A 140,082-nucleotide genomic window follows, 5' to 3' on the forward strand; every position below is an offset into this window, starting at 1 on the left:
TCTTACCGCCTGAAGCTTGCATTTGACCTCACGAATCTTTCTCTTATCGCGGATTTCGTTTAATAAATCTAGGCCAACCGAGAGACTCTCCTGATTCAGAGCCAAATCAAACAGTTGCCCTTGGATGGTAGGCTCGCCTACCTCGACTGGGATCATAACTTCAGTTTCGTACGTTAGGCTGTAAGGTGTTTCTTGTGTCGATTTTTAGGGGCTGCAGCGATATGCCCATAGGACTTCCAGTAACTCCTCAGTCCATTGGCCCTTCGCTGTGCCAAATCGCTTCTTCAATTCGTTTAGGATGACCTTATTCCCAGCCTAGGCCTGCCCGTTGGTTTGGGGATGCTCGACCGAGTTGGTTATTGGTTTGATACCAAGGTCCTCATAGAAAGATTGGAGTCCTCTGTCAATAATTTGTCGGTCATTATCAGTTATCATGGTGTGTGACACTCTGAATCGACACACAATGCTTCTCCATACAAAGTTTTGAACGTTCTTCTCTGAAATGGATGCAAGCGGTTCAACCTCAATCCATTTGGTAAATTAGTCCACTCTGACCAAGAGAAATTTTGTCTTTCCTTTTCCCGAGGCAAAGGTGTTGAAGCTGGAGGAAGCTTCTTGCCTACCAAGGCTTGATGTGTGTTTGATGAAGAAAATGGCTTGAGTGCTTTGAAGATTGTAATAGGTTTTTAGATTCATTTGTAATTAGGCTTGTAAGTGTGTATGATTGCCTTTTGCTGTGTAACCTATCCTAGATGCCTAACCAAGTCTAGATCAAGCACATGATGTGGTTAAATGGTTTTTGAAAAGCTTTTTAAAATGATTTTAAAAGTTTTAAAATCAGTACACAAATAAATCTGTTTTATGGAGAAAGAATCTGTTTATTTCTTCTCTGTTAAAAGGCTTTTCTAAATTTCTGTTAGGGCACCAAGGGAAAGCTCAGTTCGTTATTTCAGTTAAGCTGAGCTGGCCTGTGTGTTATATTTTAATCTGTTTTACTGTGAAAGAACAGGTTTATTCTTTTGTCTGCTGAAAGGTTTTTCACAAGTTAGTTAGGGCACCAAAGGTACCACTCAGATAGTTATTTCTGTTAAGCTGAGTTGGCAGTTTTCACAAAATAAATCTGTTAAGTTCAAAAATGAATCTGTTGTTTTCATAACTGCTTTTCAACTGTTTTTTTTGAAAAGAGGTTAGAAACTGTTTTCTATATAAAGAAAAGTCTCTCTCACATGAATAAGTGCCGAGGAATTACGCTTTTGACAGAGATCAAACAATTTCCATGTGAGAAGAAGGATTGAAAGAGTTTTTGAAATGTTTTCCAAAGAAATTTTCAAGTGTGCTTGTTCTAGGAAACCTTTGATCTTGGTGAAGGTGCTGGTGCAGTTTTGCAGCAAATTGAACTACTGGTTTTGAGTTCTTGCATCTTCTTTTCAGGTGTAATCTTTCCTTTATTCTGTTTTGTAAAGGTGTAAGTGTTAGTCACTCCTTGATAGGGTTTCTTGGAGTGCAAGGTGTGCTGAAATAGGGTTTTTCAGCATTGTGTGTGTTGTTCTTGTAGTGTTCAAGAACTGCTGGTTTTGTAAGTGATTGGTACTGTTTTTAGTGAATTCCACCTTGGGGTAAGGTGAGACTGGATGTAGCTTTGTATGAGTGAACCAGTATAAAAACGTGTGTATCTTGTATTCTCATCCCTGCACTCTTTTCTGGTTTTTGCTTAATTCTGTCAAGAACTAAATCTGTTCTTTTTAAATTGAATCTGTTAATTCTGGGTTAAGTGAAAATATTCTTCCTGATTTGTTAAAGTTTTCTGATCATAAACAAGGTTGCTGCATATAATGGTTTAAGTGAATTGTGAACAAATTGATCATTCATTAAAACCTGAGAAAGGATCATACTTCTTGAAATCTTGTGTTGTGTAACTTTTGATTGATTTCTAAGCATAGCTGTATCCTTCATCCTCACCATATTAAGCTGATCTGGTTCTGTTATAATTCTCTGTTGAACACAATTTTACATTGAACAAAATTCAAATTGTGCCAAGACTGCTCTGAAGAATCAATCTGTTTCATGTAAAAACAATCTGTTCTTTTTGCCTCTGGAATACTGAAAAATTGTGTGTTCTTGCGAAAATTTTATAAGCTCAATTCACCTCTCCCTTCTTGAACTTAGACACTAATAGACCCAACAATTGGTATCAGAGCTAGGGCTTGTATTTTGCTCAAGTGTGTGTATGATGTCTGAGTTTAAAATGCCTTTTGCTGAAGGTGCATCTTTTAATAGACCTCCTATGTTTGGTGGTGTTAACTATGCTTTCTGGAAAATCAGGATGAAGATCTTTATGGAATCTATTGACATGGGAATCTGGGATGCAGTGGTCAGTGGACCTTTTATACCTATGCAGGTTGTCAAAGATGAAACAATAAAGAAGCCTTGGTCTGAATGGAGTGAAACTGAGAAGAAGAAGGCCCAATATGATTCTTTAGCCAAGAATATCATCACCTCTGCACTGAATATGGATGAGTTCTTTAGAGTCTCTCAATGTAACTCAGCAAAGGAGATGTGGGATGTACTAGAGGTGACTCATGAAGGGACTGATGATGTGAAACGGGCAAGGAAGCACTCACTAATACAAGAGTACGAGCTGTTCAGAATGAAATCTGAAGAAAGTATTGCAGATGTGCAGAAACGATTTACACACATTGTAAATCATCTCACTGGCCTTGGTAAAGTCTTTGACAAGGAAGAGCTTAAGGTACTAAAATGTCTTGATAGGAGCTGGCAGCCAAAGGTAACAGCAATCTCAGAATCCAGAGATTTATCCAAGATGTCCACTGCTGCACTTTTTGGAAAACTGATAGAACATGAAATTGAGCTGAAAAGATTGAAAGAACAAGAAATAGTGGAAAAGAAGGCCAAAGGAATTGCTCTGAAAACTACCATAGAACATGATACAAGTGAGGAAGAAGGTGATCCAGAACATGATGAGACTGTGAGTCTGCTCACCAGAAAAACCGTGACAGAACTTAGCAAAGAAAGAGGTATTCCAAACAACCTATTGATTCAAATTCTTCCAATTACACGTGCTTTGGATGTGGTAAACCAGGTCATATAAAAGCTGACTGTCCAAACAATCAAAGTAAAGAAAAATCAGCAAGCAAGAGGAGTGACAAAGGGAAAGGTAGAAGAGCATATATCTCATGGGAAGAAAATGATGTATCCTCATCTAGTAATTCTTTAACTGAAAGTGAAGAAGCAAATCTTTGCTTCATGGTGAATGATGAGGGATCCAACTCTGACTCAGTAAGTAATTTCTCCACTGATTCTGAAAACTATGATCAACTGCTATTAGCCTTTAAAGAAACACATGATGAAACAAACAGGTTGGCTATAATGTGCAACAGATTGAATAGAGTAAATAGGGTACTTGAACCAAAGGTTAAAGCTCTTGAAGAAGAACTGCACAAAGCTAAAACTGAATTAATTAGTCTTGAATTGACATGTTTGCATGCATCAATTAAAACTTGTGATAATTGCAAAAAGCTGGAAAAACAGGTTGAGTATTTGTTAAAAACACTTTCAAATTTCACTAAGGGAAGAGAAAATCTTGAAACCTTATTAGGTTCACAGAATGCTGTTTTCAATAAAAATGGTTTAGGATATAATCCTGAAATGAAAGGTAATGTGAAAAAGCTGTCCAGTTTCTTTGTTCCTTCCAAAACAGGTTTTTCCTCTTTTAGTAATTCAAAAACAATGCATACTGCAACATGTTTTTATTGTATGAAATCTGGTCATGTATCTAGAACATGTAAGGCTAGGAGATATCTTGTTCCTAAAGGATTGGCCAAATGGCTTCCTAAGGAAAGGTGTTAATCATGCTGGACCCTAGACTAAAGGGGTACCATATGTGCTAAATCTGTTTTGTTGCAGAAAAACAGCAGGAGAAACCAGTGGTACCTAGACAGTGGCTGCTCAAAGCACATGACTGGTGATGTGACTCAGTTCATAAATCTGAAACTCAAAGCTGAAGGGCATGTCACATATGGAGATAACAATAGAGGAAAAATTCTTGGAAGAGGAGATGTTGGTACTAAAGACTCAACTACTATTGAGAATGTCCTATATGTTGAAGGGCTAAAACATAGTCTTCTAAGCATTAGCCAGCTGTGTGACAAGGGATACAAGGTCAATTTCGAAGCCAATACTTGTACAATTTCAAATGAAAATTCTGGTAAGGTGCTGTTCACTGGAAAAAGGGTAAACAACATTTATCTCCTAGACATTATAAAGAGTTGTTCTGAAAATGAGTGTTTGCTATCTAAAAATGATGAGTCATGGCTGTGGCATAGGAGACTAGCTCACATTCACACAAATCACTTCAACAAGCTAAAATCTAAGGAACTTGTTTCTGGCTTACCAAACATAAAGTTTCAAAATAATAGATTGTGTGATGCTTGTGTAAAGGGAAAACAGATTAGAACTTCCTTTAAATCAAAAGATATGGTTTCTTCGAATAAAGCTTTGGATGTTTTGCATATGGATTTGTTTGGACCATCTAGGACTGCTAGCTTAGCTGGAAATTACTATGCTTTGGTGATTGTTGATGACTTTTCAAGATATACATGGACTTTGTTTCTTGCTTCTAAAAATGATGCATATAAAGCTTTTAAGAAACTTGCTAAAGTTCTGCATAATGAAAATGAAAATAGGATAAAACAGATTCGTAGTGATCATGGGGGAGAATTTCAAAATGCAAAGTTTGATAAATATTGTGAAAAACATGGGATCATACATAGTTATTCTGCTCCTAGGACACCCCAACAAAATGGTGTTGTTGAAAGAAAGAATAGATCATTAGAAGAGTTAACTAGGACTATGCTAAATGAATCTGGTTTACCTAAATATTTTTGGGCTGATGCTGTATATACTGCTTCTTATGTGCTTAACAGAACATTGATTAGACCAATTCTTAAGAAAACTCCCTATGAATTGTATAAAGGTAGGAAGCCTAACATTAGTCATCTTAGAGTGTTTGGCTGCAAATGCTTTGTTTTAAATAATGGTAAAGATAATCTGGGGAAGTTTGATCCTAAATCAGATGAAGGAATACATATTGGTTATGCTATAAATGGTCATGCTTATAGAGTATATAACAAAAGATTGCTTGCTGTTGAAGAATCTATACATGTTGTGTTTGATGAAACAGATTTTTCTGTGCCCAAATCTGTTATGGATGAACCTGGTATGGATGATTTAAGAACAATTATGCAATAGAATCAATCTAGTGAGCTTGATGCTACTAATCCAAATTCTGTCAAAGAATCTACTGTGAATGCAGGACTGCCTAAAGAATGGAAGACTCCAAGGGATCTCACTCTTGACAATGTAATTGGTAAAATTGAGAAAGGAGTCTCAACAAGGAATTCACTCAACAACTTCTGCAGAACAGTAGCTTTTGTGTCACAGATTGAGCCTAAAAGCCTGGAAGAAGCACTGCAAGACAACAATTGGATAACAACAATGCAGGAAGAGCCGAACCAGTTTGAATACAATGAAGTGTGGACTTTGGTTCCAAGGAAGCATGAGATGAACATCATAGGAACCAAGTGGGTGTACAGGAACAAGATGGATGAACATGGAGCTATCACTAGAAATAAAGCAAGACTGGTTGCTAAAGGGTATAACTAAGAAGAAGGTATTGATTTTGGTGAAACCTATGCACCAGTAGCACGTCTTGAAGCTGTTAGACTTCTTTTAGCATTCTCCAGCATACAAGGTTTCAAGCTGTTTCAAATGGATGTCAAGAGTGCATTTCTAAATGGCTACATCAATGAAGAGGTGTTTGTATCTCAGCCTCCAGGGTTTGAAGATCACAAAAATCCAGAACATGTGTTCATGCTTAAGAAAGCCTTATATGGATTAAAGCAAGCACCTAGGCAATGGTATGAAAGGCTAAGTGAATTTCTGCTGTCTCAAGGTTATAGCCGTGGCAATTCAGATAAAACTCTCTTTCTAAAGAAGAAAAGTGAAGATATCATACTTGTGCAAGTCTATGTAGATGATATTATCTTTGGATCCACAAATGAAGAGATGTGTGAAGACTTTGTGAAAACCATGAAAAGTGAGTTTGAGATGTCAATGTTAGGGGAAATGAATTTCTTCCTTGGTCTACAAGTTAAGCAACTCAAGGATGGGATTTTCATAAGCCAAGAAAAATACTGCAAGGAACTACTCAAGAAGTTTGATATGAATCAATGCAAAGCAATCAACACTCCTATTTCAACAAGTTGTCAGCTGGATCAAGATTCTGCAGGAAAATCAGTGGATCAAACGAAATATAGGGGTTTAATTGGTTCTTTATTATATCTAACTACCAGCAGGCCTGACATTATGTTTGCTGTATGTCTATGTGCTAGATATTAATCTGATCCAAAGGAATCACACTACAATGCAACAAAGAGAATTCTGAAATATTTGCAAGGATCTAAGGATGTTGGATTGTGGTATCCTAACAAGGTATCTTTGAATTTGATTGGTTTTTCAGATTCTGATATTGCAGGCTGCAAAGTTGATAGGAAGAGCACAAGTGGGACTTGTCACATGCTTGGATCAAGTCTAATCTCTTGGCATTGCAAGAAGCAAGCTTGTGTTGCTCTCTCCACAGCAGAAGCAGAATACATAACTGCTGGAAGTTGTTGTGCTCAAACCTTATGGCTAAGGCAGCAGCTAAGTGATTTTGGTATTCTGTTAAATAAAATACCTATAAATTGTGATAATACAAGTGCCATAAATCTGTCTAAGAATCCTGTCATGCACTCAAGGACTAAGCACATTGAAATTAGACATCACTTTCTAAGAGAACATATAGCTAATGGAGCATGTGATATACAATTCATTGGTACTGAATTTCAACTAGCTGATCTATTCACTAAACCACTTGCTAAAGACAGGTTTCACTTTCTTTTAAATGAATTGGGGATTATTAGCTTGAATTGTTCTCTGCAGTGAAAATTTCAATCTGTTGTTTTATGTTTTAACATGTTTCGTTCCATGTTTCAGAAATCACAGCTGTGACTAGGAAAGAGAAAGATTTATTTTTCTCTCTCTCACTTTATTGTTGACTGCTTTTACGGTTATTGACCAGCAGATCCATGCAAATCAATGTGTGGGTATCCTAACTAATTGGATTTTGTGTAGATGCAACAGATTTGATGTACCAAAATCAGGTTCCAAGATATTCTTACGTGATTCCACACCTGAACCTGCTGCACCATTGGAATAAAATCTGTAGCATATCTGTGGGATTTGATTTTTCTTCAAAATTCATTATTTCCAAAATCTGATTACATTGCCCTGAATTAAAATTTGTGCTTTTCAATTTTGGTTTAATAATCCTATATAAACCTAGCACAATTTAGCTCGTCCCTCACACCATCTCACTTGCACTATAAGCTGTGCAGGTGCACATTGCTTCACCACAGGTTTTGTTTCTGCTTTTGAATAATAATTTGTAATGTCTTTCTTCTAGAATTGTATGGTAATATATTGATGCAGGGAAAAACAGATTAAGCATGGCATCCTCCTCACATAGAAAGAAGAAATCCAAGGAGCAATCTCAAAGCAGCCAAGGTATCCTGGAAAACTGGTTTGCTGGAGATTCAGAGGCAATGACAAGGTTCATACATGAGACTGGCAGGAAGCAAATCAATGTACCCAAGCTGCTTGAGTTCTCATGGCTGAGAGAGGAAAATTTGATAGAAGCCAAAGACTTGCTCAAACATCAAAAGCTGAAAGGATTTCTGGAGATGAATGGAAATGTTTATCTAGATCTTGTGAAGGTGTTTTACTGCAACCTTGAACAAGAGGGTAAAAATCTGGTTTCCCATGTAAAAGGAGTGAAGCTGAAGATCACTAGGGAAATCTGGAGCAGTGTGGGTGGAATCAAATATTCAGGACTGAAAGTGAGCAAAGGAAACACTGTTGGAATTCAAGGATTCAACAAATTGCAATTTTATAAAAGCTGTGTGAGGAATCCCACTGAACCAGTAGCTAGGTATCATGCAGGTAGCCTAACTCTAACTCCTAGACTCTTAGCTCATATAATTGCTTGGCAGCTTACCCCTAGAGGAAGTAATCATGCTGTACTTCATGAGGAAGACTTGATACTGTTGTATTGCATCATGAACCAGCTTAAGGTAAATTGGGTAAGTACTATGGTTGAACATATGCTGAAATCTGCAAGACTACCTGATTATCGTCTTCCCTATGCTATATTTGTGTCAAAACTAATTGATCACTTTAAAGTGGACACTACCAATGAAAGGAATGACTCTATTAAGGCTGCAAGTGAAATAGATAACTCCACACTCATGAAAATGGGATTCTATAAGGATGAAGATGGCTGGGTTTTTAGAAGAAATGCTGGACAAAGGGCTGAGCAAGAAGCTGCTCCTCAAGGAAATGAAGAAGAAGAAAATGTTGATGGTGTGCAACACATGGACGAATCACCAGTACATTCTGCTGAACATGAAGATGTTGTTGCCACTAGTCAGAATGCAATAGTTGCATATGAGGCACCTGGGTACAGGGGTGAACCTCTGTCTATGTTTGAAAGACAAGTGCTAAGCAGGCTGGATATACTCACAGATGAGCAGAAGGCACACTATGAGATGACTTACGCCAGGTTTCAACACTTGGATGAACAACTTGAAGGAGTTCAAGTGCAGCTAGCTGAGCTCTATTACAACAACAAGTGATCCTATTTCTAAGCCTTTATCTTTCATATGTTGTTGAACAATTTGGGATTAATCTGTACTGTTTTTTTCCGCACTGGTTTTTTTGTTGTTTTGCGGTTTGTAATGAACCTCTATGGTTTGTTGGTTTTATTTGAACTGTTATGTATGGCTATTATTTTTTCTGTGGTATTTTGTGCTCCCATTCTGTTTGATGAATCCAAAGGGGGAGAAGAATAGCCTAGTACAGAACAGCCTAAGAATAGCCTGGTACAGGTTCTGCAGATGATATTCACAGTGGCTGTTGATATGATTCAGATGTTAAATCTGCAGGTATATCATTTCTAAATCTGTTTGTTCTGCTTTAACACCTGTTTTCTTTGTATATAGTTCTGTACAGATTTGGTCATGATCTTTCTTCAAAGCTGTGCAAAGCAAAGGGAATTTGTCTCCATCAAACAGGGGGAGATTGTTGAAGCTGGAGGAAGCTTCTTCCCTACCAAGGCTTGATGTGTGTTTGATGAAAAAAATGGCTTGAGTGCTTTGAAGATTGTAATAGGTTTTTAGATTCATTTGTAATTAGGCTTGTAAGTGTGTATGATTGCCTTTTGCTGTGTAACCTATCCTAGATGCCTAACCAAGTCTAGATCAAGCACATGATGTGGTTAAATGGTTTTTGAAAAGCTTTTTAAAATGATTTTAAAAGTTTTAAAATCAGTACACAAATAAATCTGTTTTATGGAGAAAGAATCTGTTTATTTCTTCTCTGTTAAAAGGCTTTTCTAAATTTCTGTTAGGGCACCAAGGGAAAGCTCAGTTCGTTATTTCAGTTAAGCTGAGCTGGCCTGTGTGTTATATTTTAATCTGTTTTACTGTGAAAGAACAGGTTTATTCTTTTGTCTGCTGAAAGGTTTTTCACAAGTTAGTTAGGGCACCAAAGGTACCACTCAGACAGTTATTTCTGTTAAGCTGAGTTGGCAGTTTTCACAAAATAAATATGTTAAGTTCAAAAATGAATCTGTTGTTTTCATAACTGCTTTTCAACTGTTTTTTTGAAAAGAGGTTAGAAACTGTTTTCTATATAAAGAAAAGTCTCTCTCACATGAATAAGTGCTGAGGAATTACGCTTTTGACAGAGATCAAACAATTTCCATGTGAGAAGAAGGATTGAAAGAGTTTTTGAAAGGTTTTCCAAAGAGATTTTCAAGTGTGCTTGTTCTAGGAAACCTTTGATCTTGGTGAAGGTGCTGGTGCAGTTTTGCAGCAAATTGAACTACTGGTTTTGAGTTCTTGCATCTTCTTTTCAGGTGTAATCTTTCCTTTATTCTGTTTTGTAAAGGTGTAAGTGTTAGTCACTCCTTGATAGGGTTTCTTGGAGTGCAAGGTGTGCTGAAATAGGGTTTTTCAGCATTGTGTGTGTTGTTCTTGTAGTGTTCAAGAACTGCTGGTTTTGTAAGTGATTGGTACTGTTTTTAGTGAATTCCACCTTGGGGTAAGGTGAGACTGGATGTAGCTCTGTATGAGTGAACCAGTATAAAAACGTGTATATCTTGTATTCTCATCCTTGCACTCTTTTCTGGTTTTTGCTTAATTCTGTCAAGAACTAAATCTGTTCTTTTTAAATTGAATCTGTTAATTCTGGGTTAAGTGAAAACTGTTCTTCCTGATTTGTTAAAGTTTTCTGATCATAAACAAGGTTGCTGCATATAATGGTTTAAGTGAATTGTGAACAAACTGATCATTCATTAAAACCTGAGAAAGGATCATACTTCTTGAAATCTTGTGTTGTGTAACTTTTGATTGATTTCTAAGCATAGTTGTATCATTCATCCTCACCATATTAAGCTGATCTGGTTCTGTTATAATTCTCTGTTGAACACAAATTTACATTGAACAAAATTCAAATTGTGCCAAGACTGCTCTGAAGAATCAATTTGTTTCATGTAAAAACAATCTGTTCTTTTTGCCTCTGGAATACTGAAAAATTGTGTGTTCTTGCGAAAATTTTATAAGCTCAATTCACCCCTCCCCTCTTGAACTTAGACACTAATAGACCCAACAATTGGTATCAGAGCTAGGGCTTGTATTTTGCTCATGTCATATGCCAACTTCAACTTGGCAAGGATAGCCTCATACTTGGTTATTGGTGGCCTTAAAGCCAAACTAGAGTGCTTGCTCCAAGAAGAGGTCACTGAGTTTTTCGAGGACCACTGCTGCTCCACATGCACTCTTGTTTGAGAAGTCCTCAACATATATCGTCCATGCGGTCGAGAGGTCTGGTCGAGGAGTGAGCTCGACAGAGAAGTCGGCCAAGCACTAGACTTAGTTGCACCTCTCAGCTAATACCGAATGTTGAACTCCTTGAGCTATACTGACCACCCTATCATGCGTCCTTCAAGGTCAGGTTTAGATAAAATGTTAAAGATTAGGTAGTTAGTTCTTACCGTTATGGAGTGATTTTGAAAGTATAGGGGCATCTGCCTGGCTGTTAAGACTAGGGCAAGAGTCACCTTTTCTATCATCTGGTACCTCGTCTCAGTCGCCTGGAGTGTCCGACTAATGAAGTACGCTTGTCGTTCCTCTTTTTCCACTTCCTGAACCAGCGCAACACTGACTGCTTCTTCGAAGACCAACAAGTACACCACAATCGATTCATTGGGTCTCGTCTTTTGGATGACTACCGACGAGGATAGGAAATCCTTCCGCTGTTGGAAAATTTATTCATACTTCTCGTCCCACCTGAACTTAGCTTCCTTGCGAAGCAGCTGTACCATCGGCCTTGTCCTCTCAGCCAACCGAGGGAGGAATCTGGAGAGGGTGGTAAGACACCCTATGAGTTTCTGAACTTCCTTTATGTTTTGAGGGCTCAACATCTCAGTAATCGTTTGACACTTGTCCGGATTGACTTCTATCTCCCGGTGGGTCAACATGAAACCCAAGAACATACCACCTTCAACTCCGAATGTGCACTTTTCTGGGTGGAGCCTCATGTTCGTCCGCCTCAGTGCTTCGAATACCTCCTTAAGGTCCTTGATGTGTTGGTCGCATGAGTCAGACTTGACCATTATGTCGTCCACATAAACCTCTACACACCGATCGATAAGTCCCTTAAAGATCTTATCCATAAGCCGCTGGTAGGTCGCCCCAACGTAACTAGATTTGTGTTGTCGATCGGCCCAGTGATGAAGACTGAGACATGTGATCAGTTGTACGGTTCTCACATGTAAAGTGCTAAATGAGAGAACCTTAAAAGAGAAAATGTTGTGATTTGAAAGTTTTGTTTTGTTTTATGTCATATGAATACTATGAAGAATGAGTAATGGTGAACATGAATGAAATTGAAGGACCCAATACACAAACAAGATGTTTGATTATGTCTCCCAATCTCATTTGCCATAAAGCATGTACACCCACATGCTGTAGTATTATTATCTTATCTCCTTAAAAAGTGATTCTACATGTTTGACTCTTCATTTGGATCTTCTAAAACTCACTTATTTTTGTGATTCTCATACTCTCTTTAGTCCTCTTCTTAAAACTCTCTAGATCTCTCTTTCTTTTTCATTTTTTTATTTTATCTTGTTTTCCAAAGTGACCTTTGTACATGGGCATGCTTCTGTCTCACATCCATTCATTTCAACTCTCTAATCGCCTTCCTGACTTGTACCCTCTTAATGAGAATTGAGATCATGAAAAAAAAAAATAAGTTGACAAAATATTTAGTAGTGGAATAGGAACTTCTTGATGGGTACGTTGGTGTGCTTGGTTTAATGTTTGTTGGGTCAGGGTGCTTTTTTATTGGATTCCATCAAATTTCATCTTACACCCCATCAATTTTTAGAAAAAGACTATTTTATCCTTTTTTAAAAATGACTTTTAAATTACTTTTTTAGAATAATTTTATGGAACATATACAATCTTTGCAGCACTCTCCTAAAACCAGCAACTTATATTTTGTTTTCTATTTGGTTCACAGGTTGAACCCAAGCTTTGTGGATGACACTCAGTCTTTTGTAAGTTAAATGTTATGTTAGGTGCTAGTGACTATTACAAGCTTAATGACATCATACATTAACGTTCTTGTTTGTTTATATGAATATATTATTCACAAAACAAAGATGTGAGGTATATCCTTATTTGAATTTATAGTTTTATGGTGAAGAAGAAGAGAATATAATTGTGAATAATAAATTTTTCCTTCCCTCCCTTATAATGAAGAGAACAAAGAAAAAGTCAGCGAGCTTTTTCAAAATTTGTCCTTTTTTATTTTAGAGTTTCACATTTTTTTTTACATTTTTACTAATAAAAACTAGATTTCATTACAAAGTTATTAAATAAATTTAATTAATATAAATATTTTAATAAAATGAAATAATAATAATTAATAAAATAAAATTCTAACACAAAAATATATAGTTATTTATAATAAAAAAAATATAATAATAATAATTATAAATATAATAATACTATTACATTTAATAGAAAGGTATTTTTTAATTATAATTTTTAAATTTATGAAAATTTAAATTATTTATTTTTATATAACAATTTACATTTTTTTACATATATTCAAAATTTTACATATAAATTAATTTTCGTCAAATAACTCATATTTTTTTTCAAAATTAATTATTCAACTATATTAGATTATACTACTAATAATTTTAATCCATTCAAATTTAGAAAAAAATATCTAATATTTGATTATTCTATTTTTTTTAAAGACAAAAGTAAATTTATAATCTTATATTTTACACATTTAAAAAAGAAAATATCTCACAACTATCGCATCACTCACCAACTTCAATAAATTTTCATCACAAATTCAGTTTAACATACCTCAATCTAAATATATTCATTTTTTTCATATGTTTGCTCTCAAATTCTCATACATTCACTTTTTCAAATCTTCATACTTTCACTTCTCAATCCAAACACAACCACTTAAATTGCTCAAATAAATTGTTAAATCTCAAGATAAACCGCTTAAATTGCTCAAATAAATTGTTAAATCTCAAGTAAATATCTTGTGTAGCTCATTGGTGGGGGGTTTTGTATTTATATGTGGTCAGTTCATAGATAAACTTATTCACAGGATAATTTTAAGAACAATAATTTTCATACACGTTGTTTTATTCCTTTCAATCTAAAACACATCTTGTAATATTGGAAGACAGGAAAAGAAAACAGTAATATTAAAACATATTCATTATAACAGTATGATTATTTAAGTAATATTAAATCTGTTTGTATTTTATTTTTAACTAAAATTTCAAACTTTTCTCTTTTTCTTCAATTTTTTCTTTAAATCTATTAAATAAGTGGACATCTTTAATATCTACAAGAAAAAAGAGATAGATATAGAAAAATAAATACATTTGTCAACACAAAAATTAACAAGTATTTATAATAGATTAATGAATAAAAGTTGTTGATGCTATTCTTGTATTGAGCCTGCTACATTTTCTTGGACTAGTAAACAATTTTCAAAGTTTTCCAGGTTGAAAATGATAAATTAACCCTCTTTCACATCCACATTTACTTAACAATCAAATATATTATTTTTATTTTAAAATTTAATATTATTTTTTATTAAAAAAATATAATATTTTATTACTAAAAGAAGTTGTAAAATGAAAGTGAGAGAAAAAAATTAGTGTAAAAAAACTTTTTTCATAAAGATAAGATATGTACCCAAGTTGTATTGAGAAATGTGACTTCTCCTCAATTTTAACTCTAAGACAAGGAAATATTATGGATAAATGATGTTTGGGAACTATAGTGAATGTGATGATGTGAATAGGATGGTTAAAAGGGCAATGGGGGTGGTGGTGGTCCTCTTAGTGTAATACAATGGATGAACAAGGTGATGATGACAAAGGGATAATGTTGATCACCACAATGGTAGTAGTGATATATGGCCATTTGAGCATTATTGGCAATTTAATGGTGTTAATAGTTCATATGGTCTAATATGCTCATGGAATTGGTATATTTGATACATTATTGGTGATGGTGGAGTGGAGAAACAAAGTGATTTTCTTAATCTTTTTTTTTGGGATAACTTATGTCTATGGATAAGATGCTCTTACCATCAATGTGTCAATCATAATTGTCTAAACATTTTTGACATTGTAAGAAACTATTGTAATATTATGAACATTTGCTTAGTATAAACCTTTATGGAGAACCATATCTAGACAACTTTCAATTTTTCAATCATATGCAACCCATAATTTGTTAGTATAGGATATGCTTCTTTCACTCAAATAATGGAATTGACAACAAATTTATTTATACTATATTATCATCTCATGGTTAACTAGATTTTTCATAAGTTATGGCCTTTGTAAATGATATAATAACGTTATTAGATTTTATCATATTTATAAATTGGTGTAAAAGAAAGTTGTGAAAAAATTGAGATTAAGAGAAAAAATCAATTAAATTTAAGTTATACTTTGACTTAGTCAACTTGAATTAGTGTGGCACATTCTTTTGACAATATTAAAAATATGAATTAAGTTTAAAAGGACAATAAATTAAACTTTAAAGGATTTTGTAAATTAATGAATTATTTTTTTATAATCAAGTAAATAAATAAACAAAAATAATGAAAAAAAAGGTAATTTTACATATTAATAGAAACTATATATTTTGTGACCTTTCATAAAGGAAAAAGCTTGAGACAAGAGACAACATAGTACTTCTGGCTCCTAGATTAGAGAGATGAGGAGTTTTATATATAAATTATTATTTTAAAATATAAATTAATAAAAAAATTTATCCCTTACCCTAATTAATTTTACTTTTTCCCTCAAATTTGAAACAATTTTTTTTTCTCCCACTCTGATTTCTAGTTCCCTCCCACAGACTACTCCATTGCCGTCGTCGTCCTCTCGGCCGCCGCCGTGCCAGAGATCATGGCCGGCACCATATTTACCGGATCAGCAACATTTTATAAAGCAGAGGTACTCTAAGTGAAAGGCGCGCCTTTGATTATTGAATTCTTAGCGGCTGGTGTTCGCAAGGTTTGAAATTCGAAGGCCATTTCAATTCACTCTGATGTTATTCCACCTTATAGATATATCTTGTATACACTTAAATTCTGTGCTGAATTGATGAATGCTTCGATGTTGCTTTGAAAATAAGTGATGATCTGGTGCTGTTCTTGCCGTTTTTGAAATGAAACAATGTTGGTTTCGCTTTGAGATTGTGGCAAGTGAGTGTAGTTGTATGTTACTACTTACTTACAGGCGTCAGATGCATGCTCTTTGTTTTAAGCTCAATAATTTTGCTCATAACCTTTCATTGGTGAGTGGATAGCATGGAATCTGTTTTCTGATTGTGAAACTTGTTTTATTTCCATTTTGTTTCAAATAAGTGGCATATTGAAGAATTTGTTATTTCTTCTCTCCTTGAGGTCGTATGGAATCTTATATGTGTGCCTTTTTGGATTGATTTTGACCCTTTGAGTGTTAATTAGATGGTCTATTGGATTTGAAACTAAAAGAGGATGTTATCCATCCCTGTATGATGTATCCAACATGTGATCCAAATCCAAAACCTTCCCGAAGGAGGCCGTAGTTTTCCATAAATAAGGATTTGGGTTCAAGTCAAACCCTAATGGTTTAAAATAGCTTTTAGATTAGTCAAACCCAAAATATCTTTCAGATATCAATGTCTAAAAAAAACCTGCTCTTGATTTGATGAAATGCATTTTCAGTTTGACTTGGATACATCTTTAATACTCACTTTGTAACCAATCTTACTTTAAAAGGATCTTCTCATTGTCGAATTAAGATTTTTCTCTTGTACTGCATTCATTTACAATTTTGCATTGTGAGATTGCTCTGTAATATATGCTTTAAATGTTACGGTTGATTAATGTCCTCCCGAGTTTCAGCATTGCACCCTGGGGATGAAAATTTAATATTTATAATTTGGGGAGGTGAGAATATATGTTGAAATTCAATCATTTCATCCTAAAAATAACAGGTAATTGCTAAACATGAAAGTTCTACTATTAGTCTGCACTGTTATTTCTAGTTCTTTTAGCTTGATTGATTCAACCGTGTTATTTATTTTATTGGATTTTTCATTTGGTTTGGCCACTCTAATGATAAGGATTTCCAAATTCATGCAGACAAGTCTTCATTAATCTTGACATGAACTTGATTGGGAGCTTTTATTACTTTGAAACAATATCCTAGTTGGTTGAGCAATATTTCTTTTATAAGAGATTATGACACCACTTTTATTTACTTTTATGTTCTTGGTCCTCAAGAGAGGTTCTTGTTGTGATTTGGTAAGGAATACGAACCAACATCAGCTGATTCGGTTATTTTCATTTTTCTTCTAGTAGCCAGAAGCAGTCATTGGCTCAGAGTTTGATGCAAACGCTAGAATTTTTTTGCCGTTGCTAATTCATGAATGCTACCAACTATACTAACTAACAAGCAACAGCAGGACCTCAGTCAAGGAGTAAAATGCTCACTTAACTCGGTTAAGAATATTTTAGAAAAGTATGTTTTAGTTACCAGATGTCAGGGAAAGAACTCTCCCATTGTGGGGTTTGTAAAAGGCACTAAGTCACTGGTAATCTTGTAGGTTAACTTATTTTAATCTCCCTTTTGATAATGTGAATTGTTTCATAGCTATTAGTTACAGTAGCATCTACAATATGGAAGATATGCGATTTCTAAGCTGGGGAATTTTGCTTCACAGGTACTAAATAAACTAAGTTATGCTTTTACAACATTGGAACAAACAAATTACATGCCTATATTCATTCATTTTCTCCGTTTCCAATGTATCCCTCCACAATTCTGGTATACCATGACATTCATAAGAAACCACATCATTTGCTCTATTCCTATGAAGTGGGAGTTGTTCATGTATTTGGTGATTAATGACTCTTGTGCATGTTTTTGAGTGTTTGTTCACTCTAGGTTTTTCTCATTCAAATTTTCTTCTAAATTAATGCTACCTTAGAATCAAATCTTTTATCATTATGAATTTCTAGAACTTTGGTTGCTTTGATGAGGACAGGCAACACAATGCTTAGAACAAGCAACATGTAAAAGGCCAAGAAGGAACAGAGGAACAGAAGACGAAGAAAGATGCAACTGGGAATCGTTTGAATTTTGATACCTTGCTTCTCCCTAGGAGTGGCGTGATTTTGAAGGCGAATGAATTGCGAAGGTTATTTGAGTGCAACTTGAAAGCAATGGAGGAATATGAACATTAACTTTCGTAGCTGAAATAGATTCCATTCACAATTCCATTCGTGTATATATATATATATATATATATATATATATATATATTCATAAATAGATAAAAGAGCTGCTTCATTTTTATTATAGAAAAATATATTGTATAAAAATGTACAAGGTTTGGATACAGAAATATATATAATTTTAGTAAAAAAAATCATATTTCCTTTATATCTCTCTTAAAAGAAGGAGAAACTACGGAACAGGGCTTTTTTATAATGAGAATAATACGTGAGAAACGGGTTAAAGGTGGTTGTGAAAATAAAAGTATTATGATTAGTGTACGAACCTATTGATGAGAGATGGCCTAAAGCAACACAGCTTCCAAAGTGTTTCCTATTGATGACTTTTATTTTATTAAAGTTCAAAGAAACATATGGCCTAAAGCAACACAGCTTCCAAAGTGTTTCCTATGAAGACTTTAGTACCGTGTTCACATTCGAGTGGGTCAATTTGGTCATCCCCATCAGTTCTTTGTGTCTACTTCACACACACAAGAACATAAAAGAAACCAGGCTTGTATTGCGTTGTTAGCAGAACCAGTGTTATTGCAGGGATAGTGATAATTTAATGGAATCTACCAATAAAGCATCCTCTTCTTCCACTCGAACCTCAGGATGTTCATGGTCCAACCATGTTTTCTTGAGTTTCAGGGGTGAGGACACACGCAGAGGTTTCACAGACCATCTCTTCGCTTCACTGGAGAGAAAGGGGATCAAAACTTTCAAGGATGATCATGATCTCGAGAGGGGCAAAGCTATATCAGTGGAACTCATGAAAGCCATCGAAGATTCCATGTTTGCACTCATCATTCTCTCACCAAACTATGCCTCTTCAACATGGTGTTTGGATGAACTTCAAAAGATTGTAGAGTGCGAGAAAGAAGCTTTTCCAATCTTCCATGGTGTAGACCCCTCTGATGTAAGGCATCAAAGAGGGAGCTTTGCCAAGGCCTTCCAAGAGCATGAAGAGAAATTCAGAGAAGACAAAGAGAAGGTGGAAAGATGGAGAGATGCCTTGAGACAAGTTGCAAGTTACTCTGGATGGGACTCCAAGGATCAGTAAGATGTCTCATTCTTCATCACTCACTTGGATATATTATTTTTGTTTTTATTTACGCAAATGAAATGCAGGGATGATGATGAATTAGATCCAATCTAGATAAATCTAGATCCAATCTAAACTTCAAATCCAATTTAGTAAACTTCAAATCTATTTTAACTAGATTAAATTGATCTGGATTTTTTCAATTCAATTTAAATTGAATAACATAAAATTAAATCAATATTGTCAATTAAATTAAGTTCGATGTGAGATCAAGACCTGATTTATCTGATGTGGGGTCGATCCAACTCAATTTGACATGGTCCGACCCAAATGTGGGTCTTATGTGTCATCCCAACACGAGTTCAACTTGACTTGGCATGATTTGACCCTGTCTTGGTCCCAATTAGGCATGGCTTGACCTAAACTAGGTTGGACTCGCCTCAACATAAGTTTGACCCAACCTAGTCCTGAAAGCACTTGGCTCACATGGGCCTAACCCAACTCGGTTGAATGTGATCGACTTGGGCCTTGGTCGACTTAGCTTGATCTGATATGGGATTTACCCAACTTAGTTTAACATGACCCCGACTTGACTTGGTTGAACGTGTTCTTGTCCCCACTCGGCTTAACTTGTGTCTCGACCAACTCGGTTCAACCTAGGGCCTGCTTGACTCCAATCAAATTGGTCATGACTTGACTTAACTCAACATGGGGCCGATTAGACTTAGCTCAACCTATGTCCGACCCGACTCAGATCAACCTAAACCCGACCCAACTCGGCTTTGATCTGAGCTCATATTGACTTGATCTTGATTGGACTCAGATTGATCTGAGCCTGCTCTGACTCGACTTATTCTTGGGTCGACTCGACTGACTCTGCTCGAACTAGGCACGAGCCAACTCAGCTCGACATGGACCCAGGTTAACTCAACCAACTCTATTTGGGCCCTAGGATGATTGGAACAACACAGACCTGGGCCCATAAGTTTGGGTCAAGTCGACTCAACCTGAGCCTAAGCCGACTAGGCTTGACACAGGCTCATGAAGACTCAATTTGACTGGGCCTAACACAACTTGATCTCAGTTGGGCTTAGATCGACCTGGGCCTAGCCCAACTTAGTTGAAGGTGGCATTTCATGACTTGGCTAAATATGGGCCTTGACTAGGCTCAAACTGGGCTTAGGATTACTTGACTCAACTTAAGCCCGAGCCGACTTAACTCGATCCAGACCCTGGCCAACTCGGTGATTAAGGCGTGAGCCGTCTCAGCTTGACCTGACTTGGATAAACTCAACTCTGTTTGACATGGTCTCAACTCGATGTGGACCCAATTTTTCAGTCCAACTCGACTTGGCCTAACCTGGCATCTCAGTCTTACTTAGGCCTAACCTAGTTCGCTTAGTCCTACCTGAGCCCGACCCGACCTAGAACTGGTCCGACTCGACTCAACCTGAGCCTAGCCCTACTTGACTAAACATAGACCAAGGCTCAATTCAGCTTAACATGGGTTTGAGCCACTTGGAGCCAATGTAGTCAAAATTGCAAGTAAACTTGCGAACTCGCACGAGGCAGCGAGTCTGGAAGGCAAACCGAGGTGACTCGGTCGGCAGATCGACATCGGAGCATATCATACCACGACATCGCGCGACTCAGTGCATTGTTGCATCAAAAGGCGTCGTCAATCCACATCGTAACCTAGTGCGACCAATTTTTGGCCAGAATTTATTTGACCTAACGCGGCCATTTTAAGTCCCAATGCGACCCAAAAGCATATATGTGAGTGAGTGAAGAGGGAAAGAGTAAAGACTGAAAAGTGAAAGATACTAAAGAGTCAAAAACCCCTAAAGAGAGAAAACAAGCACGTTGCACTCATGTTTTCCACCGACGCTGTTGTCGCGCTGAGGTTTTCCACTACCAACATTCGTATTCTCCACTGCTCATGCTCACCACTCCCACTGTTCGTGTTCGCCACCGCCGCTGCTCGCGAACGCCACAACCACTGCTCACGTTCTCCTCTTCTTTTATTCTTTATCATAGTTACAATTCTCATTCTTTTCTTCTCCAACACAATGGCAACTCAAAACAGAAGCAATGTTTGTGCCTTTTATAATGGCTTCAGGTGGTGACAATGCAAAAAAAGAAAGTATTAGGAAAGACACTGCATGGAATCATTGTGTTTTTATTGATGAAAACTCAAGAAATGTAAAATGTAAATATTGTGAAAAGGTATTAACTGGAGGTATTTACATACTAAAACATCATCTTGCAAGCATTTCAAAGGATGTTGGAGCATGTCTTTCCATTCTCGAAAAGGATAAAAATTTAATGATGGGTATTGTTTCTATGTTGCAACAAAATTTAATCAAGAAATCTATGTCAAGAGAAGACTTGGATAGTAATGTGGGTGATTATGAAAATTTTAGAAAAAATACCAACTCAAGAAGAGAGTGGGGTGAGTCATCAAGTATTTTCAAGAGAAGGGAAACTCAAAGTACTATCAATTTCATCTTCAAGAAAAGTGAGAGGGAAGATGCATGTCAAGAAATTGTTTTATTTTTCTACAACAATGTTATTCCATTTAGTGTAGCAAAGGGTGAAAAGTTCAGTAAAATGGTTGACATGATTTCCAAATACGGTCCCGATTTAAGTCACCATTATACCATGAAATTAGGGTGAAATATTTGAAGGAACAGGTTGAAAAGACCAGTCGGATATTGGAAGAACATAAATTATTTTTGGAAAAAAATGGTTGCACAATAATGATAGATGGATTGATTGATAGGAAGAGAAAAACCATACTTATTTTTCTTGTAAACCATCTAAAGGAGACTTTTTTTCGAAGTCGATTGATGTTTCTGACATATCCAAGACAACTGACAAAATTTTCAAGATGATGGATGATGTTGTTAAAGAGGTTGAGGAAGATAATGTCATCTGGATTGTAACTGATACTGCAACAAATTATAAAGCAGCTGGAGATCTCTTAATGCAAAGAGAAAAAAATTGTATTGGACACCATGTGCAACACATTGCATTGATTTAATGTTGGAAGATTTTGAGAAGAAAATACCACTCCATCAGGAGACCATATCCAATGGTAAGAAAATCACAACCCACATATATTCAAGAACTAGTCTTATTTGCTTGTTGCACAAACATACTGAAGGGATATATTTTATAAGACCTTCTAATATTTGTTTGCCACTTCTTATTTAACTTTTGGATGTTTGAATGAGAATAAGAGATCACTTATTAGGATGTTTACATCTAAGGAGTGACAATCTAGTCAACTTGTAAAGAATAGAGATGGAAGGCTTGTTGAAAATTTGGTATTGGATAAGGGATTCATAACATATATTTTGAATTGTATGAGGGGTGCTCTTTTTCTAATTAAGGTGTTGCGCATGGTGGATTCAGGTGAAAAACCAGCTATGTGATTTATTTATGAAGAGATAGGTCTTGCAAAAGAGAAAATACAAAGTCTCTTCAATGGAGTAAGTAAAAGGTAAATAACTAATTACCTTTCACTTTTATTTCATTTCTAATATTTTTTAGAAATATGGACTTTGTTTTCTAGATTAATTTATTTACTTTTATCTTACTTACTTACACCCCCCCCCCCCCCTTTAGGAAATCATTTATCAAAGATGGGACAACCAATTGCTTATGTCATTACATGCTGCAGGCTATTATCTTAATCCTATGTTGCATTATCATTTGAATTTAAAGCTGATTATGAGGTGAAACGGGGAATGTATGATTGTTTAGAAAGGATAAGAGGATACATTGATGAGATAAGTAAGATTGATGTCAAAATTGAGAGTTTCAAGAGCAAATCTAGATGTTTTGGTAGTGAAATAGCTCAACATGCACTCAAAACGAAAACTCTAGTACAATGGCGAGAATCATATGGTGATGAACATCCGGAACTACAAAGATTTGCAGTTAGAGGATTGAGTTTGACTTGTAGTTCATCTTGTTGTGAGCGCAATTGGAGTGCGTCTGAAAGGGTAAACATTTAAATTTATGAGTTAATATGATGTTATAATTAATTTTATAATTATTTAAGTCCACACCAAAAAAACCGTTTACACCAGAAAACCATGAATGATGTAGTCTTTGTGATGGCTAATTCAAGATTGATGAAGAAGAAGGATGTTAGGAAAACAAAAGACTACAACTTTGATGATCTTGCCTCTAATGATGAATGGACTATGGAAGATAATGAAGCAAATGATATTGAACCTATGGGTGATTTGGAGGTTCCAATTGCTGAGGATGATGAAGGTCATGACATAGATAACATTAATGAAAATGAAAATCTTGTAGAAGAGGATGATGATTATCCTTTAATTAATATGAAGGATTTCATTAGATAGTTTAATTGTATTAAATATTTGTGAACTTAGTTAGTTTTCTTTATGAACAATTTATGATTTATGAACCTGTTTTCACTTGTGTTATGTATTGAATATTATTTTTTATATGTTAGTAATTCTTACGAATCGAGTTACGATCTTCAAGTTACAAATTTTTATCTCCTTTTCGATCCTCGTACGAGTTACGAGTTTGACAACATTGCTTGGAGCTAACCTGACTTTGGCCTGACGTAATGTGACCTCTAACTTGACGAACTTGACATAGTTTTGTTTTAACTTAACATGACTTGGGCTCGACTTGGTCAAGACTAACCTAGGTCTGGCCCAACCCATCTTGTCTTGGGCCTAAGTTGACTTGAGGTTAGGCCCAACCTAACTTGATTCCGACCTAACCTAGCTTGACTTTGGTGTGACTCAGTCCGACTTGTTTTTGGCTAGCCTAACCCAACATTGTATGACTTAGGTCCAACCTGACTAGACTTGCATGAGCCTGATCCGATACTGCCTTCCTTGGGTCTGGTTAAACCAAACATTTCATAACTTAAAATGACCTATAAGTATCTTGATTTTGGATTTTCAAAATAAATAAATAAATTATCCAAATCTACAAACAATTAAATGTATCAGACATAAAATCCAAAAATATGAATTTGAATTTGAGATAAATCTATTTAAAAGTCTCCTAGCATTTTTTTATTAACAAGAATTTTTTCTTAAAATCCTATTGTAAATTATAAATATTTCCACTTCTTAAAACCATCCAAAAGAACATATCAACAATTCTTACATTAAAAAAAATCATTAAATAAAAATTAATTTTAAAGACAAAAAATAATTAGTTACTAGAAATTATTTATCAATAATAGAAACTAATTTACCAAAATTATTTTTAATCTGAGTAATATTTAATTTAATCAAAGAAACTAATAATTTTTTGTCATTAATAAATTATAAAAATCTCTTTTTTTTAAGAGAGCCTGGTTTCGATCCAGGGACCTGTGGGTTATGGGCCACCATGCTTCCGCTGCACCACTCTGATATTTGATAACAGCATTGCTGCCTTACCATACTGAATGGGTTAATTTAGCGACAGATGATGTAAAATCAAATGAAATTTTGCTACATTAACCAAAATTAACATTGTTAGTAAAGAAACTAATATAAGGATTAGTTGGTTCGACTAGAGACTATTTAAGGTATTAAAGTAAAGCATTTTAAACTTAGCAGATCCAACTGAAAAAATAAAGATAAGGGATCAAAAGCCTATCTTAGTCATTTCTTTATTTGTCTGTGGTACATTGAGAATTAAACAAGGGAACTTTAGAGGAATTTTCTTTTATCACTTAACCTGTTGCAAAATAAAAATGAAAACCTGTTTTCTCTATTTATTGCTATACTACTTTATGGTTATTATTGTTAAAATAAAATTGTTCCTTTTATCCTTCTCTCAATACAGGCATGAAGCAACACTGATAGAAACAATTGTCGGACACATACAGAAAAAATTAATTCCTAGACTGCCATGTTTCACAGATAATCTTGTTGGAGTTGATTCACGGATGAAAGAACTGAATTCACTTATGGACATATGGTTAAATGATATTCGCTTCATAGGAATATGGGGCATGGGAGGCATAGGTAAGACAACAATTGCTAGATTAGTCTATGAAGCAGTCAAAGAGAAATTCAAGGTTAGTTGCTTTCTTGAAAACATCAGAGAATTGTCTAAGACAAATGGCTTAGTTCACATTCAAAAGGAAATTCTTTCTCATCTTAATGTAAGAAGCAATGATTTTTGTAATCTTTATGATGGGAAAAAGATAATAGCAAACTCTTTAAGCAACAAAAAGGTACTTCTTGTTCTTGATGATGTAAGTGACATAAGCCAATTGGAGAATTTAGGTGGAAAAAGAGAATGGCTTGGTCCAGGAAGCAGACTAATAATCACAACTAGAGATAAGCACCTGCTAAAGACATATGGAGTGGATATGACTTGTAAGGCTAGAGGCTTAGCCCAAAATGAAGCCCTTCAGCTCTTTTGCTTGAAAGCATTTAAACAAGATCAACCTAAAGAAGGGTATTTGAATTTGTGCAAAGGAGTGGTTGAATATGCAAGAGGCCTTCCATTGGCACTTGAGGTATTGGGTTCCCATCTTTGTGGAAGAAGCACTGAGGTTTGGCACAGTGCTTTAGAACAAATAAGAAGCTTTCCACACTCCAAAATTCAAGATACACTGAAAATAAGTTATGACAGTTTGGAACCTACAGAGAAAAAATTGTTCCTAGATATTGCATGTTTCTTCGTAGGGATGGACATAGATGAAGTGGTAAATATCTTAGAAAATTGTGGTGATCATCCCATAATTGGAATTGACATTTTAATTGAAAGATCTTTGGTAACTCTAGATATGACGAAGAATAAGTTGGGGATGCATGATTTGCTACAAGAAATGGGCAGGAATATTGTATATCAAGAATCTCCAAATGACCCAGGGAAACGTAGTAGGTTGTGGTCTCAAAAAGATATTGATTATGTGTTGACAAAAAACAAGGTAGATTCTAATTTCTCTACCACTATTGGATTCTTGAATGATGCATGAAGTATTTTTTTTGTCTTTGAGTCAGTGTTTCTTCTCATGCCCCAAATTAAGTTATTTGCCATTTTGTTTTCTAGGGAACTGATGAAATTCGAGGCATTGTTCTGAACTTAGTTCAACCGTATGATTGTGAAGCACGCTGGAACACAGAATCATTCTCCAAGATAAGTCAGCTAAGGTTACTCAAGTTATGTGATATGCAGCTTCCTCGAGGCCTCAACTGCCTCCCGAGTGCACTAAAAGTTGTACATTGGAGAGGATGTCCTCTGAAAACCCTGCCACTCAGTAATCAACTTGATGAAGTTGTTGACCTCAAATTGCCTTACAGCAAAATAGAACAACTTTGGCATGGGACAAAGGTAAAGACCATTCATCAAGAGTTCTTTCAAAATTAATTTTTTCATCACAATAATAAGTCAGAACTAACATAATCTTTTGTTTACACAATATTAATTTTTAACAGCTTCTAGAAAAGCTAAGGTTCATCAATTTGAGCTTTTCCAAGAACCTGAAGCAATCCCCAGACTTTGTTGGGGTTCCAAATCTTGAATCACTGGTTCTTAAAGGTTGCACAAGTTTAACTGAGGTTCATCCATCCCTTGTACGCCACAAGAAACTTGTTTGGTTGAACTTTGAAGACTGCAAAAAGCTCAAAACTCTTCCAAGAAAAATGGAGATGAGTTCCTTGAATGATTTAAATCTTTCTGGTTGCTCTGAATTTAAGTGTCTTCCAGAGTTTGCGGAAAGCATGGAACATTTGTCAGTGCTTTGTTTAGAGGGGACTGCTATAACAAAACTGCCCACATCACTGGGATGTCTAATTGGCCTTTCTCATTTGGATACGAAGAATTGCAAGAATCTTGTTTGCCTTCCAGATACCATTCATAAATTAAGATCCCTCATAGTTCTGAATGTTTCTGGCTGCTCAAAACTTAGTAGCTTGCCAGAGGGTTTGAAGGAAATCAAGTGCTTGGAGGAACTTGATGTAAGTGAAACTGCTATTCAAGAGCTACCTTCATTTGTATTTTATCTGGAAAATCTCAGAGATATCTCAGTTGCTGGGTGCAAGGGGCCAGTATCTAAATCTGTAAATAGCTTTTTTCTCCCCTTTAAGAGGCTGTTTGGGAATCAACAAACTTCTATTGGATTTAGATTACCACCTTCAGCACTAAGTCTACCCTCTTTGAAGAGAATAAATTTAAGTTATTGCAATCTATCTGAAGAGTCATTCCCTGGTGATTTTTGTAGCTTATCTTCATTGATGATTCTAAATCTCACTGGCAACAATTTTGTTAGCTTACCGAGTTGCATTTCCAAACTCGCAAAGCTCGAGCATCTTATCTTAAACTCCTGCAAAAAGCTTCAAACGTTGCCAAAGCTTCCATCAAACATGCGAGGATTGGATGCAAGCAATTGCACTTCATTTGAGATTTCCAAATTCAATCCATCCAAGCCATGCAGTCTCTTTGCATCACCTGCAAAATGGCATTTTCCAAAAGAGCTGGAAAGCGTTTTGGAGGTTTGTACCTTAGTTTTATCCACATTCCAAAACTGCGTGTAACATATAATCATCCATTTTTGTTGCTTATTCAACATTAATTATGTTTGTTACAACATGCAGAAAATCCAGAAACTCCAGAAACTCCATCTTCCCAAAGAAAGATTTGGCATGCTTCTCACAGGGAGTGAAATTCCACCATGGTTTTCCCGTAGTAAAACCGTTTCATTTGCAAAAATATCAGTCCCTGATGATTGCCCAATGAATGAATGGGTGGGATTTGCTTTGTGTTTCCTCTTAGTAAGTTATGTTGTCCCTCCTGATGTGTGCTCTCATGAAGTTGATTGCTACTTGTTTGGACCTAATGGTAAGGTGTTTATCACCTCCAGGAAGTTACCTCCCATGGAGCCATGTGACCCTCACCTTTATATTACCTACCTGTCCTTTGATGAACTGCGTGACATAATTTGTATGGGCAGTGATTACAGGGAAATTGAATTTGTATTAAAAACATATTGTTGTCATTCACTGGAAATAGTGAGGTGTGGGAGTCGTTTGGTATGTAAGCAAGATGTTGAAGATATTTATGGAAATAGTTAGTAGGTTTATCCTAATACATGTAGTCTCTGATACAGATGGTGCTTGAAAATACCATGATTACTTACAGTGAACATCTCAGATAGACCACTGAGAGCATCTTTTCATGTAATTATGTGTCTTGTTATTTATATAGAAACTTTTCATTCTTTGTATTTGTAGTTTGAACTCAACTTTTGCATGTTTTGTTGAAATGATCCACACTAATAAGAAATCAAGATATTAAAGTAAAACTCCTTTCTTGAAATTGTTATTGATGTGAAGGCCTAACTATTGTGGAGGAACCAATTTTCACCCATTTAAATAAAAGCAACAAAATCAACTAGTCCACCAATGCTGACTCTGAGCCTAAGGGTAAAGTCACCAGCTAAAGCCAACCTACTCAAAATGCAGATTTCCAGCTAAACTAAGTGATGAAATGGCTAGAACATTTTGTGTTCCAAAGAGTTCATGGTAAGATGTGGGAATTTTGTGTGTGTGTGTGATTTCAATCAATTGATATGACTCAACCATAATTAAAGATTTTGGAGGTGACTTGCTTCTTAATTCAGGTCACACACTGTATTTGATAGCTTGAATGATGTACTGTTAAACCATGGACCATGGTGAGATTTGTTTTTGGTGAAGAAAAAGGGGATTTGACTAAACAAAAGGAAGAGCAGAATCAAACACAACAAAATTCTTCACACACAAACCATGTTTTGCAAAGTTGTGAGCCACTTGACTGATTTCCCTCAGCACATGGTCCTACACAGAGGCTCCAACAATTTCATGTCAGTTTGCAAGCAACCATTTAACACCAGGGATAGCTTGGAATCTGATTCCAATATGAGATCTTATTGAGTTTGAAATTATTCAAAGAGAGATATATATAAAAAAAAAATGGTTACTCTCAATTAAGAAATCGAGAGGAACATCATATTTTAAATTAAGTAATTTGAAAATCTAATTATTGTAGATTAAATAATCCGAAAATATAGTTATTCTAAATAATCTAAAAAAGTGATTAATTAAATTAATTAATCTAAAAATTTGATTATTTTAAATTATGTAATTTTAAAATACAGCTTTTTTAGATTAGTTCATCGAAAATATGGTTACTTTAGTAACAATATAGAGTATAGTTATTTTAGATTAAGTAATTTAGGATATAATTGTTTTATATTAAGAAATTCAAAAATATAATTAATTTGAATTTGTCTATAATTATTGATAGAGATTTATTTTTTAATTATTTTTAAATTTATTATTAATTTTTCCCTTACTAATATAATTTTTATTATTATTTTACCTTTTAGATTTTGTAACTTTTTTTAAACTTAATTAACTACCATAATAAAAAACTACATATAATAAAATTATAAAAAATTATTTATTTTAAATTTTATAATATTTTTTATTATGATAAGCAAATGTGTTTTCACCTATGAAGTTGAAACACTTCTCTTAAATGACGTGTCGGTGTTGGATACACGTATCGAACCGACACTCCTATGACACGTATCCGTGAAGTGTCTAATTCAAAAAATATTTGATGAACTTTTGAAAATTCTAACACAATTTTTTTTAAAAAAATATATTAACTTTCTAAAACTCAAACTTATTGTATGAATTTTTATTATGATTACAAAAATAAGAAACAAATCATTTTAAACCAGTATGAAAAACATCTTTTTGCTCCAAAAAAATATCTAGAACATATTTATGCACATAAATCTTTATTATCAATTTATATAATTTATAATTATACAATATATAAATATATAGATTTGTGTTCTCATTTTCTACATTTTAAAAATTATACATTGGTATAGATTTTAAAAATTATACATTGGTATAGATTAAATAGGTTTTTACTGGTTATAAATTAAATAATATAAAAATATAATTATTTTAAGAATACGTTATCCGAAATCTTGAAATTTACCTCCCTTAAATCGACGTGTTACTCTCACCTTTATGTTCTTTGTTAGACCATTGATGGCACATGCAGACAAGAAACTTATATTACACGTGTTGGTATTTGAACAGAAACTTCTTGTTTTCCAATTTGTACCTTATTAATATCTGAAAAGACGATTTTACCCCCCTTTTTTTAAATACTATTTCCGAAATCTTAAAAATCGTTTTCTGAAAATTTTGAGAAAATATTTTGGAATAGGATTTTTAAAATATATTTTCTTGAATAATTTTTTCTAAATATAGTCTGAATTTTCAGAATGATCGATTTAGATGAGATATTTTGGTCATATCTATAGTTTGAACTCCATATTTTTAGTTTGAACTCCACTTTTGCATGTTTTGTGAATACACACTAATGAAAATCAAAACATTAGAGTAAATTTGTTTCTTTATAGTCTTACTTACACTAAGGTTGTTAACAACCAATTTTCACTTATTCAAATAAAAAACAACAGAACTAATAAATCCATCATTAATTTTTACATCCATTTATAACAGTATAAGTAAAATCACCAGCTAAAGCTAATAGACTCAAAATGCAGATTCTCAGCTAAACCAGATGAGCAAATGGCTGCAACTTCATGCCTCATTGTTTTGGGTCCTGAAGCAAGAACTCCCACACTTGACCCTTTGTAGTCAAAGAGGATTCCTGTAAAAAGAAAAAGAAATTGAGTGATTTCAAATCCATTCACAAGTCTCTAAGACATAATTAAAAGAAATTGGAGGTGACTTACTTCTTAGATCAGGTCTTGCACCATAATGCACATTGGTAGCTTGAATAAGTGACTGATAAGGAAGACTTTCCAGTTCTCTATCTGCATTGTAAACCATGGAGTTTGGCGACACTATTGGTGTAGACCCTTCCATGTTCTGAATCTGTTTTCCTTCTTTAGCATAATATTTTTTGTTCCAAAGAAAAGCTGCACTAGAAACACTTGCTATGGACACGCATATTACTAGCATGTTGAGGAATGCATTCAAAGGGTAAGAGAATATTTGATTTGAGTTATGATCAATAGGGAAAATGTAGTAACGGGTAATGATCCCTATTAAGATAAGGAAAATGACGAAAGAGGATGAAATTATAGCACCAAGCCAGAGCCAACTGTTTGGACCTAATATAGCATGTACTGGTTCATCAGATGGATTTGGCTTGAACCATCTGATTTTAGGGTGAATTAGTTCATCTGCTTGAAGCTCCGTGTCCCTTGTGATGTAGGCCTCAATTTGTAATTCCATGTTAGAAAAATCACAAGGGGTGCCAGATATTGGGAGGATCAAATCTACCATTGACAGAGATGAAGAGTTCTTGAAGACACAAATTAGGACGACTTTCGGGGTTTTGCATTTGAAGGTAGTGTTGAGATATATTAGCTCCCGAATGATGGATAGGAAAGGTGTGATGCCACTTCCTCCACTCACCATCACAAGAGTTTCATGCCTGGTGGAGAAAAAACAAAATTTATCATTATGTGCAAGTCAAAGAAATCATCTCTGATAAAGCATTAGGTTTGAATTTGTGTTTTGCTTCTAAGATACAAACCATAGATAGTTGGTTGAAGCAGGTCCATAAGGACCTTCCACAGACACAGAAAGACGATCTATTGTGGAAGGAGTTGAAAGCAACTTGTATAGCTTATTGGTCCAAGTTCCTTCACTTTTAATAACAACACTTAGCTTGTCTTGCTCCAAATTACTATTAGAAGTAACAGTAAATGGATGCCACTGTAGCTTGGATATGTTTGGTACATTTATGAACATCACACTTGTGGGGTTATAAGTTAATCCTGCCAAAAGCATATCACATTAGCTCATAAAAAAAGTCTCAATAAATTAGTCATTTCTCAAGATACTGAGCTAGGATAGTCATTAGTTACCATGGCCCTTAGAGAAGTTGAGTTCTACAGCTTCACATGGCAAAACCCGAGCAGAAACCAAACGAACTTGGCGTCTTGATTGCAGAAACCTTAAGTAACGATCAACCACGAAGAGGTAGAAACCAGGGAGCATCATTAAGGAATAGGAAACGCCAACATGGAAGATGAAGAAGACTATGAAGAGGATGTAGAGGTGATGAGTGTAATAGAAAAGCTCAAAATATTTTCGCCTAATGCGGGGAATGGTTACAATCCACAGTATCAAACCAGTAAGCAAAGATATCTCTCCGGCCACAATTGATACATCGTTTTTCTTCCATTCCAGCATCTACAACAAAAAAAAAAGCCATGTCCCATCAACTTACTTAATATGTAGCATAGATAGTAACACTGGACACTACACATACGCGAACAATTCAACACATGTAATCTCTAAAATATAGGACACATAAACACAAATCTATATATTATATCATTATGAATTATATAAATTGACAATCAAAATTTATATGAACAAGTATGGATGTCTTTTTTCTTTATAACAGACAGATTTCCCTTGACTGATTCAAAATGATTTATTCCTTATTTGTATAATCATAATAATAACTTAAACAATAAATTTAACTTTTTAGAAAATTACTATATTTATTTTTTTTAAATTATATTGAAATCGTATTAGAATTCTCAAAAATTTAAAACTATTTTTTGAATTGGACACTTCACCATACGCGTGTAAGTGTCAATGTCCAACAAATGTGTCTAAACTTCACAGCACTATAAAAAAAAACATAAAATGGAGGACTTGCTCAAGAATGTGACACTAACTTGTTTGTTGCTTGCTCACTAAAATGTTTTGCTGTAACTCTTATAGTATTAATTCATACATACTTGTATAAATCTTTTTTCTTTATCAAAGTAAAAGTTTCCTACAAATATAGACGCATATAATCATATAAAAAAACATGATTAGTAAAGTACAGTTACAGTTTCACACGTCAAGCATAAAAATTTCACATTTTTTAACCCTTTTGGGTGGTGTGCACCGATTTGCTACTCAAAGCAAGTCAGAAATGAATTGAGACAAAAAAAAGCATAGGCGCAAGGAATATCCAAAGTGACAAGGGGGCCAATGGGTCTATTTGTTTAAACTTTTTTTAGAAAAGAAGCTTTTTTAAATAAAACAATCACTTATTATGAATTTTAACATACTTGAGTAAACTTATTTAAAAGACAGAAAAGAAAAACAGACACAGTAGAATGAGAAAAACTTAAAAAAAACTTTCTGTTTAGCATAAACAAATAAATATTAATTTCTACTTGTATAAAAATCAAAAAGGAATCACCTTCTAACAATTATTTTTTTTAGCACAAACAAATAGACTCAATATCTGACCTCATAAGGTGGATTAATTGCAATCAACACTGATATACATGATGAAAGATTGCATGCCATGAAATAAATAAATTGTAAGTTAACTAACCGAAGAAATTTGATGCATAATTGCCCAAAGGGTGATGTAGCTCAAACCGTGAGCAGTGAAGAGTACCAAGGCAATATGTCCAAGCCAAATATGGTACTTGATGCAACTCTCAGAGGTGAGACCAAGCAGTGGCAACAAGCTCGAACCACGAGCCACAGGAAAAAACATGAACACCAAACATATGTTCCCAACAACACCAAACATTAGTGCTGTAATGTCTACCTTCTCTTGCCATCTGCACCACCAACATTTATCACAGTTAACAATAACAATCAAAATGCTCAACTTAGTTGTAAGATCCCTCAAATAAATTGCTTCAAGTTAATTTCTCTGCACTTTTACACAGTGAATCCACCAGAAATCACAAAATCTACGACTTTTTAAGATAATTGTTGTAAAAGTTAAGAAATTAATCATACAAAATTTGTTATTGGATGACATACGTGAGAACATTTTACATGCACTGTAATTGTGAAAACCTTCTCACAGTATGACTATTTATCCTACTGCTAGTACAAACAGTTGGAAAAGCTACTATCATCCAAATCATTCAGTATCATGTTATGCATATTAAATTTGCTGATTTTTACAAAAAAGTTTTACTAGTAATGGTTTTATATCGATTTACAGTTCATAACTTTTTACATTAACTATGCATAGAAATCAAAGTGTAATAGTAGTCATAATATAATAAAAATTTACATATTATGGCCGTCCTCTGCTGCTGATTCGGGAGTGACTTTTGCAAATTTGTTTCTTAAAGTAGCTGCAAAGGACCAGACAAGGAGTGCAATGAACATGAGGAAGAATGCAAGCTCTGTGCCAGAGACAATGCCAAGAGGGCCTTTTATAAGCACTGGACGCTTCCATATGGCTACCTTATGTTTCTTTGAGTTGCAGCTGATGATGCACAAAACATGTATACATGTGAAAAGTCAATTATCAAAACTACAATTCTTTTCAGGCTTATTAAAGACTTTGTCCCCACTCTCACATCATTTTTCTAGAGTTGAAAAATTAAACTTTTTGATGAAATAAGTATTCCTTAGATAAAGTAAAATTAATGAAACTTTTCTGTAAGTTAAAATCAGTTTGTGAAGAAACTAAATGAAAAGAACTTTTTATAAATTAATTTATAAGTAAGACATAAGTTCATTTTGACAAATAATCATTTACTATTTCTCATCATATAAGTATTTATATGAAAAAAAATAAAAAAAAAGGCCTTAACTTGTCTTACATAAGAAATATTTTCATGGTTCACTGTCAAAACTATGATAAAATTTATTCTGCTATCTACCACATTAATTAGTGGATAACATGACATAAGAGTAAAATTTAAATACAGGTTTATTAGTGTCTTTTATGCTTCTTGTCTTTTTCTGTTCATAAACTCACGTCTTAAACACTTTTTTACGTTTAGACAAATAAAACTCCCATTGGATACAAAAAAAACAGAAAACATTTATAGAAAATTTAATAATATTACAAAACGTCAATTAGCTTAAAGAATTAGTATTACCCTAACATTCACAAACATAAAAGCACTTTTTTAATAGAGATCAAGAAATTACAATGAACCATTTATCAAAAGATTACAACCAGAGTAAGTGGTGAAAAATGGTACCTTTCCATGGTGGAATCATTTGTTTTTTTTGTTATGTGGAGGTAGACACACCCCAAAGTAGCTATGAGCAAGATTGGGAAAGTGTACATCAGAAGATTAGAACCTGCAATGAGAACATTACAGGGGAATATTAGCATAAAACAATGAAAGCAATGTAGGCACAGAAATTAATAATTGAATAAATTAACAAGACCTTTTGAACCCAAATACGTTGTTGTGTTAGTCTTTGCTCTGTATTTAGGAAGCCATCTTTCTCTATAAGTATTTGTGGGTGACATTACCCAAATGAAAATCCAACCCAAGAACAAAACCAGAACCAAAAGCCTAATTGCAAATTGAACCCTGTGTAATTTTGCTTGAGAGGATGACCTCTTCACCACAGTTTCTTGAGCCATCTTGATTTTGGAGAAAAGAAAAGACTGCAGTGAGGAGAATCAAAGAGGATGACCTATTTATAGTTCAAGAAATGGAATTAGTTTGATTGGACAATTATACATTAAACAAAACATTAGGCATGGGACAACAACAGGGTAAAAACAAAAAAGCATGCTTCATGTCCCTCCTATAGGAATGTACAAATTATTATCATTTTTTGCGTCATACTCTGTGGACCCAAATTATGAGAAGAGGGTTGACCTGAATTGAAGGTCAACCTCCATTTCAGTGTTGTGACTAATGCCAAATGAGAACATCAAGGGTTTCAATTCAACCCCTTTTCTCACTCCACACACACACATACCCTTAAAAAACAAAGCTTTGATGGAAAAAAAAATGAAAATTTGTAATAGAATGATTAGGAACAGCAACATAAAAAAAAGTTTGATATATCATATGTAGCTGCGTTTGTCTTTATGTTTTGATGATTTAGATGAAAACAAAATGGATGGTAAATGTTCAGAAACAGTGTTACCTTGAAAATGCAGAGCAAATAAACGCAGAAGAATTTGATACATTTGGACTATTATTGTGTATTAATAAGCACCATTTTCTTCATAGCACGTGCCTGTTTGAAACCATATTTGGAATTGCAGGTTTCTGAAGCGTGTTGGCTAAAGTATATGGACTGTGAAGAGAGAAGATATTATTAACAGTTTTATTCATCTAATGTTGTTCTTACAAAAGAATCAAATAATATGAATTAAAGGTAAGAGTGAAAGGTTATTCAATTACTTATATTTAATAAAATGAAATCATTTGGCAAGATATTTCAGTTTCTGATGATAATATATAACACATTGTTTTGTAATGAATTGAATGCATTGATTGTAGATATTAATTTAATTTTTGCATTAATAATATAAAAGAGTGTTGTATTTTTTACATATTAAAAAAGTTATAAATAGAGATTTATTGTTTCTTATAAGTTATTTCAAAATTATGTGAAATAATGATCTGTTGTTGATTTTTATTGACGGTTTTTAATAAAAAAAAGTAGTTTTTTTACTGTCATTTTTTAAAATTTGAAGATAATACTTTTTAATTATATTCTTAATTTAATTAACATAAAAAATTAGTTACAATAATATACAAAAAAAAAGTACAATGACGCGTAAATGTATCTTAAATAAGAAAAGAGAAAGATAAAATAGGTAATTCTTTTCAAATTAAATTAATTTTTTTTTATTTCATTTTAAATGAATTACCTATTTTATCTTTCTGTTTTCTTATTTAAGATACATTTATTTTTTTATTTGCCATCTTAAACAACTAAAACAAAGGAGTTAGGAAGTAGTTTGTAATAAAATGGCATTGTGAAAAGAGTTTCAAATATCATTAAATTTTATATTTAGTATTTAGTGTTTGTATATTTTAAAAGACATTTAATATTGATTATCCAATGGAGAAGGACGCAATTTTTTGTTTCAAAAAAACCCATCTTAATATTAATAAAATTAAATTATTAGTGGATGTTTAGCATGTCTAAATCTATATAGTATAAATATATTTTAAAACTAAGTATTCTTTAAAATAAAAATATTTAATGGAAACAATACAAATATTTACTTTTAACTTTTATTTGTAGTAAAATGCGATTTTATCATTATTTAGTATTTTTTTTATCTTAGAGAATCTTAAATTATTAATTATATTTATATTTTCTTCCTGAGCTAAAACTTTATATCTTAAATTTACTTAAATTATTTTCTATTTTGTCTAAAATATAATCTAATTATTCCACAAAAATTATTATTTTCCTTTTTTTAAAATGCTCCTTCCCTTAAATTAAAACTATTTATATTTTCTTCTTAAATTAAAAACATCTGAAATCATTATGTATATACTTACAGCTCAACACTTACTTTTTCTCGATATTAAATAATAGTATTTTAAAATTTATAACTATTTATTTTCGTCCTTTTCAATTATGATTCACAAAAGAAAAAGCTATTTTGTTTTATGTTTAACTTGTATTTTGGCTTGTAGATTATAGGAGTCAAATTTAATGTGTAAATAATTATCTTTTAGATTTAACTAAAATTAAAATTTACCGATATTTTATTTGAAACATTATTTAATTTCATTAAAATTAATCAGATTCAATTATTTTTCTAAAGTATCTTTTATTATGATATATCTATTAATGGATTATAAGTCTACATTTTATAAATAAAAAAATTGTTACAGGATTTTATATGAATAAACAATAATTTCAAAATGTGAATGTTTACTAAAAAAAATCATGAAATAGAAATCAACTTTAGAGACAAAAAATAATTAGTTGCTATAGTGACTAAATTAGATATCATTTTAGGGACTAAATAAAGTTTTGGTTTCTAAATTAGATTTTATTAGTGTTAAATGATTTCTAAATTGGTATCTAATTAACGATCAAAGTTTTTGCTACCAAATTTATAAACTAAATAATTGGTAGTTAAAACCTTAATTGTTAATTAGATACCAATTTATAAACTATTTAGCAATAATATAAATTAATTTAGAAACCATTTTTTTTTTAGTTTTTAAAATGGTCTCTAATTTAGTTACTATTACAACTAATTATTTTAGTTTCTAAAAATTGGTTTATATTTGATGATTTTCTTGTAATGTTTATAATGATCTTATATTCAAATAAAAATTGAAAAAAAATAATTAAAAAATGTGATATAATGAGAATCATTGATATGAATAAAATGACAAATTTCTATCTTGAAAATATTAACAACCAAACAAAGTATTAATGTGGTAAAACTCATTAACACTTAGATAATAATTCTTGTAATGGACGTTGACTTAGAATTTAATGTAAAGAAAAGTCTTTGAAATAAAGTTATAATTAATAGAAAAATATTTTAGAATGATATCATTAATTAGGATAAAAATAATTAAAATTTATTTGTGTTTGAATCCAATTGTTTTCTTCTAAAAAGAGTGTATTCATCATTAAAAAAATGGAAAAAAATCAATTATATACTTATTTTCATTTTTATTATGCATAACAAAATTATTTGAGTAAAAATATAAATATAATAAAAAAATATTTAAAATTTCATTGAAATGAAAGAATCAATTGTTTTTGGTAAAAATATAATATGGAGTATTTTTAATCCATGCATTGACTGTTCACTCTATATTATTATGCATTTATTGTTGTATTTATGAATTGTAATTGTGATTGAATTGTAATATTTGTCCTGTAGTGAAAGAGGAACATGGGTGGGGAATGAAGATTTGTATTGTTCTTATAGTTATAATTATTTGTATAAAAACAATTTTATTCATAATGAAGTAAATATATTTTGTTCTTACTTTTTATTTAAGTAGAAAATGATCAAATATAAAATTTATGATATAAAATAAAATTATTAGTACTCCACTTTTGTAAATAATGTTTTCTGAAAATTAATTATCATAAAAATATAAATTATAAAAAAAATTATAATATTTAGACTTAATTATTTTTTAGTCCCGGACCAGAGTAAATACAATTTCAATATTTTAAAAATATTTAATATAGTTTTTTTAAAAATAATTCAATACAATTCTTTCAATTAGATTGTTCAATTAAAATATATTGTATATTGAATTATAGATGTTGTTATCACATTAAATTTTAAAAAATTGGACATCATATTAAATTGTTTTAAAAAATTAGGATCACATTAACTTTTTTTAAAAAGTTAGAACCAAATTAAAATTTTAAAAAAGAATTAGGATGACATTAAACTTTATAAAATCTTAAAGATATAGTTGATTTTTAACCCTTAATATCGAGATTAAGAGAGTAATTAAGGTTGTAAATAATTATAATCTTATTTATTCATTCTTCTGGACTTGTTATTTGTGGTAGTATTTTTCGTGGGATTATGGAAGTTTATTAGTGGTTTATCTGTTTTCATTGATGTTCTGTTTTTTGTTGCTGAGTTTTATGAAATTATATATGCTATTGAACAAGCTCAAAACATGAATTTTACTAGTTTATGACTTGAATGTGATTATGTCTTTGTTTGTGCTGCATTTACGGCTAGGACTATTGTTCATTTGATGTTTTGTAATAGGTGAAACACTTGTCTTAACTATTGTGGAAAAATCAGGTTTAGGATTTCTCACATTTTTTGTGAAGGGAATGCATGTGTTGATAAGCTTACTAACTTAGGTTTTATTAATAAAGAGTATTTTCATTGGTATAATAGGTTTTCGTCTAATATTTTTCTTAGAGCTCTTTATTAATAAATATAGATTACCTTTGTACCGTTTTTATTAATATATGAGTTTTGGTTTAGTCCCCCCATATTTTCTTGTATTTCCTTTTTTTTATTTTAATAATACTTTTTTTTTATGTGCGATGATTATTGTTACTTTGACGTGTTAGTCTAGGTGAAATATCAAGTTTCATAATTATATCAAGTTTTAAAATGATGTCTAACATAAAAGTTTTTATTAAAATAACAGATATAACACTACAATAAAATTATGAAATAGAAACCAATGTTAGATACAAAAAATAATTAGTTGCTATAGTGACTAGATTAGAGATCATTTTAGAGACTAAACAAAATTTTAGTTTCTAAATTAGTTTCTATTATTTTTAAATAGTTTCTAAATTGGTATCTAATTAGCTATCAAAGTTTTAACTACCAATTATTATTGTTAAATAATATTATATTTTTTTAATAAATATTAATATTTATTTTATTTTATTTTATAAAAAAAATCTTTGTAGAGTGTTCCCTATATTCTTAGAAGGTGTTGTCGTATGGTTCACCCACACATGCGCCTTGATTTTTTAATACGTTGCACATTCATAACATAACATGCATAATAATCATTTGGATTGTTTTTATTTTTTGTTATAATATTTATGTGTTTATTCATTTATTTATATGTATGTATTGTAAGAACAATAACCTTTACATTTATTTTACCCTTTTTTTTAAGATTTTAATGTATTGTAAAAACAATAACCTTTAAATTTATTTTACCCTTTTTTAAACTTTCATTTTTTTCCAAATTATTTAGGACGTTGCTAGTAGTTTGTTTTATATGACATTCTAGCATATTTTTACGTTGTTATAGGAAGAAAAAGTGTGTTTGTCGAATAATCCAGTTTTATGAACTTTCTAAATTTAACTATGGAGTTGTTACTAAATAGTGAGACATTGGTAGAACACTCTCCACGTAAAAAAAAACTGTATAAAATAAATAAATAAAATATTAAATATAAAGTAGAATTTAACGTGATTCGATACTCAATCAATCGACAAATTACGAGATTAATTAGATTTTTTTATTCTATTTATTACAATTTTATTATAAACACAAATATCTCATAGGACACAAATATCTCTTAATTAATATTTATTTTTATATTATTATATGTTCTAAATTTTTGTATCTATAAAATAAACTAAGAGTAAAATAATATAATTATGCAAGTAGTTGTCTTATTTTATAATTTAATCTTAATCATAGATTGATACCCTTTTTAGTTTCGAATAAATACTTTTAAAATTATAAATAGACTCATAGCACGAATGAATAGTTTATGTTAATTTTTTAAAATTTTAATTATCAACTAAAATTAATGTAGTATACACCTGGTAACCAATATTTAATATTCTTTAGTACTGTTTACCAAATTTATACATATAACTAATAATTACTATTGCTAATTGTTACTATTCATCAAAGACATTTTTATAGATATAATATTATCGATACTGTGATTTATTGATTATCGATGGTAAGAAATCAAAATAAAAGAAAGATGATGACAAAATCAAGTAAACTATATATGAAAAAAAGAAAAAAAAAAGTTTGATGTAAATGATTATGTATGATAAAATGATATAATTTTCAAGTGATATGTGTTCTTACGTTGCTAATTTAAACAAATTTCCACTTGCTAAAATTCTGCCTCAAATAATGCCTCTAATCTTATTTCTTAAACATAATACATGAACCATGCCTGTGCTGCAAAATTTATGATCTAATTACCTTTTTCAGTTTTATAATATTTTGATGACTTCACCTCCATTCTGAGAATTATGGTTTTTTATTTTCCTTCTGGGAAACAAATTGTTAGAAAATTGAGGACTGCAATCTATTAGAAAGGATAAATCCATGTTCATGAATTTACAAAACCTTTTTTTAATTGAAGTGTATTGATATAATATAAAATTTAAAATTCTACCTTTAAAGTAATTTTTCTTTCAACAATTTTTAAAAAATATTATTAAAATATTACATTATAGTTAAGTAACATAAAGTAAACAAATGACGTGATATTATAAAATTCATACAAATTATTAGTTTATATGAAATATTGATTATATGTGTACGAGATTTTTAATTGCTATTTGTTCATACCCTTTTCTCCTTGTTTTTATTAGATAATTACACGTTCTTCCTAATTTCCACCTTTTCTTTGTGGAATTAATTTTATATGTTTATTATTTATTTTATTTATTATTAAAAGAACATATAGTGGATAAAGAAAGTAACGTTGTTTATCAATAATTCAAAAGTTGATATATGGTTACACAGCCAGAATATTAATAATTGGGTGATGATAATTTCACACCGCCATTTACTCTATATTCAAATTACAACTTTATAAACTATTATTTTGTTATAACATTTAATTTATATTTATTATTATTATTTTAATATAATATTTTATTATAAAAAAATAGTTGTTAAATGGATGTAGGTAAAATAGTGCGTCAAAAGGATATTTTAATAATTTTTTACACTAAAAGAATAAAAGCAAAAATTTAAAGAAATAAAAGTAATCTTAAAATTAGGTATTTTTCATTCCATACTTTTTTTTTAATGAATATAGAGCTTTATTTTATTATTAACTTTATTTTTATAAAATTCATGTTAGACATTATTAACTCTAAGAAGTAGATTTATTGTTTCTATCCATTATAAATCCTATTAGCTTGATATTTAATTGTAGGTACATAGTCAAAGAAATTCTCCTTGATTACTATATTTTTCACATTAATCATCTTTCAAATCTATGTTTATCCCTTTTTGTTGCTAGTTCCATGCTAAACAAAACAAATATTTAAGTTTGGCATAGATATATAATCATATTCTTCTTACCTTAATTAGCTTAAATGTGGGGAACGTTGAAGTCAAGTGTGCAATTTTGATAGAGTTTACAACAAAATAAATAATAACCAAGTGGTAGAGATATGAACCTTTTAGCACTCCATTGATTTTCATGGCTTCCTCACCAATTTTTTGAGTTATTTTTTTATTAGCTAGTTTCGCTCTTATTGTGGTTTAATGTTATTAAACTTATATTCATGTATATCAGATTGGACCACTTAATACTTTATCATGCATGAGATATTGGTTTCATGAAGTCAACCATAATATAGTTATATTCTTATTTAAACTTCGTATTTTTTTTATTTCAAGTGTTTGATAAAATTATTCAAAAACTATTTTAATTCTTTACTTTTAACTTTCACTTTAATTTAAGTTGTTATTATTTGCATTCTCACAGTCTCATCAAAGTTATTATATTTAAAAAATTATGATTTTGCTAAATAGTATACAATTTTTTCTTCAAAAATACATTCTTACCCACCATTCTATTATGGAATTTATCACACTTTTCAAATAATGCAATACATTATCTTTCTAAGAAAAATATAACTTTTTCTTGTGCAAACAATTTCCATTTCATTTTTTTTATTGTTTTTTGGTCTTTTGCAAATTGTCGTTGTTGAAGAAATACATTAAAAAATTAACAATTATATATACTTAAATTTAAAATTGCATATTTATCTTTTATATATGAGTTGTATTAATTCCACATCTTATATCTAATTAACATATATAACTAGCAACTAATGCAATTAATTAGGAACATGTGAATGATACACATGGTTGCTTACTCATTTTTAAAAACTCATTTCTCATATTATTTTTTTTCTCTCATGCTTGAAAATATAGAAAATGAGAAGTTGTCTTTTCTCTCACCATAGTATAGAATTGCTTTTGTTGTCCATATAGTTATCTAGATAAGGTGGATTTCACAAATTCTAGAAGAGAAGGACATGTTATTACTACTCGTGATGGTATGACAACTCTTTTTTATACTTCCTCTAATGATCATATCCAACGCAGTTTAAAAGGTCATCAATTTTCAGTATGATTGGACAACTACATTTTTCATACAATGCGATGTCTAAATTTTATCATATGATGCAATGTCTAAATTTTATCATATGATGCAATGTCTAAATCCACCCTCTTCCTCTTCTACACAGTCTTCATATCCAGGTACCCCTTTATCCCATAGTTAATTATGTTACTTGTAATAATTTCTTTGCTTCTCATTCTCGTTTTTTAGTTGCACTAACTACAAGAAAGAAAATTATGGACCCTTGAAGATTTACCCCCTCGAAAGAAAATTGTTGTAAATGGATGTACAAAATTAAATATAACTCTGATGGACTTTTATAACGACAAAAAACACATCTTGTTATTCTTGACAACAATCAAGTTGTGAGTATTGACTTCAATAAAACATTTACTTTAGTTGCTAAGATGGTCTATGTTGGGTATTTTTTTCATTTGTCGTTGTTTGTGGTTGCGAACTTTATCAAAGGGAAGTTCACAATGTCTTTCTTCATGGTGATCATGATGAAGAAGTATGCATGTCACTTCCTCCTAGGTTTTCTTGTGTCTTTCCTAGGAAAGCTTGTAGATTGCATAAATCTTTATATGCTATTTGTTATAAATATGTTTTATAATTTAGATTTAAGGATGTTTTATAAGTTATTATTTGAATATTATACTAAATGACAAGAAATTGGTTAAAAAATAAGATGGCATCTTGTAGGTATGACATGCCAAATCACTTTTTTTTTTTGTATACATTACATCCAATTAAAATTGCAAAAGGCTAAGAGAACGCGTTTGTCCCATGTGCTTCAGAAATTGGAAATCAACATCGTACATGTCATTTCTTTTTGCACTCCCATAGTTTTCATGTGCACCCTCATAAAGGTGGTTAAAAGACAAAAGTGTCTCATTTGTTGTCGCCACCCTTTGCCACTGTCACCACTCCTTGTCATCACTATCACCTTTGTTTATGTGTTGTGTCTTGGATAGATTCAAGGAAAAAAAATGTTCTTATGTAATCTGGAAGAGTCTCATATTACACAATTTGGAAGTTTTCTTTATGGAAAAATAACTTTCGAATGGGGAAATCTTAAAGTCTTTTTTATGCAAAAACTGACTTCCAGATTGTACAATCCGAAAGTCCAAAAAATCTTCCACATTACTTAATATGGAAGTCAAAAATGACTTATAGAATGTGCAATCCAAAACTTAAAAATTTTATGGAATGTGAAATTCGGAAGCCTTTTTCATGCAAAAAAATTACTTTCAAATTGCATAATTCATTTTTTAGTATCGATTATTTGACAACCCAATAAGTGGGTGCACCAAAAGTACAACCTGATAACCTGGACCATGAAATAATAAAATATTGGATTGTGGGGCACAGTTGTTGAGGTGAATTTTTTTAAAAATTTAGGGTTGAAAGGGCAGGTTTTGCAAAGGAAGAACAAAGCAAATGTTTCTGAGAGTACAATTTTGATTGGATTTGTGATTTTGATTAAGACTGTGATTTGGAATGCGAGTGTGAGTGCAATTCGAGATTTCGCTCGGATTTTGAGGTTGGTTTTGTATTATTGAGATTGCTTTTTGGATATTGGAGCTTTTTGTTGTTTTGATTTGGTAACTGTTTTCATATCTTTTTTCATCAAGTTTTCATTGGTTTGTTTTTTATTTTTAGGGTTTAATGTTTTTTTATTTTGTTTGTTTGTTTGTTGGATAGGGTTTTTGAGTGTTGAAGGTTGGGGTTTGTTGGTTGAAGTTTGTATTGGTTTGGATTTTGTTTTTTAGGGTGTTTTTATTTGCATTTTTGGGTGACTGATTTTGTAGTTTTTTGTGTGTATTCTGATATAGTGGTGATAAATTACAATTTGTTCCATAATGCCCTATTGAAGAGGAATGGTGGTGTTAATTTCAATACCTTACTCAGAATTGGACATTGTGGATTTCATGGCAAGGAGTTTGTATGGTTCTGCAAGATGAGTTTGATTAAATTTTGTATTCATTATTTTATTTATTTTTTACTTTATTTTGATGTGCATTATATTTTTTGGTTTTTGTAGACTTGAATTGTGGTATTCATGGTTTTAAATTGTTTAATTAATAATTTCTTCAGGATATAATGACAAGTAATGGAAGTTAAGATGATGAAGTTGTTATTATTGAGTCTAAGGTTTGATTGAAATCATTAGTTATTTTAAAAGGTAAAAGTGATGATATATTTGTTTTGTCATGTGGATGGTTGTGTTTATTTGTTCCATGTAATATGAAATATTTTGACGTTATTGGTAACTGTTTGTAATCATTTTCCATTTATTTGAGTTCATAATAAATGAATTTTTGATATTCATTATTTAGATATGGGTGATGGAGCATTTCTTCTCTTACAAGCGCCACGTGCCAAGGAGTGAAAATAAATATCCTCATATTATGCATTGGATAGATGTTAGAGTTTGTGACAATGAAATTGGATATGGTATGCATAAAAAATATGTTTTGTCATGCTTGTTGAAATTTGTATTACATTAATGTTGTTGTGAATGTAGATAATTAACTTTGGTATTATTTATGTCAACAAATAGGTTATTGTTCAGTTATGTGCGTCGAATGAAGAGTTTCGCAATGAATTGGTTGAAGAAGTGTTTCATGAAGTTGGATGTGGAATTAGGAAGCGCAAACCAAGAAAGGATGAAGTTGCTAGAGTGATGGTCAAAGTTGTTGAATTGATGCGCATATGTAAGGAGCATGAGGTATTAATTACGATTATGGAGAAAGAGGTGAATGAGTTACTTGAATTGTTAATTGCAAGAAAAAAATATGTTCCGGACGATATTTTCCCCAGTACTTGAACTTCTTTCAGTAGATCGCAGAGACCTCCAAATGCCAAAAAGTAGTGATAAAGACGTACCTGAAGATGAAGACCAAGGAAATGAAGAAGGCAACATGTTTTCTCGAATAAAGCGTGATCCCCCAGAAAATGTTTCAAGACTGGTGTGACGAGAACACCATGGACTACATATTCAAGAAAAACAAAAGCAAAAGCATAAGATGTTAGGCATAAGTAGTTGTTTTAGTGATACGTTGTTTAGGTTTTTGGGCTTTAAAGTAAATGGGTGTGCAATGGTTAATTTACATTGTGGATATTGTTGTAATTTATTTGATACTATATAATTTATTGTCATATATATTGGTGATAACAAAGATTTCTATTAAGGAATAACTTGTTTTATAGTTGTTGTGAAAAGTGTTATTGTGTCACTGCATGTTGTTACGAAGTGGACTTTAAGCCTAACTCAACCCCATAAAACCGGCTCATAGGGTTGAGGTTTGCACCCACATATATACTATGAAAAGGTCCTTATCTCTAGTCGATGTGGGATCTCCAACAAGATAGCGGGTGGCCTGATAAGCCCAACAAATACTCACTAGGAGAGGCTCGAAATGGTTCTGATACCATGTTACGAAAGTGGACTTTAAGCCTAACTCAACCCCATAAAACCGGCTCATAGGGTTGAGGTTTGCACCCACATATATACTATGAAAAGGTCTTTATCTCTAGTCAATGTGGGATCTCCAACACATGTGTTTGTAAATTGTGGTGTACAATAATAAGTCAGTGACCATTGTTTGGTGACTTGGTGGTCACCTTTGTAGTAATATTTGGTCACTCATTCAAAACAGAACACCCACAATTGCGACCAATAACAAACAACCCCTTTAAAACCCTAAACCCAAAATTACTTACCAAACTTACTTCGTATCTTCTCTGCGTCGTTGTCATCCCTCTTTGTCAATATCAACCACACAAATGGAACACACAGTACCAACCGCACAAATGCCCATCGCACAATATAGAACGCAACTCTCTCCGTCGTTCCTCTGCTTCTACTTATTCCTTTGCTTGCTCTACCTTTCCAATTTTCGTTTCCTGCTATCTTGGTAATAAAAACATGTCATCTCTTGGAAATACAAGCACATTTACTCAAACGTCTTTTCGAATTCCAATTTTCTCGTTTTCCTATGCCTTGCCAAATTGAAAAAATTGTCCCCACCACGTAAGCACCCCTCTCCACGTCACGGGTTGTATTTTAGCATAAGGGAATCTGGTTGTCAAATAATCATTTTTCTTCATTTTTTCATCAACCAAAAAGGAAAAATGGTGATTTTCATATTTATGGGGTGCATAAGGAAAGTATGGGGAGTAAAAAATAATAATGTACATAATATGTGTGGTCAAGGATAAAATTGGATAAGTTGTCCCACTAACTTTACCATTTTTATGTCATTTGTTGAGATTCGTAGGGTCTATTCCTAAACAATCTAAAAATACTAGATAATTTATGTGATACTATAAGCTTATAAGTTTTCATTCTCTATGATTTATTATTTTTACAAGTGAGAAAGAGAAAAAGAAATAATGTAATATCATTTATTATGTGAACTCATACTCTTTTAAGAAAGTCTTCATTATATATCATCTTTATGAGTTATTTCTTAAATTTAATATTGTTTTCTTTGTAGCTAGATCGATGTAAGAATACATAATACTTTAGTTCTTAATTTTAGGGGAAATTAAACAAAAAGATAATCAAAAGTTCCTCAATGTAATCATGTTTTCTAAGAGTGACATTGTATATTTGATTGTGATTTATTTTGATTATGGTTAAATCCTTTAAAAAATTCTTAAATAATAACTATAAATAACTCAAATTTTAGGATGAATCAATATAAAATCTTATGGTCCTTCTTATTATAGATATTTTGTTGTTAGATGATCTAATGTTCTTTTTGAAAACGTCTCGTGTTCTATTGAACATCCCTTCCAAAGTCTACCTATTATTTCATTATTTGATAATCTAACTAATTTGTTGAGAATTTATGTTATGTAACATATGCTATTTAAATATTTTGTGTAAAAGATTATATTGTGTTATTTGATTATAATGTATTTTGTTGGGTGTTGTGAAGATTAGGGAAATAACAAGAAGGGAGGGTTGAATCATTTATGGTTGTTGGGCAACTTCAACTTCTATAAATGTTCATTTTGCATCTCACGAGCTTTAATATGATATTTGCATTTAGTGCAACTTTGAATTTAACTCATTTCTCTTTGCAGTGTCCTTGATAACTAACAACATTTATCTCATAAGTAACGTAGTCTTTAGCACCAATTTATGCTTAAAGTGCATATCATACATGATGAATAATCGGGTTAGATTTGAAAGACTCATTGTGTCAGGAGGTTCATGATGAAAATAATTTTAACTCGTGTCTCAAGAAATCTTTGATATTTGTTTTATATTTGATGTTGAACGGATTTCTTTGGCAAACAGACATTCCTTGCAAATACAGAGTAAGCATATGAATATTTATTTAAGTAGAAGATTTTCATATCCTACATATATCGTATGGTCTGATGTTTAGTGTGCTATTTGTTTATTCTTATGTGCGCCTAATTAGACTTTGAAGAAAGATTGCACAATATTTTAACATTTTTCAGATGAAATACTTGCGTCTTACATGATTTGTTGTTTTTAAGCACTAATTAAAATCTTAGGATGTCAGAATTTTTTCGTAAAAAAATTTAAAGAAGCATGATTGGTATGCAAGATGAGTCAAAAAAAGCAGCCAACAATTTTTTTTTAAAGAAGCATGATTGGTATGCAAGATGAGTCAAACAAACCCATTTATGACATGCCAAATATGGTGCAACCCATTTCTTTGATATCAAATTAAACAAAAGGAAGAAAAAAGAGATACAAACACAATATGTCTCAACAAAATACTACACTCAATTCTTTGGTAACTCGTCAAGTTTCATTAATCAACAAGTGCAATATGGATATTATTCAATGATAACTCCTAACTTACAATATAAATATATTTTCAAAGTTTTTCTTCAATATTTTACAAATATTCTTTATCATAAGAGTCACTCTTAGATGTGTACAACACACGTATTTTTTTTACAAACAAGTCACTTTTAACTTACAATGCAAAAAATGTTTTAAAATATATATATAAACACTAAGATTAAATAGACAAAGGTTTCAATTTATTCCGAACTATAATACAATAAGCTCACTTTATAATAACAAAAGTTACTCTAGAAAAACATTTCAATAAAGAGTTTTTATAGAGAAAAAACAATTAAGAAGAGTATGAAAAAAAACCCTTCAAACTCGATGTATAACTATTCTATTACTATATTCTTGTATATGTATTTTCTTTTTTTTTTCATTTTCTTTATATACTTATGCAGAAAAAAATAGTTGTTGAGATTGATTGTTTTTCTTTATGATCTTCTTCAACTTTAGACTTACTTTTCATGAAAGTGTTCGTCCCATACAAATAATGTTGATGCATTTTAATACTTAATATAAAATCATAAATGTTGCATTATGCAACTCTTATATGAAATTATTGGATAAGATAATTCATGCAATTTATTAGTCTTTGTTAATGTATTTTCTATTAAGGAAATAATAATTATCAAATTATACGCAATTATTGTATGCAATATTGTACGATATTGTACAATGTTGTACCTAATTATATGCAATTAATTTAATAATGATAAAATCCATGATTAGTGGATCCCTACCTAATTATATTTTAATTTGTAGAGAGAAAGTCTTCCTACACTAGTATATATTTCTTATACATGAAGTGATGTAAATATACACATAAGAGAATAAAAACTTCTTCTTTCTTCCTACCATCTTCTTACATACAATTTTCTTATATGTTATCAGAGCACCGATCTTGGTGTTCTGACCGCCTCTCCATTTTTATCCACTAAATAAGAGATCATGTCTGGCAAAGAAGGCATCAGTAACGAGTCTGATAGAAACCTCGTACAAGGCTTCACCGCCGAGCAAATTCAGCAATTGACAATGGTTATTTAATCGTTCAACAATAATGGTAAAAGTGACACGTTTGTTAGCATTGCAGGTATGCTTGCTCATAACTCGTCTATTAATTCTGCTTTTACAAAATCATGGATTTTGGATAGCGGAGCAACCAATCATTTTGCATTTGATTCACAATTTTTCACACACATTTCATCATTTATTCCAAATGTTAATCTGCCCACAGGCTCAACTGCACCCATCTCATCTACAGACACAATTAAATTTAATGACAATATCACTCTCAAAGATGTTCTTGATGTTCTTTGTGTTCATTCTTTTAATTTAAATATCATGTTCGTTAGTAAGATAACGAGTTCACTAAATTGTTGTGTCGTTTTTACTCCACATGGTTGCTTTTTGCAGGACTTGGCTACGGAGAGGATGATTAGTTCAGGTAAACAACACGCAGGCTTATACTACATGTCTCCTCTTCCAAACCAAGTCCATGCATCTCAAATTTCGACCGACCCTGATTTATGGCACAAGCGCCTCGGACTTCCTTCTCCGGCGTGTTTACAACTTGCATCTTCCTTACTACCTATCAGTAAAAATCTCATTCCCATTCATAATAATTGTAGTATTTGTCCTAAAGCTAAACAGACAAGGCTACCCTTTCCTTTAAGCATAATAAAATCTCATTCTCCATTTAATCTATTGCATTGTGACATTTGGGGTCCTCATAAAACCCCAACTCATTTTGGAAAACGTTTTTTTCTCACTATAGTCGATGACTATATTTATGAATCACATGTCTGAAACCCAACATCTCTTAAAATCATTATCAATTTCAGGCATCTATTAAAACCATTTGTGTTGACAACGGATTGGAATTTATTTCTATGCATAATTTTTTTCTCAAAAAAGGTATTGAATGTCAACGCACGTGTGTCTACACGCCTCAACAAAATGGAGTATTATAACGCAAACATAGACACATTTTAAACACAGCACGAACCCTCATATTTCAGTCCCATTTACCATTAGAATTTTAGGGGGAATGCGTTTTAACCGCCACATATATCATTAATCGCTTGCCAACACCTTTACTAAAAAATGAATCACTTTTTGAGATGTTATATAATTGCCCACCTTCACTTTCTCACTTAAAAACTTTTGGTTGCCTCTATTATGCAACTGTTGTTTCACCTAAGCAAAAATTTGATTCGCGCGCTCGACAATGCATCTTCATTGGTTATCCTGTCAATAAAAAAGCATACAAATTATTTGATATAGATGCAGACACTTTTTTTACAAGTCGGGATGACATCTTCTATGAAAGTGTTTTCCCATTCTGCCAACCGTCCCAGACGCAATCCTCTTACCCACTCTTGTCCAACATTCACTCGATCAACCTTCTTCTCCTACTCATCACAATGCACCTGAACCTCCATCAAACCAACCTTCTTCTCCTACTCGTCACAATGCACCTGAACCTCCATCAAACCAACCTTTTTCTCCCACGCCAAGAAGTTTAGCACCCATTACCAAACCTTCACCAACTGACCTTCCTGTTCGACGATCCAGCCGCACATCAACCCCACCTTCCTGGCTTCAAGACTACGTAACGGGATCCCAAGCCAATCATTTGACCACTGCCCAAGACCGGCTGAATGGAACCAGGTATCCTATGCATCATTTTCTTTCTAATTCACGATTTTCTTCTACACATAGTGCATATCTTGGTAACATCACAACCACCAAAAAACCTCACACTTATGCTCAAGCTATCCTTGATCCAAATTGGCAAAAAGCAATGGACGAAGAGTTTTCCGCCTTGCAACTAAATCAAACGTGAACCTTGACATTGTTACCCGCTGGGCTGAAACTCATCGGATGCAAATGGGTCTATAAAATAAAGTATCACTCAGATGGCAGTGATAATAAGTGTCTAATTTCAGTAATATTTCATATTAAAATATACGCACTTATGAGAATTTATTGCTAATTTACATATAAAATAATCTCTAATTTATAAATTTATACCTTTTTATATTTTGTATGATCTTTATTTGAGTAAGAGTATTTTATTTCCAAATTTGGTGTTAATTGCAATTTCTAGGGAAGATTGGAGATTTGGATTAAAGATGAATGATTTAAGTTAAAAAGAGAAAGCTAGAAGGTCCTAGAATGGAAAAAGATGCAAAGAAAGATTGGGCATTTTTTATGTTTTATTACTTAGCCCATTAGCGTGAAACAGGAAGGAACCTAACCCTAGAAAATTAGGTTAAATAGGGGGCTAGAGGCTCAACCTTAGGGTGTCAGATTGAGAAGAAAACACCGGAGAGTGAATTGTAATCCAATTGGGAGAATGGAAAGTGCTAGAAGTAAGCGTGGCTAATTCTACCCTTTGGGATTGGGAGTAATATGCTCAAACTCTTATGTATTGAGGTGATATTTTATATATTAATATTCAGTTATTGATTAATTATTGATATTGTTGTTTTACTTTTAACTTTCCGTGACAAATTGAGAATCCTAAATCTGACTAGGAGGTATTTTTAGGGTTTGGACCTAAACAACAATACTTAACATATTTGAGTGATAGGAATAGACTTGAAATGTTAATTGCTATTAAACGTCTGAGCTTCGTTCTAAGTTGTTCTTATAATTATGCGAGAGATCGATAGTTAGGGGACATTCTTAAGGATTTTATATGCGAGGAATCGATATGAATGATTTTTATACGGGCATCAATTTCAATCAAAGAACTTAATATTGACATGCTAATCAAAATACATGAGAGTGAGAAAGATAAAACTTAATCCCTATTTTTCCAATTGAAGCAACTAATTCTTTGTTTGTTTTCTTACAACATATTCACTTCAAACTCTTTTTATTGTTTTGTTGTTATATTTAGCAAATATTGTACTCGATAATTCACTGTTCCTTGTGGGATCGATATCCGTTCTTAGGGACAATTATTACTTCTGACAAACATAGTGCACTTGCCGTAAAAAGTCATCAGGCAGCGTCGCTCAGATTGAAGGTGTCGACTATTCTAAAACTTTTCCACCAACAGCAAAATTAACAACTTTGAGGTGTCTCCTCACCATTGCAGCAGCCAAAAATTGGTTTACTCACCAGCTAAATGTGCAAAATGCCTTCTTACATGGCACATTGCATGAAATTATTTACATGAACTTGCCACCACCCAGGCATCATCGATAGGGGGAGGACATTGTATGGCGACTCAACAAATCCATTTATGGTCTCAAACAGGCATCTGGACATGGTTTTCAACATTTTCTCATGTGATTAAATCTATAGGATTTCAACAGTCCAAGACAGACTACTCTCTATTCACAAGACAGAATAACTCATCATTTACTGTCCTTTTGATTTATGTGGATGATATTCTTTTGACAGGAAATGATTTGACAGAAATTTAGCTTGTTAAAGACTGTTTATTACAACAATTTCTCATTAAAGATCTTTAAGATTTAAAATATTTTCTAGGGATTGAATTTTCTCGTTCCAAAGCTGTTATTTACATGTCACAAAGAAAATATGCGCTTGATATTTTGCAGGATACAGGATTCACAGGTGCTCGTCCAAACAAATTTCCAATGGAGCAATATCTAAAACTCACACCAGACGATGGAGAGTTATTAAAGGATCCAGTTAAATATAGGCGACTCGTGGGACAACTAATATACCTCACGGTTACTCGACCTGACATAGCATTTTTGGTTCGGACCCTAAGTCAATATATACCGGCTCCACAGAAACCTCATTGGGATGCCGCAATTCGAGTCCTAAAGTACATCAAAGGATCACCGGGACAAGGATTGCTATTGCCATCCGAGAACAATCTGACATTGACAACTTATTGTGACTCAGACTGGGCAGGTTGTCAGACAACTCGGAGATCCGTATCTGGATATTGTATTTTTCTTGGTTCAAACGTACTAAGATCATCAGCAGAAGCAGAATACTGCGCGATGGTCATTACTTGTTTGGAGATAGTTTGATTGTGATATCTGTTGCAAGATTTAAAGGTGTCATGTAACTTGACAGCTCCCGTGACAATCAAGCGGCATTACATATAGCATGAACCCAGTATTTCATCAACACACTACCACATTGTACGAGAAAAATTACAAACCGAGATAATCAGTCCTTCATATGTACCGACACAATATCAGCTCGTAGATATTTTTACGAAAGCACTAGACAAGTAACAGTTTTTGACGTTACGACACAAGTAGGGTTCTTGATCTTCACCTATCAACTTGAGGGGAGTATTAAGGAAATAATAATTATCAAATTATACGCAATTATTGTATACAATATTGTACGACTAATATATATTTCTTATATATGAAATGATGTAAATATACACATAAGAGAATAAAAGCTCTTTCTTTCTCTTAACCATCTTCTTACATACAATTTTTTTATATTTTTTCTTATATTTTCGTTTGCTTGTTATTTTCTTTTTTTTTTTATAGTATGACAACTTGTGAACTAGGTGGAGTAGGTACAACAATGATTTGCAACAAAAACGTGTTTGTAAGAATCTTTGTTATGATTTCTAAGTGTTGTACCGTTACCGACAAAAGTTGTGTGGCCTTATTCAAAACTGCAAACGAAGTAAACAAAAAGAAACATTAATTTGTTCAATAAATCCTTTAATAAAACCTTTCATACACACGTCTACTAAGCGTCCAAAAGTTGTTTTTATTTATAACTTTTAACTGGTGAGAGCATGCAAATATTTAGGTAAATAATATTTAAGTATTTTAAATATTTAAACAAAAAATTATTTCTTTTTTCAATTATATTATGACATAGGATTGCTTAACACATCAGCACTCAATACTAACTTCTTTTAAGTGAGATATAATGACCAATAAACTCTTCCACCTATCAATCACATTATATATATAAAACATGGAAATATGTCTTAAATTTGATAAGCTTCCTAAATCCAATTCAGTAAAATTTAATTAAAAAATTCAAGTCCAACATATACGTGAATTCCTTATAATTTATGTTTACTTGGCAAACTTTTTTGCCTTGGTTCCTCTTGTTGCTCTCAATCATGGTCCTCAATGGTGACATTTTCGTAGCATTTCCATTGATGTAATCTAAATACAACCTAAAATGATATTAATATAATAACTAGTAATTATATTTGTTAGGGGTTAAGATATTATTTATATGATCACAATAGACGTTATTCTTAATGAACAATAACAAATATGTATAATCATAAAATAAGATTTATGGGTATTATCAGTTATTTGTTATATTCACTCTAGTCAATCAGCATTGGATACTTAAAAATTATTGGATCTCCGACCCCAACCCACGAGGGCCACGCGTGTTATATTATGCTGTTACAATCCCCTTCTGTTGGAAACACAAGGCATGAAGTTTCTGTTCAATCTTTACCATTCATTCTATAATCTTGTTATCATGAAAGCTCTATAGACGAATATGATATTAATCAGTGATTCTCACGTCCAAATCAAAAAACAAAAGACATTGCATTAATATATGTACTGAATATGCAAACACGTGGCACTCGCTGAGATTGAATAATACGGAATGAGATATGGAAAAGATTTTGGTGAAACAGAAAAGTAATATACATATAAACATTATGTAATAATATTTTAAATTAAAAAGTAAAATAAATATGATTAAAATATTCATGAGATAAATAGCCACTCTTCATCCACAGAGTGAAAAGAGAAGAAAAAACAATGGAGCCAGGAGGAGCATTAAAAATATACTTTCTACCATTCTTCGCACAAAGCCATCAAACCACACTGGTTCAGCTCGCTCGCTTGATTGCCTCACGTGGCCACCACGTCACAATCCTCGCCACTCCCGCCAACGCCCAACTCTTCCAAAAAACCATCCACCACGACATAGCCTCCGGCCACCACATCCGCGTCCACCTCATCAAATTCCCCAACACCCACGTCGGTCTACCGGAAGGCGTGGAAAATCTCGTTTCAGCCACCACCAGCGCCACCGCCGGAAAAATCTACATGGCAGCGCACCTCATCCAGCCTGAGGTCGAAGCTGCCCTGAAAGAGTCCCCTCCCGATGCCTTCATCCCTGACATGCTCTTCACCTGGAGCAAGGACTTGTGCAAGCGTCTTCAAATCCCGAGGCTCGTCTTCAACCCTATGTCCATCTTCGACATGTGCATGGTCCAGGCCATTAAAACCCACCCCGAAGTCTTTCTCTCCGATTCCGGGCCTTACAAGATTTCGGGTCTTCCCCACCCTCTCACTCTACCGGTCAAACCCTTGCCGGGTTTCCAAGCACTGATGGAATCTCTTCTTGAAGGTGAAGAGGAGAGTCATGGAGTTATCGTGAACAGTTTCGCTGAACTCGAGCCTGAGTACACTCATCATTACGAAAACCTAACAGGAAGAAAAGTCTGGCATGTGGGCCCCATCCACCACATGGTGGAACAAAGCATTAAGAAACCTGTGATTGTCAACGAGACCAGACACGAGTCTCTCACGTGGCTTGACTCAAAGGAGAAAGACTCGGTTCTCTATGTTTGTTTCGGAAGCCTCACTCTTCTTTCCGACAAGCAGCTTCATGAACTGGCCACCGCCCTGGATGCTTCCGGACACTCTTTCATCTTGGTGGTTCACCGGAAAAACAAAGAGGACCATGAGGAAGAGAAGTGGATGCCGGAGGGGTTTGAGGAGAAAATAGGGAAGGAGAAGAGAGGGCTGTTGATTAAGGGGTGGGTGCCGCAGTCTTTGATCTTGAGCCACTCTGCTGTGGGAGGGTTTTTGACGCACTGTGGGTGGAACTCGGTGGCGGAGGCCATCAGTGCTGGTGTTCCGATGGTGACCATGCCGGTGTTCAGTGATCAGTATTATAATGAGAAGCTAATAACGGAGGTGCACGGGTTTGGGGTGGAGGTGGGTGCGGCGGAGTGGAGCATTTCGCCGTACGAGGGGGAGGAGGAGGTGGTGAGTGGGGAGAGAATAAAGGAGGCCGTGAAGAGATTGATGGATAAAGGAGATGAAGGGGAGAAGATAAGGAAGAAGACGAAGGAGATGAAAGAGAAAGCATGGAGCGCTGTTGAAGAAGGTGGATCCTCACAGAATAGTATCACTGCTCTCTTGGATCATCTCAAACTTCTCTTGCCTAAATAGGCTAACGACTCTTCACATCCCAATTATTACTCCTCTTCATCTCTCCTTTTACCGGGACGAAATTTTTCTTTTTCTTTTCCATTTTTATCGGAGTGCTTTTTACGATGTTCTTGTCAGAAAAATATCACTATTTTTAAATTATAATTTGGAATTGCATTGTGATACATGGATTACTGCAACCAAAATGTTTTGTTAATCATTAACAATATGTTCACTAACACGTATTTAACGCTTTACACGTGATATTGAGGGAGGATGATATTGCAATCACAATCAGACCCATTATAAGGGTATGTGGACCCATTTGGTTAAGGGTGTGTATAGATCAGGAAGAAAGGAGAGAATTTAAGAAAGTGATTTGAGATGAAAGTCTGAGGAAAGTTATGTTGTTTAGATTAAGGTATATGTAGAGTAAATTTTTAGAAAAAGTTTATTAAAATTTGTGAGTGATGTGATGTATGTAGTAAGATTTTTAATTTTTTAAAATATTAGAATGTAAATTTATAAATTTATCCTAATTTTTAAAAAGGAAAAATAAATTTTAGTAATTAAAATTTTGTATATTTTTTTATTTATTATAAATAATTTTTTATTATTATTAATTATTAGTATTTATATTTTAATAATATTATTAAATATTTTTATTGTTTAAATTTATTTAATATTTAATATTTTTATTGTTAATATTATTATTTAGTAAATTTATTTTAATTATTATTATTTATAATTTTATTACTTTTTTTTATATTATTATTATTTTTAATTTTACGTATATTATTATTATTTTATAATTTTTATATTTATATTATTAATTTATTTCTTTTATTATTATTATATAAATATATTTAAATTATTATATAAATATATTTATATTATTATTATATAAATATATTAGTTTATTATTATTATTATATTATATTCTTCCTAATTTTTTGCTTTTCTTCGCATTGGCGCAGGATGTAATTTCCTTCTTCTCCTGCATATGAGCTCTTTTCATTCTTCATAATTGACTGGAAACAAACGTGAAATTCTCTTGCAAATCATTGCCTTTCAATCCGAGTGAATAGTATTCACTCAGATCCAAACACAACCTAAATGATTATATCTAAAAGGATCTCTTTTATTCTTTGTAGGGATTAGACCCCCTTTTCTGTTAGGATTATTTGTTATAGTTTTTCAGTATTTTCAGCACAATTGTCTATTAGAACAAATAGCTTTTCAAAGGGTATTTTATATATCCTACTAGACTAGGAGAGTATGCATGTTTTTGGTTATGTTATTTTTATCCTAAAAGTTGTTTTTTTATTCTTTTATATCTCTATCCCAACACTTTTTGTTCTTCCCCATCCCCGCTCCATCACTGTATCAATTTGGTGTTTTCATTGAACCTATCTCCATGCCTCCCAAATCAATCAAAGATTTAGAGGAAACCCTCCAAACCATTTTAGACAAACTAGCCCAACTCCAAACCCAAATCCAACAAACTCATGACGTTAGAGGTGGGGGTCGAGTCTTGGGCCTCACACCTGAGATGATCCTCAATTGTTTTATTTCAGGTTTGGTCCCAGAAATCAGAAGAGAGATTTTTGTTCTTCAACCTACCTCAATCACCCAAGCCATGGGCCTTGCGAAGCTCTTGGAATCTAAAATCCATGATTCAAGGAAATATTACCGTAACCCATCATTCCACAACCATCCCCCCATCTTTTACCACCACCATGTCCCCTTTTCCAACACCAAACAAAAACCACTGCACTCACCTCTACTTATAAAAAAACTTTCATCCACCTAATTACAAGAACGTAGAGCAGCCGGCTTATGTTACAATTGTGACGGAAAAAAAAATTCCTGGTCACAAATGTATCACCAAACGTTTCTTAAGACTTCTTAATGAAGAACCTACACCAGAAACCCCCTCCTCCCCCCCCCCCCCCCCAAACCTTCACAGTCTTAGATATTGTTTCTGACACTGATGACCCTACTCCTGTACACCTATCTCTCCAGGCCTTTTCTGGAACCCCCTCGGCCTACACCTTCAAACTTCAGGGGTTTATTCATCATACACTCGTTACCATTTTAATAGACACTGGGAGTTCACACAATATCCTCCAACCTCGCCTAGCCCATCACCTCAACCTTTGCACCCTTCCTATTAAACCTTTTTCCATCATGGTTGGAAACGACGAAAAATTCATTGCACACATCTCAATCCTACAGTTACTGTTTCTATACAAAATCATTTTTTTTCCATCCCATTTTACCTCATCCCAATTGAAGGAGCAGATGTAGTCCTAGGAATGGACTGGTTGCGCTGCCTCGGACCCCTACAAGCAGATTTCTCTACACCACAACCCTCTTTCCATCAGCAAGGCACCCTCATAACCCTAGTTGGAACCATCAAACTCTTAGACACACACGCTTCTGTCACCAATATTTGTCACCTCCTACATACCAAAGCCATAACATGACTTCATTTGCTCACCTTTCAACCGGATCCCTTACCATGCCCCAACCCTTCCCCACCAAGTATACACCCCACGATTCAAACCCTACTCCATACATACCATTCATTTTTCTCACCTCCTCACGGGTTGCCTCCCCACCTCCCCCATGACCATCACATTCCCTTGATCCCAAACTCCACCCGTATAAATATCAAACCCTACCGTTATCCCCACACCCACAAACACACTATGACTTCTCTCATTCAAGAAATGTTATATGAGGGCATCATATGACCAAGTACCAGCCCCTTCTCTTCCCCTATCATACCCATAAAAAAAAAGATGGATCATAGAGATTTTGTGTGGATTACATGGCTCTAAATGTTATCACGGTGAAGGATAGATTTCCTATCCCCACGATTGAGGAACTCTTGGATGAATTAACTGAGGCACGCGTGTTCACTAAGCTAGACTTAAGATCTAGCTATCACCAAATACGGGTAAACCCCACAGACTGCAACAAGACAGCTTTTTGAACCTTTGATGGTCATTATGAGTTTTTAGTTATGTCATTTGGCTTATCTAATGCTCCGTCTACCTTTCAAGCTGCAATGAATGACCTCTTCTAACCTTATCTAAGGCGTTTTATACTAGTTTTCTTTGATGACATCTTAATTTATAGTACATCCATGACAGACCATATTCAACATCTCAACATTGTTCTCCAATTACTTCAGACTCACCAGTTTTTTGTTAAAGAATCAAAATGCAATTTTGCAGCCCCTACAATTGCCTATTTGGGCAATATCATTCAACAGGGAACGGTTTCCCCGGATTCATAAAAAATTCAAGCTATTCTACAGTGGCCCGAGCCCAAATCATTCACTACGTTGCGTGCGTTTTTTGGCATTACGGGGTTTTATCGGAAGTTTATTCACGGATATGCCACTCTTGCCTCTCTACTCACGGATTTACTCAAATTGAAAGTTTTTACATGGAATCACATGGCCAACACAACCTTTCTACAGTTCAAAAATATCCTAACTACACCTCCTATCTTGAACCTCCCTGATTTCACCATTCCTTTTGTAGTAGAAACAAACGCTTCCAATTTCGTCATTGGAGTTGTTTTATCTCAAGCAGGGCACCTTATTGCCTTCTTCAGTAAGAAGCTATGTCCAAAGAAACAAAGCAGTTCAGTATACGTTAAAGAGATGCTAGCAATTGCTGAATCTGTTAAGAAATGGAGGCACTATCTCATTGGCAATCACTTTCAAATTATCACAGACCAACAAAGTTTAAGGGGATTACTTACCAGCACTTGCCATACACCGGAACAACAAAAATGGGCTTCACGACTTATTGGGTACAGTTTTGATATCCTTTATCGGCCCGGACGTCACAACCAAGTTGTTGATTTCCTTTCCAGGCTACCACCCTCAGTTTTCTTAACCATCTCTTCCCCACTACCCGAGCTCATCACCAAATTAAAAAAATACTATTAGACAACAAATGGACAACAAGAAAAAACAAAATTGATAGGTATTCTCAATTCAAATTTCAATTTTCACAATGACTTACTGTACCACGGCCAGAACTTTACATTCCATCAGCAATCAACCTCCGCCCATCCATTCTTCACGAGTTTCATGCAACCCCATCCGCAGGGCATTCCGGTCTCAAAGCCACTCTAGCTCGTTAAGCTGCCTCTTTCTATTGGTTAGGTATGTACAAAGACACAAAATTGTTCATCAAAGAGTGTCTCCCCTGCCAACAGAACAAACCCATCAACAAAAATCCTTAGGATTATTACAACCCCCCCCAACCAGAATTTGGGATGAACTAACAACTAATTTTATTACCCACTTACCATCATCTTTCGGCCATACGGTTATTTTGGTGGTCTGTGACCGACTTTCAAAATCAGCTCATTTCATAGCCCTCCCCACATCCTTCACCGCCTTCCATCTAGCCAATCATTTTTCTGTGGAGATCTATAGGTTGCATGGCATTCCGAAGTCCATAATCTCAAACCGAGACCCGCTCTTCCTCAGTAACTTCTGGAATGAGCTTTTTCACCTACAAGGCACAAAACTGAAATTTAGTACGGTTTATCACCCTCAGATAGATGGTCAAACCGAGGTTATCAACAAAAGTTTAGAGATATACCTTCGGTGTTTCACCAGTGACCATCTGCGGAGTTGGTACAAATACTTACACCTCGTCGAGTTTTGGTACAATTCTTCTTACCATTCGGCCATCAAAACAACCCCGTTCCAAGCATTCTATGGAAGACCACCACCATCTATCCCGGATTATGTGTCCGGTACTGCATCAGAACCCAATCTAGAAACCACCCTCAAAGAGCGAACGCAGATATTGCATCAGTTGAAGACAAATTTGCCGTTGTCACAACAACACATGGCCAAGACAGCGAACATTGGACGACGTCATTATGTTTTCATCGTCAGCGATTGGGTACTCCTCCGACGAAAGGCTTACCGCCAAACATCCCTCACCGGCTCCCCTCACCACAAGCTTTCCCGAAAATTCTATGGCCCATACCCTATTACCAAACACATTGGTGAAGTGGCTTATGAATTAGCTCTCCCACCAGATTTCAAGATTCACCCAGTATTTCACATATCTCTTCTCAAACCATATCATGGACCAAAACCCCCTCTACCCCACCACCCTCCCAATTAGGAAATAAACTCGCACCTTTTGCACCCTCCCAACATAAACCTAAGTGAAACCTTAAGTGAGACTTCAAGCTCGCCTAACACAATCCTAATGCCATCCACACACGCCACGTGTCCTCCATCAGGAGCCCTCATTAAACCCCTCCACCAACCAGCCACCTCTGCTTCACGGACCCATTTACTCCCACAACTACCCTCACCTACCCATTTACTTCCACAAGTAAATGCACCTAACCATCTACCCACACCATCAATGCACGCCACGCCATCTCCATCAATGACCCACACTGTACCACGTCATCAACACCCTGCAACACCTTCACGTGACTCTGTGCCACATTTAATACAAGTAGTTGGCACGCACCCCCTTTCAACGTTACAAAACCCTTCCCATTCCCAACATTTCCCTTTGGGCTTCACATGTCATTCTACAACCCACTCTCAACCCCCTTTGCTAACACCACACCCCAACATGACCCAAAAGCCCGCACCAAACCCAACACACTTTCCCAATATATTCCCACCCTCTCACATCTACCCCCACACCACAGAAATTACCTTGGCCCACCAACCACCACCCACATCAAATATTCCAACATTTTTTCCCCAAACAAGCTCCCACCAAAAAAATAGCGTGGCCCAATCCTTCTCCCCCCAAACACCAACATTCGCTCTCAATAAAACAATAACCACACCACCCCGTTTTACCTTCCGCACCCCTAGTTCCTATACCACCGTGTCATCCACCACAACTCCTCCACCAAGTTCATCAATCTCAAACGTTGAGGACAAGGTTACTCTGCAAGGGTCGACTATTGATACTGGACTCACAACCACAAGGCTCATTAGAAGGGTATCTAGGCCCATTTGGTTAAATGACTATATCTAAAAGAATCTCTTTTGTCCTTTGTAGGGAATGGATCCCCTTTTCTGTTAGGATTTTATGTTATAGCTTTTCAGTATTTTCAGCACAGCTGTCTATTAGGACAAATAGCTTCTCAAAGGGTATTATATATCCCACTAGACTAGGAGAGTATGCATGTTCTTGGTTATGTACTTTTATCCTAAAAGTTGTTTTTTTTTATTTTGTTATATCTCTATCCCAACACTTATTTTTCTAGCTTTCTTTGTGTTCTTCCTCATCCCCGCTCCATCACTGTATCAAAGGATGTGGTAATGGAGTTCTTTATAATTGTGATGGGAGTGATGTGGCAAGAAGAATACTTTTGTAACAATGTTAGGGTTTAGGCATTATTACACTCAATGAATATGAGTGTTTTTTTCTACGTGATGTTTCAATAGAGCGTACATAATCGTAATGGAGAAAGGGAGGTTATGATAATTTGATCATCTAATTAATTTGTTGAGAATTTATGTTATGTAACATGCTATTTAAATATTTTGTGTAAAAGAGAAACTAATATATATTGTGTTATTTGATTATAGTGTATTTTGTTAGGTATTGTGAAAATTAGGAAAATATCAAGAAGGGAGGGTTGAATGTTTATAGTCGTTGGGCAACTTCAACTTCTATAAATGTTCATTTTACGTCTAACGAGCTTTAATATGATCTTTGCATTTAGTACAACTTTGATTTTCGCGCATTTCTCTTTGCAACATCCTTGATAACTAACAATGTTGATCTCCTAAGTAGCATAGTCTTTAGCACCAATTTATGGTTACAGTGCATTCTATACATGAAAAATAATCAGGTTAGATTTGAAAGACTCCTTGTGTCAAGAGGTTCATGATGAAAATAACTTTAACTTGTGTCTCGAAAAGTCTTTGATATTTGTTTTATATTTGATGTTGAACGGATTTCATTGGCAAACAGACATTCTCTGCAAATATAGAGTAAGCATAAGATTTTCTTATCCTACGTGTACCGTCTATTGATGTTTAGTGTGCACTTTGTTTATTCTTATGTGCACCTTATCAGACTTTGAGAAAAGATTGTACAATGTTGTATCATTTGTCAGATGAAATACTTGCATCTTACCTGATTTGTTGTTTTTAAGCACTAATTAACATCTTAGGATGTCAAACTTTTGTTGTATAATTTTTTTAAAAAGCATGATTGGTATGCAAGATGAGTCAAACAAAATAGCCAATAAATTTGTTGGGATCAACCTGTTTTGACCCATTTATGACACTTCAAATGTGGTGCAACCCATTTCTTTGATATCAAATTAGATGAAAGGAAGAAAAAAGAGATACAAACACATGTCTCAATAAATACTACACCCAATTCTTTGGTAATTCGTAAAGTTTTATTAATCAACAAGTGTAACATGGATATTATTCAATTACAACTCTTAACTTACGATACAAATATCTTTTATGAGTTTTTCTTCAATATTTTACAAATATTTTTTATTGAGTCACTCTTAGATGTGTAAAAAAAATTTGACAAACAAGACACTTTTAACTTACAATGCAAAAATAGTTAAAATTATATATAAACACTAAGGTTAAATAGACAAAAGTTTCAATTGATTCTAGACTAATACAATTATAAGCTCACTTTATATCAGAAGTTACTCTAAAAAAATATTTCAATGGTGATTTTTTACAGAGAAAAAACAATTCAAAAGACTATTTAAAAAAAACTTCAAAACTTGATGTATAACTATTCTATTACTATATATTTTCTTGTGTATGTATTCTTGTTTTTTCAGTTTCTTTATATACTTGATGCGGATAAAATTAGTTGTTAAGATTGACTGTTTTTCTTTATGACTTCTTCAACTTTAGACTTATTTTTCATGAAATTGTTCTTCTACTACAAGAAAAAGTATATTTAACTGCAAAAAAAAGAGTGAGGGTGGCATGTGGACACTAAATAGTGTCAAATATGCCTTCACACTACAAAAAAAAAATCATATATAAAATGACGATTTTAATATGGCGGTTATTACTAATCGTCACAAATTTCCGTATAATATGACATTTTAGTAACCGTCACAATTATCCTTTAAAATATGTCATTTTTAACTGTCATAATTATCCTTTAAAATAAAATTCCCGCATTTTTTTTAAAACTTGCTTTTAACACCGAATGCACTAACTCTTCACACTTTTCATACACCTCTCTTCCCTCTCTCTGTAAGCTGCCATCTCTCTCTGTAAGTTGCCTTCACAAAACTCTTTTGCCTTCACGAAACACTCTCACCTTCAGTCACTCTCGCGCGCCCTAAACCCTCACTCTCGCGCCTTTCACTGTCCGTCATCGCCACCTCGTCACGCCCTTCATTGTCCGCCATCGCCGCCTCCTCGCGCGCAAGGATTTGAAACTTTTGTCTAGGTTTGTGATCAGGTTTAGTGTCGTCTTCATCTTCGTCTTCGCTTGCTGCAAAAGCTAGCAAAGCTTATTTGGCGCGTCACGACTCATCCATGTCCTCTCTCTATGGTCTCTCCTCTGCTTCTGCTTCTCCGACAACTCCTTTTGAACCCATTCCAACTCCTCATCCTTCCTCCAAGGTCCACTTCTCTCTTTAGAAAATATGAAAATTCTGATGTATATGCTAAGTGTGATTGTACTATTTTGATTTCAATTTGTTCGTTGTATATTATTGCTCATGAGATGTCTGCTGGATAGGGTTTATTGAATATTTTTTTATCGAGCGAGAAGAAAATAAGAGAAATCTTCTTAAATGGAGAATAGGCAAAGGGAAATAGAGTAGTTTAGTTTAAAAGAGCTTCGTAAAATCTCTGCATCAATGAATGTGTTAAAGAAATCCTGTTAAAGTAATGGTACGAACTATGGAAAAGTGGGGAACACTTCCTATGCTAGTGAAACATCATAACTGTATTTGGATGTTGTGAGGTAGTTGTTGATGCGCATTGTTTCCTGTGCAATCCTGTGAAGCTCGGATACAGCAAAAATCACGCTGTTACCGCTTCCGACACGCTTCCGACACGGGTGCGCGGTGGGTGCGTGCACGACGCGGTGTCGGACGCACCTGCCTGGGCCGGATACGGCCCTCTTCCAGGACACGTCGGAGGAGACGCGGTCCACTCCTTCGACACGGCGGATGGCGCGCGGTCCACTCCTGGGACACGGCGGACGGACGGCGGACGGACACGGTGCACTCTTTAAACCCTTATTTCACAGAAAATCTTAACTAAAATCTCAAATAAAATCCTTATTTCACAGAAAATCTTAACTAAAATCTCAAATAAAACCCTTATTTCACAGAAAATCTTAACTAAAATCTAAAATAAAACCCTTATTTCACATAAAATCTTAACTAAAATATCAAATAAAACCCTTATTTCACATAAAATCTTAACTAAAATCTCAAATAAAATCATAAAATCTTAAACAAATCATTTAAATAAAAATATATATATAAATCTTTAAAAATTCCAGAAATAAAAAAGAAAATTAAGAATAAATAATATATTTTATTTTAAAAAAAATTATAATTTGAAAAATAAACTTTATAAATATGAGTTAGAACCAGTGCATTGGTGAACTCAAGTGGATTTTTATAAATGTTTTTCTTGATTTTTTTCATATAACAAAATATATTACTACATTTTAATTTATACATAGCCGTGTCCCGTGTCCTATAATTTTCAATTTAGCCGTATCTCCGTGTTCGTGTCCGTATCCGTTCCTGTACCCGTGTCTGGGCTTCATAGGTGCAATCGCAAAAAGTGGTGCAGGGAAATGGAGGTCTTCTTAGATTTTAGGGTTCGTGTTGTTGTTATGTAGTGTAGCATACAGGGTGTTATCATTCTTCAGTTTCATATTGTGGTTGCAATACGAGCAGGGTGTGAAAGTGATATCAACTTTAGCAAAAGTAGTCAAAACCTTGTGTATGTAAACGCTGTCAACTTAAAACCTCCACAGTACCTTCGTATTAGCAACTTTTGATCTTTAGGATTGCAGTGTTTGTGTATAGCTCTGTATTTTTCTAAGTGTGCCTTCTCATCTTTTGTATAATTCTCCCTCGTTTGGTGAATTCTTTTATTAGTTTTTTGCCCCTAATTTAGGTCAGCTGCTTCTTTTAATTGTTGATGTCTGGATAATTCCAATTCCGAAATTGGTTATTACTTAAAAGTAAAAAGTGGATGAGTCTGTTACAACTAATTCTGATTTAATTTTATTTTTTTATGAGTGAATCCGTTAAGGTTGGAAGTTCATTTCAAGGTATGCATACTTTTTATGTCTCTTTTAATGTGTATTCTTAGTATTTAGAGTATCACTATGTTGATTCAAAATAATAGTCATTTTGTGGTGCTGTATATATAGGATTCAAGACCCTATGAATATACATCCATGAAGAACATGAACGAGTCCAAGAATGGATTTTGGGGTGTTCTAGCCAGAAAAGCCAAGTCAATTATCGAGGATGATAATGTACCCCAGCAATCTGAAATGGGTGGAGTGGGAAGGTCACAATTTCCTGGTGTAGCATCTAGGGGCAAGGTGAGTTTAGAATAATATCTCAAATTCTCAGCAGAGATGTTGCTTAGAATGTTATATCTAGAAAATAAAAGTCAATTAAATATCAAATCAATCATGTGTCATATTCATGTGAATATGTGAGAGTTCTCGATTAGCTTCAACACTCAACAGGTTTCTGAAGTTATCAGATAACAAGGGATTGTTGACGACCCTTGTTATAGATGCAATCATATATTCGAACTGAAACCAAATTATTGTTTTGAACATTTAGCATTCGTCCGAGCTTTTACTTTTTAATATTATTTTGTTCTTTTCTACAATCTAAAGTCCCAATAGAGCAAGAATTTAAGGCTATTTCTGAATGATGTTAGTCAAAGTTGTCTTATGGAATGATATTTATTAATTTAAAGTTATAGAACAAATTAGAGAACTAGACAAAAAGCATAATTTTGGCACAAAGTAAACGATGAATGCTAAGGTATCATTTGTGTACATAAAAGCAAACACAAATAACTTACTGATTTTCATCTCACTTTTGGTGCAGACAGAACGGTGGCAGAAAAAAGGAAAGATGATTAGAAAGGAAAGCAATAAAAGCAATAAACAAATATGCAGATAGAAAATGAGTTTCTGACTAAGGTAAGCATCATTGGAAAGTTTAACTACATGAACTTAATATGCATGTTTGGGATAGTGCATAGGTTGTTGGTTTATGAGTACATGGAGAATGGTTATTTACCTTAGACCCTTTCATCAGGTTCAAATACACTTCAATGGAGCAAAAGGTATAACATTGCCCTAGGGACCGCAAGGGTGTTCATGGACTAAATAAAAATATTTTAATAGATTTAGAAGAAACTGAAACTTGCATCCAAAGAAAAAAAAGTTAAGAATTTAAAATTATTCAAACATATACTAACATTGTTTGTTAATTTAAAATTATATATTGATATATTTTTTCTGTAAAATATTAAGATATTATTTCTCTTATTTTAGTTTCATTAACCTAGTTTTATATTATTATTTTTACTCTAGTGGAGGAATTTAGCACGGGTAGGTGAATAGGAAATCAAAGCATGCATGAATGTATACACCTGTTTGGCACTCGTTAATTTCCAGCCATATATGCTACTTAAATATATTTCATGCCACCTACTCCTTTCGTTTTCATCTTTTATTTTATAATTATAAATATTGAAAATTCTTAACATCAAATTATTTATTATTTATTTTAGGTAACAGATGTTGGAAGTGTTGCTCCATCACCTTATCAAGTAATAAGATCAAGTGCATAAAGTAAAATTGATCAAGGAAGATGGAAAAGAAAACTAATTAGGGATGAACATGTTGTAATAGTTTGAATGTTCTATGATATTTAAAAATATTGTGGTTTCTTTACTTTTGAACAATTATGTATCAACTTGTTCTAATTTTCAAATGATATAATGTGTGTTTCTAATTTATGCTTATAAATTTTTATAGTATTTCATTTTATTAACATTTATATTTTTTATTATGAAAACATATTTAATTAAATACTATTATAATTAAATATGTTTAGTTGTTTAATTATACAAACTAGATTATAAAAAAATATCGGCTAAATTTCATTTTTTTAGAATGAAAATTATTTCAGTTCAAAACGTCATAATATACCTTATCTAATGGTGTCAAAAATATTTTTTAATGAATTAAATTGCGACAGTTATAACTGACACTACTTAGCAAGTTCTATGGTGGTTTGAAAAATCGTCACACATGTATATTGTGGCGGTTATAAACGTTAGTTTATACGAAAATAACCGCCACAATATACACTATTTTTTGTAGTGTCACTATTAAAAAAATCAAATAAAATATGAGAAAGCGTGGGTTATACTCACGCAAACTTAAAAAAAAATAAAAAAAGGTTGCGTTGGTCAAACGGTCACTACTGAAAATATAAATAATAATAAAATTTTAAATTTTTGAAGGTTAAGCCCACGATATGCCTTTAAAGGTTAAGCTCACGCTATGCTACTTAAAGTTTTGAAGGTTTACCCACGCTATGTATTTTAAAATTAAAAATAATAAAATTATGAAGGTCAACGTACACAAATAATTAATTTATTTGAAAACTTCTAATTGTTTGGGTGTTTGAAAACTGCATAACGTACACATAACGAACTCGAATGTCAGCTTGAGCATTTTCGACTGATGAGAGCATTTTCGATTGCGAGCTTGAACATTTTCGAGCGCTTGAGTAGTGCGACCGTGAAAATGTGCGACAATCGTGAGTTTCACATTTCCTTTTTTAATCTTTGTGTATTGAAGACTCAACCCTAGGTTCTTGATTTCTCTCTGTGTTTTTTGGAGTTCTTGATATTCAATGGTTTGAAGGTATAACCCTAACACATTATTTCCTTCTCAATGATTTTCTGTGTTTTTGAAGTTCTTGATTTTCATGGATTGTGTTTGCTTATGTGGTGATGCACGCTCACTTTTGTGTTATTGAGCATTTGATGTAGTTTTGTTACCAATTTTTCCTTCTATTCTTTGATTTTGCACTGTTTGATTTAAGGGGTTGATATCCAACCCTAATAGTAATGTTTTTTGGGGTGGGTTTCAATTTCAATTTACATATTTAAGGGTGATTCTGGTGACCAACATGTCAACTTAAAAATATTAGTTCATCTCAAATCAGATCTAGTGAGACTATGAGTGAATCTGTTTGACAATGAGCAGAGTTGTTCTTCTGCCATATGCATCTGTAAAATGGAATTTGGATTAGATTTGAATAAGTTACAGCTCTATACTTCTTCATTATCTATTATTTTAATAAGCATTGTTTTCTTACACTCAATGTTGATTTCATAATAATGCTCATGAATCATGATTCTTGACTATAATTGTTGATATTGTCAGAAAACACCCGTCATGTGTCGCCTGCACCCGCCAATATCTTTACGTCGACTACATTAGCTTCGAAATTCTCATTAATACTAAGCCCACGATAATTACCCTTTTGCGTCCGGTTTTTCATGGTTAGAATCCGTTCTTGGTATATGCTAATAAACTTTTTTTTAATGTTCCCATTCAAATGTTGATGCATTTTAATACTTGATATAAAATCATAAATGTTGCATTATGCAACTCTTATATGAAATTGTAGGGTAAGATAGTTGATGCAATTTATTAGTCTTAGTTAATGTATTTTCTCTTAGGTGTTATTTTGTTTTTGTATGATAACTTGTGAACTAGGTGGTGGAGCAGGTACAACAATGCTTTGCAACAAAAACGTGTTTTTGAGAAGCTTTGTTATGATTTCTAAACGTTGTACCTTTACTGAGAAACATTGTGTGACCTTCTTCAAAACCTGCAAACGAAATGAACGAAATAAACAAAAGAAACATTAATTTGTTCAATAAATCCTTTAATAAACTTTCATACACACGTCTACTAAACTATGCGTCCAAAAGTTATTCTTATTTATAAGTTTTTACTTATGAGAGAGCCTCTGCAAATATTTAAGTAAATAATATTTAAATATTTAGACAAAAATATTATTTCTTTTTTCAATTATATTATGACGAAGAATTGTTAATAACATCAGGCACAATACTAATTTCTTTTAAGTGAGATATAATGACCAATAAACTCTTCCACCTATCAATCACATTATATATATAAAACATGGAAATATGTCTTAAATTTGATAAGTTTCCTACATCCAATTCAGCAAAATTTAATTAAAAAATTCAACTCCAACATATATTATTGGCAACCCTGGTCCTCAATGGTGACATTTTCATAGCATTTCCATTTATGTAATCTAAATACAACCTAAAATGATATATATAATATAATGATTAGTAATTATACCTTTAAAGGGGTTAAGATATTATTGGTTATCAGCTGAACAATTAATTTCTTTTAATCGATCGTGTTTTTTACTTCGATCGGAAATACCACACAAAAGAAATTATCAAACGCTCAGTGAGTATTTAAATTTAGATACTATTAATATTATAATGATGATGTATATTTGTTTTTTCTGATGTACTTGTTTATTTCTATGATTGTAATTGAATTTATTAGTGATGGACAATAATTAATGTATATAACTATAAAATAAAATTTGTCACATTTTGATGTATTCATTCTAACACTATAAGATGACCGAAAATTATAGGTTCATCTGACCATGAGGGGGACCCTGACCGTATGTAATTGTTCAAAATTAAAAAAAAAAAAAAACAAAAAACTTCCCACGAGGGCCACGCGTGTTATATTATACTGTAACATAAAGAATGGTGTAAACCGTATTATATATTTAAAAATACATCACCTTTCTTGGAACTACAATCCCCTGCTGTTAGAAACACAGCGCATGAAGTTGCTGTTCAATCTTTACCATTCATTCTATGATCTTGTTTTCATGAAACTTCTATAAACGAATATGATATTAATCAGTGAATCTGACGTCCAACTATAGTAATTGATTTTGATACATCAAAGAACAAAAGACATTCATTAATATATGTAATGAATCACGTGCTCCATTCTTGGTTTAATAAATATGCAAGCACGTGGCACTCGCGGAGACCAAATAATGAGATATAAATAGCCACTCTTGGTCATCGTCTTCTTCATCATCGTCATCATAATCAGCATCAGAGGAAGAGAAGAAGAAACAATGGAGTCAGCAGGACCTTTGAAGATATACTTCCTCCCATTCTTCGCACAAGGCCATCAAATCCCACTGGTTCAGCTCGCTCGCTTGATTGCCGCACGTGGCCACCACGTCACAATCGTCACCACTCCCGCCAACGCCCAACTCTTCCAAAAAACCATCCACGACGACATAGTCTCCGGCCACCACATCCGCGTCCGCCTCATCAAATTCCCCAACACCCACCTCGGTCTACCGGAAGGCGTGGAAAATCTCGTTTCAGCCACCACCAGCGCCACCGCCGGAAAAATCCACATGGCGGCGCACCTCATCCAGTCTGAGGTCGAAGCTGCCCTGAAAGAGTCCCCTCCCGATGTCTTCATCCCTGACATCCTCTTCACCTGGAGCAAGGACCTGTGCAAGAGTCTTCAAATCCCGCGGCTCGTCTTCAACCCCATATCCATCTTCGACGTGTGCATGATCCAGGCCATTAAAGCCCACCCCGAAGCCTTTCTCTCCGATTCGGGGCCCTACCAGATTCCTGGTCTTCCCCACCCTCTCACTCTACCGGTGAAACCCTCGCCGGGTTTCGCAGCACTGACGGAATCTCTTCTTGAAGGTGAAGAGGGGAGTCATGGAGTTATCGTGAACAGTTTCGCTGAACTCGACGCTGAGTACACTCAGCATTACGAAAACCTGACAGGAAGAAAAGTGTGGCATGTGGGCCCCAGCTCCCTCATGGTGGAACAAAGCGTTAAGAAACCTGCCATTGTCAACGAGACCAGACACGAGTCTCTGACGTGGCTTGACTCAAAGGAGAAAGACTCGGTTCTCTATGTTTGCTTCGGAAGCCTCTCTCTTCTTTCGGACAAGCAGCTTTATGAACTGGCCACCGCCCTGGATGCCTCCGGACACTCTTTCATCTTGGTGGTTCACCGGAAAAACAAAGAGGAGGAAGAGGAAGAGAAATGGCTGCCGGAGGGGTTTGAGGAGAAGATAGGGAAGGAGAAGAGAGGGATGTTGATCAGGGGATGGGCGCCGCAGCCTTCGATCTTGAGCCACCCTGCTGTGGGAGGGTTTTTGACGCACTGTGGGTGGAACGCAGTGGCGGAGGCCATCAGTGCTGGTGTTCCGATGGTGACCATGCCGGGCTTCAGTGATCAGTATTATAATGAGAAGCTTATAACGGAGGTGCACGGGTTTGGGGTGGAGGTGGGTGCGGCGGAGTGGAGCATTTCGCCGTACGAGGGGAAGAAGGAGGTGGTGAGTGGGGAGAGAATAGAGGAGGCTGTGAAGAGGTTGATGGATAAAGGAGAAGAAGGTGAGAAGATAAGGAAGAAGGCGAGGGAGATGCAAGAGAAAGCATGGAGAGCTGTTGGAGAAGGTGGATCCTCACACAATAGTCTCACTGCTCTCTTGGATCATCTCAAACCTCTCTTGCCTAAATAGCCTTTCTTTTTCTTTTTCATTTTTATCAAGATGGGGTGGTTCTTACGAGATTCTTCTCAGAAAAAATATCACTATTTTTAAATAATCATTTTGAAATAAACTCATGTTACATTGTCACCACTTTACTTTGACCTGACAAAGATGAGTATAATCTACTGCTAAAGCAATAAAAATCAATAGCCATTACTGCTCATAAAGCTTAAGATTTGAAAACGGGGTTTTTTTCACACAAAAAATGTGTATTTTTTGTCGTATTTATCTAAATGGGTAAAAGCAGAAAAAATGAGAGAAATGGATAATTTTTTTTCAAATTGTCAATGGTAGTCAACATCAATTAAATTTGTTAATCTCACTATTTTTTTTAATTAAAGTTTTTAATTGGGTTGACAGCTTGAGCATAAATAAAATTGGATATTGGATTGACAATTTCACTCCATTAAAGTTGTCAATTCGATTGGCAAGTTCAGTTCATTTTTTTAAAATAATTAATTTTTAAAAAAATTAAAAAATTTATATAATAATAATTTTTAAAATTAAAACTATTAAAACTAAAAAAAATTAAAACTAAATTTTTGTTTTCACAATAAACAAAGTTACCCAAAATTAAGTTTAGGGTTTGTGAAACTCAAATATAAATATATTTTAATTAATTTTATTTTATTTAATTACACTTTAAAATAACATCTTTAAAAATATTGTCTATTTTAAAACAGTATTTTTTATTATAATCGTAATTATGGTAGATTATGGAATAATATATATATATATATATATATATATATATATATATAATTTAGCAATTGGGGTGGGGTGTATTTCGAAATCAATTGGCCCAATACAAATTATAATCTGTTCAGTAGGGACCAAATTGTGCAGTAATCAAATACCAATTACACTTTTAACAATATTAATTCCTACTTAAAACACCACTAACGAAATAATGAAGAAATATTTGCATCACTCAAATTAAGTCCTTTCCATAGTAAACACTACCTACTTTTAATATTATATATAAATATCTAATATAATATAAATAATTTATGAATGTGTAACTGATAAAGATTTAATTTATTGTGACAACATGCACCATGAACCCTTAACCATGAAAGAGTGTACATGGTCCATATAGATTCATCATAAACAAAAAAATACAAAACAATTTTTCAGAACTAAATTTAGTTTTGACTATAATTAATTAAATAATTAAAGTTTTAGACAAATATTACCTTTGAAGATAACTTGACACACCTTAAAGAGTTCCAGCACAATGCAATAGAGACTCTATTAAATAGAGTTCCTGAAACTTTAAATTCACCCAACTAATGAATATAAGTGTGAATTGCCAAGGGAATCTCTGTGACATTGTACCCAAAAGAATCTCTATGTAGCCATGTGGGTAAAGTGTAGCTTGGCATGTATTTTGTGGAAGAAAAACATTGTTTGTGAGAAAATCAAGTTGTGCTGCACGTCCTTGCAATTAAAGTTGCAATAGTGTGAGTAACTTTTTCATTTTGTGCCTATGCAAAGTTGTCAACCATGAAGGAAATTTTGAATAGAAGTTGTCAATGGTGAGTGCAACTTTTTTCCAAGTTGCCAATGGTGAAGGCAACTTCTTTGTTATGAAATTGGAAAAAAATAAATGAAACAAAGTGTAGCTTGGCGTGATGGTTTTCTATACACAAATGTCACAGAGATTGATTGCTGAGGATTGGACTTCTCAATACAAATTTTAATAAATATGTTAAAATTATATTTAATTCATACACAACATTTGCTATATAATGGAACAACAATGGAGTCTTCTACACAAATGCATTCATCCTTTGTTCTACACATGTTCTTGTCTTAATTCCTGTATCCAAGTAAAAATAATTGAGGAGAAAGTTTGTAGGACACATTATTTTCTCCTTCTAGTGTAAAGTTCAAACAAAATCGTCAAGGTAATACATTCTTGTTTATCATCTTATTTCCTCCTATTTAGGCAACACACACATAATATATATATATATATATATATTTGTATAAGTTTTTTTATTTCTTTTAAAATGCAGATGGACACGTGGAATGTCGGTGGAACGTCACTAAGTGAACATGAAGAACCAATAATTAGAGACATCGTGGACGACATAAGTGAAGATGGAGACAACTACGACTTTGATTTGGATGATGATGATTAGTTCAACAGATCTTCTTCACAGTATATTCCGTCTGGCAGACAATCCGAACATAACATTGACCGCGACCTCAATGAACACATGTGTTTCATGTCAAAGGAGGCGACATTGAATGCCATAAAACAATACCACATAGACAACGGTTACAAATTTGTTGTCCTGGAATCAAAGCCAGACAGATATGTTGCTCGGTGCATACATCATGAGAGACGGTGCCAATGGAGATTACGTGCATCTTTTAGTAAAATCCGAAGTCAATGGGAGATAAAGAAAATTGATACACAACATAGTTGTTTGTCAACAAATCTTTCGGCAGACCATGTTAATTTGGACTCAACCCATATTGCGTCCATGGTGCTGACTTCAGTAAAAGCAAACCCTTCGGTCTGAATTAAAAGCTTAATTGTAGAAATAAAAAATTTGTATGGCTATACTATCACATATAGAAAAGCTTGGTTGGGAAAACAGAAAGCTCTTGCTTTGACATTTGGCGATTGGGAACAATCCTACAATGATCTTCCTAGATGGTTGGAAGCAGTAAAAGAGAGCAATCCGGGGACAATTGTGCAGTATATTGCTTCTCCTTGTATGGTTGATGGTGTTGAAGACAATTCTTGTTACACGTTGGATCGCGTGTTTTGGTCTTTCAAGCCTTGTATCTATGGTTTCAATTTTTGCAAGCCCATTGTACAAGTTGATGGGACATTTCTAACCGAAAGATACCATGGAACATTGTTGACCGCAATCGTTCAAGATGGGAATCAGAACATATTTCCATTGGCGTTTGCGATTGTTGAAGGCGAGACTCGAGAGGCTTTAATTTGGTTCTTCCAATTATTGCGACAATATGTGACACCTCAGCCAAATTTGTGCATGATTACTGATAGAGGAACCGGTATAATTTCAGCATTACAATCCGAAGAAGTTGGATGGGAAGGAGACGGCCTCGTTTCTGTGTATTGCATACGTCATATCGCATCGAATTTCAACAAAAAATTCAAAAATGCCCAGCTCAAACAATAGTTGATTAACATGGGTAATAACATTGCTTACCTTCTCTCATAGATAATTATGACTTTTTACCATTTAACTAAATTCATTTACTTCTTTATGACAGCTTATGAGATGAAACAACCCATAGTACAAGCAAAGCTATCAGTTATGCGATCTGAGTTCAAGCAAGCATTTTCCTAGATAGATCGCATATCGTTAGAGAAATGGACTCAAGCATACGATGGGGGAAAGAGGTATGGTCATATGATCACAAATCTAGCGGAATGCATTAACTTCGTGCTTAAGGGAGCTTGTTCCTTACTGATTTTCGCTTTGGTTAAGGCAACTTTTGAAAAAACAAAAACATGGTTTCTTGAGCGAGCCTTCAAAATAGACACCATGTTACGTGCAGGTCATCATTATCCAGAAGATATCACAACCTTATTTAGAAAAAAATCAACAAGATTCAACTATGTGTTTTGTGGAAAGGTTTAATGTAGAAAATTCTGAATTTGATGTCCAAGAATTAGCCACCCCCCTACATGGTTAACGACCTCAGTCATATACAGTTAGATTAAATGATTGGTGATGTGATTGTGGTCACTTCCAAGCTTTTCGACTTCCCTGTCGTCATGTTATTGCCGTTTGTTCCTCTTGTCATTTACAAATGACGACATTCATTGATCCGGTTTACAACCTCCACACGATTAGAAAAGCATATCAAGTTGAATTTCATCCCGTTCAAAACGAGGATTATTGGTCTACTTATATCAGACCAAATTTCATACCCGACCCCCACATGCGACGTAAAAACTCGGGACGACCAATTACAACTCGTTTGCATAATGAAATGGATCAACCAATTCAAAACAAGCCAAAAAAATGTTCTTACTGTCGCAATGAAGGTCATAACAGATGAAATTGTCCATTTAGACAATAGAATCATCTTTTGTAATGTTGTTATTATCAAATATTTTAATATCATCTTCTTTTAATGACTTCTATTCAATATTTTTATTTATTTTTTAATACATTTATTTTACATAAATACATGTATATTATTACTTTTTACATATTATATAATTTATACTTTCATATATTATATAATCTAAAAATTTATACATAAATCATATCACATTTTTATAAGTGTATTTTTAACTTTAACAATATTTAAAAAATAGTAAATATTTTTAATTTATCACACAACTCATTTTTAACCCAATTTATTTAAATTATTGTAAAAAAATAATTTTAATTCTTCAACTTTATATACCATTTTCTTAAATTAAATTAAATTAAATTTTAATATTATAATTAAAATAAAAATTTTAACTATATATTTTTATTTCCAAAAATATTAATTGTCATTTCTTTTTAAAAAAATGAACTGAACTTGCCAGCTGAATTGACAACTTCAATGGAGTGAAATCGTCAATCCAATATCCAATTTTATTTACACTGAAGTTGCCAACCCAGTTAGAAACTTTAATTAAAAAATAAAAAATTGGGAGATTAACAAATTTAATTGATGTTGCCTACACCATTGGCAACTTTGACCAAGAATTGCCCATTTTTGTAATTTTTTCTGCTTTTGCCCATTTACGTAAATATGAAAAAAAAATACACCATTTTGGTGAAAAACCCTGAAAACAGTTTTATATCATCGTCGTGTCAACTTTATGCACTAAGTTTGATGCACGACAAGAGTTATATCATAAGTGTTGTTGTATTATTTACATCTTGTTTTAATTTTTTAATTCATTTGTCATTTTGGTGTGTTTGGATCAAAAAAGAAAATTGTAAGAATTTGAGAAAGTGGTGGATGTGTGAGAATTTGAGAAAATATGTAAGGTTGTTTTGATTGATGAATGTTAAAGTAGATTTGTGAAGATGATATATTGAAATTTGTGAATGATGTGATGATTAAAAAATAATTTAAAAACTAAATAAATGTGTAAAATGTAAGTTTACAAATGTACCATTGTTATTAAAAATATATTTGAATAATGAATTATGATATTTTTTTTAAAAAAAATTAGTTAATTAAATTTTTGTAAATTATTCTTGATACTTTTAAATAATTATTTTCAAGAAAACATACATTGTCCAAATATTGAAAGTTGTTATTTGAGTTATTCCACCAATGAATTCCTCACATGTTCCTTAAAGAACATTCTTTCCCAATCCTCAAATAGGGTGTTAAACGGTATTGAAAATTTGATTCAACTTGAAACTCACCAAAAAACAAAGTTTAAGATAAAAAAAAAAAAACTCTCAATTGTGGATTAAGTACAACCTTTCACAAAAATTAGTTTTCTAGGAGATTAGAATATTAAAACAACTACTATATAGAATTAAAAAACTAAACTTTTATTAATCAAAACCTCATAACTCAATGAAAAATTACAAAAAAATCAACCAAAAGAGTTTAGTATTCTATGCCAAGGCAAAACAAAATAATTACAAAGAAAAAAAAAAAAAGTTCGGTGAAGATCCTCCCTTTCTTATTGAAACTTGTGCTATTAGATTTTATTTTCAAATTCTTCTTCTCAAATTTTGTTTTCTGTTTTTGATTCAAATAATCAACTTAGATTTTTGCATATTTGACTCATTTACAAAATAGACACTTCATTCCCACCATTTATTCTAAAAACACAAAATTAACAAAAATATAATTAAGGTCCAAATAAACTCAATTATACGTATATTAATTAAAACAATAAAATTATTAAGTGTGAATAAAATTATGCTCATCACTAACATATATAATCTAACTCACACAATAAATTGGTGGAATCTCCTTAAATAAAATTACTTTTCACCTAAACATATTATCATCAAACATATAAAAAAAAACTTTGTTTTATAATTTTTCTATGTCAAAGGTCCATGATAATTTTTATTCATCATTCCTTATTACATTTTTTTTTCCTAAATTTAATTTTACTTAAAAAAACATGTTAGCATTACAAAACACATTATAGTATTACTACTTGATCATTAGGAACATAACGACTCTAAAAAAAATTTCATACCAAAATCATGACACTTAGTGCATAAATAATAAAATTCAAGTTAAATAGTCTTTTTTGGTCCTTTTATTTGTCCATTTTTTTCAACTTAGTTTATTTTTAAAGGTTTCAATTGGTGTCAATTTTGTCTACAAATAAATCAATATGCTTCCTTTTATTAAATTCATGTTAATGACATTAAAATGGTAAATATGTGACGATGTAACCAGTCAAAAGGCTAACAGTTCCAATGATATTAACAACAATACTCCAAAAAGTTTATACTACACGAGACAACAATAATATAACAAAAATGTGAATTTCAATTCTCATAAAATTATTCACTTTTCATAAATAGTTAACTCAATCGTAAATATGTTGAACAACAAACACATGAAAATAACAAATACCAATAAATAACTAAATAAGTAGTAAATGAACGACAATGTCATGAACTCCATTCATTGTTCGTTTAATTTAAGGAACAAGATATTATGGTTGATCGATTTGAAATTTTTTAAATATTAAGATTAGTTAAATGCAAACAATTGCTGATTTGGTTTATTAAACAATTTTAAAAATCAATTTCAAAGAACTGAAATTGTAATAGTATTTATTTAACAAGAAACATAATAAAAAATATCTTAAAATAAGATATAAATAGATGATATAATAATTATACTTACTAAATGAACTCAAGTTTTTCTCTCTTATTAAAGTTTATTAAATGTCAACTATTGCTCAATGAAAATTAGGAAATTAAAATTCGTTTGTTGCCTCAATAAAGCTGAGAAAAAAAATATTCGTATAATAAATTATTATTTACCGTTTAAGTTTAAAATTTTTGTTAAACAAGTTCTTTTCAAATACGAATACAATAAAAGAAATACAATATATTATTAATACTCATTAAAAAGTTATATTTACATTCAGTTTCTTTCCAGTAATAACTACTAAAAAAATTAAATTATTAAAAACCTTTTTTTAATAAACTTTTCAGAACGTGATTATTAATGGATAAAACTAATGCAATTGAATCATAGTTTTGTTTGCTCAACCAAAGAAGTACTAGAATGTGTACAATTGTGAGAGAGGATAGAAGCATATAAGTAAATAAAAACATGTAATTTAATTTTAATTAAGTTTTCATCTCAATCGTTTATTTTACTTTTTAATTTTAATTTAATCTAACTGTTATATATCGATAAAAACATTTCTTTTAGATTATAGCAAAAATTTGTAGATGTAATCGGTTTGACAGTATAATTTTTTAATAGTTTTTAGCTTATATTTTATTTTTTAAGTCCTTAAATAATATGTCCAAATCTTTTTATGGCTATGATATTTAGATCATCGATTTACTATTAATCCTTTTTATATTATTGATTTAATGTTACACTTAATAACTATAAAGAATAAATTTATACACTGATATTACTGGAAATATAAATTACATATAAAAATTGATTTAAAATTTTTTAAAATTAATTTAAAAGTGTAAATTTATAATTACTAGAAATATGTAATTACTAATATTAATATTTGATTCAATAATCAATCAAGCTTTAATTTATTATTTTAGAACTTTCAACTGTGTGATACTTGTTTCACCAAATAATTTTAACCTAGTTTCTCACTTTCAGCTACTTTTATGCTAATTTTATCAAAGATAATCATAATTATTCGTTTTTATTTCCTAAGAGTAATTTAAAAGGTTTCATATTATATATATATTACGTTTTTACACTACAAAAAAAAGTATTTTACACCAAATTATTATGTTATCTTATTTTTTTTAGTTCTATGTGTGAATAGTTTAATCATGTTATCATATTTTAAAGTATTAAAATTTAAATGGATATTTCTTTAAATATTCTAACGAATTCTGTTTTCAATTTAAAAAAAAAAACATAAATACGGTGTGCATTATGAGAGTATAAATTCTATAGTTACAATGGTGCTTATATTTAAATTATAAGTGCATAATAAATTTTATCATTATAGAATTTATGTACTTATAATGCATATCTTATTTCCTATTTGTTTTAATTTGAAACATAATTGATAAAAAAAATAGAAATATGATACATTTAGAATATTAAAAAAACTAAGTTTAACACACTAAAATATGATAGCATAATAAAAATAGTGAAATACAATGTTGTAAAAAAATACGATAATACATACCCATGCTATAATATAATAAAAATGTAAACAAATATAAAAAAAACCCAAGTTAATTCCTTTCGTTTTGCTTGCACCAGAAGATAATTGCTACCAGTATGTTCGAATATAATTCTTAATTCACACAAAATATGAATTTTATAACTTTTCATGCAATCTAGACAATAAAAATTTACTTTTTTTAATCACTTTCTATACCCACAAAGTGAACTAGTTTCCGACGATCAATACGGTCAAAATATTAAAGTTAGAATAGAAAGTTAGCATGTCCAAAACATTGATTAAGCATTAGGAATGTATTCTTAATTATGATTCAAATCTTAATTCGGTCCAACAAAATTTGGTTCATGATAATTATATAAATAATTATAAGTTTTAAAAAAAAAAGTACATCATCACGTATTTATTACATCAAACGCTGAATATTAAGATTTTACTTGAGCGTTGAGTGTCCTTTACAGATATCATCCCGATCAAAAATTCACGAAAGAGTGGAGGCTGACAAAAAAGAAAAAACAGTTCAAGTGAAGAAAGTTGTTTAATAAAAAAATAACCGACCGAATAAATAAGTAATTGTTATCTCAATTTCAATTCATATAAGAATAGTTACAATTCAAAAATAACTATCATTCAAACTAATTTTAATATTTAATGAATTAACACATTGGTTCAAATATGGAATATTTCGAAGTAGTGATTTCACCCCATTAAAGATCATATTTCTTCTTATGACATTAATCTGTGAAAAAAAAAATACAATCTGAATTATTGTTGTTCGGAATTAAACAAGTTAAACATATAAGGAACATAGTTCAACATTGTAGGCCGATCTAACAATCCCTTTTGAAAGCATAATTCTTGAAGTATTGAACAGTTCAACATTTCTGATAGAGACAAAAAGTTGCCATTCATTGCTAAAATGCACCTTATCCTAATATGTCAAATTAAGTGGCCGTCGCATTTCTCGTGTGACAAAATTTCTTCTTGTTCTAGGAAAATCAACTTTAACGATTATGACTAGGTATATAAATAAATAGAATTCAATAATATTATAGCAATTCAAATTTGATTAATTAATGAGCATAAAGAATCTATTTAAATATTTCAATTCTAAAAATATTTAAATTCATATATCGTAATATTGTTAAATTTTAAATATATATAAAAAATTTCTTACCCAAATTTTAAATATTCATTTACTTTTTAAAATATGTTAATTTTTTCATAATAATAATAATCATAAAATCATCATTAATATTAATATTTTTATATAAATAATATATATATATATAACATAATATGATACAAATTAAATAATCATAAATAATATTAAAATTATCTAAATACACTAATTTGACTAATTAAATTAAATTAAAATAATATAATAATATAATTATATTTAAATATTTTATTTATTTATAATTGTAATTTTTACATTATTTTAATTAACTAAAATGTGTACAAAATTAATTAATATTTCTTTTTTTTATATACAATGGTAAATTTGTAATCTTACAATTTACACTATTAAAAAGAAATTAAAATACTCTTACAATCATCACATGACTCAATTATTTCAATAAACTTTTCTCAAACATTCCGTTTAACATATCATTATTTAAACACATTCAAATTTCTTCACACTTTCTTCTTAAATATTCACACTTTCCCTCTCACACATCTTCAACTTTCCACTTCCCAATCCAAACAAAGCATTAGTCCCTCAAGAATTATGATGATTATGACTAGGGAAGACTATTAGCCACTCCACAATTATGATGACTTTTAGCTCCCAACTACCAGGGAAGACTTTTAGCCCCTCCACGCGTATATCTATTAAATTACAATAATCACATGACTCAATTATTTTAATAAACTTTTCTCAGACATTCAGTTTAACATATCATTATTTAAAAACACTCAAATTTCTTCACACTTTCTTCTTAAATATTCACACTTTCACTCTCACACATCTTCAACTTTCCACTTCCCAATCCAAACAAAGCATTAGTCCCTAAAGAATTATGATGATTATGACTAGGGAAGACTATTAGCCCCTCCACAATTATGATGACTTTTAGCTCCCAACTACCAGGGAAGACTTTTAAGCCCCTCCACGCGTATATCTATTAAATTACAATAATCACATGACTCACTTATTTTAATAAACTTTTCTCAGACATTCAGTTTAACATATCATTATTTAAAAACACTCAAATTTCTTCATACTTTCTTCTTAAATATTCACACTTTCACTCTCACACATCTTCAACTTTCCACTTCCCAATCCAAACAAAGCATTAGTCCCTCAAGAATTATGATGATTATGACTAGGGAAGACTATTAGCCCCTCCACAATTATGATGACTTTTAGCTCCGAACTACCACGGAAGACTTTTAGCCCCTCCACGCGTGTATCTATTAAATTACAATAATCACATGACTCACTTCTTTTAATAAACTTTTCTCAGACATTCAGTTTAACATGTCATTATTTAAACACACTCAAATTTTTTCACACTTTCTTCTTAAATATTCACACTTTCACTCTCACACATCTTCAACTTTCCACTTCCCAATCCAAACAAAGCATTAGTCCCTCAAGAATTATGATGATTATGACTAGGGAAGACTATTAGCCACTCCACAATTATGATGACTTTTAGCTCCCAACTACCAGGGAAGACTTTTAGCCCCTCCACGCGTATATCTATTAAATTACAATAATCACATGACTCAATTATTTTAATAAACTTTTCTCAGACATTCAGTTTAACATATCATTATTTAAAAACACTCAAATTTCTTCACACTTTCTTCTTAAATATTCACACTTTCACTCTCACACATCTTCAACTTTCCACTTCCCAATCCAAACAAAGCATTAGTCCCTAAAGAATTATGATGATTATGACTAGGGAAGACTATTAGCCCCTCCACAATTATGATGACTTTTAGCTCCCAACTACCAGGGAAGACTTTTAAGCCCCTCCACGCGTATATCTATTAAATTACAATAATCACATGACTCACTTATTTTAATAAACTTTTCTCAGACATTCAGTTTAACATATCATTATTTAAAAACACTCAAATTTCTTCATACTTTCTTCTTAAATATTCACACTTTCACTCTCACACATCTTCAACTTTCCACTTCCCAATCCAAACAAAGCATTAGTCCCTCAAGAATTATGATGATTATGACTAGGGAAGACTATTAGCCCCTCCACAATTATGATGACTTTTAGCTCCGAACTACCAAGGAAGACTTTTAGCCCCTCCACGCGTGTATCTATTAAATTACAATAATCACATGACTCACTTCTTTTAATAAACTTTTCTCAGACATTCAGTTTAACATGTCATTATTTAAACACACTCAAATTTTTTCACACTTTCTTCTTAAATATTCACACTTTCACTCTCACACATCTTCAACTTTCCACTTCCCAATCCAAACAAAGCATTAGTCCCTCAAGAATTATGATGATTATGACTAGGGAAGACTATTAGCCACTCCACAATTATGATGACTTTTAGCTCCCAACTACCAGGGAAGACTTTTAGCCCCTCCACGCGTATATCTATTAAATTACAATAATCACATGACTCAATTATTTTAATAAACTTTTCTCAGACATTCAGTTTAACATATCATTATTTAAAAACACTCAAATTTCTTCACACTTTCTTCTTAAATATTCACACTTTCACTCTCACACATCTTCAACTTTCCACTTCCCAATCCAAACAAAGCATTAGTCCCTAAAGAATTATGATGATTATGACTAGGGAAGACTATTAGCCCCTCCACAATTATGATGACTTTTAGCTCCCAACTACCAGGGAAGACTTTTAAGCCCCTCCACGCGTATATCTATTAAATTACAATAATCACATGACTCACTTATTTTAATAAACTTTTCTCAGACATTCAGTTTAACATATCATTATTTAAAAACACTCAAATTTCTTCATACTTTCTTCTTAAATATTCACACTTTCACTCTCACACATCTTCAACTTTCCACTTCCCAATCCAAACAAAGCATTAGTCCCTCAAGAATTATGATGATTATGACTAGGGAAGACTATTAGCCCCTCCACAATTATGATGACTTTTAGCTCCGAACTACCAAGGAAGACTTTTAGCCCCTCCACGCGTGTATCTATTAAATTACAATAATCACATGACTCACTTCTTTTAATAAACTTTTCTCAGACATTCAGTTTAACATGTCATTATTTAAACACACTCAAATTTTTTCACACTTTCTTCTTAAATATTCACACTTTCACTCTCACACATCTTCAACTTTCCACTTCCCAATCCAAACAAAGCATTAGTCCCTCAAGAATTATGATGATTATGACTAGGGAAGACTATTAGCCACTCCACAATTATGATGACTTTTAGCTCCCAACTACCAGGGAAGACTTTTAGCCCCTCCACGCGTATATCTATTAAATTACAATAATCACATGACTCAATTATTTTAATAAACTTTTCTCAGACATTCAGTTTAACATATCATTATTTAAAAACACTCAAATTTCTTCACACTTTCTTCTTAAATATTCACACTTTCACTCTCACACATCTTCAACTTTCCACTTCCCAATCCAAACAAAGCATTAGTCCCTAAAGAATTATGATGATTATGACTAGGGAAGACTATTAGCCCCTCCACAATTATGATGACTTTTAGCTCCCAACTACCAGGGAAGACTTTTAAGCCCCTCCACGCGTATATCTATTAAATTACAATAATCACATGACTCACTTATTTTAATAAACTTTTCTCAGACATTCAGTTTAACATATCATTATTTAAAAACACTCAAATTTCTTCATACTTTCTTCTTAAATATTCACACTTTCACTCTCACACATCTTCAACTTTCCACTTCCCAATCCAAACAAAGCATTAGTCCCTCAAGAATTATGATGATTATGACTAGGGAAGACTATTAGCCCCTCCACAATTATGATGACTTTTAGCTCCGAACTACCAAGGAAGACTTTTAGCCCCTCCACGCGTGTATCTATTAAATTACAATAATCACATGACTCACTTCTTTTAATAAACTTTTCTCAGACATTCAGTTTAACATGTCATTATTTAAACACACTCAAATTTTTTCACACTTTCTTCTTAAATATTCACACTTTCACTCTCACACATCTTCAACTTTCCACTTCCCAATCCAAACAAAGCATTAGTCCCTCAAGAATTATGATGATTATGACTAGGGAAGACTATTAGCCCTTCCACAATTATGATGACTTTTAGCTCCCAACTACTAGGGAAGACTTTTAGCCCCTCCACGCGTGTATCTATTAAATTACAATCATCACATGACTCACTTATTTTAATAAACTTTTCTCAGACATTCAGTTTAACATATCATTATTTAAACACCCTCAAATTTCTTCACACTTTTTTCTTAAATATTCACACTTTCACTCTCACATCTTCAACTTTTCACTTCTCAATCCAAACAAAGCATTAGTCCCTTAAGAATTATGATGATTATGACTAGGGAAGACTATTAGCCCCTCCACAATTATGATGACTTTTAGCTCCCAACTATCAGGGAAGACTTTTAGCCCCTCCACGCGTGTATCTATTAAATTACAATAATCACATGACTCACTTATTTTAATAAACTTTTCTCAGACATTCAGTTTAACATATTATTTAAACACCCTCAAATTTCTTCACACTTTTTTCTTAAATATTCACAATTTCACTCTCACACATCTTCAACTTTCCACTTCCCAATCCAAACAAAGCATTAGTCCCTCAAGAATTATGATGATTATGATTAGGAAAGACTATTAGCCCCTCCACAATTATGATGACTTTTAGCTCCCAACTACCAGGGAAGACTTTTAGCCCCTTCACGCGTGTATCTATTAAATTACAATAATCACATGACTCACTTATTTTAATAAACTTTTCTCAGACATTGAGTTTAACATATGATTATTTAAACACACTCAAATTTCTTCACACTTTCTTCTTAAATATTCACACTTTCACTCTCACACATCTTCAACTTTCCACTTCCCAATCCAAACAAAGCATTAGTCCCTCAAGAATTATGATGATTATGACTAGGGGATGACTATTAGCCCCTCCACAATTATGATGACTTTTAGCTCCCAACTACCAAGGAAGACTTTTAGCCCCTCCACGCGTGTATCTATTAAATTACAATAATCACATGAGTCACTTATTTTAATAAACTTTTCTCAGACATTCAGTTTAACATATGATTATTTAAACACACTCAAATTTCTTCACACTTTCTTCTTAAATATTCACACTTTCACTCTCACACATCTTCAACTTTCCACTTCCCAATCCAAATAAAGCATTAGTCCCTCAAGAATTATGATGATTATGACTAGGGAAGACTATTAGCGCCTCCACAATTATGATGACTTTTAGCTCCCAACTACTAGGGAAGACTTTTAGCCCCTCCACACGTGTATATATTAAATTACAGGAGCAAGTGTAACCATTAAAGCACAAGCTATTGAACCTAACGAAGAAGAAAAAGATGAAAGTTGAAGTAGAAATCATTTCTAGAGAAGATATTAGACCTTCTTCTCCCACACCCTCTCACCTTAGAGTCTTTAGGCTTTCCCTTTTGGATCGCCTTATCCCATTTCCATATGCTCCAATAATCCTGTTCTACACCTCACCTAAGAGTAACACAAATTACCTTTCTGAAGTCCCCAAGAGGTTAGAATTGCTGAAAAAATCTTTATCAGAGACACTAACCAAATTCTACCCCTTAGGTGGCAAAATCAAAGAGGATCTGTCCATTGAGTGCAATGATGAAGGTGCTAACTTTGTGCTAGCCCGAGTGAAATGTCCTCTAGACGAATTTCTAGTCCAACCTGAAGTGACCGTACTGCACAAGTTTATTCCTGTTGATCTTGTTGATCTTGCTTCTGAAGGATCAAATTCAGGAACCCATGTGACTAACATTCAAGTGAACATCTTTGAATGTGGGGGAATTGCCATTGGCATGTGCATTTCTCACAAGATCCTAGATGGGGCTGGACTTAGCACTTTTATCAAAGGTTGGACAGAAAGGGCCAAGGATTGTAACCAATTAACCCAACCGAACTTCACAGGACCTTCTCTCTTCCCCATAAATAGTTCATGGCTCAAAGACTTATCAATGTGGATGTGGGGTTCCTTGTTCAAACAAGGCAAGTGAGTCACAAGGAGGTTTCTGTTTAGAAACTCAGCTATAGCCACACTCAAGGCTCAAACACCAGGCACAGAAAACTCCACACGTGTGGAGATGGTTTCTTCTATGCTGTGGAAGTCCCTCATGGGTGTGTCCAAGGCACGGTTTGGTACCCAAAGGCCTTCTTTTATAAGTCATTTGGTGAACCTGAGGAGAAAAATGGATGAGGCTCTTTGTCCTGAACATGCTCTGGGAAATCTTCTTTGGTTGACGGCTGCAGAGACGGTGGATGATAATGAGATGGGGTTGGAGGAGTTGGTGGGGAAGCTGAGGACTGCAATATCAAGAGTAGACAAGGAATTTGTTGAAGAATTGAAAGGTGATAAGGGAAGGTCAATTATGCAGGAGAGTCTTGGGGCAATATGTGAGATGGGATCAAAGAGTGAAGTGGATTATTTTGGGTTTAGTAGTTGGTGCAATTTTGGGTTCTACGAGGCTGATTTTGGGTGGGGAAAACCCACATGGGTGAGTTGTGTAGGTTCAATTGGTTCAGTTTCAATGTTTATGAATCTTATCATCCTAGTGGACACAAGGTTGGGAGATGGCATAGAAGCTTGGGTTACCTTGAAAGAGGAGGATATGACTTATTTGAAAGCAAACCCCGAACTCCTCACTTGTGCAACACTGGATCCAAGTCCATTAGCAATGAGTTCAGTTGCCTGATCAGAATTAGCTTTCATCACCAATGAAAGTAATACTTCTTTTGAAGCTAATAATTTGGTTCCATGAAAACAAAATTACTTAGTTGATCCTGAAGTTTATATCATTAAATCCATTTACCTACTTACCTAGTTTTTCTGTAACTGGTTTAACTTCCGAGTCGGAAGTCCAATTATGCAGAGGATATCTTATCTATATATATATATACTATATGCAACGTTTTACTACTAAGATGTATATGGGTCAGAATTTGATTTCTGACTGAATTATATAAATAACATTTTACTGAGAAGCTTCCCCCCAAAAAAAGAAAACACTTTACAGAGAAATAAAATACACCTTCGCGATCTGCATATTGAGATAAAACACAGTAACTTACTATACTTGAGAGAAATTTTTAACTAATTACAAATAGTGTGTAAAATGCATCTCTAAAAAGGAAGGAAGAATGCAGAGAATGTTAATTAAGGGTCAAATTTTGTATATTCTATAATTCAGAATATAAAAGTGAATAAACTAGAAAACCAAAGCGTTGAATTTTGTGACATTTTGACCTTGAGCCAAGCATCTAAACCCTAAACTTGTGGTGAAAAATAACGAACGTTTAAGGAAAACTCTAGTATGATTTAAACTTCTAGCTACTCATGTTTGTCTACACTAGCCGAAGAAACGACGAAAGTAAATGATTATATATAAAGTAGAAGAAAAATACATACATTATACCAAAGGATTGAGTTAAAAATGATGAATTGATGTAAAGGATCTATAACTACAATTCAACAACTTCATCCTCCCTGCATTCCCCCACATCAATCACCAGAGTTCCTTTCTTCTTTGTACGTCGAACCCTACAACAATTTCTTCTTGGAGCCTGCTCAAACCAACAAAACCCTAACTTAGCCAATTTTTCATTCCAAATTCACTTCAATAATTTATAATAATGCTAGAAAAAGTGTCACACATTTCAATTAGGGGAATTTAAAGTTACCTTATCCCACAAGTGCTGGTCGATTTTCTTACGAACTTCCACCGATTTGATCCGGGTCGGATCCTCCATCTTCCACTTGCAATCGGGGTTTTTCTGAACCCGTATATAACGACTGGAAGTTTCATTGGCAGCATCGCCATGCACAGCCTCTGACAAGAAATAGACAAAAGGTTTCTGACAAACATGGCGGCTGACGGGGCGGGTGTTGAACGGATACGACGTGTAATCAGCCCGTTTGTACCAGTTGAGGAACGTCCTCGCCGGCATCTCCATTTCCCGGGCCGAGAAAATGCCCCGGAATATTTGAACCGCGTATCCCCATGAAACGGATACGGTCCAGCTCCGGGCTTTGTCGTAGCAAATGGACTGCTGCATGAGCCCGGCTGGGTCGAGCTTCATGGGCCCGCCCAGGCGGTTCAAGGCCTGCACCCGGCTCACGTTTGGAAATATGGGCTCAACCACGTCCAAGTGATGTAGGGACACCAGTGGCGCAAGTGGATGGGCCGCCAGAAGCCCAAAGAGATTGCCGTATACATCGAACTATTCAATGTGAAATCATACAAAGAATTATACATCAGAGGTGGTTTTTGTACACGTGTATAGTTTCGATTAGTGGTATATAAGATAAGAGTACCTAGTTTATGTAGGGTAGTAGGAATTAGGAAGGGTATTATCTACCGACATAAGACAATAGTTTAAGAATGTGACCCACATTTTCATGCTACGTGTCTTATAGTGTGTGATATTCAATTTTTTTAATTTTTTTAAATAAAATGTAAGTGGCTTCCCTTCAACTGCAATATGATCATCACAATTATTTATATTATTCAATAAATAAAAAATCTTATTGTAAAAAAGAAATTATTTTGTCCCTGCAACCATGGATGTGGTGGCTTCAATGATTTAGGTTTAAAAAAAGAAAGTCAATTATATTTATGATGCATTATATCATTTCGAAGACCACCTACTTTAAAACTAAATTAATTCATCTTAACCTTAATAATCCCACATAAATTCAAATTTTACCTAAATTTCTCCTATTTTTCTGACACTGTCCACTTTAAATTTCAACTATATTGGTAAGTAGCAATAAATGGTGTCCACCTTATGCACCCAAAAATTGAATTATTTGTTACTATCTATGTTTCGGCATCTAACGGTGGCAGTGTCCTTCTCTATTTTTGCATCTAACGGTGGCAGTGTTCTTTTCTATTTTTGCATCTAACGGTGGCAGTGTTCTTTTCTGTTTTTGCATCTAACGGTGGCAGTGTCCTTTTCTATTTTTGCATCTTACGGCCACGAGCAATTACATCATGCCCAGATAGCAATTTCTTTTGTTGTTATCACTGTTGACACCAATAACATAAACCTTTTAAAAATTTACACAGAAAAATAAAAATTTATAGTGTTATAAACTTAGTTATTTCATGTATCTATGCATAACACCTTATATGTTATGAAATTATATGAATAATGATGACAAAACTTAACACTAACATTTTGTCAAAATTGAGCTCAAAAAATTTATCTACTCTGAACCTAAAAGTCCTCCACTTCCTACTCTCACTAACCCACTTTCTCCACCACTTCCAATTATTAAAATTTCTCCATTACAATGATACCAATCATATTGATTGACTGAGTCCATATCTGAAGTCACAGACACACTTATGTTCTTTCTTTTTCTGTCTATGTTAACCCCTTTCCCTATTTTCCTAGATTTTCCTAGGTACCAAAGACTAAGATTGTCACAAGCCAAACAAAGAAGAAAAACAATGAAAATTAAAATTTTCAGAAGTTGCAAAAGCACTAACCTGATGGAACCCTTTCTCCTTGGTGAGTGGAACTCCTAATTCTGCCATACAAGCTTGAATTCTGTCATCAGAGCCATACAACCCAGGATACCTCTGAATGCACCTATCTTGCATTTTCTCCAATGCCACAGCCAAAGGATAACTGATGGCAAAACCACCACCCCCATAAGCCATATTATAAGAAAAGTATATATTTTGCAAGTGACTCTCAGAAGAACTCCCAATGTAATAGAACTGATTATGGTCATACTTCTGCAAAACCTTCACCAAATTTTCTGCCACAAAAACGGTGTCATCGTCCCCCATCACAAACCACCTCACATCCTTCATTCCAAGCCTGAGTGTCTCAGACACTATGCGTGAGATTCTGATAGCCGATCTATGCCCCTTTGGATTCTTATACTTGAACCTTGAAGTGTCACCGGAGATCCTCAACAAGGGCAAGGAATTCTCATCACCAGGTTCAGGTTTCACCTTCTGCTCTAGCCACACAACTCCACGCATCTCATTGGGCCTCCACCACATCTTGATGTACTCTTTTCTCTGCTTCCAAAGCTTGGCTGAGGCCCCTATGCCAAAGACTATGTGGGAAAGGCTCGTTTCTTCAAAGGGTGGGGACTCTTGTTCAGGTGGGGTGATGGATATGTGATGGTGGGTGATGGTGGGAATGTGGGAAGGTTGATCACAGTCATAGGAATGGCTCACGAATCTGAGGGAGTAGAAGAGGTAGGAGATGGAGATTAAGAAGAAGAAGAAAGCCATTAGCTTTGAGAAGCTCCATGAAGAGTATAAATGGTCAGCGTCTTTGAAACTGTTCTTCATGGTGGACATGGTTTTCAAGACAGAAAGATGATGAATTGAAACCCCAAAAGCTTGATCATGAGAACCCCATGGAGGTGATGGGGGAAGGAGAGAGAAAGAGAAGATTAGATTTGGTAAAGTTTTAAGCTGTGCATAGGACACCGAAAGAGGTGCCTGATAAATGGTAAAGAAAACAAAAACAAAAACAAAAACACTAACACTGTTTGTTTTGGTTTGAAGGTAACAATGAATCTTAAATTTAACAAACTACAGCAATGTGCTAAAGAAGGGTTTGCAGTTTATTGGTTTGATTCTTTATAATCTATGCAAAAAAACAGAACTTTTTTTTATGAACTGATTAAAACTCATTTCAGTTGTAATTTTTAAAATAATGATTCTAAATGAGAAAATTTAACACGAATCCTATTATTACCCACTATCTACTCATTAAAGTTTCTTAAAAAAAATTAAAATAGATAACATATTAAAAATCATAAATAACCTGTTATTATTATGTATCTTATTAAAAAATCCTCATAATTCTTCAAAAGGTACTTTTTATTGTTTATTTATTAGGGTTAGAGAAACAAGGAATGCCTCTTAATATATTTTAAAGAATGAAATATAATTATTCGTTTAATTTATATAACTATAATTTTTTCTTATTCAGTGTCTTTACTCAAAACATTTTTAACTTTGTTAGACATATTGTTTTTATTCTACTTTAAATCTACGGTTGCACACATGTCATTCAGTCCATATAATAAAAAAAATATATAAAAAGAAGATGTTTTAGGTATCAATATTGAAATATAAAAAAGTTTTATAGGTGTGAAATTAAACAGTTAATTGGTTATGAAATAAGTAAATAAAAAAAAGTATACTAAATATCACTATTAAATCTGAAATATAAATTAGATTAATACCTCAAACTCCATTAATCATATACGATTATATAAAACAAAATATAAAAAATAAACAAATATAAAAAGATTGGACTAAATTCACACAAAAGAAAAAAAAATCCAAAAAAACAACTTAAGTAAAACGATCCAATATATATTTTTCAATATAGATAAAAAAAAGTTCTGTTACTTATAATAGTATTTCTAACCTAAGTTTTTCCATCTGATTAATGTTTCAATTAAGGTCTACATGTGAATTTATTTTTAAATTTGGAATAAGTTTATTTTTGTTCACAAATTTAAAATTGATTAATTTAGTTTTATAATTAAAAGATGTTTGTTTAAGTTTTGTATTCTAAAATATAGTTAAAAATCTTGCATTTGATGACTAATAATTATAAATAAACGTATCTAATTACTTATTTTAATCCGTTTGTTTTGTTTTTTTCCCATTTTTGCTGCAGAAGTTTTCATTGGAACAAAAAAATCATTAATAAACCAAAAAATAACATGACAAATGTTTCTTTCTCTCGCCACACAAAATCTAACCATACTCGAAAAGAAAAACAAATTATGTATTTTGCTATAAACGAACCATCATAACCCTCTCCATACTCATTCTGTATATCATAATTAGAAAGGTATCTTAAAGTTTAAATTAAAAACATAATATTTTTTTTATTTTTATAAAATATTTTAATTTTTTTTTTTCATTTCTACATCATAATAAATAAGTTGTGTAAATAGTAGGCACTTGAGAATATAAATAATAAAAATTAATTAATATTAACTTAAAATTTTAAAATAACAGTTAAATTGAAAGTTAAATTAGAAAAATATACTAGTTAAAAAAGAGAGAAAGTATGTTATTAAAAATCAAAGTATGAGGGTGTAATTACTTTTAAAAAGTGACCAATATTTATATGGAGAAGATTTTGTATTATATATCATTTGATATTCCCTTATAATACATTAACAATATAAAGGAGGTTTTAATAGTTTTTAATTAATCAATGTCATTCAAAATGTTAGGTTGTATTTTGTAATAATCATCTTTGAAAATTCAATTTAACAGATTTATATAAAAATTTATCAATATTTTTATTTCAACGCTAGTAGGAATATACTTCTTAACTACATATCTTTTGATTAGATGTCGAAAACCTATTATTGCAATTGAAGATCAAGAATTAACATTTTTAATATTTTATATTTACATATTTATTTAGGAAGTAAATATACAAATTTAAAACATTAATAATATGTTACTTTTAATATATATTTAATTAACTAATTTGAACTACCTTCTTTCTTTTGAAGGTCTTGTCTTTTTAGTAATAGATGTTGTTCAGTTGTTGTTATCTTTTGTATTTAGTGTAATTGTGAAACTAATATAAAAAAATCATTAAATAAAAATTAATTAAAAATAAAATTAATTATTATTTGATTAAATTAAATATTATTTTATAAACTTAAAAAATTTATTGATATATAAACTAATTTTTATTATTAATAAAAAATTATAAAATAATTTATAAATTAGTATATAATCATTAACTACCAAAATTTTAGCTACTTACTATTTTTATATTCTAAATTAGTCTCTATTAGTCTTTTAGAGACTAATTTAGAATCTAAAATATTAGTAGTTAAAATTTAGGTGACTAATTTAGATTCTAATTTAGAAACTATTTTATTAATTTTTATTAATAATAGAAATTTCTTTAAATACGAATAAAGTTTTACTCTCTAAATTAATATTTTAAATATTGTTAGTAATAATTTTTTATCTCTGATTTATATTGGATGATTTTTTTATGAGATAAGGTCTTACAAACTCAATATTAATTTATACAAAAGATAATTAATAATAATATGTTATATACACACACCTATTTAACAATTATTTACGAGGCTTTCTTAATGTGTCACTTGTGCTTGGAGTTCAAATTTTGACTACATTGATAAAAGTGACTTGCCAATTTGTATGCTTAAATTTTACCACCTTAGTACCTACACTCACGTGACTTGCATTTTTTATTATTTATTAATACAAAACACAAATACTTATAATATGTCTTAAAGAATACCAACATGCCTTAATATTTTTTATGATTTTTAATAACTTTTCCTTAAAGGAACTAACTAAATAGACTCATCTAACTATTCACCTTGGATGGGAGTTTCAAATAGTAACTCAGGGGGTGCTAATAGCACTACTCTATTCTTAGGCCACGAAAAGCCTGTCTACAAACTGATGAATGAAAATTGTCTCTGTCTCTTTCAGGTACATTCTGAATTGCTGCAACAATCTTCAACAATGGCTACCAATTCAATTTCCTCATCCTCCTTTCAATTAGTCACTACAAGAATCCCTCTTTCCCTCTTCCCCAAAACACCAACTCTCCTTTCTCCTCTAACAAAACCTCCCTTCTATAAATCCATCACCTTCCAGAGACTTCCGTCATCATCTCCACCCTCGTCATCATCATCACCGTCCCCATCATCCACATCGCTTCAACCCATCGAAGACCTCCCTCCGAAACTCCAAGAAATCGTCCACCTTTTCCAATCCGTCCCCGAACCCAAGTCCAAATACGAGCAGCTCCTCTTCTATGGCAAAAACCTCAAACCCCTCGAACCCCACTTCAAAACCAACGACAACAAGGTCCAAGGTTGCGTCTCCCAGGTCTGGGTCCGAGCCTACCTCGACCCCAACCGCCACGTCATCTACGAAGCCGACTCCGACTCCGTCCTCACCAAAGGCCTTGCCGCGTTGCTCGTGCAGGGCCTCTCGGGTCGACCCGTTGGTGAGATCATTCGGGTCACGCCCGATTTCGTCACTCTGTTGGGGTTGCAGCAGAGCCTAACCCCCTCGAGGAACAACGGGTTTTTGAACATGCTTAAATTGATGCAGAGAAAGGCTCTTACGCTGTTCGTGGAAGCTGAAAAGGGTGGTGAGTTCACTGAATTGAAGTCGCCTGAGTCGAATTCTGATAGCGTTGCTGAGAATTCTCCAAGGGGTGGAGAAAGTTCTGAGCTTGGTGATACGGAGGGTGATGTTGGTTTGGATTCTGATGTGGAACTGGGAGGGAGGGGGAAGAGGATAAGGGAGAAGTTGAAGAAGGAGCTTGAGCCTGTTGAGTTGGAGGTTGAGGATGTGTCTTATCAGCATGCGGGGCATGCTGGGGTTAGAGGGAGTGATGGAGAAACGCATTTCAATGTTAAAGTTGTGTCTAGGGAGTTTGAAGGGAAGAGTTTGGTCAAGAGGCATAGGCTTATTTATGGCCTTCTGCAAGAGGAGTTGGAGACTGGACTGCATGCCTTGTCGATCGTGGCGAAGACACCGGCTGAAGTTGAAGGATGAGAGTTCATTAGGCTGCAAGAGAGATCAAGGTTTTATGAGTTTGAGGATGTATGAGTTGTGTTTGTTGAACTATAATGGTGCTCGGTATTAGTTAGAAGGGTAATTTCTATTTGTTGGAAATATACGCTCATGAATGCAATAGTATGGATTTAGATTTGTTGAAGCTAAGGCTTTCATTCCAATAATGTAACAATTGTCATTTAAAAACAGATGTAATGCATTGCTATCATGAACATGTTTTCATTGTTGTTACATGGTACGAATAATAGTGTAATGCATTGCTATCATGAACACGTTTTCATTGTTGTTACATGGTACGAATAATAGTGCAATGCATTGCTGCTACTTCATGGTCAGACTCTGTTGGATGTTTTCTTTAGAGTTTAGATTGTCCAGTCATTCTTTTCATCAGTTTTTTAAATAAACTGACGCCAACATGTCTGATTAAATTACTTGATTGCACATATGTTTTTCAATTTTTTATTGCCCTTGGGCTTGAATTTATGTACTTGAAAACTTCTTCGGAAGATATGTAAATTGAAGGTCACACTTCACGATTACATGTTTGCACTCTCACACACTATTGATACGAAGCTATTGCCTTAATTCTATAAGCATGTTTCTTGCTTAAGCTTTTGCTGTTGTGACTATGATATACTTTTGCCTCATTCAATGAATGACAACCCTCTTTTCATGCTAAATCTGTAGGTTATTGTGAACAAGTCCCGTGCTGAATATCGTGCCATTGTTTCCAAAATTCCTCTGCAAACTGAGGATTTAAGATTCCCCAGTGTCAGATGATGTAAAAGGCATGGTCAGATCAAAAGGTTTTCTTAGGGAAAGATGTTCTCTACTGTTTCTTATCCCGTATAGAAAGTTCATATGCAGAATTGATTCGTGTATACAACCTCAAATATATGGTACTCACCTCACCCATTTGAATCCCCGAATTTAACCATATTATGGTTGTTTCATACTTGATGAATCCTTTTTGTTTATAAAATGGTTTTGGAAAACTTATTCTTAAAGGAAATAAATTTTAAGAAATTGACGTGCAAGCACAGTGAAACACCTGTAGGAAGTACTATATGGAGATGTTGTAATTATCTTTTAACTTCCCTTTGCTTCATTTTATATTGCATTTATTTTGATTGGATTTCCAGCTTGTTTTACATCTGTTCTGACCGTTCAAGGAATATTCAAATGATATCTCACTGCACCAAAATGAAAAAAATTATACAGCATATTATCTTACTGCATAACAGGGAGATGATCAACCTGAAGTCTAGAAGAACAAGTGATAGAGTTCCTGTGTGTATTAAGGATCATGACACAACTTCATTTCATTCAAGTATAGTAGTGATGCATAGCCAACGCATATAGTTATATATATAAGTATATTGCAACACACACACACAAAAACACACATATATTACAATAATTACATAGCCATATATAGAACTCAAATTTTGTAGCTGTTGTGTTGAGGTTGCTCAAGACTAATATATAGTTTCTACCTCCATGGTAGTGGTGGTGGGGACACCAAGTGGATGGCTGTCAGAATTGGAAACCAAAGTGATCAAAAAGTCAAATAGATCAGTGGCTATAACTGCAGAGGTCAAGTCCTCTTTGTGCAAAGTCCTCCTTTTGCCTTGGATGGCCATGATCCATGACCTTCTAGTAAGTTCCTCAATGAAGAGCTCACAAGCCTTGGAGAAAATAATTGGAGCCTCCCCTGATATCATTTTAACATCATCCCCTGACTTCTTCATGATCTTCTTGATCCTTGCCAGGGGCAGAGGGTGGGGTCCTGTCCTTCCTGATACCCCTCCACACAGTAACCCTGAATATGCACCAGCTTGTCTCATATCTGTTCTACTTCACTCCTATGTGCTTCTGAGTTAACTTCAGCTTTAATGCTCTCTGATATACTCTTAGTTGTAGCTTCAGTGTTATATACACCATTTTCATTGAATCTTTCATGGTTTCATTTCACTCCAATAACATGGCCGGCCAAGCCTGCTTTAGCCGACAAATTGGAGTCTTCGTAAATAATAATGAATTCTTAATTAGACTCTTTTACACCAAGACTTTTTATTCTATTTATATATTTGTTGCTTGTGTCAAGAAACATTAGGGATGATGACAAGGGTTCTCTTCTAAAAGTATTTAGCAATTTTGAATGGATTGGTCAATAAAAGAAATATTTTAGGCACAAATTGAACTTTTGGAGTCATAATCCATCGCAACCAGTTCTGTAAAATTGTACGTTTTTGGATATTTCAAATGTACATTCAACTAGTTCTATATGAAATTAGTATACACCAAGCAACGTAACAACAAATGAAAGTTCATTTTATATTCAGCAGCATACTAACTGATAAAAACATGTCTTGTGTAAAAGAAATGAAACATTAAACAAAATATTTGGACGATAATCGTGTTGTAAAGTTTTCTATATTGTATTCAACTTTTTTATATTTCCATATTAGGTACTAGCTTTTGTTGAAACTAGTCATATTTTTTGAGAAATTCCTCCGTTTTATTTTTGTATTACATCTATGAATGATTCATTACAGTAACTTATGAATAAAAAAACATATATAAATAAATAAAAGGTTCTTAAGGTAGAATATAATCCAAATTGGGTATTACAAATGGGTATAAGAAAAAAAGAAGAAGAAAAGTCATACTTACTTTTACTCTAACTTTTGATCACTCTAATTTTTCTGCAACTTAACTTATTCTAAACCTAAAATAATCTCGAAATTAACCAGAAATTAAGATTGAGTCTATCTAAAGGAGTGAAGTAACAAGCAATATAAAAAAAATTATCATTCACTTGTGACCAAAGGTAAAAATTTAGAAGCAGTTCTGATACAATAATAATTTGATATAACATGAATATATTGTATACAGTACAGTTATTCCAAACAAAATAAAAATTAACATTTAAGCACATTTCTTGAAGGCAAAGGTAAGTCTTCTAAATTAACACACAAACAAGAATTAAAATTATACAAGTTTGCTTATACCATTTTGTTTTAATGTATAAACATAGTTGCAATGAAATTACCATGACAAATATGAAGAAAAAGTAAATTGTCTTAATGCACAATCACGTTTTTTTTACCCTCTCAAATTTTCTATGTCCAAACTGCGTGAGTTACAATCCAGTGATGCAGTGCGCAAAATTATTTTTTTTTTCTTTGAATTTTTTCATTTATTTATTATTTTTTTGGGTTGTTGTCTTTCTTTCCAAGGCAAGTAAAAGAAGATTCTGTTCGTTCCTCAACGGAAATCGATTCAGTGCGAAGCGAAAGTGAGTAAGACCTTGTTTATTGCACTCTCTGCTAATTTATGCTCACTTTTTTTTTTCTGCTTACAAATACTCTATGTCTAGGGTTTATCAATTAATTCTATTACTCTGAATTGTTTATTCCAGATTTTTATTCAATCTAATTATGTTGTGATGCCATTCTGATTATTGTTCTGGAATTCGCAGATTGACTTGTTTGTTACTGTATTGATTGAAATTGTACCATACAATGCCATCGCTGTTTACTTTCAAATGTTGAGTTGTTAGTGTGCTCAACAATGGCAGCTGTTAGGGCTTCCTCTGTTAGACGAATAGGAAGCACAATCAAGGTTTCTTTCAATATGGAATTAGTTCAGCGCTGTCACTATCACCATAGTGTGTGTGTGAACCTTGCAAGGTTGCCAAGTGATTCACCGAGTCATCCTTATTACAAAAGAGAGTTACAGTCTGCTAAGAATCAGTTCAGTAATTTGGCTTCTGAATCATTTGGAAGCAGTCACCAATTTGGTACTAGAGCCAATTTATCGTTTAAACCTGCATTCTCTAGCTATTGTTTTCGGAGTGCCCTTCCTTTTGCTTCCGCGAGCCATGTGTTGAATCGCCGATCTTATTCGTCGACGGTGGGTGGTGATAAAGGAAGTAGAGATGCTGGTACAGAAGTCGCTGCTGGTTCTGGTGCGAGTGACATGAATACGACTGGTGATTCTGTTGTTGGGGGTGATTGGGCTGAGAGGATTAAAGATGCTTTGAAGAGTGTGGTAGAGTCAGCATCATATGCTGGGGAAAAGGTTAAAGCAACATCTGATGATCTCACTCCATATGCTCAGCAGTTGCTTGATTCACACCCATATTTAGACAAGGTGGTTATTCCAGTTGGTGGTACTTTAACTGCTACTCTAATTGCTTGGTTCTTGATGCCTATGATTTTGAGGAAATTTCACAGATATGCAATGCAAGGTCCCGTTTCTCTATTGCCAGCAAGCATATCTGGAGATCCAGTTCCTTATGAGAAAAGCTTTTGGGGTGCCATGGAGGATCCTATGCGATATTTAGTTACCTTCATGGCATTCTCACAAATGTTAGTGGGTTGTATCTATACACATAGTCATTTTTTAAATGTGTCATTTTGTTTACTATATTTATGGTTATATGACAGCTAACTTTGATTTCCAGTGGTGTAATGGTAGCTCCAACAACTATAACCGCAGAATATCTTGCACCAGTTTGGAGGGGTGCAGTGATAGTTTCGTTTGTATGGTTTTTGCATAGATGGAAAACAAACGTTTTTGCCCGGACATTAACCAGTCAAAGTTTACTTGGACTTGATAGGGAGAAAGTGCTCGCTCTAGACAAAATCTCATCTATTGGTCTATTTGTGATTGGTATAATGGCTTTTGCTGAGGCTTGTGGTGTGGCCGTGCAATCTATTGTTACTGTTGGTGGTATAGGAGGTAGGTATTAAATTAAATTGAGTCTGTTGAATTTAATTTGAGATTCTTAATATTTTTTGGCATCTCTGTTTTCCCTATATCTTTGTTTTTCATTAAAGTTGAGTGTTGATGGAAGCCAAAAAGTCTGGTTGAGATTAGATTTCGGGATAGAAAAGCTCCTTATAAGCATACAATTTGGTCGAAAAATGACACCATTAGCACTGTGGAAATTGGTATTTTATTATCTGGTGTGGCAAGCTTCAGTTTGCTTATATAAAAAAGGATCAAATTTGACAAAATAATTTAAATAAGTTTAGATTCATTAAAGTTGAGTGTTGATGGAAGCCGAAAAGTCTTGTTGAGATTATAGATTTTGAGAAAGAAAAGTTCCTTATAAGCATACAATTTGGTCGAAAGATGACACCATTAGCACTGTGGAAATTGGTACATTATTATCTGGTGTAGCTTCAGTTTGCTTATATAAAAAAGGATCAAATTTGACAAAATAATTTAAATTAGTTTATATTAAGTTGAGTGTTGAGGGAAGCAGAAAAGTCTTGCTGAGATTAGATTTTGGGAAATAAAAAAGTTCCTTGTAAGCATACAATTTGGTCGAAAGATGATACCATTAGCACTGTGGAAATTGGTATATTATTATCTGGTGTGGCAAGCATCAGTTTGCTTATATAAAAAGTATCAAATTTGACAAAATAATTTAAATTAGTTTATAGTGCTTTGGTTCATAGTGTTTTTGCAAATTTTATTGGGATAAGTACACCTACTGAAGGAATTGGTTGGGGTTCTATTAATGGTGCTTTGTGTTTGCAAAACAACTCAAAGTGAGAGTAAGCACAGCATAAGTTGTTTTTATAAAAATACACTGCACAACTAGGTAGTTCTAAGGATTTTGACCTCTAAAATGAGGGGAGTGTACTTTAGAGAATAAAGTACAGTAGTAGCTTTTAATTAGCTAATCAACAGTTGTGATTCTAAGTAGATTCAAAGCTTGTTATACATACGCTTGATTTTATTACATTTCTCAACGGTTGATTTTTCTTTTCTTTCAATCAACAGTTGCAAAGGCACTTTATCTTTTAAAGCGCATCCCTTGACTTTAAAGGAGTTGCATTCTAATTTTAGAATTGTAAAACAATGAAGAAAGTCAGCTGTAGGAAAATGAAAAAAAGAGAATACACACACATGCATATAAAGTATTTCTTTTGTTCCATTTAGCAGAAACATCAGCTATCCATTTGATAAATATTATGTTGCTGACTTGCTCCTCATTCCTTGACAAGTTTCACTCTTTGTTTTACCAAAAAACAGGGAATGGAAGATTTCATGTTTCTGTCTTTCTTATGCAGGAGTGGCTACTGCTTTTGCTGCCAAGGACATTCTTGGCAACGTGTTTAGTGGTTTATCTATGCAGTTTTCTAAGCCTTTTTCAATTGGAGATACAATAAAAGTATGTTGATTTAGTAGGTGCACATTAATGATTGGTCCTTTCATGGTATAATTTGTTTCCTGAACTGTGGTTTTTTCGCTTAAATGCCCTCTGTACAGTTAACTTCTTAGGTGTGGAGTGATAATTAGATTTTTACTTCTTGCACATTATTAAGTTAAATAGTCCTTCATTATTGGTCCTTTTTTTCAAATGGCCCAATATGTAGTGCATATATGGCTGTAGTTAGTATGTCCAGCGTTAGAATTAGTTTTGAAATGAAAAATTGGAGGGCCCAAAATAAAAAATAAATTTAGGTGAGTGTTTTGGAGAAAAAGATACCATGAGTTTGGATTGATTAACATATTTCTCATGATTTTTTTGTGAACTGCAAAGAGCATTTCACATAATTTGGAAATCTTGAACTGTTCATGCATCAGTGTAGGTCTTCCCCTGGTTAAGTTTCATGTTTCTTACATGTGTCTGAGAAATTGTAAAAATTGCAGGCAGGCTCGATAGAGGGTCAAGTGGTGGAAATGGGTCTTACTACTACGTCTTTGCTGAGTTCAGAGAAGTTTCCAGTTATTGTTCCAAACTCATTTTTTTCTAGCCAGGTGGGTCTCTAAGCTCACATCTTCTGCAGTCACTTATGCAATAAAGAGAAGTGGGCCCCACAATTAAAATTAGTGAAGCCTACTTCATTGTTTCTTTCTTTCTCTAAAATGCAACTATGCAAATGACTTTACGAAAGAGAAATCTTTTCTGAACACTTACGCATTGCTAATTTATTGTTTTGATCTTTGGCACTACATTGCTAAGATATGCAGCTAGTTGGAAAACTTTTGTTTGTAGTTTGACTTTCCAAGCACTAGTTGAGAAGGCATATATATAATTTTCTTGTCTTCCATCCCATAATTCTGATTACAGCGAGCAGGCATAATATAATTCTCTTGTCTTCCATCCCATAATTCTGATTACAGCGACCTTTTTGCTCCTTGTTTTGCATTACTTTTAGATGATAACCTGTTTCCAAGAGAAAAAATAAATACCAATATATCAGGGAAGAAGAAAATGCTGACATGTGCCTGTGTTTCAAACCATGTTTCTTTTTCTTATCGTTAGCATTTTTTTTTTATTTCATTATTCTTTTGGTCAAATAATTTTGTAATGCATTGCTATCACAGCGTGTGCTGCTCCTTCATGGTCAGGACTCTGTTGGATGTTGTCTTTAGAGTTTAGATTTCTCCAGGCATTTCATCAGTTTTTAAACTGAAGCCAAGATATCTGATTAAATTACTTGATTGCACATGTGTTTTAATTTTTATAATTCCCTTTGATTTTGGGGCTTGAATTTGTGTACTTGAAAACTTCTCTGGAGGATATATAAATTCAAGGTCACACTTCACGTTTACATGTTTGCTTTCTGACACACTATTGATACGAAGCTATACCTTAATTCTATAGCCATGTTTCGTGCTTTAGTTTTTCATGTTGTGAACTTGTGACTATGATATACTTTTTTCCTCATTCATTGAATGACAACCCTCTTTTCATGATAACTTTGTAGGTTATTGTGAACAAATCCCGTGCTGAATATCGTGCCATTATAAGCAAAATTCCTCTGCAAACTGAGGATTTAAGTAAGATTCCCCAAATTTCAGATGATGTAAAAAGCATGCTCAGATCAAATGCAAAGGTTTTCCTAGGGAAAGATGTTCCCTACTGTTTCTTATCCCGTATAGAAAGTTCATTTGCAGAATTGACTCTTGGATACAACCTCAAACATATGGTACCTCACCCATTTGAATCTCTGAATTTAACCATATTATTTTTGTTTTATACTGGATGAATCCTTTTTGTCATAATTTGGAAAACTTGTTCTTAAAATATATTTTTAGAAATTGACGTGCAAGCACAGTGGCACACCTATAGGTAGGAAGTACTATATGGAGATGCTATAATTATCTTTTAACTTCCCTTTGCTTTATTTTATATTGCATTTATTTTGAGTGGATTTCCAGCTTGTTCTACATTTGTTTTGACCGTTCAAGGAATATTCAAATCAAATGATATCTCAGTGCACCTAAATTTCAAACACCATACTTAGAAATGATCTATTAATAACTCATAGAAACACAGTACCCTGTAAGTAGGAATAATGGTTTGGCCAACTGGCCAAGGAAACTGATTTTCTGATAAGTTGCTAAAATAGATACAGGAGGATCTGTTACGTGCAATGTTAAGAATTAGTTGTGATTCCAAGTGGAATACTGATTACCAATTAATCCCTGGTACATAAGTTGATACAAGTGAGGCAGTTATTATGTAGCAACTCCTCTGACGGTAACGATAATACAGCTTCAGTAACGTACATTGCATATCAGCATCTGAAAGGAAAACTTTATGTCTCAAATAATAGTACTCAGGTGACTTTTTATGCAAGATTGCCATTTTGAACTGATAAGGTCTTTTTGTAAAGCTGTCTGTACGTAGTTGCGGTCTTCAACTTGGTTCAGTTTTCCTGCTTTCTATCTGTTTTCCCACTGTCATTTAGCGCCGTGTCATGTAATCTTTTATTACTGTGCTAGATGTTAAATTCCGCCATATTTACATTAACATCATTTTATCCTCGTAATTATCTTGTATCTCTGCTTTTTACAGCGCAAAGATGAACTATACTCGGCTGAACAAGAAATTCTGCTGCTGGCAGTTCAGATCATTAAAAATCATGGGGTTGCTCTTGGCAGCACATGGCAAGAAATGCCTTCTAAATGATGTGCTCTGCAAGAAGACAATTTTGGAAGAAATGGTTGCAAGACATGAGCTTTAGCTTTTACTATTGCAATGCTTACAAGGAATTTGTCATTCATTCACACTCAAGCAGTTTTCTAATACTATAGTTTGCCCGTGTAGTTGGTTCATTTGCCTTCAGGTTTTAATTTTGATTTACTAAAGAATGCAATTTTTCTCGTTGAGTGAATTCTGCCATTATTTATTCACTTAAGAAGATATTTTTTACATAAATTATAGAACTGAAAGTTAATAATATATATTGTCTCTCCCTATCTCTTAGAAGTGAGGGAGGCTCTCATCTATTTGGGGTTTGGAAAGGGTAGGTGTACACGTTCTTATTCCTGTTGGTAAATTATTTGAACCAGTGAAGTCATTCGCCGGTGATAGAACACAGAAAGATTAAGAAAAAAATATTTGCCACTCTCACTGTAATTGACAAACCTGCAACGTGAAAACCACGACCTTAACTCAAGCTGCTATAAATATTCCTTCCGCAAAATTATTCCCTCATTCCATCAACTCATCTTTTATATTTTCATCCTTCCACTTGACAACTCACCATCTTAACTAAATTCCTTTACTCCTCTTTCCCCTGGAATAAAGCTTGGGCCATTGCTTCCTGACCCCCACAATTTCAAAATGACTATTTTACCCCTTTTTTTAAAGTGTACATGTTCTGGAACATTCTTTTTGGAATTGATGAAATACAATCTGAAATACAATAAGATTTAAAAAAAAAATCAGAACAAAATTTCCAGCATAAAATATATTAATATATTATAGAATAAAATTTTCATAACAGAATTTCTAGAACATGTATAATACCTTTCAGAACATGAATAAAACCTTTCAGAATACCTTTCAAAATTATGATATTATGATATATTATATATATATATATATATATATAATCCATTTCAGTCCTCAAAAATTTCAATTTTCTAGATAATTAGATACTACCAACCAGCAAAAGGAAATTCACTTAACTATCTTAAGCTATCTATCTCTTTTATTTTTAATTTTTCAACCATCAATATTCTTTAATATATTCTCTTTCATCTATTTTCTAAATTAAATTTAAATGATTTTAGAAGTAGTGATCATCAATAATTAAAAGCAATCTTATATGCTCTATACATTTAAACGTATTTATATATTCAAATAAATCATTTAGTGTGTATATTAATTATAATATAATTTATAAATTAAAATATTAATTTACTATGAATTTAAATTATATAAAATATTAAAAACTTCACGTGTAGTACTTCTCTCAGATAGAATAGAAAAGTTTGTCTTAAAATTTTGCTCTTGAAACTAAAGCATAAGGAGGAGGAGGATGAAATTTAGCAGTGAATGTGATGATATGAGGAATTTCCTTCACACAGACCTCACTTCTAATTTCTGTGCCCTCTCTGTTCTTCTCACTACTCATTATTATATCAATCATATTTTCTGTCTTCTTCTTCTCTCTCTCTATGCCATTTGATGAAGAAGCTCTCTTATATTTATAATAAAAATTGAAAGTGATGAATCCTTGGAAAAGGAGTGATGATGCAGAGCGTGAACGTGAAAACTGGAGGGAAAGAAGACATGCATGCACCAAAAACTAAAGAAATAAACAATCCTTTCTCGTTTTCTTTTCTTCCTATTCTTGTTAATTTTCTTTTGTTATCTTTTTTTTTTAATTTAATTAATATCTTTTCTTAACTCATGTACATGCACCGTCTCGTCTTTAAATTTACTTTTCTTATATATGTGTGGTTGGGCGACTCATCCCTTTTTAAAAAATAACTAAATTATTTTTTGATATTTTTATTAGACTTTTTTTTTTTAATTTTGAAATATAAAATTTAGAGATTTCCTTAATTGCAAAATCTAAAAATTAAAATTTATGACTTTTTATTTTGAATTTTGTATTCTAGAATTAAATTTTGTATTTTAGACTCAACAGTCCATTCTAAAAAAATTGTATATCAAATTATACCATGTAGAACAAATATTTTAAATTTTTTTGAAGATATGGGATAAACAGAGAAATCCCAGTGTGATTCTGTATTCGATGTTCTACTTAAGAAAGGTTGAGTGGGCATTTTACTCATTTCCTATTCCTAATTCAACAATTATTGTAAATTAATATTTGACATATGAAGCTTGTAAAATTAGAAAATAAATAATATATATATATATATAATTAGAATATTTAAGGAGTTAATCCATATAAAAAAAAGGAGAGATTAAAGGAATAAATCCTTAACCCCAATATTAGAAGGAACCAAGAGCTATTACAAAGATTTATGCTACATCCTCCCCAACGTAGACCAAAAACCAGAAAACATAGCAAAACTGAATATGAAGTCTCTTTGCAGTGAAAGCCTCCCATGTCAGAGATATTCCCATAATAACACCAAGGACACAAAGATGAGCTCCCTTACTCCATAGAAGCACAGAAATACCTCAAATACAAGCATAAACCTTTAGAGAAAAAGCCTGCAACATAAAAACACCATACCTTTGTGCAGCGTATGTTCAGACCATATTAACAAAAACACATCTTCAACAAATATATCAATGAAGCATAACATAGATTTAATTGACTCAGACACTTCACTTCAATCATATCAATCTTTCCCTGCTTAAAAATAATATTATTCTTCTTATTCATATGCATCTCACTTATAATCTTACATGCATTTTTATTCTATACTTATTATCAACTCTATATCTCAATCGCTATAATATATATGACCTTTGTTCAGTATGTAACCAATTTTTATTTTTTCTTGCATGATTATTCCTTTCAAAATTTCAATCTTTGGTTTTTCTTTAGTAGAAACAACAACAATAAGACAATTTTTTTTAAAGTTGAAACTGTTCAAACCAAAATAATGAAGAGACAATAACAGAGTTGGCTGCTGTTACTACCCTGCACTGAGTATTAACCAGTCACTCAATTTCAATCTTACCCTTCCAATTTCAATTTATAGATATCATTATTCTTTTGAGAATGGTAATTTACTCTGATATAATCTATTTTAATTTCTTTATGTTCACCATTCTGAAAAGAATCTGCATGTTTGTAAAGTTAAATTGAAAGAGTAAGATTGATAATAAGTGACAGTTTAATGCTTAATGCAGGAAGAAACAGCTCCCAGCTCTGTTACTGGCTCCTCACTATTTGGATTCGAAGAGTTTCAAAATCAAAAGATTTCAAGTCTTGTTGAGATGTGTTACTGCTAAATCAAACCTCAAACTGCAGTTTTGAAAGAATGATAATGCCAAAAAACAATTTGGTTACATACTACATAAGAATTAAAGGCCAAGTAATAATCTGCAAGTACCTCACAGAAAGTTTTGCTAAAGAAATAAATTTGCTAAAGAAATAAATTGCACAGGCATAATAAAATAAACAGAGTTTTACAAAAATCACACACACGTTTACACTAGAATTTAAAGATGAAGTTAGTAGTACAATAAAATTAATTACAGAAACAATAATAATAATTGTTATGAGATAAATAATAATAATAATTATTCTGAGATAAATAATAATAATAATTGTCCTGAGATAAATAATAATAATAATAATAATTGTCCTGAGATAAATAATAATAATAATAATAATAATTTTTCTGAGATAAATAATGATAATAATTGTTCTTACAATTTATTTGAGACCAAATATCCTTTTTCAAGTCTTCTATGTCTTCTCTCTCTTCAGTTCTTCTTTCGAGTATGTCCGTGAGGGTGGATACCTGCAAAGACACATTGACGCTCAAGTCAACTGAAGTGTATTTATCTAGTTCAAAATTGAAATAGTCATTATCTTTCACCATGGGATCCGTTCTTATTTATACTTTTCTATTGAGTTTTGTTTTGTGTAAAGATACATTATCTCTTAATCATGTTTTATCTCTTTTAATCAGGCTTAATCTATTTAATTTGCAGATTAATGTGATACTAGTTTTAGCCAAAAGGTCGTGCTATTGAATAAGGTGATCTACTTTTCGGTTTCTTGATTCTTGATATAATAATAATAATAATAAAACGATGCAAGAGACCATATCATAAATCAAAACACACATATATATATATACAAATGAGAAACTAGAAACTAGTAGTGAGTAAATATGAAAAATAAAAAACCTATAAAAATTCGCTTGAGGGATGAAAAGGAATATAATAGCACAATTCAGTGCATTCCTAATTTGTTCATGAAATCACCCACTCAATGCAGATTTTCTATTAAAATTGAGAAATTTATGTGAATTCTAAGAATTGGAGAATAAAATAAATGTATTTTTTAAAGCTATGAACTTCTTAAAATGACCATGAAAGAGAGGGGAAGACTCTTGCGAGAAGAATCCTTATTTGGAGAATAAAATGAAATATAAACCTTATTTTGAGAAAGGCTTAAAAATATTGGAGAAAAAAGGAACATAATAATAAACCAAAAAATTGTCTTCTACAATATCTAAAATAATGAAAATGGAAGACTTTAATTTGCAACAAGTTTTCTTCAAAATATTGAGAGAAATTGCAGAGTGAGGTTGAGGGAAGATGTTCTAATGTAGGATGAGAGTTAGTAGAAGGAGAGGAAGGTATTTATACTAAATTGAATGTGACACTGACAAAAAGAAGAGTTAAAACATTTAATTTAGAGAGATAAATTTATTAAATGAAGAATTGAAATAATTTATTTTTAGAGAGAAATTTATTAAACCGACAATGAAACATTTTATTATAGTGAGAGAATGAGAGATTTCTTGTATAAAATCATTATTGTAGAAAGAGAAATTCATAAATAATGTGATAAGATAAGCGTTTATTTACTTTATGTCCTAACTACTACCGTATAATACAATACATTAAGAATAAAAAATTAGGGTGAGTTTAAACATTCAATATCTTGTGACTACAAGCGTGTATGAATTCTCACTGTATACATTACTTAGTGAAGTTATATAATCTCTATTAAACATAGATTTTTCATACTTAATGTACCATCAAGGAACAACTCATACATTATTATAAGTGTATGACATCAATTTCATACAATTTCCATTATTCAGATACAATTCATACCATCCAATCACCTAATATTCAAGAATCTTTTCAACATAAAAAAGCAACACTTAACTACCAAATTATCAAAACCAATAACATATAATCAAACTATTTTATCAAATAACATCATGCAAGAATTTTTTAACTTGGAATCACGTCATCTTTACATCTAGATCTTCTAGTCTAAAAAACTATTGAAAGTTAAAGTTAACTTTCCTTATCTTAAATTATTTATTCCAATGGAAATTCTAGTTCAAGCTAGAAAACCACTCCAAATTTTGATGACCTAGAGTAAGTTATTCAAACATCCCTTGAGAGAATTACTTTTATCAACTGACCCTTTTAAGATTGATGACCAAATCCTAAGTAACACAAAGAATAAAAGATATTTAGAGTAAATAGAAACTAACTAAAATAAGAGAGTAGAAAACTTGAGAGAGAGAGAAAAAAAAAATATAAGGAGTTGTGTTTTCTGTTAATTTTTAGGTATAATTACCTTTTTGGTTTTTACATTTAGGGTCAATATTCAATTTACTATCATAATATTAAAATATTCAATTTGGTCCTAAAGTTTTTTTAAAATATATTTAAGTCGATCATTTCTGTTAACTTTGGACTAACAACGTTAAGTGCTTCTGATGTAACATACATAAATATTTCTGATGTGACATAAATCGGTGTAAAACATCACTACAAGAAAAACATGAAATAAAAACCAATTTTAGAGACAAAAAAAATAGTTGTTATAGTGACTAAATTAGAAACCATTTTAGAGACTAAAAAAAATTTTGGTTTCTAAATTAGTTTATATTATTATTAAATGGTTTCTAAATTTGTATCTAATTAGCAACCAAGATTTTTGCTACCAATTAATTTTTTTTGTCATTAAAAATTAGTTTCTATTTCATGATTTTCTAATAATACATTAATTGTGATTTGTTGTACATGTACGTCTCCACAGCTGCCTCTACATCCCACCTCCCCCACATCAAAATAAATTATTTAACGGATGATTTGTTTATTTATTTAATGTTAGGTCCATCTCTTTCCTATCTTCATTTGCTCATTTTAGTTTTTAATTTAATTAAAATGCGTTAAATTAGTATTTTGTGCTAAACATAAATAGCTTTCTACTGTTAACTTCTCTATAAATTAAAATTAGTTTTTATGGAAAGCTAGTTTTGTATAATTTATTTCACGTAGTTTTTCCACATTTTTAATTTTAACATCAATTTTATTTTTTCTTTTATATTTTTTCTCTTTTAAAAGTGTTTACGGATAAGTGTGTTCAAACAAACCTGATGTGAAAATGTACATTGTACCTAACTCCATGTGGAAAATAATAAATTTCCATTACTATTAACATCTTTAGTTTTTATACCAACAATTCTAACAACAATGTGCTACTATGTGTAAATAAGCATCACCGAGTCTTATCATCATAAAAATAATATATTTAATTGTTTTTTACTATTTTTTATAACTCCACCTATTCTCATTACAATTAAGTAATATTAATAGTAGACTACTTTGTTTATATTTTTATAATAACATTTTCCAAATAATATAATAAAAATTATGTTATTTCTTTTTTATTATTTAAAGAATTATCATATCTTTATCAATTCATTCCTCATACTTGGAGTATATTTAGTAAACTAATAAATAATTACTAGTTTATTTGACAAACTTATAAGTTAGTTTGACCAACACAAACGTTTTTTTATAATAATATCACAATAGCTTATTTTATGAGCTTGTAACTCATAAACTATAAAATTAATTCAATTAACTTGTAGTTTATTTAATATTTTTTCTCTTTTATTGTCTCTTATATTTTAATATTTTTTTTTATCTTTAATTTTGTTTTACTAATTATTATTACACATTTCAATCTCGTAGACACAAATTAACTATTACATATATTTTAATATATTTTTTATTATCTCTAAATTTTTTTACTTATTATTATTACAAATTTAAATTTTATAGATATAAATTAATTGTTACTTTTTTTTAAAATAAAAACTTTCATATTATATTATGCATTATTATGTAACTAGACATTTCAACTAGACTAACCTAAAACAACAACAATCATTTGTCATTACATAAAAAAAAGTATTATTAAAAAATTAAAAATACAAAAATACCAAAATGTTAACAATAATTATTACATCATTTTAATATTTTTAGGTTATTTTTAATTTTTTATGCATTTTAAATTAAAAAATATTTTATATTACAAACTGAACTAACAAAAGATGATATTTAAAAATTATATAAAATCAATATAATAATAAATTAAATTAAAATAATAATTTTTTTTTATTTTTTTATAATTACTCATCGGATCAAGTCATATTAAAAAATAATATATTCAAATAAAACTTACCAAAACTATCTGTAAGTTAAAAAAAAGTATGGAGAAATCCTTAATCGTATATCAAATCTGCACTTAAAAAAATAATTAAATAATAAATTAAATTTTAAAAAAATTAATAACTAAAATATATATTATTCTAAAAACTAAAAAAATTATTATATTTAAATTTGTTTCTACTATTAATAAAAAATAAAAAATAATTTTAAATAATTATCTAAATTTTAGTTACTAATATTTTAAATTTTAAAGATTAAATTAGTCAATCTAATTAATTTGTCACGTAATGTTTGAAGTCCAACTTATCTATCAAGATGCCTTATAGTAATCTATCATTCATCTCCTTTCAATCTCATAATGAACAAAATCAACATTCAAAGAAAAAAAACTTAAGAGAGTGGATTACACTCAACGAGAGTGTGTTAAGGTTTTTTCTTGGAATTTGGAAAAAATTGTTGTTAGTAAAGTTATATTTTTATTTATTGTGTTATATTATCTTTTCTAGTAATTTATTTAGGCAATGAGTTAATGTGAATTAATATTTTCCCTGTATGGTAACTAATAATGAATATATATGATATTGTCATTTATACGGCGATTTCTTCTTCCATCCCCATAATTTAAAAAATATCTAAATTACTTTTTGATTTTTTTTATTAGACTTTTTTCTTAATTCTAAAATGTGAAATTAGGAGAATTTCTCATAATTTAGAAAATACCTAAATTTCTCTGGGATATTTTTCATTAGATTTTTTTTTTAATTTTAAAATATGAATTTTGGAGATTTTTTGAATTATAAAGAAATTAAAATATATGTTTTTTCATATTTTGAATACAAATTTTGTATTCCAGAATTTATATTCTGGATATTCCATTTCAGAAAACCAATTTTGTATTTCAGATTTTCCAAGAATACACAAAATTATATTTTAGATTATATAATAAAAATAAATGTTTTTATAACTTTTGAAAATATGGGATGCACGAACAAAAAAAATGAAGGTGTAATTCTGTAATGAATGTTCTACTTAAGAAAAGTCACAGATGGGTGAACATTTTACTCATCGCATTCTTAATTCAACAACTATTATTATAAATTGATATTTGACCTATGAACCCATAACTCCAATATGTACAAAGAAGAGATAAAAAAAAAAAATGTAAGCCCCATAAAGAGCTCCCCCACACAGTCACCTTTTTCCTTTTTTTAATTCTTTTTCTCTCCCAACTTTTCTTCTCTTCCTTTTTTCTTAATTTTTTTTTAATTTTCATCTATTTTAGAATCTGATCGTATCACACTATAATTGATGAGTTAAGAAACATTTTTATCCAATCAAATTTTTAAATATAATAAATTTATTTTTCCTTTAAAGATTCTTTATTCTCTGTTTTTCTCTATGATTTAGTCATCAATCTTAGTGGAGTTAGCTTGTTGAAATATTAGATTTTGATAGTTTAGTATTTAAATGTTGTTTTTTTTTATGTTAAATAGGACTTTTAATGTTGTTGATTGCGTTTTCAATAATATTGTATAATGAAAATTGTATGGAATTGAAGTTATACATTTGGGATAATGTATGGACTGATGTGTGTTTGTTTATTGAGTATTGATGCATTAATGTTTATCTGCTAACAGAGATCTCTGAGTTTCACTCATGATCTAAGTCACATAAACTAAGATATCGAGTGGTGAGGACATATGAGATGCACGACTTGAGTTGTATTGAACTTACCCTAATCCTTTCTTTTGGATTCGCTAGTAATCTAAGTATTGGGTATTGGACTAGGTGTTAGTCTCTAATAGGACTTACTTAATATGAGCCTTCCGAAATACGTCAATTGTTATTTTGTTTGTTGAATATCCTGGATGTGTATATTCATGTGAGATCTATGTGATTGTTTTATGTTGGGATTTGAAGAAGATTGAGCAATTGAGAAACTGATCAATGCAATTTGGTTTGCTCTTTTGATTGAATTGTCTATATTATAAAATTTTATTTTCATTAGTTTACCCTTACTTTTCTTGTTGTGTTGGGAACTGCAATGACTATACACGAGTATATGATCATACAGGTGATGGAGGTTTTAAAGGGCTTTAGGATGTTGTTTTGAACCTCATATTGTAAATATTTGTATTTCTATCAGTCATAATCATGTATTAGGAATATTTTGAAAAATTCTAAACTTGTATATTAACATATGAATTTTGTATTGTAATAGTTAGATGTATTTCTAAGATGTTATAAGAGAACCTCCAAAGAGTCTTACAACAAATCCCAGAACTAGGATCTACTACAAATGGACTGCCTGATTTTTTAGGTAGCCCAAAGTAACCTCCGACAACACCCAACAAAACTGAATATGAAGTCAACCCTCCTTTGATGAAATTATTCCCATCACAGAGAGATAGTCCCAAAACTATTGATAAAATTTTCCTTTGTAAACACACTCCATTCAACAAAAGAGTGACACACCTAAGACTTGAGATACGAGGTCAGTGCTCTTTACAGTGAAAGCCTCCCATGACAGAGATGTTCCCAGAATAGCACCAAGGACACAAAGATGAGCTCCCTTGTTCCATAGAAGCACAGATAAATCTGAACAGAAATACCTCAAATGCAAGCATAAACCTTTATAAACAAAGGCTGCAACATACACCACATACCTTTGTGCAGCGTATATTCATACCATATTAAGAAAAACACATCTTAAACCTAACTAAGAGATCAACAAATATATCAATGAAACATAAGATATGTTACATAGATTTAAGACACACAAAATACTATATTGGCACCATTTAGGATATGAAAAATTCTAACTTTTTATTTATGTTTAATTCAGGATCAAATTTTTAATTGAATCACCTTTTAAATTGAGTAAAACACCACACTTCAATCATATCAACCTTTTTTCTTCCTAAAAAATATTATTCCTATGATTTCTATGCATCTCACTTGTAATCTTAAGTGCATTTTTATTCTATACTTATTATCAAATCATTATATATCAATGGGTATAATATATATTACCTTTGTACAATATGTAACCAATTTTTTTCTTTTTTTTTGCATGATTATTCCTTTCAAAATTTCAATCTTTGGTTTTTCTTTAGCAGAAACAACAACAATAAGACGTAGAATTTTTTAAAGTTGAAACTATTCGAACCAAAATAATGAGGAGACAATAACAGAGTTGGCTGCTGTTACTACCCTGCACTAAGCATTAACCAGTCACTCAATTTCAATCTTACCCTTCCAATTTCAATTTATAGATATCATTATTCTTTTGAGAATGATAATTTACTCTGATATAATCTATTTTAATTTCTTTAAGCTCACCATTCTGAAAAGAATCTGAATGTTTGTAAAATTAAATTGAAAGAGTAAAATTGATAATAAGTGACAGTTTAATGCTTATTGCAGGAAGAAACAGCTCCCAACTCTGTTACTGGCTCCTCACTATTTGGGTTCGAAGAGTTTCAAAATCAAAAGATTTCAGGTCTTGTTGAGATGTGTTACTGCTAAAACAAACCTGAAGCTGCAATTTTGAAAGAATGGTAATGCCAAAACACAATTTGGTTACATATTGCATAAGAAATAAAGACCATGTAATAATTTGCAACTACTTTGAAAGAGTTTTGCTAAAGAAATAAATTACACAAGCACAAAAAAAATAAATCGAGTTTTACAAAAATCACACACACATTTACACTAGAATTTAAAGATGAAGTTAGTAGTAAAAAAAATTAATTACAAAAACAAAAAATACCCACAACATATACTCATACATTAATTAGCCTTTTACGTGAAAACATTTGAATTGTATAAATAACCTCAAATTGAGATAAATAATAATAATAATAATAATAATAATAATAATAACAGTTCTGAGATAAATAATAATAATAATAATAATTGTTCTGAGATAAATAATAATAAAATAATAATAATAAGTGTTCTTACCATTTATTTGAGACCAAATATTCTCTATCAAGTGTTTTCCGTCTTCTCTCTCTTCAATTCTTCCATTGTTCTTTTGAGTATGTCTGTGAGATTGGAGTACCTGCAAAGATACTCTGACGCTCAAGTCAGTTGAATTGTATATCTGATTATCTAGTTCAAAATTGAAACAGTCATTACTTTTTACCATAAGGTCTCCTCTTATTTATGCTTTTCTATCGAGCTTTGTGTTGTGTAAAGATTAGACCTAATAATCCCTTAATAATGTTTTATCTCTTTTAATCAATGTTAATCTATTTAATTTACGGATTAACGTGATACTAGTTTTAGCCAAAAGGTCGTGCTACTCTATAAGGTGATCTAATTTTTTGCTTCTTGATTCTTGATATAATAATAATAATAATAATAATAATAATAATAATAAAATGATACAAGAGACCATAGAAAAATCAATATATATATATATATATATAATGAAAAACTAGTAGTGAGTAAATATGAAAAATCAAAAACCTATAAAAATTCGCTTGAGGGATGAAAAGGAATATAATAGCATAATTCAGTGCATTCCTAATTTGTTCATGAAATCACCCACTCAATGCATATTTTCTATCAAAGTTGAGAAATTTATGTGAATTCTAAGAATTGGAGAATAAAATAAATGTATTTTTTAAAGCTATGAACTTCTTTAAGATGACCATGAAAGGGAGGGGAACTCTCTTGCGAGAATAATCCTTATTTGGAGAATAAAAGGAAATATAAACCTTATTTTGAGAAAGGCTTAAAAATCTTGGAAAAAAAAGGAACACAATAATAAAACAAAAAGTTGTCTTCTACAATATCTAAAATAAGAAAAATGGAAGACTTTAATTTGCAACAAGTTTTCTTCAAAATATTGAGAGAAATTGCGGAGCGAGGTTGAGAGAAGTTGTTCTAATGGAGGATGAGAGTTAGTAGAAGGAGAGGAAGATATTTATACTAAATTGAATGTGATAGGGACAAAAAAAATAGTTAAAACATTTAATTTAGAGAAATAAATTTATTAAATGAAGGATTGAAATAATTTATTTTTTAGAGAGAAATTTATTAAACCGACAATGAAATATTTTATTATAGTGAGAGAATGAGATATTTCTGTATAAAATCATTATTGTAGAAAGAGAAATTCATAAATAATGTGATAAGATAAGCGTTATTTACGTTATGTCCTACCTACTACGGTATAATACAGTACATTAAGAATTAAGGTGAGTTCAAACATTCAATATCTTGTGACTAGAAGCGTGTATGAATTCCCTTACCAACTTCTCACCATATACGTTACTTAGTGAAGTTATATGATCTCTCTTAAACATAGGTTTTTCATACTTAATGTACTATTAAGCAACAACTCATACTTATCATAAGTGTATGACCTCAATTTCATATAATTTTCATTATTCATATAGAATTCATACCATCCAATCACATAATATTCAAGAACCTTTCTAACATAAAAAAAAAACATCCAAACATAACAGTTGAGATAATCACTTCTATCAATTGACTCTTTTAAGATTGATGACAAAATCCTAAGTAAAAACAAAGAATAAGGGATATTTAGAGTAAATAGAAACAAACTGAAATAAGAGAGTCAAAAAGTTGAGAGAGAGAAAATATAGAGAATTGTGTTTTGTGTTAATTTTTAGGTATAATTACCTTTTTATATCTACATTTATGGTCAATATTCAATTTAATACCATAATTATTAAAAAACTCAATTTGGTGTACACGTAGACCTCCTCCTACTACTTTGCCCCTATACCCCACAGCCTCCCCCACATCAAAATAAATTATCAAACAGATGATTTATTTATTTGATGTTAGTTCCATCTCTTGGTTATTTTAGTCTTTAATTAATTAAAATACGTTATATTACTACAAGAAAATCATGAAATAAAAACCAATTTTAGATACAAAAAATTATTAGTTGTTATAATGACTAAATTAGAGACCATTTTAGAGACTAAATAATTTTTAAATTGGTATCTAATTAGCTACCTAAGTTTTAACTACCAATTATTTAGATTCTAAATTTGTTAGCAAAAACCTTGGTAGCTAATTAAATACCAAATTATGTCACATAGTTCTTCCACATTTTTATTTCTAACATCAATTTTTTTTTTTTATATTTTTCTCTTTTAAAAGTGTTTACGTATAAGTTTGTTCAAATGTGAAAATGGACATTGTACCTAACTCCATGTGGAAAATAATAAAATTTCCATTACAATTAACATTTTTAGTTTTTATACCAACAATTCTAACAACAATGTGCTACTATGTGTAAATAAACATCACCAAAGTCTTATTATCATGAAAATAATATATTTAATTGTTTTTTACTGTTTTTTATAACTCCACCTATTCTCATTACAATTAAGTGGACTCCACCAATATTCAGTAACATAAATATTAATAGTAGACTACCTTTGTTTATATATTTTTATAATAACATTTTCTAAATAATATAATAAAAAATATGTTATTTATCTTTTTATTGTTAAAAGAATTATCATATCTTTAACAATTCATTCTTGGAGTATATTTAGTAAACTAATAAATCAATTACTAGTTTATTTGACAAACTTATGAGTTAGTTTGACCAAAGTTTTTACTAATAATATCATAATAGCTTATTTTATGAGCTTGTAACTCATAAACTATAAAATAAATTCAATTAACTTGTAGTTTATTTAATATTTTCTTCTATTACTGTCTCTTATATTTTAATATTTTTTTTAATTTTGTTTTACTAATTATTATTACACATTTCAATCTTATAAACAAAAATTAACTATTACATATATTTTAATATTATTTTTCTTATCTTTAAAAAAAAGTCTTATTATTACACATTTCAATCGTATAGACATAAATTAATTATTACATTATTTTTAATATTTGTTAGGTTATTTTAAATTTTTTATGCATTTTAAATTAAAAAATATTTTATATTACAAACTGAACTAACAAAAGATGATATTTAAAATAAAAGTTAGGTTTAATTATCTGTTGGTCCGGACCAATATTCAATTTACTGTCCTGATTATTAAAAAAATTAATTTTATCTAATGTTTTTTAAAATACATTTAAGTTGATTTTTTTTTATAATTTTCTAACAACGTTAAGTTGGCAAGACAATCTAATGATTATCTGATTTGGTAAGCTCACAGAAAAAAGAGTATGGAGAAATCCTTAATCGTATATCAAATCTACACTTAAAAAAAATAATTAAATTAAAAAAATTGATAATTAAATTATATATTGTTTTAAAAACTAAAAAATTATTAATATTTAAATTAGTTTCTATTATTAAAAAAATATATAAAATAATTTTTAAATTAACTACCTAAATTTTTTGTTACTAATATTTTAAGTTTTAAATTAATTTTAAAGATTAAATTAGTCTATTTAATTATTTTGTCACGTAATGTTTGAAGTCCAACTTAGACACCTTTTAGTAATATATCATTCATCTCCTTTCAATTTCATAATGAACAAAATCAATATTCAAGAAAAAAAACTTAAGAGAGTGGATTACACTCAATGAGAGTGTGTCAAGGTTTTTTCTTGAAATTTGGAAAAAGTTGTTGTTAGTAAAATTATATTTTTATTTATTTAGTTATTTATTTATTTAGGCAATGAGTTAATGTGAATTAATATTTTCCCTGTATGGTAACTAATAATGAATATATATGATATTGTCGTTGAAATGTTTGATTTCTGTAATTAATGTACATGCACTATCTCATCTTTAAATTTACAGATGGGTGAACATTTTACTCATTTCGCATTCTTAATTCAACATCTATTATTATTATAAATTGATATTTGACCTATGAACACGAATCTCACTTATAAGGTATTAACCCATAACCCCAATATGTAGAAGAGAAGTAACCCCTGTAAACAGCTCCCCCATACTCATCTTTTTCCTTTTTTATTTTCATTCCTTCTCTCTCAACTTCTCTTTTCTCCCTTCTTTCTTAATTTTTATCTATTTTAGAATTTGATCGTGTAATTGAAGAATTAAAAAACATTTATACTCAATCAAATTTTCAAATATAATAAATTCATTTCTACTCTAAAGATTCTTTATTCTTTGTTTTTTTCTATGATTTAGTCATCAATGTTAATAAAGTCAGCTGAGAAAAATAATTCTCTCAACTTAATTAAACCATACTAAAATTTGGTAATATTTTGATAATTTGTTCTAGGTTCCTAAATTTTGAAGTGGTTCCCGGTTTGATGTAAAATTTCCATCAGAATAAATAATTTCAGATAAGGAAAACTAACTTTAATTTTTTAATAGCACCCTAGGCTAAAAGATCTAGGTGTGGAGGAAAAGTGGTCTTAATATTCAATTTGTCTTGCATGAATGTTGTTTGTTTATATTTTATTTAAACTTGTAGAAATATTAGATTTTGATAGTTTAGTATTTAAGTGTTGTTTATTTTTATGTTAAATAGGACTTTTAAGGTTGTTGATTGCATTTTGAGTGATATTGTAGGTTTGAGATTGTATGAAATTGAAGTCATACATTTTGGATAATGTATGTACTAATGTTTGTTTATGTATTAAGTATTGATGTTTATGATGTAATAGAGATCTCTGAACTTCACCTGATGATCTAAGTCACATATACTAAGATATCAGGTGATGAGAAACTGATGAGATGCACGACTTGGGTTGTATTGAACTTACCTTGATCATTTCTCTTAGATTCGTTGATAATCTAATTCTTGAGTATTGGATCAGGTGTTAGTCTCTGGTAGGAGTTACTTAATACGAGTCCATTGTTATTTTGTTTATTGAATATCCTAGATGTGTATATTCATGTGGAATCTATATGATTGTTTTATGTTGGGATTTGAATAGGATTGAATAATTGAGAAATTGATTAATGTAATTTGGTTTGCTCTTTTGATTGAATTGTGTATATTACAAAATTTTTCTTTCACTAGTTTACCCTTGCTTTTCTTGTTGTATTGGGAACTGCGATAATTGTATTATGTACATGAGCAGATGATCATACAGGTGATGGAGGTTCTGGAGAACTTTATGATGTTGCTTTGAACCTTATATTGTAAATATTTGTATTTGTATTTGTATAAGTCTTAGTCATGCATTATTGTATTAGGAATGTTTTGAAAAACTCTAAGCTTGTATATTAACATGTAAGATTTGTATTATAATAGTTAGATATATTTTTGGTATGTTAGAAGAGAACCTCAAAAGAGTCTTACAACAACACCCATAACCATGACCTACAACAAGATTTATGGTACACCCTCCCCAACAGATACCAAAAAGCATAACATTAAGTAGCGAGCAACAAAGAAGATGCATTGGACCATCCCAAATGCACTGCCTGAGTTTTGGGGTAGCCCAAAGTAACCTCCGACAACACCCAACAAAATTGAATATGAAGTCAACTCTCATTTGATAAAATGCTTCCCATCACAGAGATAATCCCAGAACTATTGATAAAACCTTCCTTTGTAAAGACACTCCATTCAACAAAAGAGAGACACACCTAAGACTTGAGATACGAGGTCAATGCTCTTTATAGTGAAAGCCTCCCATGACAGAGATATTCCCAGAATAGCACCAAGGACACAAAGATGAGCTCCCTTGCTCCATAGAAGCACCGGTAAATCTGAATAGAAATACCTCAAATGCAAGCATAACCTTTAGAGAGAAAGCCTGCAACATAAAATACCACATACCTTTGTGCAACGTATGTTCAGACCATATTAACAAAAACACATCTTCAACCTAACTAAGAGAATCAACAAATATATCAATTAAGCATAACGTATGTTACATAGATTTAATTGAGTCAGACACCACACTTCACTTCAATCATATCAATCTTTCCCTACTTAAAAATAATATTATTCTTGTGATTCATATGCATATCATTTATAATCTTACATGCATTTTTATTCTATACTTATTATCAACTCATTATATCTTAATCGCTATAATATATATGACATTTGTACAGTATGTAACCAATTTTATTTAGTTTTTGCATGATTATTCCTTTCAAAATTTCAATCTTTGGTTTTTCTTTAGCAGAAACAACAGCAATGAGACGTAGAATTTTTTAAAGTTGAAACTGTTCGAACCAAAATATTGAAGAGACAATAACAGAGTTGGCTGCTGTTACTACCCTGCAATGAGCATTAACCAGTCACTCAATTTCAATCTTACCCTTCCAATTTCAAAGATATCATTATTCTTTTGAGAATGGTAATTTACTCTAATATAATCTGCATGTTTGCAAAGTTAAATTGGAAGAGTAAAATTGATAATAAGTGACAGTTTAATGTTTATTGCAGGAAGAAACAGCTCCCAACTCTGTTACTGGCTCCTCACTATTTGGGTTCGAAGAATTTCAAAATCAAAAGATTTCAGGTCTTGTTGCAATGTATTACTGCTAAAACAAACCTCAAACTGCAGTTTTGAAAGAATGGTAATGCCAAAAAATAATTTGGTTACATACTGCATAAGAAATAAAGGCCATGTAATAATATGCAAGTACCTTGGAAATAATTTTGCTAAAGAAATAAATTGCACAAACATAACAAAAATAGACAGTTTTATAAAAATATCACACACACATTTACACTAGAATTTAAAGATGAAGTTATTACAATAAAATTAATTAGAGAAACAAAAAATACCAACAATATATACTTATACATTAACTAGCCTTTTACATGAAAGCATTTGAATTGTATAAATAACTTCAAAATAATAATAATAATAACGGTTCTGATATAAATAATAATAATAATAATAATAATTGTTCTAAGATAAATAATAATGATAATAATTGTTCTAAGATAAATAATAATAATAATAATTTTTCTAAGATAAATAATAATAATAATAATAATTGTTCTGAGAAAAATAATAATACTACTAATAATAATAATAATTGTTCTTACAGTTTATTTGAGATCAAATATTTTCTATCAAGTCTCTTCTGTCTTCTCTCTCTTCAGTTTTTCGTTGTTCTATTGAGTATGTCCGTGAGGGTAAGGTACCTGCAAAGACATTCCGACGCTCAAATCAGTTGAAGTGTATATCTGAAAATTTAGTTCAAAATTGAAATAATCATTACCTTTTTTTACCATGGGATCCCCTCTTATTTATACTTTTCTATTGAGTTTTGTGTTGTGTAAAGATTAGCGTAGACCCAATAATCCATTAATCATGTTTTATCTTTTCTAATCAAACTTAATCCATTTAATTTGCAGGGTAACATGATACTAGTTTTAGCCAAAAGGTCGTGATACTGTATAAGGTGATCAATTTTTCGACTTATTGATTCTTGATATAATAATAATAAAATGATGCAAGAGACCATAGCAGAAACCAAAACACATATATACAAATTAAAAACTAGTACTGAGTAAATATGAAAAATAAAAAACCTGTAAAAATTTGCTTTGAGGGATGAAAAGGAATATAATAGCACAATTCAGCGCATTCCTAATTTGTTCATGAAATCACTCACTCAATGCACATTTTCTATCAAAGTTGATAAATTTATGTGAAGTCTAAAATTGGAGAATAAAAAATGTAGTTTTTAAAGCTATCAACTTCTTCAAGAAGACCATGAAAGGGAGGGGAAGACTCTTGCAAGAAGAATACTTATTTGGAGAATAAAATGAAACATAAACCTTATCTTATCAAGAGAAAGGCTAAAAATCTTGGAAAGAAAAAGGAACATGGTAATAAACCAAAAAAAATTGTCTTTTACAATATGTAAAAAGAAAAATGGAAGACTTTAATTTGCAACAAGTTTTGTTCTAAACATTGAGAGAAATTGTAAAGAGAGAGGTTGAGAGAGGTTGTAGTTGGAGGTTAGGAGAAAGAGGAATGTGTTACATAGGTTGGAGAAAATTTGGGATGAGTGAAAGTTATTCTAATGGAGCATGAGAGGTAGTAGAAGGGGAGGAATGTATTTATATACTAAATTGAATGTGATAGTGAGAAAAATAAGACTTAAAACATTTAATTTAGAGAAAAAAATTATTAAATGAAGGATTGAAATAATTTATTTTTGAGAGAGAAATTTATTAAATCGACAATGAAACGTTTTATTATAGTGAGAGAATGAGAGATTTATTGTATAAAATCATTATTGTAGAAAGAGAAACTCATAAATAATGTGATAAGATAAGCGTTATTTACCTACTACACTCCAATACAATACATTAAGAATAAGGTGAGTTCAAACATTCAATATCTTGTGACTACAAAGACAACAAACGTGTATGAATTTCCTCAGCAACTTCTCACCATATACGTTACTTAGTGAAGTGAAGTTATATGATCTCAGTTAAACATAAGTTTTTCATACTTAATGTATCATCAAGCAACAACTCATATTACCATAAGTGTATGACAACAATTTCATATAATTTTCATTATTCATATACAATTCATACCATCCAATCACATAATATTCAAGAACCTTTTCAACATAAAAAAAAAAAAACAACACTTAACTACCAAATTATCAAAATCTAATAAGATATAGTCAAACTATTTCATCAAATAACATTCTGCAAGAAATTTTTTAACTTGGAATCACATCGTCTTCACATACAGATCTTCTAGTCTAGGATACTATTGAAAGTTAAAGTTAACTTTCCTTACCTTAAATTATTGATTCCAATGGAAATTCTAGCTCAAGCAGAAAAACCACCCCAAAATCTGATGACCTAAAGTAAGTTGTCCAAACATTGCAGTTGAGAGAATCACTTTTATCAACGAGCCCTTTTAAGATTGATGACCAAATCCTAAGTAAAAACAAAGAATAAGAGATATTTAGAGTAAATAGAAACGAACTAAAATAAAAGAGTAAAAAAGTTGAGAGAGAGAAAAAAAATACAAGGAGTTGTGTTTTGTGTTAATTTTTAAGTATAACTACTTTTTTGGTCCCTACATTTAGGTCAATATTCAATTTACTACCATGGTTATTAAAAAAAATTAATTTGGTCCTAACGTCTTTTTAAAATACATTTAAGTTGGTCATTTCTATTAACTTTGGACTAACAACGTTCGTTAAATGTGCTTATGATGTGACATAGATAAATGTAAACATGGATTGTGATTAGTTGTACACGTAAACTTCATCCTCTTCAACTGCCCTACACCCCACCGCCTCTCCACATCAAAATAAATTATTAAACGGATGATTTATTTATTTAATGATAGGTTCATCTATTTCATATCTTAAATTGCTTATTTTAGTCTTTAATTTACTTAAAATGCGATATATTAGTATTTTGTTCTAAACATAAATAACTTTCTACGGTTAACTTCTCTATAAATTAAAATTAGTTTATGGAAAGCTAGTTTTTTTATTGTTAAAAGAATTATCATATCTTCATCAATTCATTCCTCATACTATAAGTAAACTAATAAATCAATTACTAGTTTATTTGAGAAACTTATAAGTTAGTTTGACCAACACAATTTTTTTTTTATAATAATATCATAATAGCTTATTGTATGAGCTTGTAACTCATAAACTATAAAATTAATTCAATTAAGTTGTAGTTTATTCACTAGTGCAGAAATGTAAAACAAATGCGGCTATTTTAAATTTACAAATGCGGTCATAAAACCGCATTTAATCAGCACGCATTCGTAAATTGGGCATATACAAATGCGGTCATAGAACCGCATTTATAAATTAGATTTACAAATGCGATTACTTAAAACAACCGCATTTGTATATTATTTTGAATGAGGGATGGGGGTTAGGGGGTTTAGGATTTACGAATGCGGTCTTGGTAAAAACCGCATTCATAAATCACATTTACAAATGCGGTCTTGGTAAATGACCGCATTTGTAAATAGTGTTTTTTTTTAAAGTGCAGTTTGTATTGTGCATAAACCATATAATTTAATAACCTGCATAAGATCAAACCCAACCAGACAAATACAGAAATATAGTAATCAATTGAAATCATCAAAATGTACATTTATAAGTAATCAAATTACATATAATAAAACCACTATTGTTTACCTATGCTAGAGTTATAAAAATTTATGAAATATGTGGACCAAGAATCTCTAACATATGAAATGCCTTCCTCATTCATTGGTGTTTCTTCTGTGAATAACTGCATTGCAAAGTTGACATAAATTAGTGTTTAGATATATATATATATGTATGTATGTTCAAGAATTATAAAAATGATTTAACATATATAGTACCTCTTTCCAACCAGTTTTAACACCTAGTCTTATAATGGTAATCATCCATTGCATAATGTAATAGCCACACTCATAGCTTCCTGGTTGTTTATTACACTATAATTCAATAAAAAGTAATATGTTAGTATATTGATAAACAATGATAATAGAGAAAGAAAAAAATTACAAACCTTTATTCTTATCCAGTTCAAATTATTTGAAATTGATCGACCTTTTAGGATGTTATATCCACGCCATGAACTGGTTAATACAAAAAACCTCGTAAGTAGATGGTTAATTAGTAACATATACAAAGTTCAGTTTATAAGGTACTTACGTATCAATGATATCCTTAAAGTTTGTGGGAATCTTCTTGTGTAGGGAACAGAACCACACAACAGTCTTATCAACCATTGATAAGACAAGTAACTGCCAATGATGCCTATATCATCAATGAAAAGAGTTAGTAAATATTTAAAACATTAAATAATAATAATTGATGACATATAATTAAACTTACTCATTAATATAAGGGCATAAATAAATTTGTTTTCCCTCTTTTTCCAGGGTGTTAGTGATGTATGCTTGAGTCTCAGTTGAGTTTGGTCCAACGGGATTAGTATATGCAGGATCTAAGAATCCATACATATTTTCTTTCCCCTCAGTGATACAGACTCTATGCAAAAAACCTACAAGTTTTTAGTTAAAGCATAATCAAAAATAATTTAACATAAAGTAAATTGAATAATAGGTAAAGATACTTACATCATAAAAAATTGAATTATACTTATATTGAGTTCCTGTTTCCCAGATATAAATTCTGATAAATCTGTGTTGTAAATCATCAGTGGCAGTTCAGTGTTTATTTGAAAAAATGTATTATCCCACGGAACTGGAAAAGGTTCATTGCCAATCTGACTAGCAATGAGACGTAGGGAAGCTATAGGATCGTCAATTGGAACCTCACGCTTCTTTTCCGGACTTGGTGGCTGAAAAGGTTTCTACAAGATAAACAACATTTGTATTAAATTATATGTAATATATAAATATAAATAAAAAATAATATAATGAAATGAAATTATTACATGAGGTTCGGGCATAGATCGAATGAGCTATCTGGGCCAGGCAACGAATGTCTGAAATGCATCGGCCACAGTGGTTACCTCATCTGAAGGTAGTGGAACACGAGCATCAGGAAATCATACTTTTTCAACTGTTACCTTCGCCACATCAGGGGAGAGAGGAACGTTATGTAAGGTGGTGGCGTTTTTATAGACTTTTCCAAGTGCCACCACCCGAGGAAGTTTGCCGCCCACTACCAGTAGCTCACAATCCTCCGTCTGCCCATTGATATCATCCCCTGTTGGAGGAGCCGCACAACTCCCCTTTGTGCTCTTGGGAGTGGGACTAACAAGGGGTTCGATCGGCTCAGCACAAACTTGTTGCGATAGAAACTCTTGTCGCATTCGATCATTCTCCTTTCTCATCTCTAGCCGCATCAAATCAGTCTCCTTTCTCATCTCCTCCATTAATTCTTCACGTATCTTAGTCTTCATTTGAGTTTCGTTCTCTTTGGAGGAGGAGGATGACTGTCGTTCTGAAACTCCAAAATATAGTTTAATTCCGACCCCTTGTCCCGCTACACGAACACGACCAGAGTGCTCAGGTCGTCCAATTGCTTCCCAGGATATCGTGACGACCTTCAGCAACAAATTTACCGTCGGATTCCAAGGAATCCTGCAAGAGTACACAAAAATCATATTTTCAATCATTAATATAATTAATTCTTTAAAATAAATGAAAATAACAAAAATAACTTACAATTTTTTCGATGATAACCCCGGATTGGTCAGAACTTGGTGCACCCGACTTTTTAATTCGGGCCCTCTTCCATTTTACATGGCGAAAAGGTGGTGATGGAGGAGAAGTGACCCCTGTTTCCACATTCTCAGACAACGTCCCCTGTTGAGATTTCTCCTTTTCCACCATCAGTGTTTGCTCAAGTTTTCGATACCCCGAACGAGACATAACGTGCGGGGTAAGATTCTTCAAAGCTATCTCTTGAGCTTTCTTCCAACGATCCTGTCATAATTGAAATAAACAAATTGAAGTAAATAAGATAAACTTATTAATGTTATATAAACAAAAAAGTTACTTCACTTACCATCCAAGCCTCATTTTCACGGCTTTCTCTAAAAAGACGCCATGTCTCTTCATCAATATGTTTGTACTTTAAACATGGATTTTCGTCTTTAAGGTCGCCAAAAATGTATCTGGAAGTCAGTCTTGACTTAAAGGTACGAAATTTGAGTCCGATATTGGATATAATCTTTGATCGAAGCGGTTCCACATCAGGAATTTCAAAGTTTGCCTGCAAAATAACATCAGCAAATTAAAATTAATCAATGAATATTAAAAAGCATTATATCAAAATGTAAAGCTTACCAGAACATCCTCCCAGATCATGTTACGGTCGACCTTTGACACCTCATCCCATGAATTAATCAGAATGGAGAGCCTCTCACCAGAAACAACTCCAAGATAGCTCATAAATCATCTGCCTTAGGACCAAAAGCCACTCCAGTGTTGACGTCAATGTCAACACGTGTCTTCTCACCAGCAGCACGTCTCAATGCGAGACGCTTCAATCTAGTAGGTCCTCTGCTGCCTCTTCCGGATCGAGGTTTGAGTGGGGTTTGATCTTCATCCATGTCTCTGTTAAAAAAATTATGTAACAATTACATTAGTTAATCTGCATCGAATTAAAATCTTATCAAAATAATACATATAAATGTAAATAAAAAATGCTTATTTACAGGTTGCATGGGGGTTGAAAGTTCATATGTAAATTCCTTCACTGTGGTCTTTACGGGTTGCATGTACATCATCAACTACATCGTCATCTTTATTAATTATCTTTGGTGTGAATGAACAGGGGTCACCATTTTCAATATCATCTATGGTCTCCCCTTGTTTTTTGCCGTGTAAAACGACATACCAATGTTTTGACGTAGGATCTTTCACGTAGAAAACTTGAGATGCTTGTTGAACCATTATAAATGGCTTATCTCGATACCCTATCTTTCGAAAGTCCACTAGTGTGAATCCTGAATCATCAATTTTAACCTCACTTTTATTGTCAACCCATTTACACTTGAAAACTGGAACGAAAAACTTAGTGTAGTCAATCTCCCATATCTCTTCTATAAACCCATAGTATGCCATTGATCCAAGTACTGGATTTGTATCTTTCGAAGTCGAAAACTGCATTGACTCGGCTTCAAGAGTAACACCAGAATTTTGAACTGTACTCTTTTCATCCATGGACTTCGTGTAAAATATACAATTATTCACTTCGTACGCTGTACATGAGATGACATCAAACTTCAATCCAACAGCCAACCAGGTCAAGGTCTCTGATGCCGTTGAATCCTTGAACACTTCGTCTTTAAACCAAGGCATGAAAGTTCTATTATGTTCCATCAAGACCCATTTCTCTGCTTGTCTTGGGTTATTTGCCTTCACAATGGCTTTATGAGCTTCTATGTAAGGTACAACTTCATCTGTGTTATTCAATATGTACAAATGTGCTTGCAAGACTTCTGATCGAGATTTGCTTACAATATTCACTCCACGTAAACATTTACTTGTAGAATGCCTGTGGTGCCATGAATTAGCTGGAACACCTATTGGATTTGCTTTTGTCATGTACTCTAAACAAAATTCAATACTTTCTTCATCTATGTACCTTTCAATCATTGAAGCCTCTGGACGATAATGATTTTTCACATAACCTTTCAAAATTTTCATATACCGCTCAACAGGATACATCCATCTTAAGTACATTGGTCCACACAATCTAACTCTCTTACCAGATGCACAACTAGATGAACCATGATGTCAAAAAAAGACGGAGGAAAAAACATCTCCAATTCACACAAGATAACAACAATTTCATTTTGAAGTTCATCTAGCTTTGAGGGATCAATGACTTTACAACAGATGGAAGAGAAGATTGAGCACAAACGGGTTATGGTATGTCTAACATTTTTTGGTAAGATCCCACGGATAGCTACCGGCAACAACTGTTGCATCAAGATGTGACAATCATGAGACTTCAACCCAATTAACTTCAAATCTTGCATTGACACTAGGCTCTTCACATTTGAGGAATGTCCTTGTGGCACTTTCACACCTTTTAGACATTGACAAAAACTAATTTTTTCATCTTTTGACATTGTGTAACAGGATGGGGGCAAATATGTACGCTTACCCATTTCTATGGGTGCCAACTCGTCGCGTATGTTCATCTCAATCAAATCTAAACGAGCATTTAGACCATCCTTCGTCTTCCCGTTAATGTTAAGAAGTGTACCAATTAAACTATCACACACATTCTTCTCAACATGCATTACATCTATACAATGTCTGACTTCTAACCTCGACCAGTACGGAAGATCAAAGAAGATTGATTTCTTCTTTCAAATATTTGTCACAGATGACTTTTTTTTTTACTTACCGAAGGTGTGGTCTATGTTATTTACCTTTTCGTAAACCTCAACACCGGTTAATGGAGTTGGTGGACCACTACCCTCTTGGTGTCCATTAAAGGCTTTTTTCAACCTCCGGTAAGGATGATGACTTCTAAGAAACCTCTGATGCCGAAGATATACTGTTTTCCTTCCATGTTTCAATTGTTGAGAAGCAGTGTCTTCTTCGCATATTGGACACGCTTTGTGACCCTTAACACTATAACCTGATAAGTTACCATATGCCGGAAAGTCATTGATGGTGCAAAATAACATGGCATGAAGCTTGAAAGTTTCATTAGCAAATCCGTCAAATACTTCAACACCCTGGTCCCACATTAACTTCAAATCTTCAATTAGGGGACTTAGATAAACATCAATATCATTCCCTGGTTGTTTCGGACCGGATATCATCATAGACAACATCATGTATTTTCGCTTCATGCACAATCCAGGAGGTAAGTTGTAAATAACTAGTAATACAGGCCATGAGTTGTGATTTGTACTCATATTACCAAACGGATTCATTCCGTTTGTAACTAAACCAAGTCGGATATTTCTTGATTCTTTACCAAACTCTGGAAAGTCATCATCAAATTTCTTCCATTGAATAGAATCAGCTGGATGTCGGTACATGCCATCGCATTTCCTCTCATCTGCATGCCATCTAAGATTCTTAGCATCGTCTGGGTTTGCAAACAAACGCTTCATCCTTGGAATGATGGGAAGATACCACATAACCTTCATTGGGGGTCCATGCTTTTCCATTTCATCAATAGAATCATCATCTTTTTGTTTCAACTTATAACGTGATAACCCACACCTCGGACAACTTTTCAACAATTCAAAATCTTTCCGATATAATATACAATCATTAGGACATGCATGTATCTTTTTGTACTCCATACCCATTGGACAAAGAATCTTTTTGGCCTCGTAATTACGATTAGGTAGACTATTTCCCTCTGGAAGCATATCCTTCAACAACTGGAGCAATCCCGTGAAGCTTTTATCAGTCCATCCGTTTATTGCCTTCAAATTCATCAATCTTAACACCGCCGACAACCGTGTGAAGTTAGTTGATCCAGGATACAAAGGAGTCTCTGCATCTTTTGACATACTTCCATATCCATGCGCTTTTGCAAAACACTCAGCTCCCACATCACGAATCATGTCCTTCAATCGATCATCATCTCCATCATCGTGTACTTCTTCATCCATGGTAGAACCCACATATTCTTCAGTTACGGAAACACGTGGTAAATTTAATAATTCACCATGCCATGTCCAACTTGTATAAGATCGAAGAAACCCATCTCATAGCAGGTGTTCCCTCATGATATTCACATCCAGTATCCTTCCATTCAAACAGTTAACGCACGGACACCTGATCTTTGCTCCATCATGACCACTAATAATCGCGTTACGCTGCGCAAATTATATAAATTCCTTTACTCCCCTTTCGTACTCATCACTTATACAAACAACATTAATCCAACCTCGATCCATTATATATTCTGGAATAGTATTAGGATTTTCTAATAATTAGTATTCTATCTCACACATTTGCCAAGGGTCGAACACCCCCGGACTCAATCCAAACACGATAATTCTATTCTAAAAGTAACAATAACTAACATAACATAAAACTTTTATTAAAATGTAATTAACAACTAACTAAATATATAATATAAATTTAAGAAAATACAAATTATATAATACAAATTTATATATAATAATATATAAATTAGTTGTTTCCGTAACTAATTTATTAAATTATATATAAATTATAATAAACAAAAATTCAAAATACATATAAATATATTAATTATTAGTTATTAATTATAAATTCCAAGTTGTATTAGTTATTAATTAAATATATATTATAATACAGAAAAATATAAATTCAAAATATTAAATATAAATTCAAAATATTAAATATAAATTCAAAATATTAAATGAATATTAAATACAAAACCAACCTTTCCGTCGTGAACAAGCTTGATGGTGATCGGAGTGGCAGAGGCACAAGACAAAGGCGAAGACGGCGGCGGAAGCTGTGGCGGTGGCGGAGCAGGAGAAAACCAGCGAACACCAATGGAACAATAACCTAAATGCCACAAACGAAGTTAGGAAACGAAAATGCCAATGCCAACGAAGTGAATAGTGAATGATGCGAAAACGAAAACGAATGAATGAAACTGAAACTTACAAAATGCAGAGAGAAGAAACTGAAACTGAGCGCAAGAACGTTGAAACGAAGAGCGGAGAAGAGGAAAGTGAAAGTCTGAAACTAGTGGCGCGCTTCAAATTTTTAGGGTAAAATTGATTTACAAATGCGGTTGTAGAGTAAAACCGCATTTGTAAATCAATGTGCAATGATTTACAAATGCGGTCTTTAATATGACCGCATTTGTAAATCATTGGCATTGATTTACAAATGCGGTCTTACTCTATGACCGCATTTGTAAATCAATTTAATTTTAAAAATGCCACCGCGTTTTTTACAAATGCGTTTAAGCGCAAAACCGCACTAAATAAAGGGTCGTTGTTTTTATATTTTGTACTAGTGATTTAATATTTTTTCTATTAATGTCTCTTATATTTTAATATATTTTTATCTTTAATTTTGTTTTACTAATTATTACACATTTTAATCTCATAGACACAAATTAACTATTACATATATTTTAATATATTTTTTATTATCTTTAATTTATTTTTACTTATTATTATTACACATTTCAATCTTATAGATATAAATTAATTATTACATTATTTTTAATATTTATTAGGTTATTTTTTATTTTTTATGCATTTTAAATTAAAAAATATATATGAACTAACAAAAGATGATATTTAAAAATTATACATAATAAAAATTATAAAAAAAAAATATCATTATAATAAAAAACTAAATTAAAAAAAAAATATTTTTTTTTTGTTAATACTCATTGGATCAAATCATATTAAAAAGTTATATATTGAAATAAAAAAAGCATACAAGACTGTAAAAAAATATAAATTTATTAAAAGGAGTAATAAAAATTTTATTGTTTTATATAAACTTAAAATTAAAACTATATAATAATATACTTTTGTTTAGAGATACAAAATATCCTTTATATAATAAAAATTAGGTATAATTATCTTTTTGGTTTCTATATTTAATGTAAATATTCAAATTTATTAATGTGGTTATTAAAAATTTGAATTTGGTAATTTCTGTTAACTTTGAATTAATAATGTTAAATGCTTTTGATGGGCTTCAATTACCCCTTCACCCCACCACCTCCCTCATGTGCTTCTCCTCTCTCATATCTCCAACCTCCAAACTCTCACCATTTCCCACGTCAACCTCGTTGACTCTCTCCCTAAACACATCGAGTCTTCCTGAACCCTTTCGGTGAAAACCCTAAATTTCATAGGATAGTTTTACTAATTGTTATATGTCGAAGGAGGAAACTCCTGGTTGAAGGAAAACCATTTGTTGTCTCTCTTGCACTACAAAAAAACTTGTATAATGCGGCGGTTTTAATATGGCGGTTATTAATAACCGCCACAATCTGCCGTATAATACGACATTTTAGTAACTGCCACAATGATCCTTTAGAATATGGCATTTTTAACCGCCATAATTATCCTCCAAAATAAAATTCCCGCTTTTGCTTTCCCTCCTATACCATTCCTCTTTATTTTCATTTAAAAAAAAAATTAAAAATTTGTTAAAAATTAATTTTGTTTTTGACCAGCCTTTGACCAGCCTTGTCTCCCACTCTTTGGACCAACCTTGTCTCCCACTTTGGAAACCAACTTCTTCTCCCTCGTGTCTTCAAGAAACCAGCAGCATTTTGTCTTCCTCTTCTTTGGAAACCAACATTGTCTCCCACTTTGGAAACCGTCTTGTAGTGTCTTCATGAAACCTTCACCTTCTGTTCTCCTTCTCCGCTAACGCAACCTTCACGACCCACGAAACCCTCAGGCGAGCTTCACGAAACCCTCTGTCCGCCATTGCCGCTCCGCTCAAGGTTGTTCCTCTGACCTTCAAGAAACCCTGAGTCCGCCATTGTCACCTTCGCGCCAGGTTTTTCAGGTCTGTGCTCACGAAACCCTAAACCTCTATCTTGGGAGTGTATTTTTTGAAATTGTTATAGGTTAAAATCGTTAGCAGATTTGGGATTCGTTGGTGGAAGGAATGCTCATTATCTCTCAATGAGATCTTTTTCTTCTTTAGAAACCAATAACTTCGTTGGTTTGGATTTTGTGGTTCTGTTCAGCACAAGGATCTCTTAATTCACTTTGAGAGTTTCCATATCACTCATTTGAGAGTTAAACAGAGCAGGTGCTGGCTGAAGGTGCTGCTCCAAGGGTGATCGGGTTTGCTAGGTGGCTTCCAGGTAACTCTTATGACAGACTTGGAGGTAGAAGTCGATTGGAGGTGTAAAAGGGAGGTTTGAAGTTGGTTGATGTTAGACAAAGAATGCTGGTGAGGTTTGTGCAGGTCAAGGTAGAGTGGCGGTAGCAACATTTGGTTGATGTTAGACAAAGAATGCTGGTGTGGTTTGTGCAGGTCAAGGTAGAGTGGCGGTAGCAGCATTTGCAAGAAGCTTTAATTATGAGGTTTTGTGTGTGGAGCAGAGCAAGTGGTATGCACGATCACCTTGGGAGCTACAAGGAGAAAGGATCTTGAATTTGGTTGCAGAAATTCTGTTTTAATCATTCAATTTGTTGGTGTGTATACGTTGGAATGTAGAAGTACACAAATCAAATTGTGGTCTGCTGCTGGAATGTAGAATATAGAAGAATGGAAACAGAATGAAAGTATGGTTGAAAGAATGGTAGCAAGGGTGTAGAGCGTTTGTGTTGGGTATGCAGATGAAATAAGGAATGGAACATTGTTAATGAACCCTGCAGGTGGCCATGTAAGGTATATTGGATGTCAACAACCGTTGCTGGTTCATGCAGGATCATGGAAGATGAAGAATGTGAAGTCACTACATATCAGTAAACTAGAGTGTGGAAGGGAGGTTCAGCTTTGGATTCAAATTCTTAGACGTTGCCACCATCATTTTTATTATACTTGGTTTTACTGCACAAGTAACATAATGAGTGCTGAATTGTGGTATTGAGGGGACCTTAAACAATAGTTTCTTTAGACCATATGTGTAGGTTATTGGGTTGGTAATGATCGGGGTAAAAGGAAGAGGCCCGTAATATTCCTGTGGAAGAATCAATCAGTTTTATGCTTTGATAAAAGTATATGCTCATCAAATGCTCCATCAAATAAAATTATGAATAAACTAGATGTAAACAACTTGGAAGCAATGACTTTTTTTCTGTGCATGTGATAAGTTGCTTCACGAGAATTTGCTTAAACAGTGACAGTGATCCATTGGTTTTTTTGTGTTGGGTTTGGTCCCAAAGCAGTATAGGAACATGAAGGGAACATGAATGTGAGTTATGGATTATTGATTGGATCCTTTAAGATAGAATTTGGGTGAAGAAAAGCTAAGAAAGTGGGAAAATACCAAGGTTGCTGCTAAAATTATGCAGAAAAAACCTGCACACAACGTTTTTGACAGCAGGCACAGGGTGATTGTGTGCTAGCACTTTTATTTCCCTGATCAAGGCTTTTCCTGTAAAAACCAGCATGCTCAAAAGATTATGACCACAAAAAAGAGAATAAACTTCCCATAAGTGTAGCTAGATATAACCACTAGTGATACTACTCCTGCCACCAACCCTTACCAAACTTACTCAACATTTCCACATAAGGATTAATCATCCACCAAGGGGAGAAATCTGCCAACAGAGAAGTCCAATGCTTAAAAAAGCAGCTGAAAACAAAAAACCACCCCATTAAGTACTAGTTATTACACTTGCTTCCTATTGTTTGAGCCTGAGCCGTAAGACAACACCTCCCATTTATCCAATGCCCCTCATAACCATCTGCACACCTCCAGGCCCTCCCACAACAGAAACCATTATAGCATTTGCTGTCTGCCATGCATAAGACCGGAAAAAAACTTACCAGGGCCCAGAGAAAAAACCCCTACCTGCAGATCCTCTTTGCCATTCACTACTTAAAAACCACACCCTTTGCTGCCTGTTGTAGCTTTAAGGAAGCAAAGAAACATCATCAAAAAAACTACTACCGTACCACCAAGAAAGCGAAACTTCAACCCCAGCTGTTTCAAATTATTCATAGCAGAAATTGTAGAGGCAGAATAGAAATTATTCATAGTATTTTATTTGGATCAATTGACACCATTGAACTCTATAAAATGAATTATCTCAACTTGTTCTTGTATGTCTGCATTGTTTAAAAATTATATCTTAAAGGTTATTTTTATGTA

The 140,082-nt window shown here is 32.2% G+C and overlaps 10 protein-coding genes, 1 long non-coding RNA gene and 1 pseudogene across 28 annotated transcripts; 8 read left to right on the forward strand and 4 right to left on the reverse strand.

Moving 5' to 3' along the window:
• Window positions 1–15,425: 15,425 nt before the first annotated feature.
• LOC137818373 (TMV resistance protein N) lies at window positions 15,426–28,277 on the forward strand. 7 transcript variants are annotated; one of them, XM_068621755.2, is made up of 6 exons: window positions 15,426–15,757; window positions 17,089–19,065; window positions 24,887–25,982; window positions 26,105–26,386; window positions 26,491–27,546; window positions 27,649–28,277. In XM_068621755.2, exons 2-6 carry the CDS (start codon window positions 18,575–18,577, stop codon window positions 28,123–28,125), a joined length of 3,402 nt encoding a protein of 1,133 aa, XP_068477856.2. In that variant the 5' UTR covers window positions 15,426–15,757; window positions 17,089–18,574; the 3' UTR covers window positions 28,126–28,277. The 7 variants fall into 7 exon arrangements, with proteins under 7 accessions (XP_068477856.2, XP_068477855.2, XP_068477857.2 ...); XM_068621754.2 differs by having other exon boundaries at window positions 15,461–17,453; window positions 17,778–19,065; XM_068621756.2 differs by having other exon boundaries at window positions 15,461–15,757; window positions 17,092–19,065.
• Window positions 28,278–30,454: 2,177 nt separating this feature from the next.
• LOC137819512 (ferric reduction oxidase 2) lies at window positions 30,455–35,530 on the reverse strand. The gene is made up of 8 exons (XM_068623390.2): window positions 35,263–35,530; window positions 35,070–35,172; window positions 34,145–34,342; window positions 33,443–33,677; window positions 31,962–32,289; window positions 31,628–31,871; window positions 30,819–31,525; window positions 30,455–30,733 (listed from the first exon to the last, which is right to left on the reverse strand). Exons 1-8 carry the CDS (start codon window positions 35,462–35,464, stop codon window positions 30,594–30,596), a joined length of 2,157 nt encoding a protein of 718 aa, XP_068479491.2. The 5' UTR covers window positions 35,465–35,530; the 3' UTR covers window positions 30,455–30,593.
• A 20,517-nt stretch (window positions 35,531–56,047) lies between these two features.
• On the forward strand, window positions 56,048–57,881 carry LOC137818667 (UDP-glucosyl transferase 73CC6). Its single transcript, XM_068622222.2, has one exon. It carries the CDS (start codon window positions 56,278–56,280, stop codon window positions 57,700–57,702), a length of 1,425 nt encoding a protein of 474 aa, XP_068478323.1. The 5' UTR covers window positions 56,048–56,277; the 3' UTR covers window positions 57,703–57,881.
• Window positions 57,882–60,848: 2,967 nt separating this feature from the next.
• LOC137819330 (uncharacterized) lies at window positions 60,849–62,909 on the reverse strand. The gene is made up of 5 exons (XR_016516304.1): window positions 62,316–62,909; window positions 62,017–62,225; window positions 61,728–61,913; window positions 61,462–61,612; window positions 60,849–61,318 (listed from the first exon to the last, which is right to left on the reverse strand). It is a non-coding gene; the product is annotated as an uncharacterized LOC137819330 (long non-coding RNA).
• Window positions 62,910–72,694: 9,785 nt separating this feature from the next.
• On the forward strand, window positions 72,695–74,481 carry LOC137819146 (UDP-glucosyl transferase 73CC6). Its single transcript, XM_068622910.2, has one exon. It carries the CDS (start codon window positions 72,940–72,942, stop codon window positions 74,362–74,364), a length of 1,425 nt encoding a protein of 474 aa, XP_068479011.1. The 5' UTR covers window positions 72,695–72,939; the 3' UTR covers window positions 74,365–74,481.
• A 2,138-nt stretch (window positions 74,482–76,619) lies between these two features.
• Window positions 76,620–77,732, forward strand: LOC150024781 (uncharacterized). Its single transcript, XM_090296155.1, has 3 exons — window positions 76,620–76,922; window positions 77,007–77,505; window positions 77,656–77,732. Exons 1-3 carry the CDS (start codon window positions 76,620–76,622, stop codon window positions 77,730–77,732), a joined length of 879 nt encoding a protein of 292 aa, XP_090152281.1.
• Window positions 77,733–89,265: 11,533 nt separating this feature from the next.
• LOC137818412 (epi-neemfruitin B 7-O-acetyltransferse L7AT) lies at window positions 89,266–90,862 on the forward strand. The gene has a single exon (XM_068621824.2). It carries the CDS (start codon window positions 90,056–90,058, stop codon window positions 90,662–90,664), a length of 609 nt encoding a protein of 202 aa, XP_068477925.2. The 5' UTR covers window positions 89,266–90,055; the 3' UTR covers window positions 90,665–90,862.
• Window positions 89,300–89,968, forward strand: LOC150024782 (epi-neemfruitin B 7-O-acetyltransferse L7AT pseudogene; annotated as a pseudogene).
• Window positions 90,863–91,329: 467 nt separating the features above from the next.
• LOC137818411 (uncharacterized) lies at window positions 91,330–94,556 on the reverse strand. The gene is made up of 3 exons (XM_068621823.2): window positions 93,464–94,556; window positions 91,650–92,189; window positions 91,330–91,532 (listed from the first exon to the last, which is right to left on the reverse strand). The coding sequence occupies exons 1-3, from the start codon at window positions 94,292–94,294 to the stop codon at window positions 91,431–91,433; spliced, it is 1,473 nt and encodes a 490-aa protein (XP_068477924.1). The 5' UTR covers window positions 94,295–94,556; the 3' UTR covers window positions 91,330–91,430.
• Window positions 94,557–97,430: 2,874 nt separating this feature from the next.
• LOC137818361 (sufE-like protein 1, chloroplastic/mitochondrial) lies at window positions 97,431–100,624 on the forward strand. Of its 4 annotated transcripts, none has more exons than XR_011082063.2 (3): window positions 97,431–98,635; window positions 99,245–99,456; window positions 100,065–100,624. XR_011082063.2 is itself a non-coding variant. In XM_068621733.2 (2 exons), the coding sequence occupies exon 1, from the start codon at window positions 97,490–97,492 to the stop codon at window positions 98,534–98,536; it is 1,047 nt and encodes a 348-aa protein (XP_068477834.1). In that variant the 5' UTR covers window positions 97,432–97,489; the 3' UTR covers window positions 98,537–98,565; window positions 99,245–100,624. The 4 variants fall into 4 exon arrangements, 1 of the variants encoding a protein (XP_068477834.1); XR_011082064.2 differs by having other exon boundaries at window positions 97,443–98,565; XR_016516205.1 differs by having other exon boundaries at window positions 99,245–100,624.
• LOC137818004 (nuclear transcription factor Y subunit C-1) lies at window positions 99,853–100,404 on the reverse strand. The gene has a single exon (XM_068621228.2). It carries the CDS (start codon window positions 100,402–100,404, stop codon window positions 100,036–100,038), a length of 369 nt encoding a protein of 122 aa, XP_068477329.1. The 3' UTR covers window positions 99,853–100,035.
• A 929-nt stretch (window positions 100,625–101,553) lies between the features above and the next one.
• LOC137818369 (mechanosensitive ion channel protein 1, mitochondrial) lies at window positions 101,554–107,774 on the forward strand. Of its 9 annotated transcripts, none has more exons than XM_068621747.2 (7): window positions 101,554–101,862; window positions 102,042–102,933; window positions 103,029–103,306; window positions 104,650–104,750; window positions 105,233–105,340; window positions 106,294–106,515; window positions 107,388–107,774. In XM_068621747.2, the coding sequence occupies exons 2-7, from the start codon at window positions 102,134–102,136 to the stop codon at window positions 107,499–107,501; spliced, it is 1,623 nt and encodes a 540-aa protein (XP_068477848.1). In that variant the 5' UTR covers window positions 101,554–101,862; window positions 102,042–102,133; the 3' UTR covers window positions 107,502–107,774. The 9 variants fall into 9 exon arrangements, 4 of the variants coding, with proteins under 4 accessions (XP_068477848.1, XP_068477847.1, XP_068477849.1 ...); XR_016516206.1 differs by having other exon boundaries at window positions 101,653–101,858; window positions 104,650–104,795; XM_068621746.2 differs by having other exon boundaries at window positions 101,653–101,858.
• The last annotated feature ends 32,308 nt before the right edge of the window (window positions 107,775–140,082 follow it).

This window comes from Phaseolus vulgaris, chromosome 10 (assembly GCF_051622355.1).
Source record: "Phaseolus vulgaris cultivar YP4 chromosome 10, ASM5162235v1, whole genome shotgun sequence".
Lineage (NCBI taxonomy): Eukaryota > Viridiplantae > Streptophyta > Magnoliopsida > Fabales > Fabaceae > Phaseolus > Phaseolus vulgaris.

Coding starts and splice junctions, on each gene's coding strand:
- LOC137818373 (XM_068621755.2), top strand. CDS start 18,575: ATGGAATCTACCAATAAAGCATCCTCTTCTTCCACTCGAACCTCAGGA. Junction 19,066..24,886: donor GGATGGGACTCCAAGGATCA/GTAAGATGTCTC, acceptor CTCTCAATACAG/GCATGAAGCAACACTGATAG. Junction 27,547..27,648: donor AGCTGGAAAGCGTTTTGGAG/GTTTGTACCTTA, acceptor TACAACATGCAG/AAAATCCAGAAACTCCAGAA.
- LOC137819512 (XM_068623390.2), bottom strand. CDS start 35,464: ATGGCTCAAGAAACTGTGGTGAAGAGGTCATCCTCTCAAGCAAAATTA. Junction 35,173..35,262: donor AACGTATTTGGGTTCAAAAG/GTCTTGTTAATT, acceptor TTCTCATTGCAG/GTTCTAATCTTCTGATGTAC. Junction 30,734..30,818: donor TGCAAGACCTGATCTAAGAA/GTAAGTCACCTC, acceptor TTCTTTTTACAG/GAATCCTCTTTGACTACAAA.
- LOC137818667 (XM_068622222.2), top strand. CDS start 56,278: ATGGAGCCAGGAGGAGCATTAAAAATATACTTTCTACCATTCTTCGCA.
- LOC137819146 (XM_068622910.2), top strand. CDS start 72,940: ATGGAGTCAGCAGGACCTTTGAAGATATACTTCCTCCCATTCTTCGCA.
- LOC150024781 (XM_090296155.1), top strand. CDS start 76,620: ATGTGTTTCATGTCAAAGGAGGCGACATTGAATGCCATAAAACAATAC. Junction 76,923..77,006: donor CAGTAAAAGCAAACCCTTCG/GTCTGAATTAAA, acceptor TTGGGAAAACAG/AAAGCTCTTGCTTTGACATT. Junction 77,506..77,655: donor CGTTTCTGTGTATTGCATAC/GTCATATCGCAT, acceptor TCTTTATGACAG/CTTATGAGATGAAACAACCC.
- LOC137818412 (XM_068621824.2), top strand. CDS start 90,056: ATGGTTTCTTCTATGCTGTGGAAGTCCCTCATGGGTGTGTCCAAGGCA.
- LOC137818411 (XM_068621823.2), bottom strand. CDS start 94,294: ATGTCCACCATGAAGAACAGTTTCAAAGACGCTGACCATTTATACTCT. Junction 92,190..93,463: donor AGGAGAAAGGGTTCCATCAG/GTTAGTGCTTTT, acceptor CACATTGAATAG/TTCGATGTATACGGCAATCT. Junction 91,533..91,649: donor ACCAGCACTTGTGGGATAAG/GTAACTTTAAAT, acceptor TGGTTTGAGCAG/GCTCCAAGAAGAAATTGTTG.
- LOC137818361 (XM_068621733.2), top strand. CDS start 97,490: ATGGCTACCAATTCAATTTCCTCATCCTCCTTTCAATTAGTCACTACA.
- LOC137818004 (XM_068621228.2), bottom strand. CDS start 100,404: ATGAGACAAGCTGGTGCATATTCAGGGTTACTGTGTGGAGGGGTATCA.
- LOC137818369 (XM_068621747.2), top strand. CDS start 102,134: ATGGCAGCTGTTAGGGCTTCCTCTGTTAGACGAATAGGAAGCACAATC. Junction 105,341..106,293: donor ACTCATTTTTTTCTAGCCAG/GTGGGTCTCTAA, acceptor ATAACTTTGTAG/GTTATTGTGAACAAATCCCG. Junction 106,516..107,387: donor GATACAACCTCAAACATATG/GTACCTCACCCA, acceptor TGCTTTTTACAG/CGCAAAGATGAACTATACTC.